Below are 144,179 nucleotides of genomic sequence, written 5' to 3'. Positions count from 1 at the left end.
AATGAGGTTTAATGGAGAAAATAGTTCTCATTTGTCACTGTATGTAATGCAGCGAGCGTGAAGTAAAGAAAGAAAGGCAGAAAATTGTCTAAGAAGGTCAGACAGAAGATTGTAGCCAAGTCTGGACAAGCCTACAAATCAATCTCCAGAGACCTTTATATTCCTATTTCCACCATAAGTAATGTCATTAGGAAGTATAAGGCCCATTGCACTGTAGCTGACCTCCCTGGAAAGAGTAAACTTCATTGAAGATCGCAGTGCAGTATTGTTTGAATGGTGGAGAAAGCACCTTGATCAACTGCCTGACAGATTCCAGCTGACCTTCAGACACAAGATATAACTCAGACCATCTGTGGCCAACAAACTGAAAGGGGGGCATATTGTAAGAATTCCAGAAGGGCCACACTGCTAAGAAAGAGACATAATAAAGGCTGACTACAGTTTGCCAAAATACACGTGAACATGCCAAATTTATTGTGAGAGAATGTCCCGTGACATTTGAAACAAATTATAGCCTTTTGGTAAAGCACAGTGAAGCTTTCAAAGATAAGGAGACCTTCCCTACAGTCAAACATGGAGGAGGTCCAATTATGTTTTGAGGTTGTTGTTCTGCACCTGGCACTGGGTGTCTCGAACATGTGCATGGCATCATCATCTTCAACATTTATTTATATAGCACCAACATATTCCATAGCGCTTTATATTTGGGAACAAACACAGTAATAAACAAACTGGGTAAAACAGACAAAGAGGTGAGAGGGCCCTGCTTGCAAGTTTACAATCTATTGGATGAAGTCAGGAGATTAACAGGCCATATCAGATTTAATTGTAGATCTCAGTATCAGAAAGCTGGGTCTCTGTTGAAGGTCACGTGTCTTCCAGCAGGACATCATCCCAAACACATTTCAAAATGTTTTGCAAACTTTTCAATAAAATGTACTGTTTAAAAAAACAGAAGAAGAAGAAGCACCCAGGAATGATTCAAGACGCTGGACTGTTCTGAAGTAGGCAGCAATGAGTCCAGATCTATGTCCCATAGACCAGCTGTGGAGAGATGTGAGAACTTCAGTTAGGAGAAGGCAGCTTTCAAACATTCAAATCAGGGAGAACTGGAGTTGGTTAAAAGATGCAGGAAGCTCACCATGGCCTAGGAAGTGGTTGATTGCAGTTATGTCGACCAAAGGGTGTGAAACCCAATATTATGTTTAGGGCTTCGAAAACTTCTGATTTAACAGGATATACAGTATTAAATTAAGAATGAAAAACAAAGGTTCTGTATATTAACAGAGAAAGAATTGTGGAGACCTTATACTGTTGTTTACTTTCACCTTATGTTTAGAGTAAATTGTGAGTTATATGAAAAAGTGCAAGTGTGCCAATATTTTTGGACATGACAGTGTCGAAGTTGTATAATTGGATGAACGAAAGTATATTGGTTAATATTGATTTATTGGTCGATTGCTACACGTGGCATACGGCGATCGCAAGGTAAAATATGCACGTACACACTCGCATTACAACATTTAGTTATTAATATAATTCATATTCATATTGATTACGTTACACAGTCATTTATGAGCAGATAGTATTTAGTTTATTATTAGTTTATATAATATGATTATATGTACACTTCAGTGTTATTTAAGGTTCAGGTTATAAGAAAGGTGTCATGTCTAGTATCATATTAAACCCCTTTTCACCAGCAGCTGTCCGGTGCATTTGGCGAAGAGATCACACATTGCATACTCTAGTTATTGATGTTAGGGAATAAACCTTTAATATGATACTGACCTTAAAATGCTAATAGACTAATTGTAACTGGAGAGTCAGGCGGGAAGAACAGAGCTCATCCCCTGGAGAGATGACCCCCACCTTTGGATTCCTTAGATTGAACCAGCCTATGACCTGTTTACTCTGGACCCATCTGATGTCTGGACCTATAGAAGCAAGCCACGTCATCTCTATTGTTCACTCTGTAACACTGACTGTATATATAAACATAGCTGCACCCCCACCAGTCTCAGTCTACTCTGATCACAGTATTCAAGGGTGAATTACTGTTCACTGGTGCCCGTGGTTAGCGCAGCGGTATGTATGTATCTTTTGGTATTGACTGTACTGTACTGTATCATAATATAATCATGTATTGAACTGTTAAACTTTGCATCTGCTAAAATAAATCACTTTGTGCGTTAGAAACATATACAATCGCTTGGGCAATGCTTATTTAAAAATGATAGAATTACTTTAATAACAGTAGCTTTAAAAAGGCTTATTAACAAATTGACACATTCTTATAATGTATTTAGAACATCTAAATTAAGGCTATTACGCAATACACAGTGAACGTGTGATAAGGGCCCAATTGTAAAGCGCTACGGAATTTGCTGGCACTATATAAATAAATGTTGCTGAAGGGCCCACTTCTTCCTGCAGAAGCTTCTGACTGTGTCCTTACTGTTTCTATTTCTGGTGACTAATCTCCACCCCAGATTCCCTGCTGTGCAGCTAAGTCTTGCATACTGCAGAGTGTCCAAGAGCCTGTGCTATGGGAAAAGGTTCACTTTATGCAGAACAAGACCAAAGTATCTGTCTTATTTCCTCTCGGGGTACAGTGACATTTCATGACACTGGGATTCCACTATTGTGCCTAGATCACTGATCCGCATGACACCTAAACATCAATGCACAAATGGTGTAAAGCAGTGGTTCCCAAACTTTTGCAGTTCGCGGCACCCTTAGAGTCTCCAAATTTTTTCAAGGCACCCCTCCAAAATGATTATTGAGCAGTCCTGTTTTAGAAGTAGTTGGGTCAAAAAATTGTAATAAGTATTTAGGTCAGGACAGAAATACTTATTTAGTTGTATGCAAAAATGCCCCCTCTGCATCCAGACACTCTGCCCTCAGGCACTCTGCCCCCTCTGCATCCAGACACACTGCCCCCTCTGCATCCAGACACACTGCCCTCTCTCACACTGCCCCCTCTGCCCTCTGTCACGCTGTCCCCCCTCCTCTGCTCTGTCACGCTGTCCCCTCTCCTCTGCCCTCTCTCACAATGTCCCCCTCCTCTGCCGTCTCACACGCTGTCCCCTCCTCTGCCCTCTCACGCTGTGTCCCCCTCCACTGCCCCACTCACGCTGTGTCCCCCTCCTCTGCCTTGCTGTGCCCCTCCTCTGCCCTGCTGTGCCCCTCCTCTGCCCCACTGTGCCCCTCCTCTGCTCTCTGTCCCCCTTCTCTGCCCCGCTGTCCCCCTTCTCTGCCCCGCTGTCCCCATCCTCTGCCCCTCTGTCCCCATCCTCTGCCCCTCTGTCCCCATCCTCTGCTCTCTGTCCCCCTTCTCTGCCCTGCTGTCACCATCCTCTGCTCTCTGTCCCCCTCCTCTGCCCCGCTGTCACCATCCTCTGTCCCCCTCCTCTGTCCCGCTGTCACCATCCTCTGTCCCACTGTCACCATCCTCTGCTCTTCTCTGTCCCGCTGTCACCATCCTCTGTCACCAACCTCTGTCCCGCTGTCACTATCCTCTGCCCCGCTGTCACCATCCTCTGTCACCAACCTCTGTCCCACTGTCACCATCCTCTGCTCTCCTCCTCTGTCCCGCTGTCACCATCCTCTGTCCCCCTCTCACCATCCTCTGTCCCTCTCCTCTGTCCCACTGTCACCATCCTCTGCTCTTCTCTGTCCCGCTGTCACCAACCTCTGTCCCACTGTCACCATCCTCTGCTCTCCTCCTCTGTCCCGCTGTCACCATCCTCTGTCCCCCTCTCACCATCCTCTGTCCCACTGTCACCATCCTCTGCTCTTCTCCTCTGTCCCCCTCTCACCATCCTCTGTCCCCCTCTCACCATCCTCTGTCCCCCTCCTCTATCCCGCTGTCACCATCCTCTGCTCTGTCCCGCTGTCACCATCCTGTGTCCCGCTGTCACCATCCTCTGTCCCCCTCTCACCATCCTCTGTCCCGCTGTCACCATCCTCTGTCCCGCTGTCACCATCTTCTGTCCCCCTCTCACCATCCTCTGTCCCGCTGTCACCATCCTCTGTCCCCCTCTCACCATCCTCTGTCCCCCTCCTCGTTCCCGCTGTCACCATCCTCTGCTCTCCTCTGTCCCGCTGTCACCATCCTCTGTCCCCCTCTCACCATCCTCTGTCCCCCTGCTCTGTCACGCTGTCACCATCCTCTGCTCTGCCCCGCTGTCACCATCCTCTGTCCCACTCTCTCACCATCCTCTGTCTCCCCCTCCTCTGTCCCGCTGTCACCATCCTCTGTCCCCCTCCTCTGTCCCGCTGTCACCATCCTCTGCTCTCCTCCTCTGCCCCGCTGTCACCATCCTCTGTCCCCCTCCTCTGTCACCATCCTCTGTCCCCCTCCTCTGCCACGATCCCTCTCACTCTGCCCCGCACCAGCCATAAAAAAACAAAAACACAGAAACTTACCAATCCGTCGGGCGCCGGGACCAGCAGCCTCCTCTCTCCTGCAGCTTGTTACTGATGTCGATATTCAGTGACAGCTGCAGGAGAGAGGAGGCTGCTGGGTCCCGGCGCCCGACAGATTGGTAAGTTTCTGTGTTTTGTTTTTTTTATGTCTGGCCCGCAGCACCCCAGTGACAGCGCCGCGGCACCCCTGGGAGCCGCGGCGCACAGTTTGGGAACCACCGGTGTAAAGTATATATCCATTGACAATAAAACAGAGTTACATTACAGATGGTCCAAAGCACGACATGTTAACTGACGTACTCATGAGTAGAAATAGTGTAATAATAAGAAACCTCAGTCCCAACACCAGTACTACATCCCATCAGGAGACCATACTGGGTTGTAAATATACAACTTGGATCATCTGTTATCTCCAGGCTACTATAACACAAGCCCATTATATACGTTCTACCGGCACTCTCATGATGACATATAAATACATGACTTAATGAAAATATGCTGTAATGAAGACAGGTTAGAAGTTTAAAAGTATAAGTGTAATGAGTTAAAAGTAAAATTAGTGTGATGCATTATTACATGTAATGGCCCTGGAGGCACAGGATTGTGTGACACTCGATATGAGAGGTGTTGCAGAGCAAGTGGTGGGGAGTGGTATAATGACCTGGGTTTGAAAAGTTAAAAAAACAACTAATTCATCATCACAAGAGGAGCTAAGCAGACTTTCTCTTGTGATGTTGCAGGAGACCCAGACAGACCCGTGTTCAGTGTGAATACCAGTCTACCTGGGAATTTACCATATCCAAGGTGCAGTGTGAACAGGGTCTCTGAGCTGGGATGCTCTGTGACAAGGCAAAAACTCAGCTTGAAAAACCCAGGAAATTGCAGGGGCAGTGTGACAGGATGGACTGCCTATGCCACTCTGTCTGTTGTTGCTGGGAACCAACTGGGCTTACTTTGCCACCGTCCCCTTTGTTTACAAATACGCCCCTCCTGCCGCAGTAGGAGGAGCCTGCTGCCACCACTTGGCTCCTTTATGGCGCCCAGAACCACGTTCCTTTTGAGTAACTGTTTCTGCTAGTGTACTCCCGTGCTGGTACACTTGGGCTGGTACCCTGGACCACTTATTATGGGTCAGGGTGCTGTGGATGGATCCCTCTGGCCTATCACACTGGTCAAAGCTGCTGGGTAGCAGTAGAGCGGTGGTACTGGAGAGCTTGGTCCAACCTCAGAAAAAGCCGGAGGATGGATTAGATTTAGGGTCTAATCTGTAAGTCACAGGAATACAGCAATATTGAAGATGTTTTCAAGCAGGTATTTGAAGCAAGTGATGTTTATTTGCTCTCACACTGGTTGAAGGTACCAGGTGGTCAGGTGAGATGGAACATCAGAATGATACATTTTAGTGTACAAGACAGTGCTTTTTATACTGATTTAGACAGGCTATTTTTAGAATCAGGATGCATTGTGATCACACAAACATGGATTTACATTCATTGCAAAGCCAACAATATTTACACTTATCTATGAGTTTCTTAAAACCCTGCTGTGATATCCTCCATCTTACATTGGGCAGCAAGCCTAATTACATCTTCCTATGACCCTCACACATCAAAAGGTCTAATTAGCATGAGTCCTTCTTCCAACATTTGCAGAATACTCATTTCCTCCAAAGAAAAGAATTCCCCAGGAAAAGTTGTAAACCTCAAACAAGACATTTCCTTACACCAAGATATACAAAAGGCTTTGAAAACAAAGGCTTATTGTATCAGATCTGTACATCAGAAATAAGGCATTTCCTCTAGAAAGGTTAAAAAAGAAAAGACAAATTTTCTACCCTGGTCTCAGAAATAACAATTTTCTATATCAAAATATACACAATATAAAAAATAAGTGCTTTGGCAATTATATAAATAAGCGCCCTATTTGAATAAATTTATACCATAAGCTATTTATAAGTGATCCAGTCACAGGCGTCAATGGGAAAGTGGTATAAGAGAGTCAGGTTTAGGGCCATCATGCTTGGGCTCCGCACTGAGAGATCGAGATAATGATGCTGAAAAGAGAACTTAATGAGACCTGACATAGAGATCCAGAGAGGGAGAGACACAGATAAAACCGAGTATGAAGGTCAATTAAGTGTGACATTAGGAGAAGTACCCAAATTATGCAGAAACGATGACTACCTGTTTTATAGTTACAGTTAATTGTGAGTTGGCATTTGAGGCCATGAAAGTGCACTAGGTTGAAGATTATGTGGCTCTTAGAAGTGGACGTATATATCTGATTTTTTGCATAAAATATGCACTTCTCTACTGCGCATGCAGACTAAACTTGCATTTTTCTACCATGCATGCAGATTAAATATGTGCATGCATGCGACCATATGTAAACTTTGCATATTGTTGACTTATGCCTGGAGAGGCAGAATGGGGGCAGGCGAGTACAGTCCAGGCATCCTAAATGACTTGTCTCTTGTTGGTGCTGGAGGGCTGGCGCAACGTTACACAGTAATGAAAACTATTAGTGATACAATCTAGCCACTTCTGATTGGCTGATTGTGTAGTCACTGCCATCTATTCACATTACATAATTAACATACATAAGTGCTGGTGCCTGGGATTGCCTGCTAAGTATGTGTACATTCCTGTCACTGTGTATATTCATGTCACTTTTCTATGGGGTACAATAGTTCCCTGTCTGTGCCATTCTCTCTGCCCTTCTCCTATGTGTGCCAATCTCTCTTCTTCCCTGTCTGCACCAGCCTCTCTGCCCTTATCCTGTCTGTGCCAGCCTCAATGCCCTTCTCTTTTCTGCACCAGCCACTCTGCCCTTCCCCTGCCTGTGCCAGGTGCTCTGCTCTTCACTCTTCTGCTCCAGCCTCTCTGCCCTTCCAATGTCTGCACCAGCTTCTCTGCCCTTCCAATGTCTGCACCAGCTTCTCTTCCATTCCCCTGTTTGTGCCAGCATCTAACCTTCCCATCTGCACCAGAATCTCTGCACTTCCTCTGTCTGCGCAAGCCACCCTTGCGCAGACAGAGGAATTATGTCATTTTGCAGGCGGTAATTATGTGAATTTTGATGTTTACTTTATAGCTATGTAATTTTGTTCTTTGTTTAAACCCCCTATGTACGGCGCTGCAGACCCCTTGTGGCACTTTAAAGTAATATAGTTAGTTTATAGTGTGCTGAATACAATACATATAATAACATTGTACTAATGCAAACATAGTACCTGCTACACTATTAGTTAAAGTGATTTATGCTGATTGAAAAGTAATACAATAAAGAGAATAAGAGGCTGTTTGAGGAATAATAGAGCTTAAAAATATGTAGGTCAAATTGAAACACGGGCCCATTATGAATACGTCAGTCCATACTGATGTTTTTCTCTAGCAGGAGTAAATTGAAGCAGGTAGAATAAAGAATTATGTTGTCATCATTTTTTATGCTTCTGCTTGCTCCAAAGATTTTACATGCCTGATGACAATATACATGTGGACATAGAGCTCATTCAGACACGTGATCAGAATAGAGAATGAAAACGTGATGTTCTGGAAAGAGTGCAGACGTGTGCAAAGCAATTTTAAGTCACGCTGGTATAAGGATTATTGCACGTTTTTTTGGCATTTTAGATATAACAATCTTTGACATTGTTGGCGTGTGAACATCAATAATGTTTAGGCACACAATTCAATGGACCCTTAACGAGCAGCTTGTCAAAAGTGGGTTATCCACAGAAACATTTCCTATAGAAAAAGTTTTTTTTCAAACTCTACTAAAACTGTTTGCACATCAAGAATTAAAAATATGTTTGAATAAAAAGTGCATTCATTTATGAACATAAAGTTGACATAACAAAAGTGCAATGTGCAAACAGGTAAGAGAGATGCAAAAAAAAAATACAATTTTTTTTGTATTGATAAGAAGACACGATAAAACATGATACTCGAAGTTATGGTATCATAAAAATGACTGGGGAAGCTATCACCGGCAGGCAGGGCATGGTTACGGAGAAAAAGGTTTGTTCCTTATAATATATAGGAGCCTATTTGTCCATTCACTTCAATACAGTGTTTAACACATCAGCAAATGTTGTGTAAATTAAAATGACCCAGAGGCTCCCACATCACTACCACAGTCACTAATTTGCAGTCAAACAAAGGCTTGATCTTTAATAGCCATGCATTGGAAAAACCCTCACTATCTAGTCTTCTCAAATACTGGAACAGGTACTATATGATGGAAGCCTTAGTGGGCACTATAATATGCTTTTCACAAGGTATGGGCTTCATGAGATTTGGGATTTGGTTCTGCTCCAGTTAACCTGTTTTTGACCTAACGCAGGCTGGCTTTCTCTGTACATGCGATAGTCTGTGGTCAATATTTTGGTTATTACATCTTATAATGTGAACAGAATTTACCAGGATTTAAGGCTCAGCCTGCTGCTGTATATGCTATAAACGGATACAAATAAAAATCAAAGACAAATTACTCTGTGTCAGAATGTCATGTAGAAAAATGCTCAATTTAGTGCAACAGATTTGTAACCTTTTTGCTGCCAGGGGTCTGTGTAGATTTTAACTGCTGGTGGCTATGCAGAGCTGTAACTTAAAATTTTAGAGCCTGGACGAGAAACAAAACTGCCACCCTACTAACCTTAAATTTTAAGCAAATGAATCTAAAATATTCATAAACTGCGCCACCCTTCAATGTTGCGCCATGGACGGTCACCCCTATCGCACAGCCCTAGTTATGGCCCTGTGGTTATGACAATTTTCACTCTAATGGAACACACTGATTACACTGGAAATACCTTTTTCATGACTTAGTGCGCCATAGGGCATTTTATACTTTTTTGAGGGGTAGTAGTATAAGTGCACTTTTGGCTATGTACATTTGGCAGAAATAGGTAACAAGTTGGACGTATGAACTTCATTTTAAACAGAGGTGTGTTTGACTCTATGATAACCAATCTGTGTGCAGTTTTGCATGTTCTCCATGTGTTTGCGTGGGTCTCTGCTGTGTGCTACAGTTTCCTTCCACACTCCAAAGATATACAGTACATGGTAGGTTAATTGTCTGCTGACTAAAATGGACCCTAGAGTGTGTGTTAGGGAACTTAGACTATAAGCTCCAATGGGTCAGGGGGTGAACAACAAATAATCTCTGCACAGCACAGTGTACTATGGTCGGGCTATATAAATAAATAATAATAATAAAATAGTGTCACCAACACACTCCCAGTGTTCGTGAGGTGTTTGCTGTATGAGGTCACACACGATTCCAGCCCGCAGTCTCTCTCTACCCATCATACAAGTTATAGACCTACTGAATCACAACCAAAACAGCGCTCTCACACCCCCAGACACTTCATGTTTGCCTATTGAATACGGGCAATAGGACCCCAATATGCTGTCCCACCCTGGCACACAACGCTTCTGGCTACCCACCGGTTAGCAAAGCCCACACCAGCAATCAAAGGGTTAATCGTCACACCTCCAGACTGTTACACAAAGGTATATGCAAGCACACGCTAGGCTTGTTAGTCAAATGTATTAACACACAACGGCATTCAAAGGATTAACTCGTTCGAGCTATATTCTTTTAAACAGGCTAATGGATTTGTTAGACTATCAAGGACGCAACTTACTAAATTTCTAGATTTAATATACAAAGGTACAGGGCATTCAGATATTAAAAAATAAACAATTAATAAACAATTGACATAACATACACAAGCAAAGACAGATTAAAATAAAAAGGGTTACATTCAGAGTATAACTTACATGAGTTGTATAATCTGTGCCATGGGAAATTGGCTAGAAAGATGAACAGCTTATCAACGTGGATTGATTTTCCCAAAAGACTGACCATTTGCCCCTTCCAAACACAGGTTTTTTAAGCAAAAAGAAATGGTATGGTCTTCTCAGGGGCAGTGTTAATGCTAATAGGGGGCAGGAATGTCCCCTGGGTGTCACTATAGTTTGCTCACAAATATTCCCAAAGTTTTGACCTTTGGCTAATTCTTCACAAATATAACCCAGAGACATAACTCCCCTTCAATAAACCGGTCCATAATCTCCTGCACATTTAAATACCAAATATGATGGCATTATGACAATGTGACATACCTTTCCCAAAGATATGTGATTATAGCTGTTTTTGGATACCACCAGTACCTATCATTCACAACCCTGGTGTGATTTCTGCTTCTCGGTATGGAATGACACCCAGCTTTCCCAATATATGAACTATGAAGACATTTTCCTTTGAAGTTCCTATTTCTATATATCTGCATAGGCCTTCAAATGCTGCCTTTGGCCGCAAGGATGTCCACAAAGTCTATTCAGATGTCCAAAAACTAACTTGTGTCAGGATATAGCTCACAGCAGGGGCGCTTTCAAGCTCCTACAGGTGACACTGCTATCTTCTAGCACTGGGATGTGCAGAGCCATCAAATACACACACAGCAGACTTTCTGACTTCACATTTTACACTTTAGTAGCTCAACTTATCAATGGATTCAATTGATATACCCGATTTACACTGCAGTTATGATTTAGGCCTTATTCCAAACAATTATGTGATGGGTTAACCCTTATAAATAACTAAGTTCTCTATGTTCACGACAAATAGTTTCAAGTCTTGCATCACTACTCTGTTGCTACTTACACTATCTCAATCTCAGTCTGTGTCACGGGCACTAGGAGTCTTTACCCAGGTATCACCAGATGATGGACTTACCAGAGCAGTATAGTTGGTATTATGGTACTCTGGTAGCGGGGTGATCACGGAACAGGAGACAGCAGATGGTAAGAGAATGCTTGAGGAAAGTCTATGACTAGCAGCACTGGTAATAGGTGGATAACTGTACACGAGGACCTGGATGGACAAGGAAACGTGAGGGTAGTCAGTGGTCTGCGGATAGCAAGTTGTACCACTGCTATAGTGAAGGAATGTCCAGAAGTAACTAGGAGGTGATGAGATTGAGCGGTCTGCATATAGCAAGTTGTACCGCTGTCTGGGTGCAGGAATGGAATCCAGGTGAAGGTATCCGGGGAGTCAGTGGTCTGCGTTAGCAAGTTGTACCACTGCTATGTGAAAGGATACTGGAAACAGGTGACTCAGGGAACAATGGTCTGCCTCTAGCAAGTTGTACCACTGAAATATATAAGTGAGGAGAAGCACGGGGAGATAAATGCAATGTAGAGTATACACGGGCACACTGAACTTGATCCCACGATGATAGGCACACAATAATAATAACTGAGCAGCACTGCACAAATATACAAAGTCACAAGAACTATCCACGCTACAAGGAACACAGTCAACTGATGGCAATAGTCTCAGTGGATAGGAAACTCCGGAGGAGAACAACTCAGTCCCGCAAGATATGCAATACACCAGCACAGTCAATGAGAAGTATGCATACCGTGGTTCAGGAGAGCAGGCTGTCAGAGAGAGGTGCAGGGATACCTGAACGGCTGGAGGCCGGCAGGAATGCGAAGTCCCAGGAGGGTGGAAGCGGTAACCAAGTAGGTGCAGCGCACGGTAGGTAGACCAGCGTGGAATGAAACAATACTCAGGAAGCAGTAGTATATAGAACTGAACACCTGGAGAACACGGGAGAGTTGAGGCGGTCTAGCTGAGATGAAAGCAGCGGGGCGTTGATCCGATGCAGACAGGCGAGATGACACAAGCAGGAACACTGTAGAACACGGAGACAGCGGATCGGCTGGCTGCAGACACGATGAGCACTAGAGAGTTGCGATGAGCAGGATACTGCAGAAACCCGGAGGCAGCGGATAGGAATCAGCTGAGCAGTCACGACACACGGGAGAGTTGAGGTAAGCAGGGTACTGTAGAAGCACGGAGGCAGCGGATAGGAATCAGCTGGTGTAGTCACGATGAAACATGGGAGAGTTGAAGTGATCTGGAAACTGTAGAAGCACGGAGGCAGCGGATAGGAATCAGCTGGTGCAGTCACGATGAAACACAGGAGAGTTGAAGTGGTCTGGAAACTAGAAGCACGGAGGCAGCGGATAGGAATCAGCTGGTGCAGTCACGATGAAACACAGGAGAGTTGAAGTGGTTTGGAAACTGTAGAAGCACGGAGGCAGCGGATAGGAATCAGCTGGTGCAGGCACGATGAAACACAGGAGAGTTGAAGTGGTTTGGAAACTGTAGAAGCACGGAGGCAGCGGATAGGAATCAGCTGGTGCAGTCACGATGAAACACAGGAGAGTTGAAGTGGTTTGGAAACCATAAACGAACAACAGGAATCAGCAGGAGCTGAATACACAAGGAAACACCTTCAGAGACTCATGGGAAATGAGACTCCAAGATCAGGCAACGAGGTATTGACCACAGGTGCTTTAAATAGGGAGTGTTGCCTGATCAGCCAATTAACTAAAAGGAACATGTACTGAAGGTTTGAAAGGGCTGCACATGCGCAGACCCTCAGGATGGTGGACGGCCACGGTTCCTAAACACACGAGAAGTAGCACTCACAGTCCGGTGAGTGACAGTACCCCCCCTTTTAAAGGTGGGCACAGGACACCTGGAACCGGGCTTGTCCGGATACTTGGAATAAAACTTCTTAAGTAGAGCTGGAGCGTTGAGATCTTCAGCTTTGATCCATGAGCGCTCCTCAGGACCAAAGCCCTTCCAATGAACGAGGAAACGAAGAACTCCTCGCGAAATTTTTGCATCCAATATATGAGTAATCTCAAAGTCTTCCTCCTGATGAATTTGAGCTGGCCAAGGCGCTGAAGATGGGACCGAGAAACGGTTAATGAGAGGTTTGAGCAAGGACACATGGAAGGCGTTGGAAATACGAAGATTCTTAGGAAGTAGAAGGTTGAAACAAACTGGATTTATTACTTGAATGATCCTATATGGACCAATAAAACGAGGAGCGAACTTCATAGATGGGACCTTCAAACGAATATTTTTGGTAGATAACCAGACACGATCTCCAATTTTCAGTGGTGGAATAGCCGTCTCTTTTTATCTGCAAAAGACTTATATCTGGCAGATGTCTTCTTTAAACAGGTTTTGACCTGAGACCAAATATTTTTGAAAGTTTGACAAACAGTCTCTACAGCAGGAACTTGGGTGGGAGGGAGGGCAGGAAATTCCGGAAAAGACGGATGGTGACCGTAAACCACAAAGAATGGAGTTTTGGAAGATGACTCATGGTACATGTTGTTATGAGCGAATTCAGCCCAAGGAAGCAATTCTACCCAGTTGTCTTGATTGGCTGACGAGAACATCCTTATAAACGTCTCAAGATCTTGATTGACCCTTTCAGTTTGTCCATTTGATTGAGGATGGTAAGAAGATGAGAGTGATAATCGTATGCCCAAGGTCTTACAAAGGGCCCGCCAGAATCTGGAAACGAATTGCACTCCTCTATCTGACACAATCTCGGACGGACATCCATGGATACGAAAGATTTCTTTGATGAAATATTCAGCCAGAGTAGAAGAAGAAGGCAAATCAGTCAAGGGAACGAAATGCGCCATCTTCGAAAATCTGTCCACCACTACCCAAATAGTATTGCAGTTTTTACTAGGAGGAAGATCAGTAACAAAGTCCATACTAATATGGGTCCATGGCTTGGACGGAATGGGTAGTGGTTGAAGCAAACCCGCTGGAGTTCTGCGGGGGGTCTTGAACTGAGAACACAATTCACATGCGGCTACAAACTCTTTGACATCTCTCCTCATAGAAGGCCACCAGTAGCTTCGAGAGAGGATCTCAAAGGTCTTGCGTTCACCAGAGTGTCCAGAAAAACGAGAAGAGTGAAACTACGAAAGGATTTTCTTCCTAAGAGCAGGAGGCACGAGGGTTTTCCCAAATGGTAGCACCTTAGTGGAAGAAGCAGCCAGAGAAACACATTTGGGGTCTAATATAGAGTGGTTGGGGACCTCTTCCACGTCTGAGGATGTCACAAATGCTCGAGATAGAGCGTCTGCTTTTTTATTCTTTGCAGCTGGTTTGAAGGTTATGATTAACTCAAAACGAGAAAAGAAAAGAGACCATCTTGCCTGACGAGGATTCAAACATTGAGCAGACTGTAGATATGACAAATTCTTATGGTCAGTAAAAATTGTCACGGGATGACGGGCTCCTTCCAACAAGTATCTCCACTCCTCCAATGCTACTTTAATAGCCAGCAACTCCTTGTCCCCGATGGTGTAATTCTTCTCCGCAGGCAGAAGACCCCAAGAGTAAAAGGCACAAGGATGGAATTTTTGTTGCTCCGATCTTTGGGAGAGAATGGCTCCTAAACCAACATTAGAGGCATCTACTTCTAGGAAGAAGGGAAGCGTCACATCAGGCTGTCGAAGAATGGGAGCAGAGGAGAAGGACTCTTTAAGAAACTGAAAGGCTTGAAGAGCCTCAGGTGACCATTGCTTGGTATTGGCCCCTTTACAAGTCAGGGCCACAATAGGAAATGCTATTGAAGAGAAATCTTGAATGAAGCGTCTATAGTAATTGGGAAAACCTAAAAAACGCTGAATGGCACGAAGAGTAGTTGGCGGAGGCCAATGTAACACAGCATTCACCTTTTCTGGATCCATTTGCAGACCAACTCCGGAAACAATGTAACCCAAAAATGGAATCTGGGGCAACTCGAATGAACATTTTTCTAGTTTGCAGAATAATGAATTTTTCCAGAGTCTGGAAAGAACTTCTGCCACATGTTGGTGATGAGAAGGCAGGTCCTGTGAAAAGATCAATATGTCGTCCAGATAAACGACGACACATACATATAATAAGTCCCGGAAGATCTCATTAATGAAGCCCTGGAAAACAGCGGGGGCATTACATAACCCGAAAGGCATTACTAAGTATTCATAATGCCCATCCCTGGTGTTGAAAGCTGTCTTCCATTCGTCACCGGACCTGATTCTAATTAAATTGTAGGCACCACGAAGATCCAACTTGGTAAAGATCCGAGCTCCCTTAATCCGATCAAATAGCTCAGTAATCAGTGGAATGGGATACCGATTTTTGATTGTAATGGCGTTAAGACCACGAAAATCTATGCAGGGGCGTAGTGATCCATCCTTCTTTTTTACAAAGAAGAACCCAGCTCCAGCGGGAGAAGTAGAAGGTCGAATAAATCCTCGCTGGAGATTCTCTTGGATGTATTCAGATGTAGCTTGAGTTTCAGGTAACGAAAGTGGATACACACGACCCCTAGGAGGAGTCTTGCCAGGTAGAAGATCAATCGGACAATCCCATGAACGATGAGGAGGAAGACGTTCAGACTGAGTTTTATCAAATACATCGGCAAATGAAGCATATTGAGGAGGGAGTCCCGGTGAAGAGGGTGAAATGGAGGATTGCTGTATTTTAAGAGGAACGACTTGGGAGAGACAACGATGATGACATTCAGCTCCCCAAGACGTAACTTGAGGAGTGCGCCAGTCAATCTGGGGAGAGTGACATTGAAGCCATGGAAGGCCTAAAACAATCGGACTTGTAGTAACAGGAAGTATTAAAAACGAAATTTCTTCTTGGTGTAGAACACCAATCTGAAGGGTTACTGGAGACGTACTCTGGGTGATGAGACCATTGATAATGTGTGATCCATCAATAGCAGTCACAGTAATGGGTGTCTTCAGGGTAATCACTGGTAGGGACCATTGATTCACGAGGGATTTAGAAAAAAAATTTCCCGCAGCACCAGAATCAATAAGTGCTTGGGACTTAAAGGATTTGGTAGCAAAGGAAACTGTAACATCAAAAGCGCAGACTTTTAATTTCGTAGAACATGGAGAGGACTCCAGGGACCCTAACTTCACCTCTCCAGAACTAGTTAGGGCCTGGCATTTCCCGATTTTTTAGGGCATGAATTGAGCATATGTGTGGAATCAGCACAATAGATACAAAGTCTATTCTTTACTCTTCGGTTCCTCTCCTCAGATGTTAATTTGGAGCGTCCTATCTCCATGGGTATCACAGGAGATGAAGCTGGACGAGATTGAGAAGTTGAACGAAGAGGTGCTTTAACTGAAGTTGTTTTTTCAGACTCCCTTTCACGAAATCTCATGTCTACACGATGGCAAAGAGAAATCAAATCTTCTAAAGAAGTAGGTAGTTCTTGAGTAGTCAGTGCATCTTTAATTTTATCGGAGAGCCCCTGCCAGAAGGCGGCAATTAACGCTTCAGTGTTCCACTGAAGTTCAGAGGCTAATATCCTAAATTGAATGACGTACTGACCTACTGTACGAGAACCCTGACGTAAACGGAGGATGCTGGATGCAGTGGAGATGACACGACCTGGTTCATCGAATACACTTCGGAACGTGGAAATAAATTTGGCACTATCCTGTAATAATGGATCGTTTCTTTCCCACAGAGGGGAAGCCCATGCGAGAGCTTGTCCAGAAAACAATGAAATAAGATAGGCCAGTCTGGAACGATGAGTAGAGAAATTTTGGGGTTGGAGCTCAAAATGAACTGAGCATTGATTGAGAAAACCCCTACAAGTTTTGGGGTCTCCATCATACTTTGACGGAGTAGGCAGGTGAAGCGTGGAAGCCGTAGACACCTGGGATGGCACTGGGGAAACGGAGGAAAGTACAGGAGCGTCAACATTAGCTGTGATATTCTGTCCAGATGTTCCTTGGGAGGCTAACGCCTGGTAACATTGTAGCAACAGCTGTTGGCGAGCATCCTGTTGCTCCACACGGGTAACCAGATGCTGCAGCATCTCTTTAGCTGTAGGTTCCGAATCTGGGTCTGTCATGGCCTGATCTTACTGTCACGGGCACTAGGAGTCTTTACCCAGGTATCACCAGATGATGGACTTACCAGAGCAGTATAGTTGGTATTATGGTACTCTGGTAGCGGGGTGATCACGGAACAGGAGACAGCAGATGGTAAGAGAATGCTTGAGGAAAGTCTATGACTAGCAGCACTGGTAATAGGTGGATAACTGTACACGAGGACCTGGATGGACAAGGAAACGTGAGGGTAGTCAGTGGTCTGCGGATAGCAAGTTGTACCACTGCTATAGTGAAGGAATGTCCAGAAGTAACTAGGAGTTGATGAGAGTCAGCGGTCTGCGTATAGCAAGTTGTACCGCTGTCTGGGTACAGGAATGGAATCCAGGTGAAGGTATCCGGGGAGTCAGTGGTCTGCGTTAGCAAGTTGTACCACTGCTATGTGAAAGGATACTGGAAACAGGTGACTCAGGGAACAGGGAACAATGGTCTGCCTCTAGCAAGTTGTACCACTGAAATATATAAGTGAGGAGAAGCACGGGGAGATAAATGCAATGCAGAGTATACACGGGCACACTGAACTTGATCCCACGATGATAGGCACACAATAATAATAACTGAGCAGCACTGCACAAATATACAAAGTCACAAGAACTATCCACGCTACAAGGAACACAGTCAACTGATGGCAATAGTCTCAGTGGATAGGAAACTCCGGAGGAGAACAACTCAGTCCCGCAAGATATGCAATACACCAGCACAGTCAATGAGAAGTATGCATACCGTGGTTCAGGAGAGCAGGCTGTCAGAGAGAGGTGCAGGGATACCTGAACGGCTGGAGGCCGGCAGGAACGCGAAGTCCCAGGATGGTGGAAGCGGTAACCAAGTAGGTGCAGCGCACGGTAGGTAGACCAGCGTGGAATGAAACAATACTCAGGAAGCAGTAGTATATAGAACTGAACACCTGGAGAACACGGGAGAGTTGAGGCGGTCTAGCTGAGATGAAAGCAGCGGGGCATTGATCCGATGCAGACAGGCGAGATGACACAAGCAGGAACACTGTAGAACACGGAGACAGCGGATCGGCTGGCTGCAGACACGATGAGCACTAGAGAGTTGCGATGAGCAGGATACTGCAGAAACCCGGAGGCAGCGGATAGGAATCAGCTGAGCAGTCACGATGACACACGGGAGAGTTGAGGTAAGCAGGGTACTGTAGAAGCACGGAGGCAGCGGATAGGAATCAGCTGGTGTAGTCACGATGAAACACGGGAGAGTTGAAGTGATCTGGAAACTGTAGAAGCACGGAGGCAGCGGATGGGAATCAGCTGGTGCAGTCACGATGAAACACAGGAGAGTTGAAGTGGTCTGGAAACTGTAGAAGCACGGAGGCAGCGGATAGGAATCACCTGGTGCAGTCACGATGAAACACAGGAGAGTTGAAGTGGTTTGGAAACTGTAGAAGCACGGAGGCAGCGGATAGGAATCAGCTGGTGCAGGCACGATGAAACACAGGAGAGTTGAAGTGGTTTGGAAACTGTAGAAGCACGGAGGCAGCGGATAGGAATCAGCTGGTGCAGTCACGATGAAACACAGGAGAGTTGAAGTGGTTTGGAAACCATAAACGAACAACAGGAATCAGCAGGAGCTGAATACACGAGGAAACACCTTCAGAGACTCATGGGAAATGAGACTCCAAGATCAGGCAAAGAGGTATTGACCACAGGTGCTTTAAATAGGGAGTGTTGCCTGATCAGCCAATTAACTAAAAGGAACATGTACTGAAGGTTTGAAAGGGCTGCACATGCGCAGACCCTCAGGATGGTGGACGGCCACGGTTCCTAAACACACGAGAAGTAGCACTCACAGTCCGGTGAGTGACAGTCTGTGACTTCCTCTTTGCCTTCATTCCCCTCCTAAAATTATTGTAACGATACTAGGACATTAGGGTAGGGTAGTCTGCAGACAGCAGGATACCACCGGAATGGTGACGTTAATCACGGTAGACGTAATAGTCTGCGGACAGCAGGTTACCACTGGAATGTTGGCATTGTTCACTGTAGAAACAGCAATCCAGCAGCAGATATGGAGCCACATCTAGCACCAATAAAGGTAACTAAAAGAACAGGCACTAAGCAGCTGGGGGAAGTGCCTTTTAAAGTTTGGAGACATAATTAGCCAGGCAATGAGGAGGGAGCAGAGGCAATAAAGAGATCCGGTCTGTGCATGCACAGACCCGAAATGAAGATGGCGGCCAGCCGGGATGGAGCGCAGCAGTCAGCAGGACCAGGTAAGTGCGCCTGGCTGTTATGGAAGCCAAACGCAACAATTAAGAATTCCCCTGTGATAAAGTCTTGTAGCGATGAAACGTGCTGGGTAAAATATAAGGAGCTTCTGATTACAGATAATGCTATTTTATATTTTTTAATGTATGTGTGCTTCTAATTGAGATTACTAAAGTCCTTAAAAGGTTTTATACTATTTGGCATTTTTTTTCTCTTTTATGACTGGAGTATTGAAGTAGTATTGAATGGCACTGGAGTAATGTTTCTTTTGGAGGAGAGGAGCTCTGCTGAACCAAAGTGATATATGAGATAAGCCTTACACTCCTGGTTATCTGCTGCGCACCTTAAAGCTCTGGGCACAGTGGGGATTTAAAAGAAATGGATTACACTATTGGGTGTCCTCTGTGTTCTTTTTTCCGTGGTAGATGATTTATACTTGCTATCTTCAAGTGATTACAAAGAAGGCTGTCAGTGGTGGTGTCTGATAAGACTTTTCACAAAAGAACTGTGTTGCAGAGATTTTAAGTGCAGAGTGAATCACCATTACATACATTTTTGTTATTTTGAGATGTTATTACATACATTTTGTTTTGCTGAGATGTTAGGAATGACATTTTTTGGAAGCAGAAGTGATGCTGCTGAATGTAGTACAGTGTTTTTATGGAAATGCCTTTGTAGACTTTTCATTCACCCTAAATTAGGCTTAATAGATGCAAAGGACTAGCTGCGCTTGTGATTTAACATTACTGACATCAGGCTGATAATACAGTTGTGTGGAGACTGGACTTCGTACAATGCCCCTGCCTCTGAAGACTAGAGTTTTTATACCCAGGCACTGTCCCATATACTCTACCAGAGAGTGTAGCTAACCAATGAAACAAGTTGAGCAGGGACTTTTATTGTCTATAATTAAGGGATTGTGTATCAAATATCTTCCTGCATGCAGGGTATGTTCCTTCCAAGTCACCAAAATGTGCAAATAAGACATTGGTAAATTACAAAAATATTAACCCTGTACTCATCTGACAATATACTTTTCAATTTAGTGGTTAGGTAAGGAATTGTAAAGTATATGTGATTGTCCTGCTCTAAAGCCAGGGCTGCTAGACTGACAATTAGTATTACTATTATCTTTAATAAGGCACCACAAAGGGTCCGCAGTGCCGTACATGACATATACAGAAAACAGTGACCCATGAAACAACATGATACATAAAGAACAAAATATAAAGAACAAAAATATATAAATATACACACACACACACACACACAGGAAACATGGTAATGCAAATCAGATTATTTCTGGGACAATGAGTGAAAGTGATGGTAGAAATCAGCGAGAAGAAGGCCAAAGCTTAAGAAAACAGGGCTAGGGAAACAGGCCAAGAGGTACAGAGGGTGATGGAATAGTAGAAGGAGCACACAAGGAAAGAGGGCCCTGCTCCTGAAGAGCTTACATTGTAAAGGGAAGAGGGAGACACAAATAGGGTGGTACTAACTGGGGGAGAGAGCCAGGACAAGGAAGTTAGGAGGAGGACTGATAGACTTGAATAAAGAGTCTTAAGGGCACGCTTGAAACCTTTGAGAGTAGATGCTAACCTGATGGAACGTGAAAGATTGTTCCACAGCTGGGGAGAAAAGTCCTGGAGACGGGAGTGGGAAGAGGTGATCAGTGAAGTAGTGAGGCGGCAGTCACAGGCAGAGCGAAGGGAGCGGGTAGGAGTGTAGGTAGAGATGAGATTGAAGATGTAGGGAGGGGAGGATTGATTAAGAGCTTTAAAAGTGAGGATGAGAAGTTTAAATTTAATTCTGTAGACCATGGGGAGCCAATGCAATGAGTGTTGGAGTGGGACAGCAGAGATAGAGGAGAGAAAAATGAGGCGGCCAGCAGCATTGAGGATAGACTTAAGAGGGTCAAGGTAAGAATCAGGTAGGCCAGAGAGAAGGAGGTTACAGTAGTCAAGGCGAGAGATTACAAATGAGTGAACAAGGGTTTTTGTGGCTTCCGTGGTGAGAAAGGGGCGTATCTTGGATATATTCCGAGGGTGGAAGGAGCAGGATTTGGAGAGGGACAGAATGTGAGGTTTGAAGGAGGGGGAGGAATCAAGGATGACACCAAGGCATTGGACTTAAGGAACAGAAACGAGGGTAGTGTTATTAACAGAGATAGAGAGGGGGGGTAGGGGGGAGAGTCCTGGAAGGGGTGAGACTACTAGTTCAGTCTTGGAAATATTGAGTTTAAGGAAGCTTTGGGACATTCAAGATGGGAACAACATCACAGTTACCCAGATTACTGATATATTAACCAATCAGAGTTCAAGCTGTGATATGTAACAATTGGATTAGATGTTAAGCATCCATAGCAATCAATCAAAACAAGTTACATCTCTGTAAATCAATAAAATATGTTCCGCATTCAATAGGCAAACATTGAAAACAGCACAATAAATAGAAGCCTTAAAGTTGCCATGGATCTCATGCACAAATAAGTTAAAAATATTAAGACTGAGCTACACTCACTTCTATATCTGCTCCATCCCCATCCCCAGTCAGCCCAGCATGGTTGGGTACTAATTACATTAGTAGCCTTCTAACACATTAATATGAATTATATATACAGTCATTTTATCATCATTATTTTCCAAATTCTGTAGCCTTATAGCAGCTGCATAGTCTACTATGACTACAGTTATACCCTTGGAAACTGGTCACATTACTCACTAATATCCCATGATTTAATAGTCTGCAGGAACATTATTCCCCATGATACCACATCTGGTTCTAGTGATGTGTTCTAAGACCAAGGATTTTAGCTGGTTCACAGAATAATCAGCTCAATAAAGAGAAAAGCCACTGCTGAATTTCCAGTATGTTTTGCAGGGCTTATTGTGCCTCTTGCGATCCTTTACCCTCTGGTTAGTCTGAACACATACAACTTGCCAGAAGGAAAAATTAATGACGTAAATCACAAAAGTCACAAGTGGCAAACTATGAAAAGCAAATTTCAAAACCTGTCAGCAGATAGGTTAGCACATCTCCCCTCATTACATGATGACAATTGACATCATTTATACATGTATAAACTGGAACAATGTAAAAATGTAATTCTTATCTGTGTTTTAAGAGTATGAATTCATATACCAGTCATGTTAAATTTCTGACAATCAGACATCAGATTATGTGCTACAGCAAAATGATTAAGATAAACTATTGGGTTGTCAAGATCACAAATATATATTCCATGCATCAGCAACATTGAGCTAATTTGAATAAATAAATCATGTAAAAATATGCAGCATTCCTCAAGTTTCGCTACATAGATATGGTATAATATACATAGGGATCGCTGATCCCCAGCTATTGCTGATTAAATACACGGTGAATTAGAAAGTGATTTTTAAACAGTATATACTGTACATCATTTAAGTGACAGTCTAAAGAGCTCTAGCAACAGCATCAGATCCTCTATTATAGGGAATCAATGTGTACAATGATTCAGCATCAAATATTAATAAATATCAATTACAATGAGACAGGACAATGCCATTGATCTAATGTATTAAGTAGATAATATTTATTATCTATAATGATAGATCATAAAATTCTATGTAAGTACATTTTAATTTAACTCTTAACTCTTAAATTTAACAAAATGACCACTTTCAGCCACCCAGGTAGATTGAATGTATTTTTTGTGTAATTTAGGAAAAATGTAAAAAAACTGTCCAAAATTGCTGTACCCAATACTGTCTTGTCTTGTATTTTTTCTGAAAGGAGGGATCGCTTTGCAATACTGTATATACTAACGTGTATGTTACTTCTGCCACATATATACTGTCCAATGGCACCACTCATGTTTACATGCTTGACATCAATATCCTTCTTGCCGGCAAGCATGCAGAAAGTAGGTCTCACTCCACAGTTAAGCTTGTCACAAAAAGGAGGAACATTATTCAATCTATAATCTGTTTCCAAAATTGGCCAAGCATGTGTGACCATAATGCGTGTCAATAATGAGGTCAACAAAAAACAAAAAGGAACTCACTAGTCTCTGGCCTGTATCAACCAATTGTAATAGTATTATTTACTTGTGCTTAGCATATGAGCATTCACTATTTTTGCCCTTTAACCTTATGTTTAGAACACTGTATTATCATTGAGAACAACCTTAAATTATGCAATTTCTTAGAAATATGTTTGTTTGTTCTTGGAGGTCACTAATTATCTCTACATACACTTCACTATAAGAAGCTAGTTATTCAAATCTTATTAAAGCTTTACTAAAAGAACCGGAAGGCTGATCCAAATATTCAATTTCTTGGTTGAGCTGAGTCTCAGCTGTCAAAATGGTCACAGAGCTTCTGTATTAGTTCATGGTGCTGTCAGTTTCAGTCCTAAAAACGTACTTGCAGAAAGAAGTGCCTTACTTGGGTAAAAAGTACAACTTAATTTAGACTATTGCTCTCTACAGGACAGGCCATGCCAACCTTTATCTTATATACACAGCTTCTCAATTCACCCAATTGTGTTTATGACATGCTGCCTCATAATGCCTATGTTACTTTCAACTTGACAGTTTAAGGGACCCAGTTTGCTTTACAAGTTACTATGGACTACACTTAACATTACCTTTTATGTATCTATTCATCCATGGATTCTTCCATATTATCTATAGACTCAATTTTAAGTTTTTTCTTAGATATGCTAACTTAAGGAATGTATAGACCATTGAACACATTCTGCCCCATTAAGTCAAATAATTTGTTTTTATAACAATATCTCCAAGGGCCCATATAAGCAAAAGGTACATATTTGCAAAGATTTTTATAAGCTACTTATTCATGTTTAAAAATGATATCATTACCCCATGACAATTTCAACTCTCACAACATACATGATCACCTGGGCAGTGGATGTGAAAAATATTGCCCCACAACCATATTGGCCTGCCATTTGGAATATAAATAATAACATAAAAAACTACCTAACTTTCTGGTGGTATAAGCATATATGGAAGCACTGCCCCATGTTGAAAATGTTTTGGGCCCAGGTTTTTACATTGGTATCCAGGCTATGCGGTGTAGTAAAAACTACCAATTTAATCATGCAAAACATGATTTACGCATACGTTGAGCGCTACCATATTGTATATTGCATCTAGCTGACTTACAGCTAACATTTAATTAAGTAATTTCTTCACCTGTGTGGATCTCATGAGAGATGTAGAAATTATGCTTGCTACCATTAATAATGTAAAAGGTAAATATTCTATAAGTGTTGAATGGGAACTTTGGAACGCAAATTAACTTATTGAATTTAAGTCTCAAATGGTCTATGGTTCCATACCTGTTTGACCCATACCTTACAAAATACTCTGATGACATTGAGCCTGATTCATCAAGGCCTGTATCTGTCGATTTTGAGTGTAACATGCGCAAAATCGCTCTGCGCGTGCCCAGAACCATCAGAAACGACAGTAAACGCACTCCTGTTCCGTGCGCTGGCGAGCGCAAAGAGCACTTACTACAGCCCACGATTTCGGGGAGTGACCTGGGCGGGGAAGGGGCGTTTTACCACAGTGAATTTAAAATAGGGGCATGACAAACTCCAGTGCACGCAGCTACATCTGAATCCAGCTCTGTGCATCTGAAAGTTACTTATTTTTTTGCTGTATCTCTTGCTCCAGCTAAAGGGCTAGTCTAAGTCCTGATCAATAATGATTACAGTCTCCTATGCATGCTAAAACATACTTGCCAACTCTCCTGGAATGTCCGGGAGACTCCCGAAATTTGGGTCAGTCGCAAGTCTCCAGCATCCCGAACCTGCCTAGCCTAAATGACGCGATTTGTGGTGAATCGCGTCATTTTGACCCCACCCCCGGAACAAAATGGCATTTCCATCGTGGAGGGCCGAAATGACGCATTTGGCCACGCCCCGCCCCCTAGTCACACCCCTCTCTTGGAATATACTTGCCGAAAGTTGGCAAGTATGTCCTAAAACATGTGTGTGCAAGCACGTGCACATATAAAAATGCATTTTATGCTCAGTAGACATTAAGATCATCCTAATAAATGTATTTCATGAAAAAAAAAAAAAAACACTTTTTTATGTTTTTTTTTACCGTTTTACCTTAAATGCCTTTATTATTATCAGGTAACAATAATGGAAGCTTTTTTTTATTTTCCTCTGTGTTCTTTGGTGAGTTTATAGTTCACATAGTTATTGGATGCAGCCTTCTGCCTCTGGTGTAATACAGCACAGCAGACCTGCCCCTGATTTCAAAAGCACATGTATCTTGACTCGAGATCCATGACTTGCTGAATTCAGATGAGCGCAAAGCCTAATTATGTGTGTATAATAGTGAAAGTGGGATGCACTCATAACACGTGCCTTGATGAATTAGGCCCATTGTGTGTTATTAATGAGCATGGTCATTGTTTCCAGGATACCTTTCTTGTTTTCTATGCATCTGTACATCTCACGAGGGTGGGGGAATGGGTGTGATGGTGCAGAAATACCTGCCAGCATGGAAAACCGCTGACAACATGTCATTGCTGATATAAAATAAATAAATGTATTCTATTGATGGGACATAGTTGAAGTTAGGACCATGGAGCTGACACAGCAATATTGCCTTAGGGAACCGCAAAATGTAAATCTGGGCCTGGCAGTGCAGTCCTTGAAGGGAAATTTGTGATATGATCACTGTGCAGTGTAGTGTTGCAGTAGAATTGAAAGAGCAGGTTTTGCTATCTCTGCTGAGTACAAATAGAGGTCATACTTTCCATCCCTTAGTCTGTCCTGAAATATGTTGTATCCTGAACAAAACAATCCAAAGAGGAAGCATGAGCTGCTGTTTAAGTGCTTAATACTAGAACAGCAGAGAGCACTAGATGGCAGGCAATATTTGCATAAAGTCTATAAAGTCTGGACTGTAATATAGATCAGGGCAATGAAATAATAATGCCGTCCTCTCTGAAAGGCAATATATATGTTACAACTAGTGAAGTCATCAATTTGCCTTACAGAGGGGTTATCGATCAGTACTGTGTTGCCTTCATAATTAAGTATTTATTGTGAGCTATATGCTGGGTTTTAGCAGAGCCATTCATGCTACTTTTTCTCTAATGTGGGATAACATTTATATAGTGCATATATTTTATTATCCATAAACACTGCAGCTCAGTTTGATGGCATATAATGGTAAAGAATGTAGCCTAGGTAAGTATAAAACCCTTTCTCCATCTCTGCATGCACAATGCTGCACATAGAGCTGATGTTGTGCTCTGATGTCAATCTGGATTCCTGTGCTCGCGAGTCAGCGTGTAAGATGATGATTATGATGCAGGGGTGGTGTCTCTGCTTTGCTGAGTTGAGAAGTTTGCTGCAGTATAAAAGCTTATGCTGTCCTCTATCTGCCGCAGTGCCCTGCATCTCCCTCACTGTGTGTGCATCACACTCACAGGCACTGGACAGCTCCTTACATTTATGTAGCTTTTTCTTTCTGTGCATGATCAATTACTTTCATCTCTGAATTTCCTTCTGCCTGGTTTTCTCTCACCATTTAATCATTTTTCCTCTTATTCCCTGCATGTAACTTCTCTTTGACTTTGTCCCCACGTTTCTCTCTCTGACCTCCACCTACCTGTCTCTACTAATTTACCATGCTCGGCTTTAGCTTGGATCGGTCAATGGGTCCTGTTACTTATCGCAGACCCACAGGAGATGCCTACCTTCGGTCTAGCTCCGTCTCCCTCACACACAGTGGCAGCAGCAGTTTCCAAACCCAGACTCGGAGTCGCAGGAGTGCCCCATCTTACAGTGAAAGTCCTGAGCCCTCAAATGGGCCACGGGATGAAAAAGAGGCCTTGCAGGGGTTAAATGAGAGGTTCGCTGGCTACATAGAGAAGGTGCGGAGGCTGGAAGAACAGAACCATAACTTACAACAAGAGGCAACAGCTCTTAGGAAGCAGCAAACTGGAATCTCTGCTATTGGGCAGTTATATGGAAGGGAGATCACAGATATGCGCAACCAGCTCTTGAAAATCAATTCAGACAATGGTCTGGAAGTGCTGGAAAGGGATCGACTGAATGAGGATATTGAGTTATTGAAGGTGAAGACCCAAGAAGAGGAGAGATTGAAGGAAGAGGCTGTGGCTGCTGAGAGGTCACTGAGGCAGTACCTGCAGGACTGCAGCCTGGAGAGTGATCAGATTGGAAGGAAGGTTCAGGCTCTGGAGGATGAAGTTTCCCACCTTTGCAATAGTCACCAAGAGGATGTGGAGGAGATGCTTATGCAGATACAGGGGAGCCAAGTGACAACACAGCAGTTAGAAGAGGTGTCTGGGATGGAGTTGGCATCAGCCTTGAAGGAGATCAGAACACAGTTGGACGGCTACATAGGCAGAAACAACCTACAGACCCAAGACTGGTTCCAAGGTAAGTGGGGTGGGTTGAAAAATAACCCACAAAAGCAAACAATAGTGAAAATTATATATATTCTAACTTTCAGCCACTAAACTAAAACTAGGCTGGGTCTTTTAGCACTGCTGCAAAAAAACATCCCCATACTCATAGTGCCTGAATTGCTGCCCACTTCACCACTGTAAATTGGTAATCTAGTAATATAGTAAGAACAGTTCAGAGATTAAGCCTTCTGCTTAATGCAGACTAGAAATAATTGTAATACTTTGAAACTTTCTCACCAGTGGTGTAAACTTTTATTCTCTTTTCTGTAGTTCAATGTCAGTCTTCTTTTCTTGCTAACAGCTAATTAAAAACTAGTAGATTGTACAGATTAACTCATCGGGGGTAATATTAGTCATTTGACATGTATCTTATTGTCTGTGATGGGAAATTGACTATCACAGAAATAACCATAAGCACAGACTAATGGATGTTATGTTACCATCTGGCTATGAAGAGGTTACCTGTGAGTACATGAAATTCCTGAGTCATGGTTGGCATCTATATTAGTCTCGGCACCTCCCCTCTCCCTCCATCCTATTCTGTACAGTATTAGGCAGTAGATGACGCAGTGTTTCTAATGCTAAATCATATACCTCTTGCTATAAAGATATATTTGCTAATGTTTTTATTTAAAATGTGAAGCCCTTTTTTCAATCCTTTAAATAGTCATCAATCTTCATTGAAATATCAATGTAAAGTAAAATGAACATTTTATGTAAAGTTATTGCAAACATATATATTTATTTATTTTTTATAATTTTTTTATTAGAAACATCTTTTCCCATAGAAAATGGCAAACATATATTTTTTATGATATATTTGTTAAGCCAGAATTACCTGCTGGCATTTCTGATTATGTAATAATTTAGTGTATAGAGATTTTTGGCCAATAGCACACTGGCTGCAAATAAAGTCATGCTTAACATTTCTGCATTGCAACAAATCTAAACAGCAATCGAGCATCATATTGAAGAGTCACATTGCCATTGAGCTATACACTGCAGTACTGGACAGAGCAATGTCAGCTGAGCAGCCGTGCTGCACTGGACATGATAGATGGCCCATCTGAATGATAAAGCATTATAAAGTGGAGCTGTTATACTTCCAACCCTGTTTGTTTTATTGTGATCTTTATTAGAAATATTTTTTTTTATAACTGTACAGGACTGAAAGGGGAAACAATGAAAAAATTCAGACCATACATTCACAAGTTTTTTATTTTTTTTAAATGGTTAAAATGTCATTGTTTCACCGTAGGTTTCCACCAAAATAACTCTTACCAATACTTTTGGTGTCTATTTTGTTGCTTGTTATTATGGCAATATCACCAGCAGAGGTAGCCTTAAATTGCTTTTATCCAGAGGAAAAATACAGCAGAAAGTGAGATGACGTCAAACTTTCCTTTAATCTGTATATATAACTCACCAGTGCTCACAATCAGTGTAATTTGTTGGCAGTGATCATCCAATTGTCACTAGATGGTATACTGTAAGAAGTTTCAAACTTTATATTTTTCCTTTAGTATGTTAAAAATGTCTATAATGAGCCTACATCTGCATGTATAGGAAGGAGTGAGCAAAGGTGTCAGTGTAAGATGGTATTGCACTGACCTATGCATATTTCACATTTGCTTCATTGAGCTTGAACACAGCAGTCTTGTATCACTTCCGTACACTTTCCACTGTCTTGGGCTTCTCTCCTTTAATGGATGCTCAGAAATTCAGCCCCAATAGCCATAGGCGGCTAATATCATTTACAATATCTTTCTATCACAAAGGTTACACACCCCACCATGAAAACCAGCTGTATGCGTGGGAGCAGAGGTGGAACTAGTGAGCTGTGGGCCCCAGTGCAGGGAACCAAGGCCCACAGCTCGCTTGTTCCCCGTGCAGCGGGCCCCATTATCTCTGTGCACATCACCTGCTGCACCAATGATAGTTCCGCCACTGCATGGGAGATCTAGGACATTTCTCCTTTATCACTTTGTTATATTATCTACTTAATTTCTATTAACAGTACATTTGGAGAAACTGAATGAGGCCTCCCATGTGAATACTCAAGCCATACGCTCTGCCAGTGATGAAATCACCAGCTATCGGCATCAGCTGCAGAGTCAAATCACCCAGTTAGAGGTTCTGAAAGGATCCCAGCAATCCCTGGAGAGGCAATGCATGGATCTGGAGGATCGACACCAGTCAGAAATGGCATCTTACCAGGTAACAACTCTCATGGTTAAGGCTCTGAGATTCCAAGTTATTATTGCTATTATCCTCTAATTATAAAGCACCGGCAATTAGCGCTAAATATAATGCAGCACCATTCATTTAGGAGATCATGATACAAATAATGATAACATACAATGACATGAAACAGAAGGAAAATATGGCCCCGACCAAACGTAGGGAAATATTGATACATACGTTAGCCGATTAACCATTGTAATTGGTAGTTGGGACGATGTGTGTGACTGCTCTATAATGCAAAAACATTGTAAGGCACCAAAATTAGAGCAGCTTTTGGTGACATTTCTATGCGGCTACCAATGTTGCGGTATGGAATGTTGTGAGACATGAAAGATAACCTAGTCATTGTAGAAATCTTAAGATAGTCAGTTGTAACAAGCATGACTGTTCTTCACCATTTATCTAAGCTGAACCTCCTTCCACTTCTGGTTCTTGAGAAGGCTTTCATTTTTGTATTGCATGGGCAATTCTAGTGGTTATCTGCCAGTTTGGCATAGCTGTGTGTCCAGAATGTTTTGTTGACACCATGGCCGCTGGTGGACACAGAGCCAGGACACTTGTTCCTCATGTACGCAGAAGTTGTGCCAACAGTTCCAACAAGGAAGCTGCAAAGATCACCAAAGGAGGAACAGAGCTAGCAACAGCAATGACAGCTGAAATCTCTGGGTCCAGCAACTAAACTGAGATAGCAGGGCTGCCACCAGAATTTGTGGGGCCCAGTACAAATGTAACAGGCAGGGCCCCCCTCCTTCCTTCTCTTACCCCACCCTCATTTCAAATTATTCTCTAGCCAACATTTGCCTCCCCCGATTCTCCACAGTCACCCCCCATCCCTGGTTCCATCTAACCTCTGCAGTAGTTTACTTACCTCTCTGCGTCTTCTAGCTGTCACCTTTCGGCTCCCCTCTATTGACAGCGCTGTGATGTTATTAATTATATGACGTCAGCAATACTGCAGGGAGTCTATCTGCTTTGTCAAGGCTCTCTGTCTGGGAGCCCGGCACCTGGGGGGGCTAGGACTGGAGCAAATGGAGGCAGCTGTGGGGCCCTGACATCTTGGGAGTGGATGCAGACATGCTGCCTACTAGGAGGCCCACTGCTGCATTTTTAATTACGCGCAGAGGTCTCTCCCCACAGCACCTCTCACATCTCAGGAGAAGCTGCTGCCTACAAATGGTGTCCGCTACCTCCCTTAATTCACTGCAGATGCCTCCTCCCCATAAAATTTGTTTGAGCCTAGGGGTGATGGGGCCCCACTCTGCTGCTGGGCTCCATACTGCAGTACTCCCTGTACCCCCGCTGATGGTGGCCCTGCAGAGGAACCTTTATTTACACATGTTTGGGTGGTGGAAACCGAGCCTTCACCTATACTTTCAAAGGGATGATATTTGCAACCTTCAAGAGCATTTCTAGACACATCTTGACCACTTTAATGAAAACATTAAAACACACAAAAGTGACATGTAATTACGATGATCCCGATGTCCTTTTATACTCATTGTTAATTACACACATAAATGGGCTAAACTGATAAGTATTTTAGTGGAGGGGGGGGGGGAGAACAAATAAAATTAATGGTAATATAGTGGTAATAGGATGGACTTTGAAGTGACTTTTTATTTTTTCAGCTATGCTTTTCCAGCATGCCCTGTTAAGCTGTAAGGTGGTTTAGCAGAGTGAGCTTACTAGGGCGGTTCCTAAAGCCAGAATTACGGCCTGTTGTATGTCTGCTCCTTATAATGGGTGATGCAGATAATTAGATGCATTTGCACGAATAGATATGTATTGCACCCTCGCATATTTTGCAGTTAGTAAATGAACTTTATTCTGTCTGTCCTTCCTGCATCTAATAAAGACACATTTCCAAATATTTCTTATGTTTTATCAGATGATATATAGACGAAAAGTGAATATTAGTTAAACAAAAAGTCACCCACGGTCATGTTTTATCATACCAAAGCACATCGTATCATTTGTTTCATTTTTATAAACTGACTAAAAATCACTATAAACGATGGAACAATGTTGGCCAATTTCTGCAGTGTGTATAGACTCACTGCCAGCAGTGTAGGCAGATCTCAATAGAGTTTACAGAGGCACGATCTTTTCAGCAGATGGCTATGAGAGATGAAGAGCACAGATCTGACGGTACATTGTGTAAGTGTGTACACATGAATCAGCATGCTGATCGGGACATTCAGTCCTTAGTAAAATCGTTACAGATGTCTCACTGGGAGAAATTTTCTGTATTGTGTACCCAGCTTTACAGTCTATCTCCACATTAATTTATGAACGCTTTCATTAACGCATAAACCGGTAATGAGTTGTCTTAGTTTCTAGGGGTGTTTTTCTAGCATACAAAAGTACATTGAATGGTTAAAATTAAATGCCCCACAAAATGTGAGGACTTGAATTGCATGGTACACCCTAATATGCAGGCTACATCCTGTCATACTGGGTGTATTGTGGGCAGTGGAATCTCAGGTCTTTTATTTGTTATACAAAAGGCTGCAACAAATGTGAAATATATTATCTTTCTCATTCTCTCATATCCTTAAGCACCACATAGAGAAGTGATGTTATCTCTAAGCACCAAAGATAAGAATATATTTCACAGTTTATGCACACTATTTGTATTTTTATATATGATATCTATTATTTATACCAAATATAATTCTAAGGGAGCCACTAGATATTTCAATACTCTATATATTTCAAATATAATTATTTATTATCCCATGTTAAATGACAAAGACTATATTACTCACTGCTTCACCTATAAATTGACCCCCATGATAAATTACATTACGTTTTTACCACTGAATTCCAGCTTGTTTCTGTGTAAAGTGTACCGATCCATTAAACACCTTACCTTTTAGGAAACCCTGCAGCAGCTGGATAATGAGCTAAGGAACACCAAATGGGAAATGGCTGCTCAGATCCGAGAGTATCAAGACTTATTGAATGTCAAGATGGCCTTGGACATTGAGATTGCTGCCTACAGGTAACAAACGTGTTGTACTATAACGAGACTGATGAGTTCTATGACATCAGAAATACACTGACTGTCAGTGAAGGGTTAAGTCGAATCTTCATGTTTAAACAAATGTAGATAACATGTTATTGACATGTTCTGACAGTTTTCTTAATATTACCAATTATATCAGTTTTTGCCAAATTTTGATATCAAGTAATTAGAAAGTAAGATTTTGGTTATTAGTACATTTAGATTAATTGTGTTTTTAAAATTGTGTGTGTGTGTTCCTAATTCTGGAAGCATCCATTTAATACTCTCTCATAACATTCAATGGTTTCACAATAAAAATGCATTCTAATTGAACATTCGAAGCTGATAATATGTTCTATGGTTAGAACTGTTGTATTTATAAAAAAAAAAGTTTTATATTAAAAAAAAAAAGCTTAGTAAAACATCTGTAAATAAGGTGCAAGTATATGAACAAAGGGAATCACTACACGTTGCTCAGGATTAGAAGTTAGTAATGCAGCAATAGAAATAGTTTATAACCACTAGAGTTTGATGAAAGTTAAACAGCAACAAAATAATTTGTAGAGGTTTGTAAACTTATACTTAGAGAAGTCTTTATTTTTTTTTGTTTAAAAAGGCTGAAGAACAACACTTTACTTATACTATATAACAAGAGAGCTGCACCCTCTGCTCCTTTCTCAAGTTTGGTGTTGCTGGCTGCATCACTTAACTTCCAAAAATAGCAGTTGACTCCCCTCACATGATACACACCTTACATTCTCAAATAATACTGGTAGCTAAAATAACGTATTTACTAGAGACTGTAGCAGCAGCCTCTGCTGCTCTTCTCCACTCCAGTGGAAGGATAGGATAGGCTGTAGATGAACCCTTGACATTGACTAATCCTGTTCAAGACCTCACTGTAACATATCATGCATTTGCCATTTTCAGATTGGCAATATGCAGCATGCCACCCTACTGGCAGGTGCCACCAGATAGCCATGTGTACAGAGCCTCTACACCTCCCTCCCAGGAAAGCAAGAAGTGTCTTCTACACTTAAGTTTTGTGTTCTTCCAAACATTACTAAAAGCTGCTTTCTGCATAATTAAACTTATCGGCAGAGTAAAACATTAACCATCTAATTGCCACAAGATGCCATGCAGTTTATGGAGTTGAACAGTTATATTTTATTTTAACAGTACCAACACTTTTTCAAAAATAAATTTACAGCAATAGGGTTGCATATTTCTATTTGTGTCACCGCAGTAGCCTCACATTTGGTTGGCCAAGTGAGTAATTTGGTCAGGTTAACCAACTGTTGCACCGTGAATGGCCCCATCATGACAGATCAGAACTGAGCTGTCAGAGTGGAACTGTGGGTCTGTTGATGACCACTGACAAATTTGGAAGATCATTGACTGAACTTGGTGACTGGATAGTGAAATATATTAACTTGGCCCGGTGCCAGAATTACCAGATCTTTGCAATTTGGCTACACACATACGTGCCCAAAATAGGCACAAGTTGTTTTTAATAGTGGTCATTCAGTCAAGAAAATTCTGAATTATTTTTTATTGTAAATGAGAGCCTGTAACCTCACTCCTCAGATGCGGCTTCCTTGATCACCCCGCCATCAGGCTCGCACGCGCAATGCATGTCACACAGCAATAGAGAGGCAGCAGTGGAATCTGCATTACAGTGCCTCACTTCAGACGTAGCATCCTTTGACCCAGTCATGCCGGAAAATACAGGCGCCCCATTCCTATTGATTTAAATTAATGATTAGGCTCTGCTTTACTGCTAACTCCCGGGACAGCTGGCCGTTAGGGTGCCATTCTTAACTACAATTGTGTTAGGGGGAGCATTCCTTGCTACCCCTGCTTAGAAGGCCAAACAACCTGATTGTACCATATGCGGCTAGCTTTATATAGTTTTTTTATCCCTTCAGTTATTGTCAGCATATTGTCATGTGGTATAGGAAATCATTATTTATTTGAACACATTTTTCAGTTTTTTACTCCAAGAGAAATATGAGGCTGTTAATGGGCATTTTGTATCTGGTATTTGACCCTTATTATTATTATTTATCTGAATTAGGACTAAATTAAGTATAGCTCACATATTTTTATTTTCTCTGTGTAATGAATACTACTGTGCAGCATGACTAGACTTCAAAATCGTATATTTATTGGTGACAGAAAGGTGTCCCTTCTGGCCTGTTACAAGACCATCCAACAGCCCCTATCTTCATTTTTTCTCTCTGTTGGAGAGTTTCCATCCCTATATACAGTTAAGATTTAATTAGGCTGGTTATACATATGCAAACACTTCAAGCTTGTGGACCTCTAAGTTTGGTTTAAAGTACTAATAGAACTCAGTGTTGCCTTTTCCTTTAGACTATCATTATTTATTTGACTGTGCATCTCACTTCTGAAGTAGTTTAACAATCACAGGCATTTCCTATATATGAGAGAAACCACCTCTATACGAATAAAAAAATGTTTTGCTCCAAAAAATAAATCCAGCCGTAGCAATGACTTAAGACGCCAGCCATAGCTGAAATATTCTCTTAGAACCAAATGAAATGACCCAGAGGAACCTTTAGGTTCAGTCCTTCTTCACTCAACTTTCAATGAAGGATGAGTAAGGAAGGACAGCTCAGTATTATACACATATAGACTACTAATAGCCATCAGATCTGTCATGCTAAAAGACCATGGATGCTGGTGCAAATCTGAACCAGGACACCATTGTCACACAGAGGCACCAGTTTGGGCTATTTGTATATTTTCTTGTTCTGAATTTTTTATGGAAGCACTATGCAGTGATGTTATTGCAATGTGCTCCATATGAAGAATGATGTATAACTGGCAAAAAGGCTATGCATCTGTAAGGTTTATTTTTCTTTGTTACTGTGTTGTATGCTTATTAAAGGAAATATGCAACATTTTTCTGCACCATCATTATTTACTCCTATTGGAAGTGTAAACTCGTTAAACTGCATACCCAGCTCCCACTATTAGACATCACACACTGGTAAAATATGAATCACAATTTGCTGTTCAGCTTGGCAAATATTTCTCAGTGAGCCAAGAGATCTTTGTGTAAGCTTCCTAAGTAAGGTCCATTAACTTCAAATAGTCATTGTCAGACAACTGAATGTAAAATTTCATGGTGAGCTTTAAATCTAACTATATAGAGAGCTGTAGAGTCTCTTAGCTCTGTGACTAATAAGACTACAAATGTAGGGGCTAATATTGAAGGAAATAAATTGAGATATAAGTATTTTATTGAGTCAAATGATCTAGGTAACAATGGACCATTCATGGATTAAGATCCATGTAGCTAATCAATATGGAGTAATGGCAGCACAATTCTAAATATGGCTATACAACTATTTCCAGGTGATATGTGTTTTACAGGTTGACACAAATCAAACTATTGTTGTTAATCTAATTATTAACATGTATGGTATAATTTTGTATAATTTATTCATAGAAAGCTACTGGAGGGAGAGGAATGTCGAATTGGAACCAGCTTTGACCATTTTCCATTTGATGAAAGACCCCTGAGGATCCCAACCACACCAAAGCACATTAAGGTGAAAAGGGAAGAAAAAATCAAGATTGTGGAAAAGGCAGACAAGGAAACTGTAATTGTGGAGAAACAGACAGAGGAAACTCATGTGACTGAAGAGGTGACAGAGGAAGAGGAAACAATCACCTCTCCAGAAAAGGAACCTGAGTCAGAAGGAGAGAAAACACCAGAAGAACCTTCAGAGGAAAAAACGGAGAGTGATATGACAGAAATAGTAGAGGAAGAAAAAGAGGAAGCAGAGGAAAAAGAAGAAGGTGAACATGAAGAGGAAGAGAAGAGTGAAGCAGAAGATGAACAAATAAAGAAGCCTGGAAATGAGGAGAAAAGCAAGATCACAGAGAAAGACCCTGAAATAAAAGTAAAAGATAAGGAAATAAATGAGAAAAAAGAGAAAGATTCAGCCAACAAAGAAAAAGGAAAAGTTGAGAATGGAGAACTACTAAAGAAAGAGGAAAAAGACAAAGTAGTGGTAAAACGAGAAGAGGATGACAAAAATAAGGAGGGAAGTCATCCAGCTAAAACACAAGAAAAGTCAGAAGCATCACATAAAGAAAAGAAAGATGAACAAGCTGAAGAAGTTGAAAAGCCTTTAAAGAAGGATGTGAAAACAGGACCGACAAAGAAAGAAGAGCCTTCTAAAAATGAGGAAAAGATAACAGGCAAAGAAGAAAAGCATGAACCTGCTAAAAAGGAAGATAAAACAAAGCCAGGTGAGGGATCTACAAAGAAAGAGGAAAAGCAAGATAAGAGTAAAATTAAGGAAGAAAAGACAATGGACACAGAAAAAGAAGAAAATGAGGCATCAAAGGAAGAAAATAAAGAACAAGAAGTAAAAACATCAATCAAAGCAAAAGATAAACCAGTTAAGGAGGAGGATGAAAAGAAACCAGCTAAGATAGGAGAGAAGAAACCGTTGCAGGAAGGGGAAATAAAGCCTGCCAAGCTAGAAGACAAGAAACCAGCTAAGGAGGAAGAAAAGAAACCAGCTAAGGGTGAAGGACAGCAGTCAGTTAAGGAAGAAGAGAAGAAACCATCTAAAAAGGAGGAGCAGAAATCAACTAAAACAGAAGAAAAGCAGTCAGTTAAGGAAGAAGAAAAGAAACCGGCTAAAGTTGAAGAGAGTAAGCAGCCTGCTAAGCAAGAAGAAAAGAAGCCTGCTAAAGTAGAAGAGAAGAAACCAGCTAAAACAGAGGATAAGCAATCTTCTAAAGAAGAAGAAAAGAAGCCAGTTAAAGTAGAAGAGAAGAAACCGGCTAAAGCAGAGGATAAGCAGCCTACTAAGAAAGAAGAGAATAAGCCATCTAAAGTAGAAGAGAAGAAACCAACTAAAGCAGAGGATAAGCAGCCTGCTAAGGAAGAAGAGAAGAAAGCAACTAAAGCAGAGGATAAGCAGCCTGCTAAGGAAGAAGAAAAGAAGCCGGCTAAAGTAGAAGAGAAGAAACCAGCTAAAGCAGAGGATAAGCCGCCTGCTAAGGAAGAAGAAAAGAAGCCAGCTAAAGTAGGAGAGAAGAAACCAGCTAAAGCAGAGGATAAACCATCACTTAAGGAAGAAGAGAAGAAGCCAGCTAAAGTAGAGGATAAGCAGCCTTCTAAAGAAGAAGAAAAGAAGCCGGCTAAGGGAGAAGAAAAGAAGTCGGCTAAAGTAGAAGATAAGAAACCAGCTAAAGTAGAGGATAAGCCGCCTGCTAAGGAAGAAGAAAAGAAGCCAGTTAAAGTGGAAGAGAAAAAAACAGCTAAAGCAGAAGATAAGCAGCCTTCCAAGGAAGAAGAAAAGAAACAAACTAAAGTAGAGGAGAAAAAAACAACTAAGGCTGAGGAAAAATCATCACCAACGGAAGAGGAAAAGCCACGTACTACAAATGAATCCATTAAGAAGCCAGAAAAAGGGATTAAAACAGAGCAAAGAACCACAAAAGAAAAATCTCCAGTGACAGAACATCCTCCTAAAGCAAAGAAAGAAAAAGAGGAGAGTCCAAAGCTACAAAAAAAACCTCAAGAGACAGATGTCTCAAAGGAGTCTACTGGAAGTATTAAAAGTAAGTCCGAGAAAAGTGAGAAGTCTTCTGGTACAGATCAGATATTGAGTGATTCCTCTCAGGGAGCAAAGAAAGGTGAGAAATAAACTAGTTTATTAAGGACATGAGCAAACAGATGGCTGGAGCCACCAAAGAGGTCAATATAGATCCAAGAATACCACTCTGGAACTGTCAATCTCAGAGACTCTGCTTTGACATGGTGAACCCAACTGTACTGCTGAGCAGAAAATGGACAATAAGCCAGCCACTTACTAGCTTGATGAGGAGCAACAGCAGCTCTGCACTTTTCTCTAGATCAGTGGTTAAACTCTTTTCTTAATAAACTATTACACCTATGTACAAGTAAACACATAGAATACACTTAAGGGGTATATAACAAGGGTCACACAAGGGGTGATGACAATATGACAGTTGTATTATCTCTTTCACTTGTAATGATAAATTTGGTTGTAGCAAATGGGAATAGATTTAGAAAAAACTCCAGCGACAATTTTCAAAATAGAAAATGAAATCATACAGAGTAGATTGGGATATATGTGTTGTGATTGAGCAAGCACATTAACAGGGCCAGATAAATTAAATGATTAATTATGCAAATCTTAATTAGGAGCAAGTTAAAGTGAAGAAAAATGTAATGCTTATTTCTAGCAGTTCCCTTTATATTCAATTCAAATTAAACAGTGTATGTGGTCTGTTCGACAAGAGTAACGCCTTGATTATTAATGCAGGCAGATCCCATGACCCATTAATATTCAGCCCAAGTCATCCTAATGATTAACCCCTCTTTGAGATGTGGACGGACAAAGATCTTCTGCATGGTATAACCAGTTGTCTCAAGCATTTTTTTGACATTTAGAAGGCTTAGTGGAATATGATGATCTTATTTTAGATTGGTTGAAAATACAACATACCTGGTTATTATTTCTATAAACATTTTATATCAGAGCTGTAAAAATTCAACCGTCCATATTTATTAAAAAAAAAAAAAAAAAAAGTATTTTATGAGGAAAATCAAGCTCCCTTTGCAGAAAAAAAAATACAGGATCCTTCAGTGAATTGAGGCAACATTCTGTGGTCTTACATTAAAAAAAGTGTACTTAAACGATCCAGTCCAAACCAAGGATCATCAATTTTTTTGTCCATGCTGTTATTTCTGCTTATGCAGTTGCAGAGTTTACATTTAATGGCAAACATTTTGATGATCGAAAAAGGCTTTAGGCTGCACTTTGTTCCAATTGTATTTAAGACAACCAAATAGTGTCACATTTAACTGGGCAAGAGCTATATAACATGGATCCAAGGAGTTTGGCATGAGTGACAGCTTAACTTGCAATAATTATAATCCAAGAAGTATAGAAGTCATGTAGAGTCTAACTAGGCAGTTTCCATGGGAAAACCTAACAAACAGTTCACACATGTAAAATATATTCAATAGTGTAAAAACACTAAAGAACCAAATTGCCTGCAGACCCCTAACCTGGAAAACCCTCTAGTTGAAGATGCCTTTTCAGTATATCAATGAATGTAACTAGATTACAATTCAGGGAAGTAAAACAGGTGCATTCAAGCAGCCATACACAACCAATCATAAAACTGAGACTTCAAACACACGTGCACTTTCTGTTCCAGCTGGTTACTGTTACAGTACTATAGCAAAACTTTCAACGTGACCTATTTCACCCGGTACACAATGATCTTCCACCAAGAAACCCCCCAGCTTTCACATCAATTAATTTAGCACAGGATACAACAGGAAGATAAGTAGTAAAAAAAGAGATAGATCATTGTGTATCATGTAAAATGGGTGAAGCTGTAAGGTATGCAATAATTACATTTGGCTTCTAAGTAGTTAACAATGCACTATTATAGTCCTGAAAACCTTGCTTAACAATGTGTGCATTATATAGTTATATATTAATAAAATTATTATACAAAGACTATGTTATTGATCTGCAGTTTTTAAAGGTTGAATTGAGAAGCAATGTTTAATTTGGTTTGGCAACAAAATGAGAATTTAACTTGTGAAAATGAGATTTGTACTTACTAAATATCCAGAAAGTCTGTTTCCCATTTATTTCTCTTTGTCCTCCATGAAAATGCTCGGCCCATACATGATGTACAGCCAATACATTAGCCAATGAGCTTTCAACAGCTCCTATAACACACAAAGCTTCTCTTCTTACAGCAGTGCGATGCAGACGTATTAAAGGGCTCATTTAGAGGTGGATGCAATGGTACTTCGAATGTACGTAGAAAAAAATGCAAAAAGCGTATTTACATGCATATAGTCAATGGGATGCATCTCAAAACGTGTTCATCTCACAAACAATAGCATTTGCTCCATTTATTCATCAGGTATAACACTTGTGTATACTTATGCCCCATTGTACTGTAGAGATAGTGGCTTCAAAATGTTAGTTATAAATGCTAAAGTCACATGACTTTGCTTGTGCACAATAAAATAATGTAATGAAGGGTCAAAAGAGTGAATATTGTCCTGACAGTTATTAATAAATGCAAAGGTCGCATTTTCAATATAAAATGTTAAACACAAAATAAAAATGGCAATTAAATGAAAAACAAACATCTGTTGTTTCCCACTTTGGAAATACAATAGGAATCTTCTTTCCTACAATAGTCCAAATGGAAATGTCAAATAAGTAATGGGAATAGACAACTGTAACTTCATATAATATAGCCGCAACACTAATGATTTAAGTACTATCAGTCAGAGGGGTTAATATGTAATTAACCAGAGATAAGTGGTTAGATAGTACTGCAAATAGTCATCACAGACCTCAGTACTATCCTCCTAAAAGGCGTATCTGCTGATGTTCCCATGTCTGCCTGGATAACCGTACACAGCTAACACTTGCCCGCCACGATTCCACCAGGCATAAGGGGGATGTTAAAAGCTATATATTTATGTATGTGTACACATATAACTCTAAATGAGAATGCACATGGGAGGATCAAAGATAAATACACTTTAACTTTAGATACTTTATCAATTGAAATTCTTATTTATCTGATCCCCTCCTTTGCCAGTATCAGCACCAGTGATGACATAGGATGCTGGGGCACCATGTAGGTGCTGTGGAATGCTCATTGGTACTATATCTTGACAAGTATCCTGTTTAATTCATCTAATATTTAACCTTTCAATGGTTTCCTGGGGCTTCTCTGGAAAAATAGTGTACCTCATTTTATATAAACCTCAGCAGATGCCTTACCACGTAACTTGTTGAAACATGGGAAATCCTTTGGTTCACCCACCAATGCCCTAAATAGCTAAAGATTTGTCATAATGAATACAATTGTTGCATATAAAATTAATGGACAATTATTATTATTAAATCAGTTGCATTAGCAAGAAATATTCATCCCTTTGGCTAAGTACAAGGCCATTAATTCAGAATTTTAAATTCTGTTTTGTATAGGACATATACCTCTGATTACCTAATAAACATCTGAGCATTATGCATACCTATTGTAATAACAAAACAAACCTCTAGCACTCATCTCTTTGTAAAAAAAAGTCTATTGGGACACACACCTCTGTTTTCTTTCCTAATACAAAAGTAGCTGAGGACACAGACATTACATCTCCTTCCTAATACAAAAATGTCTGGGGACACAGACACAACCGAGAGGAAACCAGCTAGGTAACCTGGCCTAACTCGATCCACATATTAGGGACTAAGGAACAGTTGGACTAGTTACCAACGGTTGTATGAATGTCAACTTATACAGACAAACATAAAGCATGTTTATTTTGACCCCCAGTAGGTCTTCAACAACTAACACAACAATCCCACTAAATAATAAAAGTGCATGAGAACATATAAGCGAAATACACAAACAACAAATGAGTAATTTCACCAGCTTTTGGTTTCATCCTGGAACTCAAACTGGAAAACGGTCTGTCCATTGGTGATACATGCCCTGGCATTCATATCCCCCACACTGTTTCTAATAGCAAGAAAGACCAGGTCCACTCAGGCTAGTTGGATCCAATAAAAATGGCATTGATGACCAAAAATGATGACCAACTGTTACTTGCTGTACAGCTGCCCACAGATTTTGTACCCAAGTCAGCCAGGTGGGAACCTCAATTCCCAGCCCCGGTTTACCCAAAAGTGTCCTCCACTTGGTCTTTTATCCTCCTCCTGGAAATTCCCATGCTCTGAACCAGATCAATTTAGTTGGAGACAGTGGACGTTGGCGTGCATTGGCTAAGGCACTAATGGGTTGGCCTGGACAGGAACACTGGGTTAAATCTGATATAGTTGGTATGGGGACTCGGAGACAATAAACAGCAAACACAGGGACAAAGGACCAGCATACATTATTGGGGCTACATGCATGTGTGATTAACCCCTTGATGAATTTTGTACTTTACTCCCACTGTCCTGTTGAAAGCCTAGGGATGACAACATATACCATCTCTGAAAGGGCTGAGTGAACAGGTTGTCACACATTGTAAAACTGTGGCGGTACACTCATTGGATAAACTATTAAAAACAACACTGGGAAGATAGCGGGTTTTCTGGCCCAATTCTACCCACTTCACTCTGGCAGGCCACCCACGGGTGCCTTCCTAGGCCAGGGAAGCCTACCCAGTACCTTTTAAGGGTTTGATTAGTCACTCAGGCAAATGCAGTTAGAAAGTACAGCAATACATTTATTTTAATAAAAACCAATCACTAGATTATTATGTACACAAGGTAAATAAATGCCAGGCAGGTTTACTACATTATTTGTCCCTTACCCGACTAGCTTAAGGAGCTACAGTCACCTGGATGTCCTGACTTAAAGACTCATTGAGTTCTTCTCTTAGTTGCAGCTGTAGTCCATTGGTAGAGAGTGAAAACTCAAAACCAACTACACTGCACCTTCCATGAATCAAATCCCAGAATGAATATATTCCCCCCTCCTGGAGTGGCTCCTCATAGCTAAGGTCAAATTTCCACAGTGCTTTCCCCTCCCTGGGAAAACCCCTGGGCCTCTCCTTGTTATACATTGGCGAGTCCTGGACTGGGGAAGGGGTTGGAGAGGGGAGGGGAGATGAGCTGTACTTCCATAAAACCTACCCTGCCGGGATTGTAGACCAAACGTCTGGAGTAGTCTTGTGAGAACAGTGGATACTAATTAGCCTCCCCCCTCACCAGTATCTTGCAACCTGATCCCTACCCATAACCCCCTGGCTTCACTTTAAGGACAATGAAAAAAAAGGACATTGCCACATCAACAATATACAATAACCAATATACATATTTTATAATGAGCTACAATGTCCCCTTATCCACATGTAATTAGACACTGCAGTTATACTCTGTTGAGCTGGGGAACAAAAGCAAGGGCTATAAAAAGTACTTGCTATAATCTAAAGGAATCAGCCATAGTGATTAGCAAAGTGATGCTGCAGCAGTCACACACTACCCAAGAAACCTAAGTGGTTGCAGATGCCAGTAAAGAAGTCCAGTTGTGGCAGCGACTACCCTCCAATAAGCGGGGACACAATGTTGGTGCACAGTTGATACAGTTGGCAAAGGGCTGGTTTGGGAAAGGCGTACCGGTATATGGCAAAGTGAGCCTGTTAAAGGCTCGACTGAATCTGAATTAAGAGCTTGTTCAGAAAAGTGTTTTGTAAGCATTTTCTCATACCGTAGTCCTATAGTGCTCTAAGGGGGGAATTCAGTTCCTCAGAACATCGCGTCTAATTGTATTTTTCCCTAAAAATACTACAGGCCCTGGGTATGTTGATCTCTAGGCCTCACACATCTGCTGATCACAGCAGTGAAAATTACGGGTCAGACCAAAATGCAGGAAATTTGTGCATACTCTTTATTCCAGTGTTATTACCTGACCAGATTTTCATATTTGTCCCTGTAAACAGTGTGACATGTGCACCAATGACCTAGTGACTGTAATATTTTCAGACCATTCCAAAACAACACAATGGGAGAATCAAAGCACTTGTTTGAAAGTGCTGAATTTTTGGAGCATGCTCTGTTGGAGACCATTTATTTTGCACTTTAATTTCAATTGTTTGATGGACTAAAGAGAATCTTAGCAAGACATACAATTGACAAGTTCTAGCTAATTAGTTGTAAGATAAGGACATTTGTGACATATACCATCACCTGTGACAAGGAGACAAGTAGTGTTATTTACACTTATTCATTTTGAATAACAATTACACAATACAGAGACATGATTAGACATCACTCAAAAGAGCCAGCAGTCTAATAGTAAACAGAGATTGGAATTTAAGATGTGCTTTGCAAAGCAAGTTAAAGCATTAAATGAGGGGAGAAGAATGTGTTTAAAAAGTGTTAAACAGACCAGGCAAGTGAAGCAAGTATTACAGAGTCAGTTTATACAATTACTTGATGAGGTGAGTTTTCAGGTAGTGTTTAAAGAGTTGTATACAAAGATACTGGTGGTATAAGAATAGTGTTCCAAAAGATCAGGAGGAGGCATTTCTAAGTCTGTCTGCAGTTTTAGTGACAGTTTGAAGTGGAGCTATTCTGTTCAGCAAAGACCAAGAAAAAGGATCTTACAATGGTCAACATGAGATAAAAACAAACATATACAAATATTTAGTAGTCTTATGCTCGGGAGTGCTGAGAGAGGGGGAGGGAGCAGGTACAGTACAAAGTACTGGTGTCTGGGCCTTCCTGGGGGAGTGTCTGGTGTGACCACTCTCCCTTTGGCAGTTATGGAAAGGGCCCCAAGAAGTTTCTGCATTGGGGCCTGAAAATCCATTTGGTGGACTTGCTTATGTCTGAGGAAGGAACCTAAACATAAATGTTAAGTGAAAGGAGTCAGGCAATTGCAATAGCTTGAATGTGATGCATGAACATGAGGGCATAGTTAAAAATATCGCATAAGCAATGAGTTAGAGGAAACTGAGAAACTTTTATGATTTTTAGTAGTTGTTAAGGGTGGGGTACAGCCTAACGGTGCGGACTACACCGACAAGACTTACCCCGACATCTTCAGTCTGGACGGCTGCTTCCTGACGAGGATCCATGACGACTCTCCAATACTCTCCAAGAAGAACATTGCTGCACTCTTAAGTTAAAGACCACCTGGATGAGCCAGAAGAATCTGAAAGAATGTTCTGTGGACGGATCAGTCTAAAATAGAACTTTTTGGCTTAGATGAGAAATGTCAAGCTAAAAACTGCATCCCAACATAAGAACCTCTTCCCAACAGGGAAACACGATAGTGACAGTATCATGGCTGTTTTACTGCCACAGGATAGCTTACAATCATAGATGGAACTATTGATGAAACTATGAATTCTGGATTGCACCAGCAAATTCTACAGCGGAATGTCAGGTCATCTGTCTGTGAACGGAAGATCAACAGAAGGTGGGTGTTGCAGCAATACAACTATTCTAAACATGTCAGTCTAAAATGTTTGAAGCAGGAATTCTTTGCATTTTGGGATAGCAGCATCAACGCCCAGACCTTAATCCAAACTAAATGTTGTGGCAGAACCAAAAATGGGTTGTTCATGCAAGATGTGCCCACCATCTGTGAGTTGAAGCAGTTCTGTAAGTCAGAATGGGCCAAAATTCTTCCAAGCTGATGTGTGATGATAAATAAGGGTCACACCAGTTACTGAAAGCATAGGTTCACATACTTTATCCAACAAAGAAATTTAGAGGGGAGATTCAATTCAACCCAATGTGCTGCCAGACATCACTGCGATGTTCAGCTGCGCACATTGTTGCCTATTACGGTAAGGAATCTCCACTAATTTTTCTTTGTGACGGCTCACTCTGTATTTCCGTCCCAGCTGGTTGCTATGCAGCAGGGATGCTACTTCCTCTTTGCAAGCATCGCTCAGTCTGTCCCTTCCATCCCAGGTGGTTGCCAGTATCTGGGACACCCTATTATGTTGTTGGGGTCTTGGTCCTAGGGAGCTTTGCATGGCTTTCATTAGTTTAAAGAGCAGGGAGGGTTTAACCTCCTTCCCGTTTATATTGTCTGTGCCTGCACTTCGTGAAGCCTGATGTTTGCTTTGTTATTACCTGTTGCCTGACCTTTTGCCTGCCCCTGGATATTCTGTCTGCTGCCTGTCTCGACAATTGGCTTGTTTCTGGACCATCCCTGCTCTCTGGTTATCCCACTTTTTAAATAATGTTATCCCAAAATCAGCGCTCCCTCCCGTTTGCAGCCTAAGTATATAATAAATGCCACTACATTAAAAATAAATTTGATCAATAAAATACAACAAGGCGCATAGGGCAAAACAATGTGACTAAATGAATCATTTAGTCACATTGTTTTGCCCTATGCGCCTTGTTGTATTTTATTGATCAAACTCTGGTTATCCCAGCTCGCTGCCTGCCCTCTACCCTTCCCTGGTTTGTCTTCTGTATACCGCAAGGTGTACTACTAATAGATTCAGTCTCAATACCTCATCAATATCTAGCACCTAAGATAAAATACTCTGAGTATAAGTCCAGGGAGCATCTTGTACATGTGAGAATAATTACTCTCTATGAGAAAGGCATCTCACTATAAGTGAAGCCCTCTCACACGCTAGTTCTAAGAGTTTACCTGGGTCCTCTAACGAGGAAAAATGAGCGACGATTTATTGCCTGACATCACCTCTATGTGCCTCCGTGGACTGTTCTGGAGACACCGTGTTAAATTGAATTTCCCCCTTAATGTTGGATCAGTTTGAGCAATAAATTAATGAAAAACTCTATCCTTTTGTATGTCATTTCACTTTTTGGGTTATCTTTATTTTTATGACCATTTCAGGCCACACTTCTGCAAAAAATCAAATAGGTTCATAAACTATCTAGCACCACTGTATGTCCACATGCAGGATTATCTCTTCATCCCAGGCGCAGTGGACAGTTCATCAGACAGGTGTTGTCTGCATGCATGTTTAGTAACACACAAACATGGTAGCACTGTATAACTAGCTAACACAGTAACTGGTTACCAGACCATCCCTCTGATTAAATAAAGCATTACTCTTATAACATATTGCCTCCTGCACAACAGTCAGTCCATAACCGCATCACTTTACACAACAGCATCGGAACATACATTCTCTCATCTTGGGATAGACACTCCGCCTTATACTCTTTACACTTTCTGCTGTAGATATACTAAAGTGGTTTTTGGTCCATTTTTTAAACCGTCACACATTGGATGCAATTTTTAATCCCAAACTGCAGAATTTAGTATTCTGCGGATTGGAGGCAGAAAATTTAAATTGCATCCCTTTTATGGTGGTTTGCAAACCCATAAACTGTATGCGGTTTAGGCCAAACAACATGGTAAAACTGGATGTGAAATATTTGGTTTTGCCACCTTACATTTTGTACAAGCGCCAAAACTATTTAACATTGGGCATGATATGGTGGGGAAGGGACCTGGATAAAAAAAATGGGCCCCTGTACCGAGACAGTGCTTGCCTAATGCGAAGCAACACTGGGACTCCTCTACATACAGTGCAAGCACTTGGGGCACTACAAGTAACAGCATGCTCTGGAAGACCAGAAGTGTTTGTGAACAATCATGAATTCCTGACAACACAGAAGGACCCTCATAGATGCAATGAGTTTGGTGAAGACCTGCAAAGCGGACAACAAACCAAAATGGAGAACACAAAACTGTAAGTGTGCACTCTGGATATAAAGAAAAGAAAGTGCTGCTGTTCCTCCCATAGACGGCTATAAAGTTAAACATCCTCGATATCTAGGGACTCACAAAATTCTGCATCCTTTATGGTATGAAACACCAAAGTAACTCCGACTTGAATCGCTGTGGAACAAATTTAGAGTCATCAAAGCCAAAATGAACCCTCTCCACTGTAATGAGTCCAGACATGATAAAAGAGCACAGCATTCTGTAGCGCTTGAATGGCTGAGTGGAACAGAATTTCTACATTTTGGGTCTCTGTGAACATGAGAAATGAAGAAACTGTTTAGAGGGAGCTCCTAACAGGATATCCAATATTCCAGATTGATGATGGCGAGTACCCACTGAGTCAGCATGGAGCATGACCAGGAGTTGAAGAGAAGACAGGGCCCAACCACATCCACACCCCCAGGTCCTAGCCAGTTATCAGGAAGACTTACCACTGGCACAAGCTTTAGAGCTCTCCTGTTTAGAATGGCTTCTTTTTGGGCAGCACTATCTGGGGTTTCAAAGGTTGAGTGATGCCCGGGAAGTAAAATCAGTTCTTGCTGCAAAAGCAAACTCATTTTGATTTATTCTGAGGATGCAATTAACTTTTTCCTCCAGTAGCGTCCTTCTTGGTCTTCTTCAGTTTCAGCCATAAGATGGCTTTACCATAGATAACGCAGAGTAGACAGGGACCTTTAAGCTGTCCACTGGACAAAATTTGAGCCACAGAGTTCTGTGGGCCACTATTAAACTGGCCTATGATCTGGCCGCTAACCTGGTGAAGGATGCTTCCAAAATATTAGAGGCAAGTTGCATCATCTCTGAGCTGGGTGTGTCAATCTGTAACATGCATCAGTCTTCCTGGGAAGAGTAAAGGACTGCAAATTACTGTGAGTTGTGAGTTTTTCTGGATCAACCCATTCCCCTGACACCAAAACATTAAACATGGTCTATGGAAAAAATAATTGTACAATGGTATGGTCATCTAAAAAGGGGACTGTGTGTGTGTTACATTGGTCACCTTGATCTTATGGGTCCTGTATGTTTAGGACCTAAAGTGCTGCCCCATGATTTGAGGGGCAACAGAATAATAATCAGTAGAATGTCACCAAAAAAACACCCACATTGACTTTACCAATGTGCATGCCTATTTCCCACCCAATTGAGTAACACTTCATACCCATATCACAATTTATTCCTCCCAGTCCTAGGCTGGGTGTTAGGGAATAAGGATTTTCAATTCCAAACAGCTGAGGCATGGGAACTTTTGAAGTTTTCTTTCATCTATGTTCTGTTGTGCATTTTCACTGCTGGACTGAGGCTTACATAGGGCTCATTAATCTTTAGTGAAAAACACAATTAGAAGTATGAAGTAACGAAGTATGAAAGAACATCGAACACTGAACATTTTTCTCCAGTGATCAGTAATCAGTGTGAGACTTAACACCTCTCTATCCAGCGCTGAAAAAGTAAAACCAAAGAAAAGCAGCTCCAAACCACCCCGGAGCAAAAACTGTAAAGCTCCTGGCTATCGGTCCCTAGTTAACTGACCAAGAGTTGAATATCACTGTTCAGGATTTTTTTTTCTCCAGTTCCTGCTATCTGGCATTTCTGACACCCAAAGATCCACACTTTAATCCATCCTAAATGCTACTGCAAGACTGATCTCTCACTACTCCACATCTGCTGCACTACTTTGCAAATCCCTACACTGGCTCCTGTCCTCCAGAATCCAATTCAAATTACTCACCCTTACCTACAAAGCCCTCAACACTACCCCAGTGTGACAGGATGAACCGCCTATGCCACCCTGTCTGTTGTGTTGATGGGGACCGATTGGGCTTGCCTTGCCACCGTCCCTTTTTCTTTATCTCCAATGCACTCTCTAACCGTAATAGGAGGGGCTGCCATCCAAAACCTCTAGGTAACTGTCGCCGCTAGTGTACCGCCTTGCTGGTACACCTGGGCTGGTACTCCTGACCTCTTGCCTTTAGACCAAGGTTGCTGTGAATGGTACCCTGGCCAAAGCTGCAGGTAGCAGGCTGGGGTCCAACCTCAGAACAGCTGGAGAACGGATTATATTTGATCTAATCTGTGGTCACAGGAATTACAGCAGGGTAAGTAGTCATCAAAGCAGGTTCTTGAAGCAAGGATGTTTTATTAGCTCACGTAGTCCTAATGAGGACAGTTACACGCCAGTCTGTGGTACTAGCGGTCTTTCAAGCGTTACAGATGAAATGATACATTATATGGTCAAACAGTGCTTTTTTTTGAGCAGTTTTGAACAGTCTGACAGGCGGCAACACCACCCCCTGATCCTAGATGATTCCGCAACGCCGGAGTTATTTTAGTATCAGGATGCAATTAGTTCCCCAAACGTGGATTTAAATTAGAGATGGGCGGGTCCGGTTCTTCGAGAACCGAACCCACCCGAACTTTGGGTATCCGAGTACCGAGCTGAGCAGCTCGGTACTCTCCCGCCCGTTCCGAATCCAAATCGAGGCCGAACGTCATCGTGACGTCGTCGGATCTCGGGGCTCGGTTCTAGCGATACTTCAACTTTATAAATACACGCCTCCACAGCAATCCATCGCCATTTGACAGAGGGAGAGAGCAGGGTGTAGTCATAGGCTGATTAGAGCAGGGACAGAGAATACAATATTGTTCTTGCAATTGCTCTAACCAAAATCGCTAGTGCAGAGAGGAGGATAGAGGTTTATTATTTTTTCTTAATATTTGGCACTCCCCAGCGCTAATTGTGCATAAATATTTCTGGCTGTCAAAAGTCATATCTGTCAGCAGTATCTACCCAAAATTTTTTAGCACTCCTCAGTGCTTTTGTGGTGTCCTCCCTAATTGTGCATTAATATTTCTGGCTGTCAAAAGTCATATCTGTCAGCAGTATATACTAAATAATTTTTAGCACTCCTCAGTGCTTTTGGGGTGTCCTCCCTAATAGTGCATTAATATTTCTGGCTGTCAAAAGTCATATATGTCAGCAGTATCTACCAAATAATTTTTAGCACTCCCCAGTGGTTTGCGCTCAGAATGGATTCAAAGCAGTCCACATATGATCTGAATGAGCAACCAGGTTCTGTCACCAGTCCTGATGTTAGTGTTCCCAGTACGTCATCTGGCCAAGGCGATGTCCAACAACAAAGTGTTTTCAAATTAGTGCAAAAAACAAAAACCCCAAAAAAATTTACTGTATTGAAGCGAAAAAGAAGTGTAACTGAGCAAAAGTTAAGTGACGATAAAAAAAAAATTGCAAGCATGCCATTCTACACACGCAGTGGCAAAGAGAAAATGAGGCCTTCACCTTTGGCTATTAGTGGCAGATCCCAAAAAGTTACCCAGCCTACAATTGGTGCACAACTACTGTTACGCGTCAAAGCCGAGCTGCTAGATAACAGTGAGGCATTACAGGAGAATATTTGCTCTGATTCACAAATGACAACAATCCCTGTGGAGAGTCCATCCAACAGTGGGATATCTAATCGTGAGCATTCTGCTGATGTGTGCCTTAATAGCGCAAGTGTAGCCGGTGATACCCAAATTGAGGATGCCACTTTGGCATTAGAAGAGGATGAGGGGGAGATTTGTGTAGGTGACGAGGGCGCTAATGATGATGTTGATGATTATGATGCAGACAGATACCAAATTGCCTTTCTCAATTTCTATTTATATTCTAGATTATATAACTGCTGAATAGTTTTCTATTTTACTCCTAGTGTAGAGAGGATCTGATGCAGACAGATACCAAACTGCCTTTGTCCATTTCAATTTATATTGTACAGTATATAACGGCTGAATTTATTAGTATTTTATACAAGTGGAGGGGGGCCTAGAGAGACAGAAACCAAACTGGCTTTCTCCATGTCAATTAATATTGTACAGTCTATAACGGCTGGATTTTTTGGTATTTTATACAAGTGGAGGGGGGCCTAGAGAGACAGAAACCAAACTGGATTTCTCCATGTCAATTAATATTGTACAGTCTATAATGGCTGAATTTTTTGTTTTTTAAAAAAAGTGGAGGGGGGCCTATAGAGACAGAAAGCAAACTGTCTTTTTCCATTTCTTTACATATTTAACTATAAGTGTAGGGTGTAATATACATCCAAAGACGATGGCTGCATTGCCAATATGCATAGATGGAGAGGAAGACAATCTGTTTTGTGTGTAGAATAAATGAAGGCCTACCAACAAAGAATTAAACTGTTTTTTTGGATGATTTATTACCTCAACAATTAGATTACTTGTCTCTAAAACAGTTGGAGCACTAAATTGGGTTAATTTAGGCCCAAAAACCTGGATTTTCCCAAAAAATAGCAAAACAAAACCAAACAAAACCAAAACCAAAACACGCAATGGCGGTTTTGCAAAACCAAAACCAAAACCAAAACACGACGGTAATCCAGATCCAAAACCGAATCCAAAACCAAAACACGGGGGTCAGTGACCATCTCTAATTTAAATGCAATGCAAAGTTAACAAAATTTACAGCAATTTGTTATAGCCTAAAACTTGCTGGTTGCATTTTTCAGACAGAATCTGAGATGCCAGATGAAAAGCCACACAGGACAGAAAGGCAGCGGCCCCCTGCTGTGTATACAGGCCAAACAGACATATTGGCCACTGAGATGAAAAGGTCTAATTAACATAAGATTACCTGCCTTCAGACAGTATCAGAAAACAAAAACAAATTTCTTCTCCTGGCTCTGTCTCAGCAATAAATACATTTGTACCTACATACACAAGGCTATTGCATTACAAATAAATACACAAATATGAAAATAAATACATTTATACTCCTACCGCATGGACGGAGCCGTTTCTGGCGCCGTGCGCCGGTTATTAACTGGCACCAAAGCGCCTATACATTAAATGTTTACATTTAAATTAATAAATATACAGTTTAATACATCTGTAATCCTTAAAGCTGGGTACACACTACAGGTTTTTCGTCCAATAATTGGACAAATTAGCCGACATCCGACTGTTTGATCAGGTATCGTGTAGTGTATATACTTACACAATAATCTAAAGTCGCCCCAAAGTGCCGATAATCGTGTTGTTTGGTTGGTCGTACTGTTTAATTTTTGCTGACCAATCACCTTCCAATCCTGCAGTGTGTGTATGAATTCACCCGACTATCGGCCAATAATGTATCTCAAGAGTGACAGGTCTCAGTCTGCCTGCTGCTGATCTTGTCATGATCCACGGTCTTTGTCAACTGTCTACGGCTGTTTTTCTTTAGAGAAGAGACTGATATGGATGGTACGGGCTGCTCCCCCCTCTCTCACCCCCGCACATGTAGTCTTAACCCTCTGTGTGCTGGCTGGAACGGATAAGATTAGTGCAGCATGAGAAGATTAGAGCAGCGTCCGTCCGTTCCTGGGGTTAAACTTCAGCTGCCGGAGATAAAGCTGTCGCACAGAATTTACGGCCCGTTTACAGTTCGGCACTTAAAGTGCTGTCTCAAGACAGGCTGCCCAACACAATTGCTGGGCTCCGTTGAACATCTCTCAATGAATTAAGACCTGAGCGGTCACTTGCCCTTTATGGACTACCTTGCAGCCGATAATTTTGACAGAGGTAGAGCAGAGATCTGATGATAATCGTGTATAGTGTGTACACGTCAATTGGTATGCTGATCGGGATTTTTTTTAATTTATTCTGTCGTTGGTATACCGTTAATCGTTTACTTCTCTGTAGTGTGTACCCAGCTTTAGTGCTAAGGTTTAACCCATTCGATGCTTACCCGGCCACACCCTGCATACATCTCAAATCTGATATCAAAATAGATACACTCCATCCCGTCTTCTTAGATCTACCTCTGACTTGTGCCTTTTCTCTGGTAATAACCTCTCACTCCCGCATACAAGACTTCCCTACCACGCTAAAATCAGACTTTTTTTTAGAAGTGACCTTATCGCATGTAACACTATTCACACTTATGCACCCTCACAACTGTCCCAATCTCCAATCTGAACCACATTTGCTCCTCGTCTCAGCCGTGTCCTCTTCCACTTAGAATGTAAGTTCTCTAATGAGCAGGGTCCTTCATTCCCTTTGTTCATTGTCCGCATCTATTTTGTCTACCTTGTATGTCCCTGTGTTATGTATATACTGTTTTCCCATTGTGCAGCACTGCGGCGCCTTACAAATCTACGATAACAATAATAATAATTATTATTATGGAGTAACAGGAACCCAAACCACACTTAATCAGATTAGGCTGTGCTTAGCTCTGCTTAAGAGCATAGCACACTTCATTCAAATAGAAAAAAAAAAATCTATACAAATTAAAAGGAGAAATCCCTAAACACCTATCTTCCTGGGAGATGCTGTTTTTGCAGCGTCAGTATCTACAGCCTAAGAGAGGGGTCATTCAAACACTGCACATTTTCCACCCTCCCAATGATGTAGGACACATCAGTGTCACTTCAACTGACATGAATCAAACTAAAAACAAAAAGTCACAATTGGAAAACATTTTATTTCAATGTATGACACAGTATGTTGCAGATAACATGTGGTGTTGGGGGTGGGGGGAAATATACTACAAAAGCATAAAGCAAAACATTTGGCGTGAATCAGGATATCAGCGGTGGCTGAAGAATCCTTGTGGATAATTATACTTGAAAGGCTTCATACGACTTGGACCCCTGTGGTAAACAAAGAGGAGAAATCCAATAAATTGAACGCAAGGTGAACAAGGCAGAATTAAAGAGGAGCAAAGATCAGAGACACAACAGAAACTTAATGCTATGAATAAGGACAAATAATGTAGCATTGCCAAAATAAAACTAAACTAAAATGATATTGGAGATTAAATTATTAATACCGAAAACTTCAAAAAGGTCTATAGCAGGGGTAAGTCTTAGTTAGAGCAAGAGGCAAACATCAGTTATTAATTTAAACCATATTTAGTTGACAAGTATGCAAATTAAATATATGTATCTAAGTAATACTGACAATACCCAGAGCCCATGACATTAGGGTACTTTATCAGTGATATTGCTTGTACATATGTGAAACTTTACAGTGGACTGAAATATATAGTGAACAATAGACCACTAAGGAACAAAACATTAAATGCATATCCAATTAGATCCGGCGATCATGACAATACGATACCGCAACATTGTGGGGCGAACACGGAAATCCGCGATGTTGTGGTAACTTCTTGTCAGTGGGACGTAGCCACATTCTTTAGACCTAATTGAATATGTCCCTAAGAGTACACTTTTAAACCATCTGAATGGCCAAAAATTAGAACAAATACCGTTAAGGGCCCTTCGGGCATTTGATAATTTTCTATTATTATTTTTAAGTATATGGTGGTTGTAAGTAATGCACCATGTGTGAGGCCTATTAAAACAATATCAAATATATGCTGCACATCTTGGTCTAGGCTAAAAGGGAAATTTGAACAAATTCAAGAATTAACTGTCATATTTATCCGTGCATATTTTAAATCGCTTGATATTAAAGTTAGTAGGTATTTTGTTTCATTGAAGACATCCGTTCAAATAATTACAAATAGGTCTTGCAAGTCAAAAACAGAAAATATACTTTTTTTTTTTAAACAAAAAAGGCAGAATAATTGTACTAGTGAAGAAACAGTCACAGACATCTACATAAGCCATACACACCCTACCCACCTGACCAAACGCAGACATATCTTCTCTGGTGGAAATTCATGTGGTCCCTCCACGCTGTTGTCATGGCATTCTGTTTCCAAATAGACATCCAACAGCATGCACAATCTCTGAAGTTGATTTGTCAGCATCTGAAACCCTGGAGAAGGCCCACTGAGTTCCTTGTAGTAGACATTGATCTCACTCTCCATAACCTTAATAAAATGTGGATAAGACCCCATTACCAACACAGAGTATCATCAAAAGACCAAAAATAAATAACAAACTAGCTTTAGAAGCAATATAGACAATATGTCTTCTTTGTTTGTTCAAGAGCTGGGAATTATTATATTTTGGCGTTTCTTTCCCTCTCTTTTCTCCTCTCTCCCCCTTGTCGTGCCGGGGTATCTGACCATTGTATACCACTAAGGGTTTGGGACCATTCCCTTACTATTTATCCCCTTGGCTGCATTCACTTTCCCTAGGGAAGCGCAGACTATCCGCATTTTATCTATAAGAGTACAAGCTCTCTAGAACACGTTGGAGTCTTCACGAAAGCCCCAGTGCCCCGATAATGTTGTTCAAAAAAGGACTTTACTTACCCGGATGTTTTCATCATTTCTGGAGCTGCGCTCGCCCTTCCAGTTGAGGCAAAAGCTGAACAATGGTGGAACTGAGCAATAACCAGGATTAAGAACCACTGCGCCATGAAGCTTGGCTGGAAACAGAATTCAGACATAAAGAAAAGAGTCTATAAAAATAGTGGTATTGGAAAAAAGAAGTTCAACATCAATCAAAGGTAACTGTGTAGAACACCATGTTTTTATGAATAAATTAAAGCCCCTGAAGGAGTACTATTACATCAGTATAGAGTAAGATACAGTACAACAATAATATTGGTGATCCCTTTTACTCCCAAATGTTTTTCTGCAGCAATGAGTCCTACCTGTCCCTCTCTCTACCATCAGGGAATAATAATGATCAGTATCATGTGCTAATCCACCCTCCAGAACATCCTTTGTATAAGGCAGCATCTGTAAAGGAGAGAAGACTTAAACACTGAACAAGGAATGATATAGATGTGCCTAAGACAATCATATAAGCACTCAATCCCAGCTATATACCTAAGTAGTATTATGCAGAAGCTGCAAGAAAATAAAAAATACAGGATTTTGAGGTTTTGTTGAACATTTGAGCTCTCATATTCTTTTTCTCCCCTACTGGCTGCCCCTATAGAAGAATGCAGGGGTCATCATGGATTTGTTTTAGCTGCTGATACACCAGGGAAAATGGTTTTAAAGGTGCTCTCATAGCAGTGACTGAACACTGATTTTTCCAGCAAGAAAGGCAAAAGCATAAGTGCAGGTAACACATTAAACTGTAAGGCCATGTAAAGCTAATCAAGTAAATCTCCACTTTTTCAAATTTAAAGATGCCTTTCATCTTACAATCATCAGTTTTTGCACTATGCAGTGTAGAGCAGGGAGAATCTTTAAAAGGTCAATTTGTGAAATCACCATGAAAATCTCTGAGGTTTCAGACAGTCACACAAGACGGAAACCAGTGTCTTAAAACCAGTGAGCCGACAAATGACAGTGGGGTTTGAAGTCAGTACCTGCTCAGCCAATCACAAGCGGCCAGCATTTATGCATTGCTTGGGATATGAATGTGAGAAGATAAACCTTTCTACTGGTAATGCATTCAAATGAATAGAAAAGAAATGTGACTTTGCTCAGCAGAATAAAATCGCCTGACTTAAAAATATAGTTTTATATATTGTTTGGGGGGGTGAATTATGTGCTCAACTCTCACTCTAACCACCTTGTTCACTAAGTTTAGACATTAGAATGAACAAGTAGTAACATTTCAGAGAAGACACACACACATTGCCACAAAGATAAAGAGAGAGTTACCTCAACTGCATTTGTAAACCCTATGTCAACCAATGTACAGAAAGAGAAAATAATTTCTTGCTAAATATTTAAGTCTTGCTTACTCCTACATAGAGTTAGCTACCATACTGGCAGGTTAATTGGCTGCTAACAAATTGGTGTGTGTGTGCAATATAAATAAATGTTGATGATGATGATGATAGAGACCATGGGGATAACCAAGAGAAGTTCCTAAAATTCCTTGGGTAGACTTAAAGCTGCAATCCTGTAAAGAAAAATAAAAAAAAAATCCCCCCATAAGTCACTTGGATTACCTGTAAGAAGACACATTGGAATGATTCAATTAGCGGCAAAGTAGCACCATGCAGTATGTCACAATGTGATGCTTTAGTATCGATCTTTGCTTCTTTTTTTTTTTTTGCTTTCGCCAAATACAGCAAGAGTTTATTACCATAATTGCCGGTAATTCTTGCAGAAACAGCTGAGTGACCTCACGGCTATTAGATTTGCCACATTGTGTTCTTTTTTCTTAGTTTATTTTCTTCAAGCAGCTTTTAATGATTTATAGTTTGTCAGGTGTCATGAGATTACTATGACAGTCACAGTCATATGACCCGATTTCTCTAAAATCAGTGACCAGGGAGGAGATACCAGGCTAATTCCAACACCATTCAGGTTATTTTCTATTCTGGAATAAGTCCCCAGACCACACATTTAAAAAAAAAAAAAAAAAAAAAAAAAAAAAAAAAAAAAAGGAGGATTTATGTACTTACATTAAATCCGTTTCTTTGATTCCGTCTGGGGGACACTGCTTACTATGGGTTGTGGAGGGGAGCTTGGGAGTTGGCACCTAACTAGTTAACTTTTAGTACTGCCGACAGACCTCCCAGAACCGGAGGATCCTACCCCTAGAGACAGAATTCTCTTTAAGAAGGCCAAAAGGAAGGCTAGCTGTTTTTCCCCTTCTGTAGAACTTAGGGATATTGCAGGAGCATGGAAACAACCTGAAAAACGGTTCTCTGTTCCCAGAAGGTGCTCTTCCTGTATCCTGTGGTTCGCTGGGAGAGTATTCCCAAGGTGGATATTCCTATAGCCCGATTGGCAAAACACACCTTACTTCCAGCTCCTGGTTCAGCGTCCCTTCAGGATGCCAATGACCGCAAAGTTGAATCCCAGCTGAAATCTATATTCGCGGCTGCGGGTTCTTCTTTTAGACCCACATTTGCTTCAGCTTGGGTTGCTAGAGCCATGGAAGCATGGGCAGACCAGCTGGCAGAGGCCTTACAGGACTACGATTTGCTCCCCCTGGCTTTACATTTGAAGGAGGCATCAGAGTACCTTTATGAGGCGGGCCAGAACACAGCGGCCGTCTCCTCTTCTATTCAGGCGGCATCTATTTCAGCTAGAAGGACGCTTTGGCTGAAATCCTGGGAAGGAGATGCAGAATCAAAAAAGTCCGTTGAAACCATTCTTTTTTCAGCAGCAGGTTTGTTCGGTCCGGAATTAGATATCTTGATCTCTCAGGCAACGGGGGGCAAAAGCACTTCCTTGCCGGTGTTCCCTGGCAGGAGCCCGAACCCTCGGGTCAGCTCCTTTCGGGGGACCTCCTTGTCTAGAGGACAGTCCTTTAGAAGTAGACAGCCTAATGCTCGAGGCTCCTCTACTAGGGATCCCTCCCTTCTGCTTTTCTTCTGTGTGCTCTTGTTTGACTGGCCTTTTTCTTGGGCTTTTTAATTAACTGAACAAGAGGGGGCAGGGGGATTGTAGAGGGGAGGGGTCTGCCGGCAGTACTAAAGTTTAACTAGTTAGGTGCCAACTCCCAAGCTCCCCTCCACAACCCATGGTAAGCAGTGTCCCCCAGACTGGATGAAAGAGAAAATTAGTTTCAGCCAAAGTTATGCAAAATTAATAAAAGTACATTATAAACTGCCCCGCCCCAATCTGGCTGGTCTCAAGATGTTTCTAGCAGCCCAAGCAGATCCTTGTGCTGGTCTTTTCAGACTGTTACAGTGTTTGTTAAGAACATTCACAATGCATACCAAAGCATTGGAAACTACTGCTTGGATTGTTTCAGACTTTGTGGGACCCGCTTTACTCATGCGGGTCCTACTTATGACAAAAAGCTAGTTAAGGGGGTTAAAATGTTATTCCTTTAAGATTTTGTGCAGAGGCAAATGTCACTGCTTAATGTTGCTCTCAATTTATCTTCCATTTTAAATTTCTACTAATTAACATTTTTTACTACAGTATACACTATATTTCAGCATTTACCCTTACTCTTGGCATACTATATGTCCAACACCAAACTTTCAGTAGAATTGTGAGAGTGAAATATAACCTCTTACCTAGAACTCAAAGTAATGTTATTATGTTCTACCAAAATTAATTTCCTACAGACAAAGAACTTCACTTACTAGATAATCTTCATACGTGATCATGCTCCACCTAGTTAACCGTGATACTACCTTGGCGGGGAATAGATTCTGACAATCTCCAGAAATTGGAATGATGCCATGTTCTGTAAAATTAAGTATTGTGTTACAAGATAAACTGAAATGTATCAAGGAGCTGGGCTACATAAAAGGACACTTACCCAGAGATGCAAATTGTTTGTGCAGAGACAACCGAGACAGTAGCCTGGACCTAAGCAACTTAATGGTCTTTTCCATATGACTGGCACTGAGGGCATTGTCTGCTACGAGTGCAAGCTGTTAGGAGAGAAGTACAGATAGGAAATTGTGCTTAACATATTCAAATATGGTAACATTAATGGGAAACCATCATTTCTATCATTGCATTTAAGTGGAAAATGTACAAAAATGTCTAAATCAGGTGGTATTTTTTAGTTGATATTTTGCACCTAAATGTAATCTTAGTAAATTAAAATGAAATAAAAGTAAAGCTTTAATGCTAGGTTTTTACCAGGCATTGTTGCAGACAATGTTCTCTCTGCAGCAATAGTGGATCTCAGATTGACAGACTCAAATCTACTGTGCGTAAAAACTCTAAACCACGTACTGACAGAAAAGAGGATGTACTTACGTTAAATCCGTTTCTCTGATTCCGTCTGGCGACACTGCTTACCATGGGTTGTGGAGGGGAGCTTGGGAGTTGGCACCTAACTAGTTAAACTTTAGTACTGCCGGCAGACCCCTCCCCTCTACAATCCCCCTGCCTCTTCCTGTCCAGTTAGTTTTAAAAAGCCCCAGGATAAAAAAGGGCAGTCAAACAAGAGCACACAGAAGAAAAACAGAAGGGAGGGATCGCAGTGTCCCCCAGACGGAATCAGAGAAACGGATTTAAACGTAAGTACATAAATCCTCTTTTCTCTTTCATCCGGTCTGGGGGACACTGCTTACCATGGGGACGTTCTAAAGCAACCCCCTAAGGGTGGGACTACTCTGAAAATCCCGCTCGTAAAGCACTACGAGCGAAATCTGCATCAGCTGATGCAAAGACATTAAACTGATAAAATTTTGTAAAGGTGTGGACAGAGGACCAGGTGGCTGCCCTGCAAAGCTGGTCCGCAGAAACTCCATTCCTTGCTGCCCACGAAGCCCCTACCGATCTGGTGGAATGGGCTGTAAGTCTCTCCGGCACAGGACGGTTAGCTTTTATATATGCTTGTCTGATGGTAGACGGAATCCATCTTGCGATGGATTGTTTTGAGGCTGGCCAGCCTCTCTTATTAGCGTCATAAAGGACAAACAGAGAGTCAGTACGTCTAATCTGGGAAGTTCTTTTGACATATATGCGGAGAGCCCTAACAACATCTAACTTATCCATAGATTGATTATCTGAATGAGAAGCAGATGAAAAAAACCGGAACTACAATTTCCTGGTTAAGATGGAAAGCAGACACTACTTTGGGGACAAAGGAAGGAAGGGTCCTTAACACCGCTCTGTCCTCGTGGAAAACCAAATAAGGTTCTCTACAGGACAAGGCTCCTAATTCAGAAACCCTACAAGCTGATGCGATTGCCAAAAGAAAGAGGACCTTCCAGGTCAACCATTTTAAATCTGTCTCCCTCAAGGGCTCAAATGGAGGCCCCTTGAGCATATCCAGTACCATGTTGAGATCCCATGGGGCTGTAGGAGGTACATAAGGAGGCTGTATGTGCAAGACTCCTTGAAAAAAAAGTTCTAATATCTGGCAAATCAGCTAATTTCATATGAAAAAATACTGAAAGTGCCGATACCTGTACCTTTAGGGAACCTAATCTGAGACCTGCTTCCAGGCCCTTTTGAAGAAAAGCTAACAAGCGAGGAATATGAAAAGCGGACGAATTGCATGTCCTGTTTTCGCACCACCTAATGTAGGCCTTCCAGATCCTGTGATAGATGCGAGATGAAACAGGTTTCCTAGCTAACATCAAAGTGTTAACTACGCTGGAAGAAAAACCTCAACAGCCATGCCGTTAAACTGAGCTGATGTAAACTCTGGTGCTGGAATGGACCCTGCAGAAGAAGGTCGTCTCGATGCGGAAGATGGACCCCTGGTCCTTCCGCCATAGACAATATGTCTGCGTACCACACTCGGCGCGGCCAAGGGGGAGCAACTAGAATTACTGGCAGACCGCCCTGCCTTACTCGTTTGAGGACGCAAGGAAGCATGGGAATTGGAGGAAACAGGTATCCCATCCTGAACTCCCATGACATGGTCATGACATCCACTGCCACCGCTAGGGGTCCCTTGCGCAAAACCTTAAAACCTTCCTGTTGTGTCTGGAGGCCATGAGATCTATGTCCGGAAGACCCCACTTCCGAACCAGAGACTGGAAGACTTCCGAGTGGAGTGACCACTCTCCCGGCATCATCTGGATTCGGCTTAGATAGTCCGCCTCACAGTTTTCTATTCCTGGAATGAAAACTGCAGATATTGCCGGAACGTTTAGCTCTGCCCAAACCAATATTTGAGCTGCAATATCCATGGCAGCTGCACTCCTGGTTCCTCCCTGCCTGTTGACGTATGCCACAGCCGTGGCATTGTCGGACTGAATTCTGACCGGGTGGCCCCCGAAGAAGGGACTGAGCTCCCTTGAGGGCCAAGAGAATGGCGTTCAATTCTAATACATTTATAGATAGAGCCGATTCCTGAACCGACCAGCGTCCCTGAAGTTGGAGGTGCAAGATTACCGCCCCCCAACCTTTCAGGCTGGCGTCCGTCGTGGCTATGATCCACGACCATGGAGCGAAGGATCTGCCCACTTTCAGATGATCCTGAACCAGCCACCACTGAAGAGATTCTCTCGCCCTTGGGGATAGGGAGATCTTCTGAAGTTCCAGGTGTAGGTGTGATCCTGACCACTTCGACAGTAGATCCCACTGGAAACATCGAGAATGGGCCCGACCAAAGGGAATGGTCTCGAAGGAGGCCACCATCTTTCCGAGTAGCCTCATGCATAAATGCATTGAGGGGCTTGGGAAAGACAAAACCTGAGTAGTTACAGTCTGAATAGAGCTGATCTTCTCTACTGGGAGAAACACTCTTTGTTTGCTGATGTGTCCATGATGAGTCCCAGGAAAACCATGCGCTGACATGGAACCATCTGAGATTTCCCTGAATTTATCAGCCAACCGTGGCCCTTGAGAACCACAAGGGGTGAGGGCTAAATGATGAAGTAGACAATTCTCTGAGGAAGCCTTGATGAGTAGGTCGTCCAAATAAGGAACGACCTGAACTCCCTGCAGGTGAAGACATGCTGCCATTATTGACATAATTTTCGTGAAGACCCTTGGCGCAGTTGAGAGGCCGAAGGGGAGGGCCCGAAACTGGTAGTGGAATGATCCCACCGAGAATCTGAGAAGAGACTGATGGTGGATCCAAATGGGAACGTGGAGGTATGCGTCCTTTATATCTATGGACGCCATATACTGGTCCTTTTCTAGGCCGTTTATTACTGACCTCAGAGATTCCATCCGAAATCTGTCCACCCTTAAGTGAACATTGATACCTTTTAAGTTTAGGATGGGACGAAAGGAGCCGTCCGGCTTCTTGACTAGGAACAGGTTGGAATAGAATCCCCGACCTTTCTGGCAATCTGGAACTCTGCAGATGACCTTCTGAAGCAGAAGAGAAGCGACACAATCCTGTATAGCCTGTCTTCTTAATGGATCCCAGGGTAGCGGGGTCTGGAAGTAACGGTGCGGGGCCGGGCCCAGCAGGTCTATCCTGTACCCTTCTGAAATAATTCCCCGGATCCAAGGGTCTTGGGAGGACGCTGCCCACTGTTCCTAAAACAGAGAGACGTCCCCCCACTGGTGCCTCCTGTGGTACAGGGTGGTCGTCAGGACGCAGGCTTCTCCTGGGTCTTGGAGGCCTGGCGCTTAGATGCAAACGAGGATCTCCCCCTAGTGGAGGAGCCTCGAGAATTAGATTGTCTGCCTCTAAAGGACTGTCCCCTATGAGAGGAGGTCCCCCGAAAGGGCTGACGAAAAGAGCTGCCCCGTGGGTTGCGGCTCCTATACGAATATACTGGCAAGGAAGTGCTTTTGCCCCCCGTTGCCTGTGAAATGAGGGTATCTAATTCCGGGCCAAACTAACCTGCTGCAGAAAACGGAATAGATTCAACGGACCTTTTTGATTCCGCATCACCCTCCCAGGATTTCAGCCATAGCGTTCTTCTTGCAGAAATAGAGGCCGCCTGAATGGAAGAGGAAACCGCTGCTGAGTTCTGGGCTGCCTCGTAAAGGTACCCGGAAGCCTCCTTCAAATGCAGGGCCAGGGGAAGAAGTTCTGAGTCCTGTAAGGCCTCTGCCAGCTGGTCTGCCCATGCTTCCATGGCTCTAGCCACCCAAGCTGAGGCAAATGTAGGTCTGAAAGAAGAACCCGCAAATATGGATTTTAGCTGGGATTCAACCTTGCGGTCATTGGCGTCCGGAAGGGATGCTGAACCAGGAGCAGGGAGTAAGGTATGCTTTGCCAAGCGGGCAATTGGGATATCTACCTTGGGAATAGTCTCCCAGCGAACCACCTCTTCCTCCTGTAATGGATACAGGGAGGAGAATCTCCTTGGAATAGAAAACCTTCTTTCAGGCTGTTTCCATGCCCCTTCAGCAATAACCCTAAGCTCAGCAGAAGGGGGAAAATGGCTGGCCTTTCTCTTATCCTTCTTAAAGAGGCTTCTGTCTTTGGGGGTAAGATCCTCCGGCTCTGGGAGGTCCAACGCCTGTCTAACCGCTAAAACCAAATCATTAACAAATTGGTTTTTGGGATGGTCTTCCTGTTCCAATTGGATTAATTGGTCAGGATCCGAATAAATTTCCCCCTCTTCCTCAGAGCCTTCTTCAGAGTCTGATAGGACCATAAGGGGATTTACTGATCTAGGTCTCCTTCTTTTAGCAGGCGGGGTACTAGCGGTATCAAGCAACTGATTAAGCTTGTTCAAGCCCTTCAAAAAAGCTGTAGACCATGCCGGGTCTGTAAGAACAGGGGCCCGGGTCAGGCTACAATGAGGAAGGTCCTGGCAAACCCGCTGCACTCGAACCTGAGACGTCTGACTGTGGGTTAGCATTATTAGCCACCGAAGTTGCTACAGTAGATAACTGATTTGACTGAAAAACCATCTGAGCTAAGGAGGAAACCGACTGTGTCAGGGAGGCCACCTAGTCCGGTTCCTCCGTCGGTGGGGCTGACAGCTGCTGGGCATGCACGGTGGGAACCCCTGCTTCGCATGCAGAGCAGAGCGCCAAAGGGTTCTTCTGGCCACACGGTAATTTTACATGACACTTTGAGCATGTGAAGTATTTAGCCATGGGGCCCTTTCCCTTATCCGTCATTCTTATAAAGGAAGGCACACCAAACACACAGAGTAACAAAAAAGAGACTCTAACTGAGTAACGTCTCTGCCAGCGAGAGGGAATGGAGAGAGAGATAGAGAGAGCAAGAAATATATATATGTATATACATATAAATATATATAAATGTGGAGGAACAGATATAAAAAACAAGGAATCAACTGATCTTTATATAAAAGTTGTTCTTGTAATAATTAACACCACCAATAATATATAAACCAGTAGGAGACTTAATGTAAATCCTACTAGGACAGGTATTAACATTTGATAGTGTTCAAATAAAGGTGATACTTAGCCCATAGGCCACCAAAAGGGGAGAAGTCCAACAGCAGTTTGTCCTGTGCCTGCTCCCTCCGTTCTGTTCCTCTTCCCGGGCTTCTCTTGGCGCCAGAAGGCTGGGAAAGACCAACTCTCTCTGGAAGGAGGGGGGAACTCTATGCTGTAGCTCCCCCCCCCCTTCAGTAACTGCTGCTTTGCAGGTATAGAAAAAATAAAATGGAACCTGTTTTAAAGGCTCCAAGCGTGGCAGAGTAGTGGAGACCTCTAGGACAGAGGTCTCCGCAGCGATAGCTACCCGACGCCCCCCTCCTATATATGAGGGGGGAATCGTGGTATAGCCCCCTCTTCTTCTCCGTAGCGCCAACAGTTTTTTGTGTTGCCGATAACCGGCGCTCTCTGCCTGTAATGGCAGCTCCAGTTTATCGGGGAGGCTGGAGGAGTGACATCGGTCCGTGAGACCGCTTGTCACTCTTCAATCAGGCACACTCTTTTTCCCAATCTATGCCAGTGAGCGCCGCTGGCGCTCATCTGGCAGATGAATGCCTGCGCTGTTCTGCTGTGAGTGTGTTCTCTATAATAGAACACACTCCAGCGCTGCCACTGCTGAAAGAAAAAACCTAGAAAAAAATCAAATAAATTAAAGTAAATCTATAAAATTTACACTACGTACTAAAACACTGCCCCAACTCCAGGGCACCTAAAAAAAAACTGAACAGAAAGAGGCAGGGGGATTGTAGAGGGGAGGGGTCTGCCAGCAGTACTAAAGTTTAACTAGTTAGGTGCCAACTCCCAAGCTACCCTCCACAACCCATGGTAAGCAGCGTCCCCCAGACCGGATGAAAGAGAAACAAGTTTTATCAAACTCATAGAAACGCTGTTTGGTCGTGAACAATGTCTGCTATATAAAACAAGAGGCAATGTATTCTTTACCTGCGGTTGGTCTGTTGGAAAATGGAGTCCACCCATTGTCTGTACCCATAGGTAAGGGTGTCCTAGATCGGATATATAGTCACTAAACTCCAAGATTCTGCAATGATATGGGAAAGAACGAGAATTTCTCACACCAACAGCTAATAATGTTACATATGTCGATAGTTTTAGTAGATGCTCATCATCATAACTCACCATTTTCCATGCGTAAAACGATTCGTATTAATCAATATTTCAAAGTAATGCAACACAACTCACCCCACTTTATCAAACTGGTATTGATTAGCTGGATTTGGAGTTTTCTTGCCATCATCTCCATGGTAGAGGCACATGAGAAGTGATTCAGGGTTCAGCAGATCTCTAGTTAAGAAGATACAATGTGCAAAGAGATTTTAGAGACTGTGGGAAATCTTTTAGAGCCTATTTAGTGGATACATAAGTTTATAATTAAAACATGTGTTTTTCCCACTGTTATTATGGTGAACCCTTACCATTTCCCTGGCATCTTACCCTGCACTGATGGCATTTGCTAGTTCAGACGCTGGTGTGACCTTTGCCTTAACAGTGAGTATGTTAAGGTTCATAAGGAAGTAGAAAGTCAAATTTAGAGAGCTGCTGTCTATAAAGACAAAAGAGGAGAGTGAATTAAACTTATTCTCATACCATATAATATATATCCCTGTTACCCAGTAATTACTTACCTTTGCACTTAATTATAAGAGACACACACAGTGGATGCCTCTTTAACATTTCTTTCCTCTTATCATCCAGTTGTACCCCAAGTGTTGGACGTCGCCGTTTCTACAAAAAAAAAAAAAAAAAAAAAAAAGTGTCCACAGTTTATGTGTGAAATGGATGAAAGCCCCTTCTTTCTTGTGATCTACGATTAAACGTTCATGCCATTAAAACTTTCTTGTAAACCAGGAGTCTTCCAGGATTATCCATCTCAGTCACTGTAATGCATTTATTGTAAGCTCAGTGAAGTGAGCCTGCATATATGTTGTACAATTATTCATTGTGAAGGACATAAAATATATATACTTGCATTATTACTGGATGTATGATGTTAAAACTGACATGATATAATAGTGGAGTTTTACTTGGATGCTTGAGGCTACAGAAAGTGCTTTAAAGTTCAATTATCCACCTGTTGGGACAGTCACCATATAGATACATGTGAACAAACATTATGTAAAGCAGCCAGGACAGAGCAAAAGACTAATGACAGAAAATGCACAAGCAGATTCAATGCCTGAGAAACTCAACTAGAAACACAAAAAGCTTGTCTAAGCTAAACAAATTCTAAGGGCCCCTTTGAATTGGTACAGCCACATTTAAATATAGTCTTTGCAATCTTACCATTGTTCATTCCCACATTAACTACTACTACTAGCCAACACTAAAGCACATACTTTCAATAATGATGTGTGCAGCTTTAACTCCTTCAGTAAAGGAGGTGTTTTATTGAGAGTTCTTGTTGATAGGTGGAGTTATGTTGCATAGCCACACCACTTTGTAAATCTCTACACTGGCTCCCTGTGTCCTCCAGAATCCAACAATTCTCTCAATACTACCACCCATTCATACATCTCAAATCTCATTTCAAAATACTCACCACCCTCTTTGATCTACCTCTGAGCTACGCCTCATCTCTGCAAACCACCTCTCACTGCTTCTCCAAAGCCGCTATCCACTTATGTAATTCCCTACTACCCATGTTCAGACTCTCCCATAGCCTTGAAATCTTTAGACGTTCTCTGAAAACCCATCTCTTAGTGCTTACCCTACTCCAACTTATACTGCGCACACTAAAGCATCCTAACAACTTTCCCAATCTCCACTCTGAGCCACACTCGCTCCTCTTGTTTCAGCTGTGCCTTGTTCCAATTAGAATGTAAACTGTTTCATGGGCAGGGCCCTTCCTACCCTTTGTTTTCATGTCTGCATTTATTTTGTATGTCCCCGTTTTATGTATGTCCTGTTTTCCCTACTGCACGGGGCTATGGAGCACCGTGGTATGTTACAAATCAACCATAATAATTATAATAAAGCGTTAAATCTCTCCTATTCTCTAGATTAAAATGATTAAATTAGCTAACCCCCTACTGAGTACGTGGACAAATGACGAACCTGGTGTAAGACTAGGATGACTGTGTATTGTTTTGAGCCATAAATAAATTAAACTAGCTTCTGTGGTGTTGAGATAAAGTTTAACTGGTTCCAGTTAGTCCAGAGAAATAACAAATTATTTTCCTCACCGTTGTTTGCTCCTCCTCTGCATCTGAGTCACTTTCATCATCTGAGAGTACAAAGAGAAAGGAAGGATATGTAACCACTTAAGATTGGAGGATTTATGCACCTTTCATGACCAGACTGACATCACCTACTGGCTATCTGCAAGATTCACTGGGAATGACGTATTTATTAGTGAACCATATATATATTTCCTGGACAAAACAGGGCTTTCTTTATGCATCATCTTGCAATAAAAACTTTTATGTTCTGGCATTATAAAGCAAAAAGAAAGAAAAGGAAAAAAGGAATCATTGAGAATGTTTGGAATATTTTGAAAATTGCTGTTCACCAACAGCTGCCAACTTGAAGGTACTGAGCAATATCACAAAGAAGAACTGCAGAAAACTGCAGTATACAGATGTGCAAAGCTAAAATAGACCGTGATCCAAGAAAAGAAAGTGAAAACTGCCAAATCCTAATTTTTTTTGTTTTTAATTCTAATTGGTCAAAACAAACAGACAGGCATAACCATATGAGAAAATTGGCAATACAAAAGGACATAGTTATTTTAAATAGTAATTTGCAAAACATTCAGAGACCAAATGTGTAATTTACACATGAAGTTTTAAAAGAAAAATTAGGGGAAAATTTCCTGATACAAAAGTTCAAATATAGAAGTAATGTACCCCAGATACTTTATCTTTTCTTATGTCATTTAAAACTGTAGTTTAATGTCAAGCATGAGTGGACACATGCAGAAGCAATCTAAGGAATCTTTTATACTGACATTTCGCTAAACTGGCTCAGGGTTTTATAGAGATTGATCAGTGAATTTTTGGTTGAGTTAGTGTTAAGAGAACGTCATCAGCAAATGATGAGATCTTTCACTCTCCCGAATCTGCACTTCGCATATCAAGGTTTAATCAAAAAGAGACTATTGCTTGCATCACTACATGCCGAAAATGAAGGGAGAGTGGTCAATCTTGTCTGGTTCCGATTCGGAAGAGAACTGTATCAGCAGGGACACCACTGATCAGGATTTTAGCTGAGTGGTCAGTGTAAAGAGTCAAAATGCTGGTTTAGATGTTTCCAGCTATGCCCACCATCTGACACTCCCATTTGATTCTGTCAAATGCTTTTTCAGCATTAAGAGATAGGATAACACAGTTGGAGATCTCCTATAGTTGATGGCATGAATAACAGCTGTGGCCGGAATTGTGTTGTCCCTTGTCTGACCCCCTGGGATGAAGCCAACCCGATTGTAATAAATCTGAGAAGGGTAAATATTTTTTTTATAGCCCCTGTATGTCCTCTTATTTTGATGAAAACTGACACATTTAATGAGGTTTTCAAGCAAATTCATTTTTCCCTGGCTTAATTCACAAGCCTCAAATGAAAAGATGTATTGCAAATTGTCCATTTTTGCCCACTTATGGCTGAAACACAGAATTTAAGCATATTGGTTTCTCTGCAGCATGGGTAACTGTGTACTAGAGTTAGATTTGCTGCAATATAGGAGTCAGAACAAGTAGAAATGAGCAAGACTGTGATGGCCCCAACTAGTTGACTTAGTGTTAATGTTATGCTGTATCGTGCTTTGTTTAAACATAGAAACAGCATTATAAGGCCTACCATAAGGCAGCAGGAAAAAAACCTGACAAAAATGTACAGGTTCTTTTATTGCAAGTTTTTGTATATGAATAAAAAATGAGGTAGATTACACAAGGGTGCAGAGCTTCTCTAGCTTACATCATTCTAGAATGGGCAATAGGAAAGGAGCAGAGCAGAACCAGAAAACTAGTCTGCAGGCCCCTAGGAAACAGTCGTTACAGATAGATTGAATTTCACACAGGCAAAAAGGCGCAACCAGTTGTCACTGAACATTTAAGGATAATAAACAGACTCCTATGCCAGCAGGTTTTTGGTCAGTGGCTATAAACTGTAACATCTGTCTTTTGTGTTTAATTATGCAAGTGTTGGGAAATGCTCTATAAACCTCTACTTTACATGCTAAAAATATTTTTAAATACCTTGAGAGTCGTCAGGAGGTTTAAATAAAGCTTTCGCCTCTTCCACACTTCCTTCAATGGTGACCACAAGCTTCTTGTCTACAACACAAGGCAAGAAAACTGAGCTGTATAATCATGATAACCAGTAAAGAAAAGGAACAAAAGTGCATATAAAGTGCATACAGTGACCTCCCATCTAATAAAAGGTAAATAATATAAAGGGACATAAAACAAACAGGATAGTAGCTGTTGTATGTCCATTTCAGTGGAAGTAATAATTTGTATATGGTATTTAGTCCAGGATACAGTGTAATATAAATCAGTCCAGTAGTGATGTGAATATAGATACTTAGCAGGTATTCGTAGCAATATGAATCGAGACATATAATTATTGCTTGATTGGATGAGAAACAAGACGTTTAAGAGTACATTTTCATGCATTACATAGGTAAACACCAAAGTTAATATTGCCTTTAGCACTGCACCTCAAAGCTCAGAAAAATATTAGAATCTTGTCTATCTGAAGTAATAATAAAATATAGCAGCAATACTCCTTCAGCCATTTAATATACTCCATAGAGACCTACATGCCACCTGTAGCAAAATGCAGCATTCAGCAATAAACTACTACAAAAAAAGAGTGATCCCACAGAATAGAAGGCCAATATCACACAGGCGTGAAACGGACAGAGGAGATGAACAGAAGATGTATACTTACCCTGCCTATAGGGCTGGGAGTAACTCTTCATGTGGGCTGACGTCAGGGCAAAGGAAGAAAACAGACACGGAGAGAGCAAGGCATGAATAAAGAGAAAGGTGGACAGAGAGAGAATGTGTGAAGGAACAGCAAAGAAAACAACGTGGAGATAACCTGCCTACAGAACAGAACAAGGCATAATGTGTAGCATGAGAGGGGAAGCTTAGAACTTACTGACTGTATCAGTGCAAGTAATCCTTTTAGACAATGTTTTACATGGCATATCCTTTCAGGTCTTGCATCAAAAATACAGTTATACTTTTTAAGTAACTTTGATAGAACCAGAGGGTCAACACTGTGTTCAGAGCTGGACAAACTCCAGTGAAATCACAGCAGAAAGCTTGGGTCAACAAGATAAATATGACGTTTACTCACCACATGCCTGGCTGTAGGCGCTGGCCTGTACAAACAGCACATACAGAGGTGCAGGGAGATGGCGTGCTATCTCATACTGTTTGTGCATGCAGTCAAAGGGCATTGATAGGTATTCCTGCACTGGCAATGAGGCCTGAGAAGAGAATAATATACACATGCATTTTAGGTTTAGAACTTTAGAAAAACAGAATACCTTTTATTGTTCCCATTTGGTTATGGAGTTTCTATAAATGTCTGACATGATCAGGACTGGATTTAGCATTAGGCACGCTGACTAAAAGCAGCAGAGATCAAGAAAGGGTTTTTTCCCCCTGCACAGGAGGTATCATACTATAACATAGTCCTATAGGTCATATTTTAAGAATGCATGTAATACATGTTTTAATTAATCTGCTACAATAGGTCTAAGTAGATGACTGTGATGCAGAGATGAAGAAGAAACAAACAGCCAAATGGAGTGTACTCTCAAGGAGAGAGGGATCAGGGGAGAAAGCACTATAGGTACAGCCAAGAGACATTAAGATGCCTACTCCACCACCATGACGGTTACCAGGATGAGAAGTGTGAGTGAAGGAGAGACCACCACAGGGGAGTGTAGAGATGGTGGTGCTGGTGAACCATGTTTCTTTAAGGGCTAGGAGATTGAAGGCGTGGGAGAGAAAAAGGTTGTGGGTAGCTGAAAGATGAAGGTATATACATGTAGACTAAAAGCAGTATCTACTGTAATACCCAAAGGTCATTATGAAACAGTATCAGAGGCAGATCAAGGAAAATTGTTCAGACTATTATCATTGCACCACCGGACCATGAAAATAAAACCAAATGTGAACAAAGAAACCCCCAAAAAATTGCAGTGTATTAGGATTCAGCAATGACTGCTATAATACTCTATACACAGGGATGAGCAGCACAACACCACTTGTTCCACACAAATACAAGTGAAGGCTCATGAGTGGACGGATATACTCTGTGTAACCCTTACAGATACTTAATATAAACACAATGGGAATGTTATTTATATAGAAAACCTGAATGCATAAAATGTCCATCAATCACAACTATAAATGTGACCACTTTGTCTTTATTGCTACTTTCCCCTATTAACAGATGTAAAAGCCATCTATTATAGAATTAAATTAAAGAATTCCTAGTTACCTGCATAATGCTGTTAAGCTGTGGCTGCAGACTGCTCAGATATTCCTTCTTAACTTCTATCTCCTTCAGAATCTTCTCCTTACTGGCCAAGCTCTCCTTGTACTTCTCTGCCAACCTAACAAGGGAGATGGAGTATGTGGCTCTTTCACAAGAACATTTTACAGGGTAGACCTTCTATTAGCTTGGTACAGTAAGAAACAGGCACTTCTCTCTCAAGCCTTCTTAGAACATAAAATATAGAGTAACATCAATACCATTCAAAATATTACACATATATTGTCCAATACGTTAATGGGGCATACTAAATATACACACACCTCCATAAACATGACCATTAAGCAATTTTGCCAATGATGGTGTCATATTGTCTTTGATGTTGACGAAGATAAAGAATTTGGTTCTTAGGGTTACTTATCTTTTAAATTGCAAAGCAATGATTTCTGCTGTGTGTAATTTTCCATAGAGCAAAAGCAATAAACATTTATTGTTACCATACCTTTAGCTTTTCCAGCATGTAAACAGATGGAGGGTTGTTATTAAATACCTAATAAATGTGTTGTGAGAAGATAAAGTGTATGAAATGATAGGAGGATCTTGTTAGGAACTGAGCAGTATACACAGAGGCCTATGTGTATACAGCATGTTTAATATGTCAATAACTATCAGAATAAAATGACAACGTCTAACCTTTTCCTTTGTTCGAGCTCCCAGTCCAGTCGCGCTAATGTTTGTTGATGGGGGTCATTGGAAGTAATTTCAGCCTTGCTGATCCCCGGAGGAGCCTCTCTGTAAAATTCTTCCACACTGACCAGCTCAATTTCTTCATGTTTTGATCTGCACAGAAAATAAAAGTATATTATTACAGAGTATTATAAAAACATCTTAAAAGTACATGACTACCGAAAAGTTAAATGAAGTGATTACCACTTTCCAGATAAACTACTGAATTTGTAATTCACAAAATATACTGTGTCTCTGAATTTAGCAGTTGCTTATTAACACTGCTGTCGTGAACACTAATAAACCTTGGAGGAAAGTAAACAAAAAGACAGTTGTGGCCTGCCAGTGTCCCAGACTTACTTGAACTCCAGACACTTGGTGATCTCCTTCTGTAGATGCATAACTTCATAAAGCAAATTCTGCAGCTGCAGGTGATATGCATCTACTTTCTGTTTGGACTGAAATTGAAAAAAACAAAACAACAACAGTAAAACACAATGAAAAACAATAATGCCATCATGAGAAACAATTTATTAACCTGGAAAATAAATTACTGAAGTACTAAACACATAAAAATGATGTCATATTTGATAAGTATTAAAAAAATAAAAAAGGTACACAACTTTAAAGTCATTAGTGGAAGGCCTAAACTGGTACATTAGATAGATTTACTGTGCACATAAAGTAAAAGAAAACAACCACAAAAATAATAACACAACTAGGGGGGAAATCAATTGGCCGTGGGTAGAAGTAACGCGACCTACGCGTTATTATGGTAGTTTCAACGTCGGCGGCTCCCTGAGCTGCGAGCAGAATGCCAGGTTAAAACCACCGCAACAACGGTAATAGTTTTAACGCCGCGCTAATTCTGGGGGAATTAAATTCCCCCCATAGTCTGATACATGCTGTGTAATCAACAATAAATATTTTTGGGACACTGAAGTCTTCTATTGAGTGCCAATAGTCCAATGAAGGTGCTGCTGAACACACAAGAAAAACAACAACAAAACAGACAAACTATAGCCAAGAGATGGGACACAGGTGGGAAAAAGATGTATACCTCATGGGTTTGGTCTCGAGCCTTCTTTAGGCGAATGTGAGCCAAGCGATTTAGTTTTTTCAGGGTCATAAAGTGCACACAACTCTGGATCTTTTTTTCTTCAATCTCTGCAGCCTGAAAGAGAACACAGTTACCTAAATTATATTGGCATGTAAAAAAATTGAACACAAATTATTAAAAATTAAATATTAGGGCTTGTTTACATTGGTGTGTCGTTTGCTCATTTTGACAAAAACGGATATTTTTGTGACGAAATTCCCATGTTTGCTTTTCAACACAAAAATGTTGCAAGGATACATGGTTTGCATGTGTAAACCCTTCTGATGCAATAGTTATATGCTCACCGGGCACAAACTTTTTGATGCCCAAAAACAAACAAAAAAAACTAAAATGACAGCGAAACAAACAAAAAACAAACAAACAGACTCTGCTTCATACAGAAGCTGACAATACGGCGATTTATAAATCAATTACAGGGGTTTTCTCCTACACAATTGCAATGTGCAGTAAACAATCTAGCAAAACCCAGAGGGTGGTATAAAAGTCAAAAAAGATTTTCAACTTCTTTCATTTAAGAAAATAACTCTGAATCCTATCTGGCCACAGCATCTACCCTGGCAGACAACAAGACTCACCATATCTTTGCTGCCCTTGCTTTTAAGATCCTGAATTTCAGCCATGAGTTTCTGCAAGTCTTCACAGGTTTCCTTGTAAAGCAGATAGTCCTTTGTTGGATCCCGTAAGTCCACTTCAGCTTCCTCACTGTAATATCTGCCCTCCTGTATAAAGAAAAATAGTAAATTACAATTAAGGATTTAAAAATGTACACTACAATATCTTTGTTACTAGCTTAATTTTTACACATCTGATTAAAGTTATTTTCAAGGATGTAAACTTCAGTTTGGTTATGTTGGGTTACCTGCTCTTCATGGCGGCTTCTCTTTCCCTCTTCACTCCGGATCACCTTTGGTTTCCTCTTCTTAGAATCCGAAGACATTTTTGTAGACACTGTTAAAGTTATTAACAGACAGAATCAAATTTACAATTTTATCTTTTCCATTTCTGTATCCCCTCACCTTATAAACATTGCTGCAACTTTAATAAAAATATGTTTTTTAATGTTAACACACATGTTGTATCTCCCTGGTGGAAAAACTCATTACAAGGATTAGTCTGAAAGCTAAGGAAAACAATATCACTTTGGCAGGGTGCAGAACAATCTTAAACCAATAATAGCATGCTGGGAATTGTAGTTCCTTCCACTGTGAAACACCACAACAGCAGGAAAGCCACCAGCCTCTGTTGTATAGTATAAGGATGTCTGGAAGGTGGTGTGTGGTGTATGGTATATATTAGACACAGATATTTAACCGCAATACTTCAACAATATTTTAGTGTCGCCAAGCGTTACATTATGTAAGAGAATAGCTGCTGTAATGTTTCTGTAGCAGGACGCAGTTACAGGTACCTGTATGTTTAGATTACCAGCAAATTTGCAGTGTACTATGTTCAATGAAGTCCCAATCACGCACTTCTACTTCCGGTTGCCTGCACTTGCCTCTGCCCACACACCGACAGGAAGTACGACAGCCGCACTCTACCATAGACGGCAGAGTGGGAGGACGGTCTGGTCTTTTCTTCCCGAAAATATGATAGAGTGCGTCTCGCGTCATCCAGACCTGAAGGCATTAGATTAGCTCTCTATCGTTACAGCAGATGGTATGGCACTATGGCAGTCACACAAGCCAGATAGAGGCAGTTGTTCTAGTAGATTTATGGGTTATATGAATACATTTTATAGGTTCAATTTCTTTTAAAACAATTTCCAGTGTGTTTGTGCTGCTGAGCAGCTAAGCTTAAATTAAGGACCTTGGTGCAGTATAATTATGATCTTTTTACTAGGTTGGAATGTATTTTATTTTATATATTACAGCTTAATGAATATGAGGTTCTAAAGCACAGGAAATAAAGGTAGTGTGGAGTACGTTTTGGATACAGAATAAGGAGAAATAAGTTGTTTTTAGCAGTCATTTACTAGCACTGCCTTTAGGTGCAATGTTTGCATTAAACCATATCAACAAATTTCCAATTAGTGGGTTTTTTATGTCTAGTGCAAGTTTGCTGTCCTGATTTATTGCAAATTTCTTGTGTTACATTGTGAAGGGGGGGACAAGACAAACGGTATAAATGGGATTGGACAGAAAAAACTGACAAACGCTACTACCTCTAAGGCCAGGTGTAACCACGAGAAGTTATCTTTCTCTTCATGTTTTGGGAAGTGGACCTAGGGCCCTGCCTATCATTTTCTTTTTTCTGTATAGTTTCAAGCTTACATTGTGCACATCTTCCCTTCGATCTGAAGCTGATGTAGCCTGTTTACATGTGTTCCCTCTGGTTGCACAAGGCTGAAGTTTATTTTTAAAGGATTAAATTAATTTGGATCACTGATTTCACATCAAATTAACACTACAGGGGGTTATACAAAATGCATTAGTATTTCGCCTGATCCAACAAGCTTATGGGCATGAAATCAGGGGGCAAAGTGGGCAAAGTCACCATATTTTATCATTTTGAATAAGTAGCTGCAGTTTTTCAAGGGTTAAATGCCGTTGGGCCAGCAATTTGACAGTGGGAATCAACACTGGGTGGTCAGTTACATATAAAACATCTGTCTTTTGCCTGGCCCAACGCTGTTTTGGGCATGCAATCAGGTGGCAAAGTGGGCACAGATAGCATTTTGAATAAGTAGCTGCAGTTTTTCAAGGGTTAAATGCTGTTGGGCCAGCAATTTGACAGTGGGAATCAGGGCCAGATTAACCATAGGGCTAACTGGGTTACAGCCCAGGGACCTATGGCATCCAGGGGGCCCTTGAAAGTGCTCAGTAGCAGTAGTCTCGTTACTGAGGAGATCTCACGAGTCTCACTCTCACGAGATCTCCTCAGTAAAGAGCGTACAGCGCATCGGAGAAGGAGGGGGGGTTCAGCTCGAATCACGGGGGGGGGGGTGCCCTCACGGGGGAATGGAGGCCTCCTTAGCCCAGGGGCCTCCATTCCCTTAATCCGGCACTGGTGGGAATCAACACAGGGTGGTCAGTTACATATAAAACATCTGTCTTTTGCCTGGCCCAACGCTGTTTTGGGCATGCAATCAGATGGCAAAGGGCACAGATAGCATTTTGAATAAGTAGCTGCAGTTTTTCAAGGGTTAAATGCCGTTGGGAAATTGTGTGTACTGCTGGTGCAGAGATGGTCCTGAGGCCCAATGTGCAGAGAACTAGGGCAAAGGTTGGGGTCAGGCAGGCTGAACCCTTTGTTCAAAAGGTGGTGGGTGCTGAGGTTGGAACAGGTGGTGTAGCAGGGGGTGAGAATTGTGGGGAGATCAACATTGTGGGTGTAAAATTTCCTCGCAAGTCTATAATTCAAGTAGGTGGGGAGCCTACTAAGGTTTTTGAGGATACTGACACCATGTTTGAGGTAGTTAGTAGTCCAAGTGGAGGGAATCGGGGGGGATAGGGAGCAGGATAGGCGGGAGGTGGGTGGGATGGAACCAGGAGGGGGAGGAAATATATCCAGAAAGGGAGGACCAGGGGGGGGGACATTTCCTGGGATTGACGGTGTGGTTCGGTCAGAAGAGTCTCTGGCCAGAAGTTATGGTATACAGGATCCGGGGATAGGGTCAAAGTCCTTATAGGTGTTAGGTAATATAATGCTGAGAAGTAATGAAGGTAATGCCCATGCCTATAATCTTTAATGATGGCTCCCCAATCCATACAGTTTGCCACCATTAATGTGGCATCTGTGCGTTCCGATCGAGCTCGTTATTTGGCCTTTGATTTTTTCAACACGCTTGAGCTTGATTTTTTGTTTTTGCAAGAGACTAGGGTTGGGCGCGGATCTCCACAAATGCAAACGGGAGTGGAGGCGAGGTCCCTCCTAATGGTCTCTTGTGGCCGAGCCGTATGGTGGAGTGGCAGTCCTTTTTTCTGGCATGGTAACCATTCAGCGGATTATAGAAATAAGCATGGGCATATATATGGTTATGGATGTTTCCGTAAGGGGGCAGGTCCTGAAGTTGATAAATATTTAAGGTCCACAGACCTAACGGGGCAGGAAATGTCTTTTCAGGGAAATTAAACCTTACCTTTTTACGGGCCGGCAGTCTTCGGGGGAGATTTTAACACCATTGTTAGGCCAGAGGATAGGGAAGGCTCGTGGACATCGCTGGGCTATGATGCAGGTTTTTTAGTTAATATGGTAAATCAGGCTGGGCTGGTAGATGTGCATATTCGTCACTCTCCAAACCTTACGGGGTTCACCTTTTTTAGAAGTAGGTCAAGAATAGATAGGTCTTTTGTTAAAGGGAGCTCTGTCACATCAACTCCAAAGTTGATGGCAGTAGACTTCTCGGATCATGTTTGTCTCTGCATGTCTTTGAACACTTCAGACACCCCTCGGAAAGGGGATGAGGAGGTTAGACAATCATTTAGGGACTTCCTTGAAACCCAAGAAACATTTTTGGACACAGGTTGGCCTAGGCCAGAGTGGTGGGAGGAATTCAAAGGAAGAACTCGGAGGTTCTTTAGGGAACTAGTAGTTCAGAGGAATTGGATAAAAAAAGAACATCTGCCATGCCTTGAGATGGAAACTCGATTTCTTGATTTCTGAGGGTGGAGATAGTGGGGAAATCTCCTGGGTAAAATCCCAGATAAAAGAGTGCCAGTATGACCGTTATGCCTCTTTGGTTTTGGAAAGAGAATATGGTAAGTACCACTCTCCGGATCCCTACCTTTACTGTAAGAGTTCGGTTGATGCGAAGGAGGTGAGGGAACTGCGCAATGACAGAGGGGTCCTCCGGAAAGACCAAGGAGGTATCTTGTCAGTCGTGCACTCCTTCTACTCTGGCCTTTTGTCTGGGAAGGTATTTATCAGAGAGAAGATGGAACGGTTTCTGAGGGGGGTGTCTGGACTTGGTGGCCATCAGGCTTCTCTTGATCCCTTGGATTCTGAGATAACGGTGGACGAGGTCAGGAGGGCGATTGATAGTTTATCAAATAAGAAATCCCCAGGTCCGGATGGTTTAACCTCTGAGTTTTCTAAAGCTTTTGTGGACCTCCTGGCCCCGCACCTAGTGGCGGTTTTTAACGAGAGCTTGGGTAGAGGGTTACTCCCTCCATGAGGCAACCCGCCCTTATTTTGCTATCCAAGGGGAAAGACCCATCCAGGATTGAGAATTGGCGCCCCATCGCTCTTCTCAGTTCAGATAGAACGATTCTGGCGAAGGTCATTTTTAACAGGATTATGGAAGTATCAGGCATGTTGCTTTTCCACTTCTCAGCACTGTACGGTGAAGGGTCGAAGCATCTTTAATGCTGTCCTTGGCATCCGGGAGGCCGGTGAGCGGTGCAGGGCTGAGAAGTGGGGTAAGTAGCTTCTGGCGCTTGATCAATCTAAGGCGTTTGATCGTGTCAATCATGAATATCTGTGGGCACTTCTTGAGAGGTATGGTCTGCCAGTGAGGTTGATTGATTGGCTACGTACCACGTATAGGCTGGTCGAGAGCTTCCCTCTTGTAAATGGTTCAGTGGGTCCTACTTTTGCGGTTTCATTTGGAGTCAGACAAGGTTGTCCCTTGAGCCCTCTCCTCTATGTATTTTCGATTGATCCTTTTATCAGGAGGATTGAGAACGGTGCAGTGAGGAGAGTGCAGCTGGCTGTAGATGTTCCCTTGAAGGTAGCGGCCTACGTTGATGATGTCAGAGTCGTCTTGTCAGACATGGCCGAGGCACGTGGCATTGAAAATCTAATCTGCGAATATTCTGAGGCTTCGGACTCAGAAATAAACCAAGAAAAGAGTGAAGTTCTCTGGTTAGGGGAGGAAGGACGGCAGTTTGTCCTTCCGAATGCGCTCCCTCAGGCCAGACGAGAGGTTAAAATCTTAGGCATTCGATTTGGTTCGAGTGACTATGCCCAGCGAAATTGGGAATTGAAAGTAGCAGATGCCGCCTCTTAGGTGGATAACTGGAAGAGGTGGAAGCTGCCCTACAGAAAACAGATTGATTTGATCAAGACTTGCTTGATCCCAATTTTTTTGTACGTCAGTTACATATGTCTGTTGTCAGAATCATTAAGGGTCAAGGTCAGTTCCTTGTTCTTTCAGTTGTTATGGGGGAACAAGTTGAACTTCATCAAGAGGAATGTGACCTGCAAACCAAAGGATAAAGGTGGCATGGGAATGGTAAACCCAGTGCTGTTCTTTAGTACTGCCTTCTTGAAGCTTCATCTCAGGAGTCTCTTTTAGGAGTCTCCCCCTCGGTGGGTAGCTGGCTTTCATGTTTGGGTGCACCACTTTCTTAGTTACCCCGAGTGGGTGTATGGAGCGCTCAAAAGGTGTGGGGATTTTGATCTATCCTGTTTTATCACTATTAGATTTTGTGGAAACCCCTTTTTTTATAGTAAGGTTTACATACATTTAAAGTTTGCTTTCATTACCTGACAATAAAGGACGTGTGGGTGGTATTATAGATTGGTGGCGGGGTTGTGGCAATGCAGAGTATTGTGCTAGGGGTTGGCATGTTTCTCTCGGGGAAAGCTTTTGATTTGTTTTGTGTTTCTTTGTCTTTTTTTATATTTTTGAAGTGGTATATTAGTTGTTTTGTGATGGGATTGTAGTAGAATTGGGTATTTGAAGTATTGTTCATATTGGTCCTTTTTACCCTTTGGATAATCTATATAGTCTATTTTATCTTGGACAAAGTGATATTGGATTTATTTTTGTTGCAATTTTTAATAAAAACATCAACCCTTGAAAAACTGCAGCTACTTATTCAAAATGCTATCTGCGCCCACTTTGCCACCTGATTGCATGCCCAAAACAGCATTGGGCCAGGCAAAAGACAGATGTTTTATATGTAACTGACCACCCTGTGTTGATTCCCACTGTCAAATTGCTGGCCCGATGGCATTTAACCCTTGAAAAACTGCAGCTACTTATTCAAAATGATAAAATATGGCGATTTCATGCCCATAACCTTGTTGGGTCAGTCAAAATACTAATGCATTTTGTATAAGGGACCCCCTGTAGTGTTAATTTGATGTGAAATCAGTGATCCAAATTGATTTAATCTTTTAAAAATAAGCTTTTCTCAATAAGAAGATGGAGCACGAATTAGAAACGAATAAGAAGCTAACTTCAGCCTCGTCTGGTTGCTCTGATTTCTTCACACAGTCTAAAAGAATACTCGTTAATTAAAGTTTGTATGGTAGGGAATTGGACTATAAGCTCCACTGGGACACTGACTGATGTGAATAATTAAACATTCTCTGCAAAGCTCTGTGTAATATGTATAAAGGTTAATAATAACTAGTCTACAAAAATAAACTTTTTTTCTTTCACAAGAGCTAAATAAACTGAATCTAAGGGGCATATTCAATTGTTTACTTTTTCCGCTGCAGAAAAAGTACTACCATTATTACGGTAATACTAAGCCGGATTTCAGCTCGCGTAATGACGGTAATAGTGCGCGGGGCGCACTATTAGGCTGCTATTATTATTATTATTATTTAGGCTGCTACGCCAACAATTGAATATGCCCCTAAATGTATTTTTCATGCTGAATTAGAGTATGCATTCAGGTTTTTTTCCATCAGGCAGGGTTTTTTTGTGACATGTTTAAAGATTTATAAAATTAGTACTTACATAATTCTAAACGATGAATACACACCTCATTCTGGCTGACCTAAAAAGTTGTAGATGGTGATTTTCGGGCATATTTTGCCCATGGTTGCCTACTCTCCCGGATTTCTGGGAGTCCTCCCAGGAAAGCAGGCAATTTTTACGAATCCCGTCCGCCTCTGTAAATTAAACGGAGGGGGCGGGGCTTAGTTATGCCGTGCACGTGTCATCGTGGCCCGCCCCGTTTTTATTGGTCCAAACTAGTTATGACCATGTTGGAGGTGGGGCTAATGACATGATTTTTTTGAACCCCACACACCCACCTGCCCCCCGGGAAACATTTTGCCTATGTTGGCAAGTATGATTTTGCCTTTGGGGTGTCCCTCTTCATGGTCCAGCAATAGTCAGCCAGCATACTGGAACAACATTTGCTTTGGTACCTCTTTTCCATTGTAGAAATCTGTTGGAAACGCTCACCCTGCTCATTAATGACAGCCCCAATATTTTCTGGGAAGAAGTCGAGGTGGGAGTCCAAGAAGTGAAGTTTAAATGTTGCATCCCCTAGCTTTGTATAATTTCACTAGATCACGATCGTTTTCTGACTTATGATTTCCAAGAAAACAAGACCAGATATTTTTGAATGGCAACCAAGCTGCTTTATGCAGTGGATTTAACAGGTCTTGAAATTTTTCATCATCCAGTACTGATCTTATTTGTAGCCATATAAAGATTCCTTCTTTCAGTTTTGCATCACTACTTTTGGAAATGCATAATTGTGTGGAGGATCCCCAAATCCATGGCTCCAGAGCAGCTGGAAGCTACCCTGCAGGTGATATTTAACACCTCAAGTGTGCTTTAGAACCCCTCTCAGACACCTCCGACGACACATTCTTATTTCCTTTTCAGCTTTGCCTGAAATTAGAACAATTGCAACAAAGCACTTGTTCAATGTTTAGGGCATAAAACACCTGTCAAGGATTTTACTTACACTCTGTTACGTTGGCGGGTCCTGTCATCAACTTACAGAACTGATGATAGAGGTCTTCACCTAGAGCAGCCGCCTTTCACGTAGAGCTTGATGTGCTCACAGGTACTCGGATGCCCCAGGGACTTTAATGTAGTGTAAGTTTATGCGCAAGACCACAGCGAACAGAAAGGAGGAGCCAATCCGAAACGTAGCTAGGAGTCCAAAGGCAGGCCTAGGTCAGGGGTCCGAAGCAGACCGGATGGTCAGGGATAAGCAATAAGGTCAGGGCTGGCAGCGAACAGGAATATCCAGAGCTCAGGGCAATCAGCAAATCAGCAGAGTCCAAGAAACGAGCCAAGGGTCACAGCGAAAAGGTCAATCCAGGGAATAGCAAGGCACAAAGTACACACGAGCAGGTTAGAAACAGGAATCCAGAAGTTATAACCACCAGGGAGACTAAGCACTCCCAGCCTTAAATTCAGAAACTCACCAATGGTAATTAGGGGATGGGAGTGCACTACTGAGCCCCCCCTCCCTCCCCCGTAGTGTGCTTAATTAGCACCTTTTGCGCACATGCCCAGAGGCCGGGACACAACGCTGCTTACAGAAGCATCTGAGACGTAGGTCCCGGAAGTGACATCCCGACTGTTGCCATGGCAGCCGGGACGCAAGTAGGAGTGAGCAGCTGGGAACCGCTGCTTGTAACACTCTCCCCCTGTAACACTCTCCCCCCACCCTCACTCTAGATATTCACATATTATTTCTCAGATTACTACATAGGGTTTCCAAAGTGGAGATTGGTTCAAATACATTCTATAACCACACTCCCATTTGACTAAATTCGCCTGATCTGACAGAACCAAAAAGTTGGAATTAGGCTTAATTTCTTAATACTGGGCAGTCGTAGACCACATCAGTGAGGTACCCGAGATCTATTTTAGGGAAACCTACACTCCTGGCTTTGCTTGACTACAATTTGGAAAGCCCTGGAATGTTTAGTATGTAAAGAAATTCTAAAGCACTGAGCATGGTTAAAGAGAACAAGCTAAAAGTGATTTTCTTCTTCTCCTGTCCATTCAAACAGAACATCATTCCCTGCTCCATTGGAGCTTACAGTGTAAATTCCCTAACACGCACACAGTTGTGTGTGTTTCAGAATATGAGAGAGACTAGGGTCAATTTGATAGCAGCCAATTAACCTACTAGTGTGTTTTTGGAGTGTGGGAGGAAACCAGAGCACCCGGAGGAAACCAACACAAACACAGGGAGAACATACAAACTCCACACAGATAAGCCCATGGTCGGGAATTGAACTCATGACCCCAGTGATGTGAGGCAGAAGTGCTAACCACTAAGCCACCGTGCTGCCCACAGTTGACAGCAGTGCAATAAAACTATTGTTAGCCTCATTAAAGATTTAAAAGACAAGCTCTATCACTCTTAAAAAGAGAATTTGCAATGCTTTAGAAACTATTCCTCCTTTTATCTGCCACAACAGCAATCCTCGCCAAGATGACAGACACAAGTGGCAGATAACTTTGTTCAAAATTTTATAACGCTGGGCGCTCATCAATTGATTATCAAGAAGTGCAGATCTAATATTCTATTGATGTCGTAAAGTCAATGATTAATTGCTAACATTTATTAAAATACAATAAAATTACAATAGAAGTATGATCATGTGTTGCCATACATAAATGGATAAAATAACGATATGAGTATTACCAATACTAACAATTTGATTAATGACAATATTGATGCGGTCTACACATTAGTATACATATAGGTTAACAACCTACTGTATATTAGCAGGTATAACTTTATATAATAAAACAGTCGATGATAATAAATGACAGTGATAATCTCTTTCAAAACCGTCCATAAAACACAGTCCTAATTTCTTTGGTTAATGACACATGTTGCTGGAGATAAAACCTTGTATGATATCAGGATATAATTAACAGTCCCCGTGAAGGTTGGAAACTTCCGAAACAAAAGGAGTATCCGTCATGCTTGGCATCAATACATCAGCTATGTGGAATGGATTAGGCTCTTAAAATGTGTTAGTCCATGCAATATGAAATGATACTTGCGGTTTGTAGTTGGAATGAGTGTAGGTCCAGAATGCGCGGTGAATCCAATAGTATGTCCCGATGTCCCGTAGTCAAATTACTAATAACAACTTGTCCCAACCGAAAAAGGATTAATGAAAAAGAGAAAAAGGAGAAAAAAAGGGGGGGAGATGGATCAGCAGCGGGTGATCACGCCGCTGCTGTTAACGGCTGTCGATGCGTTCCACTGTGGAGCGCAAACACACTTCCGGTATTGACGTCACTTCCGGATATTGCTTTGGGCCAATAGAGTGATAGTGGGTGGAGTCCCAACGCGTTTCGTCCTGCTCCGGACTTTCTCAAGGGCTATTGTGAACGTCTATGGTCCTGTGATTTAAATATGCTGGGGTTGAACCTGATAGGTTCCCAGATCTTTAGTGCCCCAGTCTTTGTTTTCGTATAATACAGCTCATTATGCACACAATGAATGCGGTATATTTATGCTTTTAATAGTCACTTCTGTCAGCATGATATTACACTGACTTATATGTATCCTCAAAATACATGCAGCATTAAACAGTGTGCATTGTCATATTGTAATTGTCACAAGTTACCTCATTTCAATGATATTAATACATGAGTTAAATGAAAACATATATAGAAATAAATATATAGACATATAAACATTGAATGTACAACAGAGATTCTTTTGTAAACACATTCTGTTTGCAATAGCATAAGGAAACCATTTTTTATATATAGATGACAAGATATGGGATTAACCGTGATCCTTAAGGGCTTAATGGTATATATATTTTGCACATGCTAATTATGATAGCTCATAATAAAGATTAGGGGAACAAATATGAAAATTGAGGGAACAAGTATAATAATTGACAGTGATAAGATGACATTTAGGAGGATCCCATGTTCTATAATCTGATTCCTCTTTGGAATCCACTTTTGTTTTTGGTCTGGGTGTAGTGCAGATAGCACTGGAAAGCGTGAGGGAAGGGGAGGAACCTACAGCACCGGGTATTCATAGGTAGTCTCCTATCCCATTACTTACCTGGCCCTCTCTGCTTGGCTTCCAAGGTCGACTGGGATTGGGCATAACCAGAGAGGTATGGCTGTAAATTTAAATTCCCATTACCCACTTGTACCATGCTCACTGTACACTTACCCATCTATCCAAGTGGAATATGGCAGGAATCTATAGATCCATCACAGAGAAAGGTCAAATTCAATATTGAGACCTTTAGGTGCCAATGTCTTCAGATAATAAATAGCCTTTGTTTCCTCTTTATTTAGATATTTCGTCAGGTTCCCTCCTCTCCAATTTTTATTAATTTTCTTAATTCCAATAAATGACATCCCTTCATATTCACAGTTGTGTGTGTCTTTGAAATGCTTGGACACATGATGGTTTACAAACCCAATAGTTATGTTCCTCAGATGTTCTCTAATCCTTTCTTTTAAGAGTCTAATGGTTCTACCTACGTATTGTTTGCCACAACTACATTGTAGTAGATAGACAACATGCCTACTATTGCAGGTAATGAATTCCTTAATCTGATATGTTTTACCACTGACCTCAGAGTGATACTCTGTGATTGGCCTAGTGCTCCTGCACCTTAATCTTGTGCAGTTCGAGCATTGTCCGCAGTAGTAAAATCCTTTTTTGGTGTTATGTAGCCAGTTACCAAACTTATTTTGTTCTTCTTTAGGGATATAGCTGGAAGTTAGTTTTTGTTTGAAGTCAGGGGCTTTCCTGAAGGACATGCAGGGTTTAGCTGGTAATATGGATCCCAGTATGTCATCCTGTTGCAGAATATACCAATGCTTCTGGATGATTCGTCTAATTTTATCTGATTCCTGGGAATAGTTAGACACAAAGAATATCCTATCATTATTCAGTGTAGTGGATCGTGTAGAATCCTCCTTGCCGCTAATATTTTTGCTTTTATATTTAAGTAACTGACTCCTATCTGTATCCTGAAGTTTGTTAAAGGCTTGGCCAACTATGTGAGGGTCGTACTTCTTGTCAAGAAATTGTTGCTGCATGTCTTTACCTTGTTCAATAAAATCCTCTATTGCTGTGCAGTTACGTCTAACACGAGTGAACTGACTAAATGGTATACTCCGTAGCCAGTTCGGATGATGACTACTATTTGCCAAGATGAAACTGTTGACGTCAACAGCTTTTCGGTATGTTTTTGTCATTAGTTTGTTCTCTTTGATAAAAATCTCAAGGTCTAAAAATTGTACAGATGATTGACTAAAATTAGCCACAAATTTTAACCCAAACTCATTGTTGTTAATATATCCAAGAAATTGAAGCAAGGCTTGTTCTGTCCCTTTCCAAATTACCAAAATATCATCAATGTATCGCCTCCAGAGTACCAGGTTCGCACTCCAGCTATGTTGGGTCCAGATGAATCCGTTCTCCCAATAACTCATATAGAGGTTCGCATAGCTGGGTGCGAACCTGGTACCCATGGCGGTTCCCTGCATCTGCAGGTAGTAGTCCCCCTCATACCAAAAGTAGTTATGATACAAAATGAATTCAATAATGGATAATATGAATTCAACCTGTTGACGGGTGAGACTGGAGTCTGATTCTAAAAAGAATCTGGTGCTAGCCAATCCTAACTCATGCCTGATGACCGTGTAGAGCGATGATACATCGCATGTGACTAACCAATATTCGTTGTTCCACGTAATGTTCTCAAGGAGTTGTAAGATATGTGTGGTATCCTGCAGATAGGCTTCTTGTGTTTTCACATATGGTTGCAGGAACATATCAACATAGTGAGACAAATTGGCTGTTAGAGACCCGATACCAGATATTATCGGTCTCCCAGGTGGTTTTGTCACATGCTTGTGAATTTTCGGGAGGTAATATATAACAGGGATAATCGGGTCTTTGTTGTGGATGTAATTAAACTCGTTAAGGGTAATAATGCCTCTGTCTAGACCCTGTTTCAATATGTCCTTAAGACTCATAGAAAAGGATGCTGTTGGGTCAGTGTCTAACCGTTGATATGTTGCAGTATCTGATAGCAATCGAGTCAGTTCTGCTACATAATCAGCTCGATCTAAGAGAACAATCCCTCCTCCCTTGTCAGCTGGTTTAATGACCACTGTATCTAGATCTTGTAGGACTTTCAGGGCTTTGCATTCTTCATTAGTAAGATTCATATGTGTATGAGACTTCCTCTCTTTTATTTTTTCTAAATCTGATAATACTAATGTCTCAAATGTTGTGATTTCTTTACTTTTGGATTGCTTTGGATAGAATGTAGAGGGGGGTTTAAGATTCGTATGTTTGTATGGGTCGGTATTTTGCTTCATTGCTGCTTCTGCTGGAGTTTTAGCATAGTATCTCTTAAGGGTCAATTTCCTGACATATTTGTGAATGTCTATAAAGGTTTCAAACTTATTCAGTCTATTAGTGGGGGCAAACTTAAGGCCTTTGTTTAATACACTAGTTTCGTGTGATGTAAGTATATGGCCACTGAGGTTAAATATTCCTATCGGGGAGATGTTGTGTTCTTTTCCTCTCTGTTTGCGTCCATGACCACCTCTTCTAACCGCAAGTATCATTTCATATTGCATGGACTAACACATTTTAAGAGCCTAATCCATTCCACATAGCTGATGTATTGATGCCAAGCATGACGGATACTCCTTTTGTTTCGGAAGTTTCCAACCTTCACGGGGACTGTTAATTATATCCTGATATCATACAAGGTTTTATCTCCAGCAACATGTGTCATTAACCAAAGAAATTAGGACTGTGTTTTATGGACGGTTTTGAAAGAGATTATCACTGTCATTTATTGTCATCGACTGTTTTATTATATAAAGTTATACCTGCTAATATACAGTAGGTTGTTAACCTATATGTATACTAATGTGTAGACCGCATCAATATTGTCATTAATCAAATTGTTAGTATTGGTAATACTCATATCGTTATTTTATCCATTTATGTATGGCAACACATGATCATACTTCTATTGTAATTTTATTGTATTTTAATAAATGTTAGCAATTAATCATTGACTTTACGACATCAATAGAATATTAGATCTGCACTTCTTGATAATCAATTGATGAGCGCCCAGCGTTATAAAATTTTGGATTTAATCTAAAGGGAGGGATACCCTTAGCAGGTGCAGCTCTCACAGACCTTGGTAGGAGAGCGCGGTTCCACATTATAATAGATAACTTTGTTGTTATCTTTCTACCACTTCAGTACAGTTCACCACCCTCTCCTCATAGACACCCTTGGCATTCACAACACTATTCACTTAGGTTCACCTCCTGCTTCTCAAAACACTCCTTCAGTGTCTTTATTTCTGGCACATAATCTTTTATGGTCCCTTAAGCGGCTTTTTTTTTCCCGACTCTGTTTTTCTCTCTATACCTCTTCAGTGGGTGACGTAAAATTAACATTTTGCCTCCTCTTCTTTGTCTGTGCAGATTACACCCAAATCTATCTCTCCTCCCCTCATCTTTTTCATTATTTTTTATCCTGTGTATCCAACTGCCTTTCAGCCATCTCCACTTCAGTATCCCAAAGCTACCTACAGCTCAATATGTCCAAAACAGAGCTCATTGTCTTCCCTCCTTCTGGTGTTACTACCTGCCCATCTAGTCTCCATCATGGTTCACATCATCACAATCTCCCAGGTTCTCCAAGCCTGCTGCTTTGGTGTAATCCTTGATTCCACCCTTAGTTTTACTGCACACATCCAGTCCCTTGTGCTGTCATATTAAATCCTACTTTGAATTGCATTATGGAACTCCCTATGCCATCTGCCCAGCCTTTCTCAAAACGCACCTCTTCAGTATAGTTTAGTCTATCCACATCTAATCATATTCTCTGTAGATGTCCTACCAACTACAGTAGCATCTCCACTAGTGCCTATTATCTACGGATTTCCTTATCACTCTAAAAGTAAGCTGTCATGAGCAAGGCCCTCCCTACCATCTGTCTCATGTCTGCACCTTCTTCATCAACCTTGTATGTAGCACTAGCATCTATTATCTAAGTATTGCCTTCTCTCTCTAAACTGTAATAAGCAGAGCCCTCTCTGCATTCTCTCACACATCTGGACCTCATTCACCAACCTTGTATATACTTGTTCTGGTTTTATGTATATTTGTATGTTATGTACAGTTTTGTGGTACCTTACAAGTAACGATGATAGGCCAAATAGAGCATAACATTGATAATATGATATTCTTTATTATTTGATACTCTCTTTCCCATATCTAATGAAGACCCTTAAAGGTTAGCACACTCCCAAGTGAAAATAGACTACTTGGAAGTCATTGACCTTGAATATTTCACTTCCACAATCCAAGCATTCCATTGTGCTGTAAATTGGCATTTTAGTGACACCTGTCCCACTTGAAATACTGAAAGGTATTAGCTGAGTTATGTGCCTGGGATAAACTAACGTTCTCTTGGGGTAGTAGAGGGGGGGGTATTTTAAAAATAAACGTGCTTTCATGGCTCGGTTTATCAAAGGTACAATTTCTGTTTCAGGTCTCTCCGTTTTATGAGTTTAAGCTAACCAAATACAGATTTCCCCTCCTAGCCAATACAATGCCATTTACCACTAATGATTTCCCATGACTCTACCCTAAGCTTATGACAGAGCCATTATGTAACTTTCAACCCATGATTATGCACAGAAAGACAACTAAACCAACTCTGACTCTTAACAGTTCCTCTAAAACAAAGACCCATTTTCTCAATCCCGATGGCCTTTTGAGTCCAAAATGGACTGTGTTATCATCCATATATATAAGATTACGAAGAGTGAGGAGGTACTCTAGTCCAGTGTCAACATTAGCTAATGAAATATAAATTGGTAAAGTTAACATACATTAACAATGGGTTACTATGGCTTATCTGCTAAGCCATAATTGAAACAATTTGATTTCAGATTAAAAAGCACATTTTTATCTCCGCCTTATCCTTTTGAAATCTGTGTTTCTTTAGTTTATGGGGGACTGAATTTTTTTTTTTTATTGTTCATGTAGCTTTTGTATATTTTAAAGGTATGAATGTATAAAAATATTGTTGTTTTAGTATATTACCTAGTCTCTCTGTTGGCACTATTAAGTTTGCTTGCAAAGCACAGTACAGTTGCATTGCTTGCTCTTTTTGTCACATTGCTTTTATCGCCTTATAAGAGCTCTTTTGTTAATGTCACTTAGATGTAAATCTTTTTATTTATAGTACAAAAACTTACAACTAGCCCCATCCCCCTAAGTGTGTATGGTTGTGGTCTACGATATCATGGGGAATGTGACTGCATTCAGAAAGGCCTTACAACACAAGTCTTTTCTGGATGAAGCTACATAGTTGATGACATCTTAGATCACAACCATTAGGACACACCTATACCCCTCAGACTCTGTTTACAGCCTGCACATAGGAACAAGGTAAAATATGTCTTCCATATACATTCACATATGCTAGGCACAATTAAGCAACAAAATATATACAGATAACAGATTAGTAAGATATGTGATGGAAGACCTTTAAGTTGAGTAAAAAAAACAAACATAGAAACAGCATTATAACAATTGCTCATTGGCAAAGAATAAATCATAAAGTGTGCTGACAAATGGGCATCTTTGCTTGTAAGTAATAAGCACTATTACCTGGATGAGACAAACTCATCCATAGTGGATGAGTGTGATTTGCAATTATCATGCAAAATCACACAATTCACAACCATTTGTTTAGATATTGCAAAAGTGTGTACACGCCCACGATCATGTTTTATCGTACCTAACCACACTGCATCTGTTGATTTGGTTTTATAAATGTCCTAAAATTCACAAATCAAATGATAGAACGATGTCAGGCAAATGTGGAAATGTGCACTAACCGATGTCCAGCAGTTTAGTCAGATAGCTGTAGTGTGTAGATTCGCAATCTTTTCAGCAGATCGTTATGAGAGATGAAGATCACAGATCTGAAGGTAAATTTTGTTGTTTTGTACGCTCATTGGGACTTTTACTCTGTGAAATTGTTACAGAAATTGCATATGAAGTAAGATTGCATAGGTGGTCTTTCCCGAAGGCTATCACCCCTTCAATCTATTTTGCACACAGCAGCTAGATTGATTTTCAGTCTCTACATTGGTTGCCTGTTTTTTTATGGAATTCAATATAAAATACTTCTACTAACCTACAAGGCCATCAACAGAACTGCACCAACATACATCTCCTCACTTGTTTCAAAATATCTCGACAACTCCGTTCTGCACAAGATCTGCGTCTCTTATCCACTCTCATTACATGCTTCCCTTCCCATTTTTCTTTCCGAACTGCACCCACACTATGGAATTCCCTCTCTCACACAATAAGACTTGGTCTACAAACCTTCAAATGGAAACCCCTCTTCAGGCAAGCTTATACTATTCCTCAAGCACCCTCCTAACCTCACTAGGTAACCCTATTACCACCCTTTATGCAAGACAACAAACCTCTAACCCCATGACCAATGTTGTTGTATGACTGAATCATATAGCATACAAGTCATTTTTTACCTTTATACTATAAAAGGTTAGGCACTCATTTTACTAGTGATATTGTCTCAACAATGGTGTACTAAAATGTTACAATACATCAATAATGTAGGTTTAGAATAAATGAAACCATATAATATCTGTATCTCCAGATATCAGTGACAGCTAAATAATTTAAACATAAAATCCATTATGGGTTTATTGAAAAACATGACAAACAAACAACACATAAAACAAGTCCTGATAAAATATCAACCAGATTCTCATCAACCCTAAATACCACTAAAACCATGCATAGTCCACATAAAATTTCACACATTATAATACACACACACACACACATAGATATATATATATAGAGATATATATATAGAGATATATATATATATATATATAGAGATATATATATAGAGATATATATATATATATATATACACACATACATACACACACAGCACTGGGATCATGAGTTCAATTCCCGACCATGGCCTTATCTGTGTGGAGTTTGTATGTTCTCCCCGTGTTTGCGTGGGTTTCCTCCCACACTCCAAAAACATAGTAGTGTTAACATATTGACCCTAGTCTGTGTGTGTTAGGGAATTTACACTGTAAGCTCCAATGAGGCAGGGACTGCTGTGAGCGAGTTCTCTGTACAGCGATGCGTAATTAGTGGCACTATATAAAATAAATGATAGAATATATATATATATATATATCTCTACACACACACACACACACACACACACATACATACCACACATACACACATATTTGTGCATATAAATTATACATATATAATGGTTACAACCCGTTAAAATCGAAGGAAATGACCAAAGGATAGGTTTAGCCAAATGTCCAGGCAATTATCGAGTGAATCAAAATCCAATATGTATAGGAACAGTCCACCGAAAAGTATTTCAATACAAATGAATAGAAATGTCTCATGTTGTATAAATCATAACACTTTCCATCTGTGAGAAAAAAAAATAATAATAATACACTGTATGGTCCTAACCAGTGTTTGTATTGATGTAGTTAACAGATTTTCGCCCCCAATCATGTCAGCGGTATTAAATTACATAGAAAAGGTCATTCAAGTATGTGTAGATAGTTGCCGAGTGCTGATGATGGCTGGGTACCCAGCAATTCCTTGGACTGGAGGTGTGCAGCGGCAAAACAGAGTTCAGCTTTGGAGGTAGGAAGCCGCTCGCGTTCCACTGTGGACTGCAAACCGGTACTCGTGTGCAGCAACCGGAATGTCAAAAAGACATAGCCCAACGCGTTTTGTCTGGAAGAGGAATTTCTCAAGGGCAGAGTGAGCTAATGAGTCCTGTGTCAATATATATATAGCACTCCTTCTTGCCAGTTTTGTATCCGATTGGATGGAATTTGTTGTACAGTTCTATATGTAAACTTGGCTAGTGAGCTTTATAATAAACCTGCATGGCTACATCCCAGAAAGCCAAGAGTGTTGCAGATAAAAATGTTTGGAAGGCAGATTTCTGGATCATCCTGGCCATTTGTTGAATCTGGATACAGCAAAGCCCATCTTCTAAACATTTACGTAGGCTGCCAGCATGACCAACTAGATCTATCCTATACCTCTAATCTATGTTATTAGAACAGGACATTATTCTAAATGAGTATATGAGTTGTGTTCGATGTCAGTAGGTTGCAGACCGACTTAGAACTTCTACTTCTGGCCAGCAAGTTTTTTTTTTTTTTTGGAGTTACTTAAACTTTACTTATTGTTATTGCAAATCAGGTTAATTTGGATTAATATAATATAGTCTTGTTCTAATTGTTGGAACACATCAGATATTTCCATTAATATATATTTATTTTCTCTACATTATAATTTATATATTTGATTATTACAATTATTTGTAATGTTTTGTTTATCTCTACATCTCTTACAAAGAGTTAAATATGTCTAAATAAGACACATGTGCAATTAAATAGAGGAATTTCCTGAGGCGAGATGGTGAAACACATTAAGGCTGTTTACACTATTTGTATTAAAAGTTGTCTGGCAGGACTTTTGGATGAATAATATGGCTTGTATGCCTTTTTTTTTATCCAGGCCTGTTAACATAATTTAATTAATTATACACATAATATTTCTTTAGTACCAGATGCAGTCATTTTAAATACAATTAATATTCACAATCAGTTTTGAAGTTAGGTGGTGCACAGATTTGTTTCATATATATTTAAATTAATTTCTATTGTAAACCTTATAACGGAAACCACACACGCATTTGCTTGGAAGGGGGGGGGGGGGGGGGTAGTCAAAGAAAACTGAAAATTCAGCATGTTAGGGAGAATTATAAATTGTCCCTCAACACGGTAAATCCAGGGTCAGTCTGATTTAAAGCTGTATTGTACAATCCTGGGTTGTCAGATCAGGACACACTGATAGATTTCTGTACAACCACCATGGAGTCTAATGCAGATGTCCGATATATATGTGCTGTAGGAATGATTAGGTGGCCTATAGTTCATAATACAATAAAAGTGAAATTTAAATTTACAATTACAGATGAAAAAGAAATGACAACTGAAACAGTAAAATACATTAACTTTGTTCCCAAAATCCTGTGCCATTGGCCAGAGCCACTAGGTTTGTGCCATCTGTCTAGTGTCCGAAACATAATGACGAGTGAGGTCAAATATATTAGTACTAGGGGAAGTCATATGACCTAAGCATTACCCCTATTGAAACACGGACTGAGCGTTTCTTAACACATAGCAAGATCTATGAGCAAGTTATGGGTACCACATACCACATACGTATTCACAGTACCAAAGCAATCAATGACCAGTTTGAAAGTCAGGATCAATATCAAGGAGCAGAAAGATATAAACACCTTAGAAAAGATTCAGAAGTAGACACATAAAATGTGATAATTTGATGAAAGCAAAAATCATTCCAAACAGCCTGGAAGTCATAGAAAGGAGTAAGAGAAAAGAGGGTAACCCAAAGTTGGTTCCAAAACATAAAATAACATCCTGTGGAAACTTACTTTTCTTTTAAGTCATGTTTGTTCTTCTTGAGAAAAAGCAAGGATCAGATTGAAATGTTATTACAGTTAATCTGTTTAGCATCAGATCATCATCTTATTCATGTACATACCAAAGTGACAAGACTTTAAGTTTCCATTCCCACATAAACGTGTACATTTCTGTTTGCTCAAATACTAATGTAATCTGTGAACCTTTTCTGTGTAACTACAAAGGTGTACAAAATGTACTAGTTACAAAAAAGGTATCAAAAACATACTCTATCAGTCTTAGACATTTTCTGTCATTTTGATAAATGTACTAATATAAATTTGCTGATAAAGGCATTTTGTTAGTTAATGGTAGTTGCACACCAAGGGGCTCATGTAGAGTTGGACGAACGTCAATTGTTTGCATAAAATACGAATTTCTGTACTGCATATCAGCCCCAAAAATTTGCAGACATACGTCCATTGGTGGATTTTATTGCATCTTACACTTGTGAGCAGAGAGCTGGAAAGGGCTGGTGAAGGAGCAGGTAAGTGTAGTCTGAATACAGTAAACTAGACCAGACCTATCTGGAGGAGTATCTGTTGTGGGCGACGGCATGAAAGTGCAACAAGACGTAGTGATGATGATTGCCCGATTTTGTCTTGACCTCTACCACCGATAATGCTCAATTAGTGTGGCTGCTATATGAAGTTGCAGCCACCCATTCGCATTACTTAATTTGACGTTTCCATTTGAACTGCGACAGGAAAGAAGATTCCCATGCAATGCTTAACAATGAAAGCACCAAATGTTTGTATTTAATTTCTACTTGTATTTAATTCTATTTTACATGGTAAATGTAACTCATTTATTAATAGCACTATCCGGACACTATATTCTCATGTATATGACACTTCATTACAGTATTATATTGTGCACAAATAGGGTAAATATATAAATGCACACATCTTCTCCTGCTTACATAGTGTGCGCATATGCAGCCAATTCTACATGATCACTCAAGATTGTACAAGTTAAAGTTCATTAATTTGGGATCTGCTTTTTGCTACCCTGTAAAATGCAACTCACTTGCTGTTAGTTTACTACTCCTCCCAAGGACTGGAAGCTAGATAACTGAACACTTGAAGTTTGCTTAACAATTACACTGTAAATCTAGTAAAAAAGTAGTCAGGAAACTTACGCACAGCAATGTTTTATTGCATTATATACATTGAGTTTTCTAGGCATTGCAAAGAGCATAAAATGTTACGTGACCACAAGAAAACATGGACTGAAGTTTCTAGTACATGTGCTAACTTCAGCTTTCATGGGTTAAACATCTCGTTTTCCATTTATTTATTTTTTCCTCTTCAGCAACAGGCAATGAAATTAAGTGGCGACACAATTTGAAAAGTTCCCTGAGTACAAGTCAATAATAAACTGCTTAGCCATTTACGTAATAAAAGCTCAATTTGAGAGTGGAAGTTAATGTGCACAAGACAAATAGGGCACTAACACACCAATTCTCTAGGCCTCTATTCCACACCTTCAGAACTTTTGTCTAAGCCCAATTAAAACTACTAGAGCTCAGCCCTCCATTGAAGCTGTAAATGTCACTGAAGGCGGTGCAGTATTTGCTTACAATTCAAAGAATGATATGAAATAGCTATTTGGTTGAAGCATCACTGAAGAGGGGAGATCTTCAGTGGAATCATGATACGAGACTCCATATTCCGAACAAGAGGGACTGCAATGAAAAAATAGAAGCAAATTGTGTTTTAAACATATCTAATAGTCATTGTAATATAAAATGTGAACATGATTAAATGTTACATTTGTTTACGGACCCAAGCACACATATATATATTATAATATAATACACACACACACACGTTGGAAAGTCAAACTCAGGAGGCACATCTTACCCGTGTAATACACATTTTCATCCCATCCTCTCTTGGTCCATGCAGATTTTCTAGTTTCTTCTCTGGACTCTAGATCTTTGTAAGCTGACAAGTTTATGGATATTTGTTACACATTACATATACAAACCAAGACCAACCTAAGTTTGATGCAATAAATATAAAATGTATACTGCATCTTCTGGACATCTTAAATGAAGTTTCACATCTTATTACATGAAAAGTTGTTACCAGTAACAAAACAAAGGCAAATATAGGGCTATCAGTGCAAGCTTTGGCTTGCCTCGGCCAGTACAGTTAGTAAAGAAACAGAAAACCTGCTTCTAGCGATTCATTATACTTACCCCAGAGGTGATGCACCACATATAACTCTCCAATCTGAGAAAAGAATCCTCCCACAGCCTCTTGATTTTCCTGGCGATGTTTGATAGCACGAGCCCTGATGGCAGAAAATATTTGGAGTGATGTTTTAAAAAGAAGGCAAGATATATGTATATACCCCTGAAGATAAAATCATTTTGTAAAATTGATTTTAAAAAACCCCAAAATAACTGACTATGTATGGGAGTCACCATTATTCAATAGTACACCAAAATCTACTTATAAAAGCATGCCAGTAATTCATTCTACAAATAATTAGAAATTCTTTTTTAGGTTTATCATAATACTATTACTACTGCATAAAAAGAACATGTGTGTATTATATAATTTAGGTATATTTGACAGGATGAGAGCATGTATCTGATATGAAATAGAATATTAAGTGCCAGGGCCCAAATAAAATACTGCATTGATACATAAATTAACCTGATTTTCAACTCTGATAAATGTTTGACCAAATGTTTTTAAAATGGAAACAATTAGCCCAGTAGGAGGTAAATAGGTTGAGCAAACTCTTTTGTGAGGAGACCAGCTTAAGATATGCAGATCACAGACATCCATTGTTTTTGATCATGTATTCCACTTCCCAATTGACTTCCTTTCAATAGGTAGTGTAAACACAAAGAACCACTAAATGTAAAAGAGAGCCAGATGCCTAGGTGAGTATTTTGGAGACACATTTGAAAGCCTATACAGGTATATAGAAATATGGGCTTCAAAAGGAAAAATGTCTTCATAATTCATATTTTGGGAAATCTGGGTGGCACTCCATACCAAGGAGCAGAAATCACACCAGGGTTGTGCATGACAGGTACTGGCGGTATCCGGGAACAGTTATAATCACTAATCTTTGGTATGTCACATAGTAGAATTGGGTAGTAAAATCAGACAACATGCAAATGGTGATTGAAAAAGGTATCACAGACACAACCCCTGGGGGCGGGGACAGGTGTTGTAACTGGTCTCAGTTGTTTAAAGACCCTTCAACAAATTGTCAGACTTGTGGGAAATCAATTCACATTGATAAACTGTCCATCTTCCAAGCCAATATGCCTTGGCCAGAAAATGCAAATTCATGTAAGTGCTACTCTGAATGTAACCCCTTTTATTTCTCTGACATCCTTGGGGGACACCGGGAACATTGGGGTATAGAGTAGGGACAGGCGAACTGGCACTTTAACTTTAGTTAAACTAAGCCCTAGCTTCTCCCCTTTTATACCCCACCTTCTGTTAGAGCCTCAGTCTAGTTTAAGTGCTCGGTGAACGGGCTGTGCACAGGGCTGCTTAGCAGCCAATTTTGGTTTCTTTTTAATGTATTTTATTTTTACGTTGTCGGAGACTTGTGTCTCCGGGGTCTGACGGCCGGCGGCTCTCTGAGCCACGTAACTGGCTGTCAAACAGAGCTCCCGCTGCTGGCTGCTGTGGGAGGCTTCGGGGTAGACACGCTTCCCCTTCCTCCCTGTGGGCACTGGTTTATAACTCTCCCCCAGCTGCTGCTTGCGGGGAGAGTTAATATAGAGCGGGGGATGTCTCTGTCTGCAGGGGTGTGTGTGTGGGGGGGGGGGGGGGAGCGGAGGTGCCGTGGAGGAGCCTCCTTTTGCCTGCTCCCTTTTCCAGAGTTTGAGCCCTCCTAGGAGCCGGGCAAAGTCTCCGCAGGCTGTGTCCGGCCTCCTGCGCTGATCGCAAGCTACCTGCACACACTGCGTCAGGAGGGTTGGCAGCAGGTAAGTGAAGCCCTCTCCCAGCATAGTGCTGAGGGGGGGGAGGGGGGGGGGGTAGAAAATTCGCAGTGGTTCCCTGAGCTGACTGCTTTTTACTAAAAGTTTCTATTTTTAGCTCAGGGAACAGGGTCAGGCTAGGGTCACTAACATAGTGAGCCCTGCTAGGCACTGGATTGGATGAGGAGGTTGTCATGTTGGGACGATAGCCCTGGGGGAGTGGTTTTCTCTTATGCACTTTTCCCGTGGTGGTCTATCACTCCTTGTGTGCAGACACCAGAATAGACCGCCATTTTATAGCTCCAACTTCTCCCCTTTTCTGTCCTGAGTCCTGTAAGGTAAAGGGTTGGGGGTGGTTGTTTTCAAAAGTTTGTCTTTTACACTCGTGAGCTTTATTGGTTGTATTGCAGGCTCACTTTCTGGTCAAGGTTGTGTGCTGCTTGTTATCTGTATTGTGTTTATTACACTGTGCTGTGTTTGTTTTGTTCCATCTGTTAACATGTAAGAGAGAGAAAAATCCATGCGTGGTAGGGCTGGTGTTACTTCTATGCTAAGTAACACCTGTGCTGTTACCGTCTGGGCAGTCAGGCGCGCAGGCTCTGTGCGTAATCCGTCACCCCACAGCGAGCACACCGTGTGAAACAGCAGCAGCTTGTTCACATACGGTGGAACCTGCCTGGGCTCGGTCTCTTTAACACGGTGGCTGAACTTGCTCAGATGGTACGGTCACAAGCTGCGCCATCTTCAGATTCAGCTTCCTCTGTAGCAAATGACATGGGTTCTAGTTCGCAAATCCAGGGTTTGACTGTTTCTGCCCCGGTGGAGTCGGTAGAACCAGCCTGGGTACAGGGTCTTGCGTCTTCTGTACAGGGTTTGGTTGCGGTTTCTTCCTCTTTAGAGGGGATGTTGCAGTCAGCCGCACCGTTTTCCTCACGTAAGCATAAGAGGGTGGCAGCACCTCTTCAGGGAAATGAGTCAGATTCTGATGCTGGTACCATTGGATTCTGACTTAGATGCTCCTTCGGTGGTGGAGGAGGTTCATTCTGATCGTCAGAGTCAGGAAGAATTAATTCAGGCTGTGCATCAGGTACTTGATATCCCTGAGGAAGAAGTTCCTGAGGCTGCTGAGGCTTCTCTTTTTGTAAGGCGCAAAAAGAAATATTTTTCCTTCCCGGCCTCTTCCCAATTGGAAGATTTGTGGTCAGAACCTTGGGCTTCCCCAGAAAGGAAGTTCCAAGTATCTCGTCGATTGCAGTCATGTTATCCTTTTCCCCCTGAAGTTCTCTCTAAATGGGAGACGCTTCCTTGCATGGATGCGGTTGTAGCAAGGTTAGCCAAGGTAACTACTATTCCTCTTCCTAACCAGGCCACTCTTAAGAACTGTCTCAACCTTATAGTCTGTACCATTCTTAAGTCCATTTTTGTGGCAGCAGGGGCTTCCTTAGGGCCTACTTTGGCATTAGCGTGGGTTATTAAAGCTGTAGAATGCTGGTCAGAACAGCTGTCTGAAGGTTTGTTGGCTGGCAGGCAGTCATGTGAACCGCTTCCATTACTGGAGCAGATTCAGAAGGCAACTGATTTTTTAGCAGACCGTTATGGATGCGGGGCTGATTGGAGCACATATTTCTGCCTCTGCAGTTTCGGCTCGTCGTACTCTCTGGCTTAAGTCCGGGGAGGCTGATTTAGAGTCTAAAAAGGCTCGAGTCCATCCCTTTTTCTGGAGGTGTTTTGTTTGGACCTCAGCTTGACTCCATTATCAGTCAAGCAACAGGGGGCAAGAGCACCTTCCTCCCTGTCAATGCTCCCAAGCAGAGGATGTCCAGATTTCAGGCCTTACGTTCCGCAGGAAGGTTTCGGGGACAATATTCCTCAGGTCAATCTAGAGGCCAGTCATCTGCCCCCAGAGGTGGTTTGCAGCGGGGGCGACAGGCCTGGTCTGCTCGACGTCCAGCAGCAAAGCCTGCAGATAAGCAGTCCGCATGACGGGCATTTTGCTCCTCCGCTGTCGCCGGTGGTAGGAGCCCGTCTCCTTTTGTTCAGAGATCAATGGTTTTAGTCTACCAACGATGTCTGGGTTCGGGGGTGGTGAACCAGGGATACAAGATCGATCTGCTCGGTCTTCCTCCCAAACAGTTCTTTCCCACAGGGCTTTCCTCTTGTCCAAGAAAACGATTGGCCTTAACAGAAGCGATTCAATCCCTTCTTTCGTCCGGGGTGATTATTCCGGTCCCTCATTCTCAAAGAGGTTTGGGTTTTTATTCCAACCTTTTTCTCGTGCCAAAACCAGATGGCTCTTTCAGACCAATTCTCAATCTAAAAGCTTTGAACACCCAGGTCAGAGTGCCTTGCTTCAAGATGGAGTCTTTGCGCTCGGTCATTCTCGGCATGGAACACAGAGAATTTATGGTGGCTCTAGACATCAAGGATGCATATCTCCATGTGCCGATATGGAAGGGTCATCAGTCCCTTTTGAGGTTTGCAATTCGATCAGAGCACTTCCAATTTCAGGCTCTTCTCTTTGGTCTGGCCACAGCCCCACGTATCTTCACCAAGATCATAGCGGTCATGGCTGCTCTGCTAAGGTCCAAAGGAATTACAATCATTCTTTACCTGGACGATCTTCTTTTAAAAGGCAGATTCTTCATAGAGGCTTCAGTCTCATATTCAAGTTGTAATTCAGACTCTGCAGTCTCACTGTTGGATTGTCAACTTCAAGAAATCCTAGTTGATCCCTTCCCAGCGGATGTTGTTTCTGGGTCTTTTATTCGACTCCCGACTTCGACGGGTGTTCTTTCCTCAGGACAAGATTCTAGCCTTGCAGAAGATGATGAAATCTCTGTTGGTGGCAAGACTTTCGATTCATTTTGCCATGAGACTTCTGGGCAAGATGGTATCGTCATTCAAAGCAAATCAGTTTGCTCAGTTTCATGCACGGCAGTTCCAGTTGGAACTTCTGTCGCAATGGAACAAATCCCATCGGAATCTGGCGAGTCAGGTATTCCGCCTGTCTCCGCAGACGCGTCAGTCGCTTCTTTGGTGGTTACACAAACAGAACCTCGCCAGAGGATGCAAATTCTCAATTTGGAATTGGACGTTGATCACAACGGATGCCAGCTTACGAGGTTGGGTGGCTGTCTGTCTTCACGCTTGGTTTCAGGGGTTTGGACTCAGAAGGAATCCAATAAATGTCTTAGAACTGCGAGCAGTGTTTTATGCTCTTATGAGTGCGCAACACTTGCTGCAGGAAAGGCCAGTGAAGATCCAGTCAGACAACGTCACAGCAGTGGCATATCTCAATTATCAGGGAGGCATCAAGAGTCCCTTGGCCATGCGAGAGACTCACAAGATTTTTCAGTGGGCCGAGGCTCACGTTTCGGCGCTCATGGCCATCTTCATTCCCGGAATAAAAAATTGGGAAGCAGACTTTCTAAGCAGGCACTCTGCACCCGGGAGAATGGTCCCTCCATCCGGAGGTGTTTCAGCAGTTAGTGGAACTTTGGGGTCAGCCGGATGTCGACATGATGGCATCTCGGTTGAACCACAAGGTTCCCCTCTACTGCTCCCGCACCAGAGATCCCAGGGCAGTCGCGGTAGACGCCATGTCTGTCCCTTGGAGGTACCACTTAAGGCGACCATACTCCGTGCTCGGAAACTGGCTTTGGCAAAAATATATCATCGAGTCTGGAAGACATATATTGGCTGGTGTGAAGGAAAGGGATATCCTACATCTTCTTTTCATCTAGCCAGGTTACTTAGGTTCTTGCAGGACGACTTGGATGCAGGTTCTCTTAAGGGTCAGGTGTCAGCTCTTTCGGTCTTCTTTCAAAGAAAACTTGCTGTCATACCGGATGTGCAAACTTTAATTCAGAGTGTTCTCCATGTACAACCTCCATATGTTCCTCCGGTTCCGCCATGGGATTTGAATTTGGTGTTGAGGGCTTTACAGCATCCACCTTTTGAACCGTTGAATACTGTGGATTTCAAATTTCTAACTTGGAAAACTGTTTCTTTTGGCCATTTCTACGGCACGCAGAGTTTCAGAGCTTGCTGCCTTGTCTTGCAAGTCTCCTCTGCTGGTTTTTCATAAAGATAGGGCAGTTCTTCGAACCAAGCCCTCTGTCCTTCCTAAAGTTGTGTCTTGATTTCATCTAAAATCAGGACAATGAGCAGCTTAGAAGCCTTGGGTGCAAGTGTGGGACAGTATATTTGGGTCCTATTTCCCGTATTCAATAGGTGTTGGCAAACCTGAAGTGTGTGGGGGTGTGAGCGCTGTTTGGGGGCGATTCAGTAGGTTTTTAACTTGTGTGATCGGTAGAGAGAGACTGTGGGCTGGAATTGTTTGACTTCATACAACAAACACCCCCAAAGTCACGAAAGCTGGGAGCGTGTTCGTGCAAATATTATTGAAGGGTATCAAAGTGACAAAGCTGCTAAGCAAGTGTGTGTCATATTAAAAAACACCATACAGGAAGGCAGAATTTCTGCTTTAGGGCACTAGCAGATTATACATCTGTCAATCTATGTCATGTTTTGTACAATTGGGGAAATTGACAGTAAAAAGTAGTGGAAAGTTAGAATAACACAGATTTAACCTCATTCATGAAAACAAAGCTGTGGATTTAGTACTCTTAAAAAATAAAATAAAAGGCTTTGAGTTTCTGCTATTCACCCACAATTAACAGAATTCTTTTGATGTCTAAAATGCACAAAATATTTTGGGCGATGATAAATGCAGTTAATGCTTACTGATCAATCCTTTCTAATGCCTCAAAATACTCCATGGCAGCCATTTCAATGTGTAGGGTCCCTTTCCAGTTTAGGAAAAGACAGATTAACTGCTGTATACAAGGTAGCTCCTGCTCTTCTTGTATGTCACAGAGTGACTTTCCTCGCTTCCTCTGAAGAAAAGAGGATTTATGTACTTACCGTTAAATCCATTTTGAGGACACTGCTACCTTGGGGTTGAGGTGAGCGTGCAGGAGCTGGGCAGTTAGGTGTTAACTTTTCAGAACTAAACAGAAGCTCCTTCCCTCTTCTAACCTCAGTTAATAGAAAAAGAAGCAAGCTAACATTACAAACACTAGACAGAACTGACCATAGAGTGTAAAGAGAGAGCGCAATGTCTCACAGAATTATCTGTAGAAATTAATTTCACAGCAAGTAAAAAAATCCTCTTCTCTGTCACATCCTGAGGAACACTGCTCCCTGGGGGATGTTCCAAAGCTGCCCCAGGGGAGAGTACATTCAGACAAAGCTGAATGCAAAACTTTTCGTCCAAAGCTAGCATCTCTGGACACAAAAACAAGAAAATCTGGTTAAAGTGTAGACAGAACAACAGGTGGCTGCTCAAAAGAGCTGTTAAGTCGAAGCCCTGTGATGTGCCGCCCAAGGAGCACTCACTGATCTAGTGGAGTGAGACGCAACACTATGGAACCTACTGAACAAATCTAGAGTAAGTGGACCTGATCCATCTGGCTATGGTCTTATTAGATGCTACCTCACTTTTGTGTCGTAGACAACCAGCAGAGATTCAGTCTTTCAAACTTCCGCAGTCGTGTACAGGTAAATCCTAAAAGATATGGCCACATCCAGGAGAACCAGCTGATCCTGGTCACCAACAGAACCAGACCCTCATAAGGAGCGACTGACGATCTCCACATAGTTTAAAAAAATGAATAAATAAATAAAAAAATGACAACACCTTATTTTGGAATAATGGAGATGTATGCATCGCCGCGCGGTCATTGTGAAAAATCAAGTAGGGAGAGCTGGAAGACCGTGCTCCCAATGTGGAAACCTATCTAGCCAAAGAAAAAACTAAAAGAAAAGTTATTTCTCAAGTAAATAACTTGAAATAAAGTCTCTAAAAGGTTGAAATGGAGGAAGCTAAAGAGCCTACTGTTGGAGACATTGGAGGCTGGATATGCAAAAACCACTGAAAGAAAGTCTGGACCTCCAGGATCAGAGCCAAATTTCTCTGGAAATACAGAGACAATGCAGAGACCTGAACTTTAAGGGAACTAATTTTCAGTCTACCATCCAGTCCATTCTAAAGTGGACCGCCCCAAAAACAAAAACAAACAAACCCCACGAAGGTTGCTAGGGCTAGTCTGAATAACTTCCTCAGACAAACTGATGGCTCTCATGATCCTGGCTTCAATGGCTCCCTCATCACCAGGGAGCTCTTTGTTCTTTCCTGATGATTTATAGATGCCACAGCGGTGGCATTTTCAGTGTGGAGCCAGACAGACTTGCCCTGCAGAACTGACTGCCTCCCCCCAAGAGGGTGCGGAGCTCCAGAACGTGGATGGGGAGCTTGGTTTCTTCCCTGGACGAAGGACCCCAGAAACAAAGCTGTAACTTCACAGCCCCCTCCCCCCCCCCAACCCTATAGACTGGCATCTGTTGTAACAACGGTCCAGTTGAGGATGTAAAATGGTCAGCCCTTGATCAAGCAATCTGCTCTCAACCCCCACTATATAGACAGATGCTTATCCAGGGACAAGGATATGAACAGACAGTCCAACTGAAGGCTGGACCTCAACAACCTGCTCAACATTTTCAGTTAGAACATCCAAGAGTGGAACCAGTTGTACTGCACTGCATCAAAGATAGCGCAGCACTGTCCAATACTGAAAAATAAAATAGAAAATAAAATCATAAGGCTGCTGTAGGCAGCCCCATAAAACCTTGTTCAACTCCTTGGACACTTAAGAGAAAATGGAGGAACACTGTGGCTGGAAGAGGGGAGGAGCTTCTGTTCTGAAACGTTAACCCTTAAGTTCCCACCTTTATGACAATTTCATGGTAGCAGCATTCTTCAAAATGGATGTAGGAGAAATAAGCATAGGTGGGAAACTGCTGCCATGGAGCATTTTTAGGAATAGGAATGATCTGTAATAGTTTGCATTTTTCCTCTTCAATCCTCCATGGCAGCGATTACAATAAGATGTACTAAAGAAACACGGTAGAGAGGGCCATAAAAAACAAAACAGAACAAAAAAAAACAAAAAAAAAAAAAAAAAACCACCTATGCTGCAAAATCATGAATTTATTTAGTGGCCGATCAGAGACTATGTCCTCGAAATGATGAACCAGTGGAGGATGAGGAATCCGGATGATAATGACCAGTAAATGATGAGCCATTCTTGCCCAAGCTGCAGTTACTGTCTTTGTTGAGTAGTCCCACAGGATCTCAGACACCTTATGTCCATTCCTCTTGTGTACCTATACAATTACTTTACTAATCCCCCCCCAGAAATAGCTTGTTTAGAAGGAGTACATACTTTCAAAGGCCCTGCAGGAACCATCTGTCCTAGATAGTTATGTTCTCACCAATTGCCAGAAGTGAACTTTTCTTCTGTCATTAATGGGCTGTGAAGAAAATAAATAAAGAATGGCAGATTCTATTTTAGGCAGAAACGCTGGATCTTGATACACTTCTTTACTAATAGAACACTTTGTTCTGAATGGTATTATATGGACCCCCAGAAACTATTTATCTGTTGTCTTCCACAATCCAGCTACACTCTTGTAGCATGGCTATTACCGTGAACTACACAACAGACGAATGCTGTCCACATAGGGCCATATCCTAACTTCTTGTTTTTCCAATTCCGCCACCAGAGTAATTGGCGCCTTGAAAAGTTCCTGTAGAAGTCACCAGCCCTGAAGGGCAGGCAGGTGAACTGAAAGTGCAGGTCCAGGGTTTTAATAAAATTTCCTGTGATAACCTGCACAGGTATATGAGGAAAAATAAAAAATCTCCTTTGTTAAAGGCAGCAAGGACACAGATTTCATGCCAAAATGACTGGTATGGACAAACTTGTTGACACTCTTCAAATCTAGAAACATGTAAAAAGCTCCTGATGGCTTTCTGAAAAGAAAGAATCTGGAATAAACACCTGTACCTTCCGGATCTGAAAGAACAAGAGAAATTGCATGAGCCTCTTAATTACCCATTCTATTAGGGTTGACTGAGTACTGGATTGAACAATAGTTCCCCCGGTACACATATGAAACAGCCATTTCTTACAACATTCAACACCCATTGATCTTTCATAGAGTGGGTCCATACTCTTATCTACTGTGCGAATCCACTTCATACTGGTAACAGATTCTGACAACAATCATTGTAGAGTCTTCTGAATGGACTTCTCCTCCTTAGGTCAGAATGTCCAAAAAGTGCTGTTTTGAATGTAGTAAGGATATCTCCGTGGCTTACAGCCTCTCCTCTCTTTGAAGTGCTGACGAGCCATGGAATACTACTAAGGCCTTCAATAAGTGGTTAGTTTTAATCCAGAAGACCTCTGGTAGCCACCCCAGTCCACGGCTTGCAGCTTCAGATGTTGCGTCGCTGGAACCCTAAGAGAAGTTAAGCCCCTGCACTAAAGAAAATAAAAAAAAACACTTCCTGCCCTACCTATTCTAGAGACAGAAAAGACAAAGGGGAGGAGCTACCTTATATACCATCTGGTGTGTGTGTGTGGTTAACCCGTATTTACCTAAACTGGATAGGGAACCTACCCATTGTAGTGGCTTCCATGAAGGATTAAAGAGGAAAGGTGGGTTTATATTAAAATAAAAAATAAAAAACAAACAAACCACGACACCAAAATAGGTTAGAGATTGTCCACTGTTTAATTATACTGTAAAACATAACTGGCAATTGGTTATTGAAGCAGAGACTATAAAATAATTAATAAAAGTCATATTTTTAACTTCTTAGATCAAAACATTTTCAGTGTAATGCTTATATTAGATGAACTATTATTATTCCTTGATATAGCACTAATTTATTCCACAAAGCTATAGAAGCAGGTAAGAAGCCAAATTGAACATACAAGAAACACTAACAAATTCTGTAATAACCAAAATGAAAATAAGACAACATTAAAAGTAAATAAATTGCAATATATTGATTGATAAAAATAGAATTGTGGAAAATATAACTCACCAGTTATTTCCCCATTCAATCATTGTTCCCGGCTGGAAGGCAAGAGTGAAACATTAGAATAAATGTTAACATGTCTGAATGCTGCAGCTTCTCACGCCTTCCCTGATGTGATCAAAAAAGGTCACCTATGAAAAAAGACTTACCTTTCACACGGCATTCATTGGAATCAAATTTTTTTAGAACGTCACTGTTGCAACGACCATATATTTTCTCTATTACCACTAGGGGGACCAAATGGGTTGTTGGCCCATTTTTAAAAAATCTGCTATGTATTTTATTTCACCCACTATACTAAATGTGTTTCTTTTATCCTCAATAGTACAATGTATACTGGTGGCACACCATTCTCCCTAATTGTCTAGCACTATAAAAAAAAATGATATCTCTAATAAAAATACATATTAGAACAGTAATAAAACAGACCTTAAGTCTGTATGTGCGGAGTTCATAGATGTTGGGTCCTTTACGAGGTGTTGGCTCATTCCAGAAACTGAACTCGAGGAGCAGCTGGTTTCTGCGGGAGAGCAGCATGCGACTACGCTCATTACGGAAAGCCAGATAATCCTGCAAAAGAAGGAAGCGTGTGCTGCAAAAGAGTAGACAAACGGACAGCATACATGTTCTATATGAAGGAACGCCTACACAAGAGAAAAGAGTCAAAACCAAAATTGAGTTAAGAGGAAGTAAGAAACTGAATAGAATGCAAGAAAAATATAAAGGAGATATTCTCGGTATTAAGGTATAAAACAACTACCAAATTACAGATAAATATGAAGCATTGTCATCGCTCATTACCTTGTTATTTCGCAACTTATTCATACAGTCCATTAGAGCAGGATATCCCCCAGAGAATCGCCATAGATGAACTGAAATGAAAACCAGCATTTAACCATCAACAGTGCCATTACCCTCCCACAAAACCTGCACTCACCTGCTTGGTCCTGCTCCCCATACCACGTATTCCAATTACCCACCAGGTCACATGGGTAATCTGGGTCCTGATGCAGCTTGGGTAACACCTCCTCTCTATACGTAAATGAAGACAAGTAAAGTGAATTAGAGAATACAAGGAAGTGAACACAGAGTCTCAGAATGTGGTAATATCTAATAATATACATAAATACAGCGGTCAAGCTGGGCGTATATACGGTAGTATGCCATACTGCCACGTCTACTGCTTTCATTGTAAAACTATCAAATCCCATAAACTTACATTAACATTACATTTTCCATATTGCCACTTCTAAATGCCCTCTTCGACCACTGCAGAAATATACACCTCAATTATACGTATTGTAAATATATACGTTCAGAAACATGTACTGTTTGCATCTTAAAATGGGAACTCCACATGGTCTTTCACCCAGAAGCCAACCTACATTAAAGAGGAACTGTCACGAGGGAGAGAGTTTTACCTTTTAATTACATACAAATGTAATGCCTGGGAAATGGAGTGGTCTGTCCAGTAGAGCAACTAGCATGCTAATCAGCTCAAAGGTTTACAAACTGCTCACTTGTACAACACTCTTCTCTCAGTACTTACCACTTGCCCCATGCACTGCAACAGCACTATACACCACTAAGAAGCATATAGAGTGGCGATGTTCAACAAGAACAATGGCAGTGGAAAGAGAGCTGCATAGCTGAGTGACTAGACGATCACCTGGGAAATTGTATATTTTCTTTTAGGCAATGCATTCCCATAATGGTGTAGTTAATAATAATAATAAAAAAAAAAAAACCTTGGTAGCGATGAAGATGTCCTCCTGACCCTTACTAAACCACTTATTCAAGTCAGAAATTGGCGCAGTATTGGAGTACAAGGTAAATAACACCAAGCCAGAGGAACTACCATTTTACCTGCCAGACCACTTAAGGAAGCTCCTTAAGCTGAACTTGATTTCCAGTGGAACCCCGACTCAATTTAATATCTTGGTGTGAACATAACCAAATCCTATGATCAAGTATGCAAAGCAAATTAACCATCATGATTCAATAAAATGGAGCAGGAAATATTACATATTTGGGATAGGTAGAATCAATGCAGTAAATGTTAACGTTCTCCTCAAAGTCCTCTAATCGTTTCAGATCAGTGGGTGTTTCAACTTGGGCAATGGTCATTCTTTAGACAGCATGCAACAAATTTATCTGGAATTACAAAACGCCTTGGCTAAAAAGTGAACTTTTACCCAGAGCATCGGTAGAGGGAGGACAAAGCTACATATATTCCTCAGATACTACAACACACGTCAGAGTCAGCTTTTACCTTGGCACCAGAGCCGTAACTTAGAATTCTAGCGCCCTGGGCGAGAAAGACAAATGCTGCCCCCCTAGCCCTCAATTTTAACCAAATTAACCTAAAATATTCCTAAATTGCGCCCCCCTTCAGCGTTGCGCCCTGGGCGGTCGCCCCTGTCGCACAGCCCTAGTTACGGCCCTGCTTGGTACAGCAAACAAACGTTAAGCATTGACTTGCAGAATGATTTGTCTGTTTGCTACAGCTGTTTTGACAAGCTTGATGCCACAATCAACACCCAGACCCTCTTTATGCAGCATGACCACCAATGAAAAACCTTACATACTATTTCCCTTTGTAAAGTGTTTTGAAAAAAACAAACAAAGAAGTGTATACTCACGTCAGTTTGTTATAAGCATCCAGACATTCTGGCTTCACATTATGAACTGTAAACAAACAAGGATAGCAAGATACCTTTTAGGACAAAGTTCATTCTGAAATCCTGATATCTACATGCATAATTATACCAGCATCACACAATCTTTAAACACAGTGTCCATATCTACACAGCTAAACCTGAATTAGAGCAAGAAGTTTAATTAGCACATTACAATTATTTTCGGTGCTTCTGATTAAACAGTCAAGTGACCAGAAACTATTAACATCCTGGCTCTCTGTCTGAACTCAAAATCCCTATATTGAACAGGGGTACATAGATCTGGTTCAGATTGTGCACTTTCAGAATCCAATAATTCGATTTTTGGATCCCCCGATTGTCAGATTTGAAATGTATTCGATTACAATACACCTTTTTTTGTGTTTCATAAACAATCATCATCATTAACCCACCAATATCTGGAGGTCAAGCTTCAATTTAAGAAGAAAAACAACCCCTTTGATATAATGTCCCCTTACTCTCCATCCAAACCAACCAATCGAATAACGGAGCATGGAGTGCTGCTGAAACCTATCAAATTATTGAGTTCTTACACTGAATTTTGTACAGGCCACTGGTCTCCCGTTTAGAAAGCAAGGTTGAATGTGCATCTTTGCGGGGATCCACCTTCCTCACAAAGAGTGAGCGAAGCCAGCTGCTCTCTCTGGAATCGGACGAGTACCTGTCATGAGAAATTGTAGTGGAGAGTGCCAGCAATTAGAATGAGACAGATACGTCAAATTATAATGCCCCTGTTCTGTATCAAGCCTATATAAGTTAGAAGTGCCCTCTCATAACCATCAGAGACTGGCACCTTCCCTTGCAAAAACAAAAAATGCAAAACCTGCACCCATGTCCTACCAACAAACACAGTCCATATACCAAACACACAATGGGACTATAAAATCACTGACACATTCTCATGTACAGCCTCCAATGTGGTGTACATGATGCAGTGTACAAGGTGCCCTGAGGAGAATCTACAGTTGAAAGACCAAGCAGAAACTGCAATCCAGGATGAATCTACACAGACACACACTAAACAAGACTCTGGACAACCCCGTTGGTAAACACTTCTCTGGACCAGGACACAGTATGACAGATTTAAAAGTCTTAATACTGAAAGGTTTTTTTTTAAAAAATGACAGGGAAAAAAAATAATCTGGGAATTCAAGCTGATAAGAACATTCCAGTCATTAACTCAAGGACTCAACCCAACACCTGGATTTATGACCCACTACATGGACACACTTCACACCCCACAGCAGTGACTCCAGATCTATGAACTCCTAGGACTTTCACTCTTCCATCCATAACGAAAACCTCTGTTTTATTACTTTAGCTTATCTTGTATTACATTTATAAAACTACTTTTTATTTTGCTGAAATAAGGTTGCAGCAATATGCATAATAGTTAAATATTGGTGCTAAACTGTAACTGAACATTTGAAGGTTTTTTTTTTTCAACCTTAAAGCGGTTTTCCATGATCTAGATGATCCCTGTACTAAATACATCTCTTCTCAATTATAATAATTTGGTGAGGGTCTTCCATTAGGATCTCTAGGATTTGCTTTATTTAGCAGGTCGTAGAACTCACATTTAGCTGGGACCTCTCAAGATTACCTATAACAGCAAATATATCTGACACAGCAGCTCCAATTGCTTTCAGTTACAGCTTGTGCATCAGAGCTCCCTTGATACAGAGAGATCAGAGTTGTGTCAAAGGTAATCATGTGCGAACCAGAATTCTGCCAAGTAAAGTGAATTACAATTAAAAGGATCCTCAAAGTATTATTAACCTGCAACCACTTTAACTTCCCAAGATCCAAAAAGTCACACTACGCTTATGATGTCAAGGTTAATGGGTAACCTAAATTTTCAAAAGATCTCATAAACCAGGTAATATTTTACATACTGGTAGTACAAAAAAATAAATAAAGCAAATTTGCAAGAGAGGAACAGTGAGGTTTTAAATTTGTATAAGCATTAATAAAATAGTTCTGAAACAAAAATAATAATTGTTTAACCCCCTTTAATAATTTTCTATATGACAGAAGACTTGACACCAATTTATAACCTGCATTGGAACAATGTCTTATAAAAGAACATACAATTTAATTGTATAAATATGGGTTTACGTCCTTGATAGTAAAAGAGGAAAAAATGAAAAAGGTCTCATCTGTAGATACTCAAGGCTTGGGCATAACAATCGGCTTTTTTTTTTGCTGGATAGAGGACAGAAAGGGACAGTGCCTCCCATCATGGAGATCCATGGAACATTTGATTCCAGCTTTAATCCAAAGTGAGTAAGGCCATGAGGGAAGTGAATGAGAGGTTAAATCTTTTCGAGTAGCAGTTTCATTGAGATTTGAGAATCAGGAGATTTAGTTGTGGAATCTGAGTCACTTGGGAAGCCTCCATAAAAAGGTAAGGTTAAGGAATTAGGTTTCAATATTTACCCATGCGATCATATTTGGTGGTGCAAAGCTGGTTGTAACCTGCTATAGATGGGATGCTTAGTAGTACAGCTTAGTGTCCCTGAAGCCTAAATCTCCACAATTTGTTGTTTTTGTTTTTTAAGTATCACTTGTCTAATCTTTGGTGTTGTTCATTCCACACAAAGTTAGAGAATGCACTTTGGAGAATGTAAAAGATTGGTGTAGCAGTTTGGGGATTATATTCATGTTGACTGCCATGATTCTGCTCAGCCACAAAATAAGAGGTCTCTGAGGAAAGTTCTAAAAGTAGATGTAATACAAAAGCTTGGATATTTGATTTTCTGTCACTCAAACATAAAGCTTGACATTAGGGCTTTCTTTTCCTGTCAGGATATACATGTAACAGCATGGTCAGATATTTAGAAAAATGAATCTTGCAGCCAGAGATGCTATCATCATACACAAGTTAGTGTAGGTTGTAAAAGAATGTCATTGACAAATAGTGAACGTTTGAAACTTGTGTTGACCATTCAACTCCATACACACCTATGGGAGACCCGATAATAGCTGCTAGGTGCTCAATCACCAGAGCAAAGATCATGGGAGACAACACGCCTCCCTATCTGGTGCCACTGCCAATGGAAACAAAACTCTGATAGGGTAGTACTGGTTACTAGCCTGGATATCTCCCATTAGTCTGAACAGAGATGGAAATTAACAGAAAAAAATAATGGTTTGTTTGATGAAATAAAGATGGGTGAAAATATTTAGTTAAACTGTATGCTTTGTAAAGCTTTCTTGTATTTGTATTTATATGTACATAAATTTGAAAAAGAACGAAGAGGATAGTGAGGTGCACTAGAGCTCACTAGAATGTCATCTATAGTAGGAGTGGAATCAGAAAGTTAAAATATAACTTTTATTGGTTCACTAAAACCAGCGATATATTTAGAATATCAATAAAAAAAACAATGTGTAATTAAAATTGGCTGGATACGTGCCTAGCTATAATTGTATTGGTGTGGGAGTAACACTGTGTATATTCGGCTCAAATAAACTCCCTTCAAATATATACAGGTGTAGGAGATAGTGGTATGTCAGCACTGTGGTAATTAGTACAGGATAGTGGTATGGCAACACTGTGGTAATTGGTATAAGAAACTCCTCTTGATATCTATAATGTGATCACCAGGATATACTTGCAAGAATGAGGGAACAACATCTTAGTTCTCACAATGACATGCCACTGATGAAAAATAGCTAATAGCTAATGTAATAAGCAAATCCATTTAGTCGCTACAATGCGATACAGCACCCGGCTCAATCAAATTATGGGGGGTGTATTGCTGACTACCTCAACAGTGCTCCACTAACTCTGGGCTTAATTAAGCAGAATAAAACAATCCATGTTAAATAACTACTTCTAGTTTAGGCAAATTGGAAGAAGCATCCAGCGAGACGGGGACGCGCATTTCGCCGAGTGTGCTTAGTCTTGGCCAAGACAAGTGGCACGTCATTGTGAGAACTAAGATGTTATTCCCTCATTCTTGCAAGTAGATCCTGGTGATCACATTATAGATATCAAGAGGAGTTTCTTATACCAATTACCACAGTGTTGCCATAGCACTATCCTGTACTAATTACCACAGTGCTGACATACCACTATCTCCTACACCTGTATATATTTGAAGGGAGTTGATTTGAGAAGAATATACACCGTATTACTCCCACACCAATACAATTATAGCTAGGCACGTATCCAGCCAATTTTAATTACACATTGTTTTTATCTATTGAGATATATATATCTATCGCTGGTTTTAGTGAACCAATAAAAGTTATATTTTAACTTTCTGATTCCACTCCTACTATAGAGGACATTCTAGTGAGCTCTAGTGCACCTCACTATCCTCTTCGTTCTTTTTCAAATTTATGTACATATATCTTAAACGAGAGGTTGCACCCCATCCAGTTAGATTGTTACAGGTTTTTATCTACTTTATTATATTGGGTTGAAGCTCTGCACTGGTGCGATAGGGCCAATTTTCCTCTTTCTTCTCCATTCTATTTATCTACATGTACTTATTTGTATTTATATGCCAGCCTGTGAAGGTTGCATGCCTTTTCACCCTCATGAAACAGTGCCTATTCTGTCGGAAAAGCTTTAAACAAAGACAGTCCTTCTTGGTTTTATGCTTTAGTTCTACGGAGTGGATAATGGGATAGTTTCTAATAGTAATAGTAGTCCTTATCTTCTCCCTGTGATGTCATATTGGATATAAAATGTTATGCATGTGTAATAAGTGGGATGTCCATTACTAAGCTAGGCATCCATAAATATGGGTATTTAATGAAATAAACAAAGACACTTGCTTTTCATCTAATCCAGTGTTCTCCCCAGGACCTAATTCCCGGGTGCTCCACCGAGTTATTTTTACTTGCCATCCGACTCCTGTAGTCCCAAGGAGCCTTATTATAATAGGACAAACCATTGTTTATCGTATTATAATAAGCACTGTTTGATCACTGCAGGAAACAGAGTGTGTTAGTATTCTGACCAGTCCAGGCAGGTTCAGGTGCCAGGCATGAAATAATTAATTTAAGAAAATATATATAATAAGTGTGTGCAGACCAGCCAGCAAGTGGGCAATAACCGCAAGAGTCTTTAGAAATAAGTGTTGGCCATGAATATCTTTCCATATTTTATCTATTATGATCATTTGGACTTCAAGCATGAATTACAAGAAGGTATCTCCCAGAAGTACTGCATTAAATATGGATGGAGGTGTGTGGTGTCATCAGATAATGTTTTTTTGGCAGTCTACTGAATAAAATTAAGACCTGGGGAACTGCCAGAGTTTTGGTCTTTCTCTTCTATCGATATTTTGCTGCCAATTTTGTGGGAGAGCCTCTGAAGATTAGCTCTGGAAAGAAGGTTATTAATGAATTAATGGGTGATGAGTGTCAGGGTAAATTATATAGCTTGCTGTAGTAATTTTGTAAATCACAGATAGCTTTGGGGTCATATGCAAGGTGGCTCATGGGAGTTCCTAGCTTTCAATCGTGTGGCTAGAATTTTGACAGCCTTGTATTCTCATAAAAAAAAAAAAAATAGTTTCAGCCACCTACTTTTGTTGGTCATTTGCCTAGAGACTATTAATTTAATTTCCCCTCTAATCTCCAAATGTACAATCTTGTTTAAATTTTTGTTGGGTTTTCAAATTCTTGGATTTGCTAGGAGAGCTCTGTAACTTTGTCTAGTTTGTGTTTTTTTGATCTGGAAGCCGCATCAAGTATCCCCTTAACACTGCTATATTAATTTCCCATAAGAACGTTGGGAAGATGTTGGGTGTACCATTGAGGTCAAAATATCCTTAGGGAAGGTTTTGCAGTTGTGTTTTAATCGTAACATTATGTAGGGAGGATTCACCGATTCTCCATGTGGAGGTAGCGGGCAGAAAGTTAGGTCTGAAAGATCAGCTAAAATAGCATTATCTGACTGTAAAGGATCATATATGGTGTAATTAGGAGTAGCTTTGTGGCTAGGTTATGGCTGAGCAGGATCATATCGATCCTAGAGTATGTGATGTGGATGGAGGTGCGAGTGGTTCCTTGGCCCTCCAGTTGTGTAGAAGATGGAGCTTAAGGAAGTGCAGAGCTTTCGATCTTTGTCTATCTGTTTTATCAGACAAAAGAGCCACAAAATCTATCTATCTATCTATCTATCTATCTATCAAGACTGGTGTTAGAACAAAGTCACCTGCCACTGATCTCTTCCTTTCTGACTATAGAGAGACTTAGTTTGGTTTCCAACTTAGAGAAAAATATGTGTTGGTCCTGTTTAGGTGCATAAATGTTCACCAACATACAGAGAACATTGTTTAGTTTGCTAATTAGGATCAATAACCTGCCTTCAGAGGAACTCGATCAGTTTAAATGTAATGTGACCAACTTGTTAGATTGCCAACCCCCACTGCTTTGGTTTGGTGTAGAATGCATGGAAGATTCAGGGGTAGCATCTTGTGTGCAATTCAGGATGGAGATGTTGTGAGAAAGAAGTTTCTTGGAGGAATACTAGATCCCCTTTAGATACTTTTCAAAATGAGAAAAGTGTTCCTTTTTTTTTGTGGGCTGTTGAGCCCTTTAACATTATGTGAGACTATTCGCAGGGCTATTAGGGTAGAAGGAAAGTTGCATCGTAAAGATTTCTTTAAGCAAGTGCCAGCTTTGTGGTATGTATGTGTAAGAAGACCTATAAAGGATCAGGGAAGATTCCTAGTAGTGTGGTAAAAGACCAAATGGTGAAAAAGCTGGTGGGTGGAGGGATGGCTGACTGCAAATTGCACTAGTAAGCCAGCAGTGGGTGCTATGCCCAGAACAAGGGGATAGCGCCAAGCACCCCGAGTTTACAAATACAAAAGATGATAACTCCAGTGCAGACCGATGAATAAGACAGAGGGGGAAAGAGGTCGGGGACTGATCACATCTGTATTATTAGGTTGAGGAAGAAGAAGATAAGATCAGAAGGGTCATATAATTAACATGTCTAAGAGACATACCAATACAAAATAAAATACAAAATAGAATATATACTAACGGAGTGGGACATTCTACAGACTATAGTCAGCTAGAACATGTGCATAGTCATGAAGATAGAGTTCTCATAGCCCCTTAAAAGGAGAGGTATTTTAAGTATGAAGGTCAACATCATGACTTTAAGACAAAAATAATGTTAATTATAGGCGGATTTGTAGCCATGTAACTAGAATAAATGTACAATTTGGTGGTATCTGTAATGCAGAACTGTGGAATCCAAGAAATGTTTCTTTTAACCAACTATTTAAGAGTACATTGCCATACAGGTGGAAACGGAAATTACATTTCTCGAAGTAAGATTCTATCTTTAGAAGAATTCTTTGACCTATGCCTATTCAAGAGTTCTTCAAACTGAGGGTAGAATTATATGAGCTAAATCCCATTAGCAAAATAGACAAAAAACATATCTATAGTCATGGATGCAGTAGAATATCACATCAAGCTAAAGGCATTTAAAGCAAGAACATTTAAATCAGCAGTGAGCAAAAGACAGAGTAGGCCGCCAGTGGCCTGTTGAGCCTTTATCTGCAGCCACCAAGCCAGTTGCCCCCAATCTTCATCTCTGCTTTGTTAAAGTCAGGGCAGCCAACTTCCATGTCATGTGACCTAAGCTGTACAACAGTGAGGTCATGTTGCATGACGTAGAAGGAGCAGCACTTTGCACTGTGCGGCCCTTTTGAAGGATGGAGGGCCACAAATGTAGCCCTCAAAGAACGACAGGTTGTCCATCACCGATTTAAATGGTACAGTTTCACATCTTTGCAGTCAAAGTCTTGGGAGTTACGGTGACAGCTTACCACTCCTTACACAGTGGACATTGCAGCATTGGTTTCAACTGCTGTTGCCCATAGCAACTAATTAGATTTTATCAATCATGTACATTCTAAAAATTATAGCTAGCATCCAATTGGTTGCTATAAGCAACACCTACACTTTCCATTTTTTAAGTTTAAGTAAATCTACCCCTTAGAATTTTTAAGCATTGCTGCCTTGCAGCCGTGGGGTCATGTGTTCGATTCTGACCAGGGTCCTATCTGTATGTTCCCCGTGTGTTTGCTTGGTATTCCTCAGGGTGCTGTGGCTTCCTCCCACATTCCAAAAACATACTGGTAGGTTAATTAGTTTCTGACAAAATTGACACTAGTTAGTATGTATGTTAGGGAATTTAGATTGTAAGCTCCAATGGTAATAGGATTGGCTCTATATCAATAAATCTGAACAATGCCTAATAGTTACTAGTTTTGTAATTAAGCAAAGTGAAAAAAAACACTATAGACACACACAATCCTAGATATAACTGTTTACCAATTGTGATGATACAGCAAAACTTTAATAGCTCAGAAAACAAATACAACCTTTAACCTTCTCATCCCCCAGGCCTTGTGCATTGTAACTTGTAGACATGTCGGGGGATAGTTGACAAGGGTACAGAATGCTTTTCACACAAACTGACTGATTAACCGGGACAAACAGTATTAGTTAATAACTGTACTACTATCAGCTGCAAATAATGTATGCCCCCTAATGACTTAGCTCAGAGAAACTATTACATTAAAGTACCTTGCAAAAGAAGTACGAAAGCATCATTATGCATGTAATTGGAATTAATCATGTCCAGCCTTATGACAGATCAATGTAAATATGCCAAAACAGAGCCTATGACAAGATACCAAAAATCTGCAATACACTGCAGTTCTACAAACCCCTATACATATGTACATATACATCTGGTCACTGTAATTGTTTAGTGCAACTATAAGAGCCTATAGAAGTCGAGATGTCTGTGAAATAAATCTCAGACCTTTTTAAAGTGACAACACTATACACAGCACAGAAATCCAGTTCCCCCAGACACCTCCTTCAAAACACTGCAGTAATCTGCATCCATATGACAGGGGTATTTAAATGAGCATTTCTCCAAGAGCTACAATCATGACAGGTGTATAAACCCCCGCATCTTACCAACATGTAAGCTCTGGCATACATCCCCCTCTTGGCCCATAGCATTGGCGCAAACCGGAGATAATAGACGTTCGTGACATGTTCATAGACAGTGTCACATAAATGATAGTATCACAGGTAAGTTCTCGTACGTGCGCGCTCCCGCTACTCTAAGACCGCTGCTGCGCATGTGCACGATTTAACACGCGCGTTCACGAACACTCATTAATTGTAATGAATATATGGCGGACACATGTTAAGTACTCAATTATATTTTAAAATGTCTTGTAGAATTTGAACGTACAAGCATATTTCGAAAATATTTTGGTACGTTTTAGAAGAGGAAATGACAGCAGTTGTGGCTGGTTTCGTTCAATGAAAAATTTGTGAAAAACGAACTTTTCAAAACTTAAAGACTAATTACTCTACAAAGTAAAAAAAAAAATGGTTTGGGTTGGAATTAAAATGAAATAGAAAATCATACCTGCACCCCAGCAATAACCTGATCCCACAGGTCCCTGGTGGTCATAATAGTCTAGAGTCTAGACTGTAGAGCAAAAGACACTTTCAAGCAGGCAGCCATGTTGTCGATGTGTCTCCTTGTGGGATGTTCACTTTGTTATGTGTGTATTGTCGCTAACCAATAACGATTGTCGAACCTTGAGTTGTGTTTCCAAAGCACAAAAATTTATACGCAAATAATAGAATATATATACTCAAGCGAAGTAATAGTAAATACAGCCGTTACTTATCGCAGGCGCTCTGGATCCAGTGCAGTCATTCAATCCTGAAGTCTGGGGACCAGATGTCTGCACACTGGATCACAAGCTACTGCTTATATACACAATCAAATACAGTAATACAATGAAGATGGTATAGCTTGCATCTATTGGTCCAGGTCTCAGGAAGGTCCAAGGGGTTGTCATCATTGGCCAGTTCATACAAAGGAATCCAAAGGAGGGGGTCATCTCTCCAGGGGGTATGCTCTGCTCTTCCCGCCAAGATTCCTTAGTCTTAAGTAGTTCATAATTCCCTATCATTCATAACTTGTGTATGCACTCTGCGATTCCCTCGCAGAGTGAACCAAACAGTAGGATATGTAACGAGGTTCATTATGATACCACTCATGATGTGATTCCTTCAACCTGTTCCGTGTATTTTATTATTATACATGTAACTCTAATTTAACATATAAATACTATTATATTTCGACATAACTGATTATGTGTTGCAACTACCATTAATGTGTACTATTTTATAAGTATGCGTGTTTGTGCGAATGTATGGTAAAAGACCAATAAGTGTTGCTGCCACTTGTAGTGGATGCGTACGCCCTTTCACGCCGTAGCGTGCCCATGTACGTCGTAGCGTACCGTACGCATCTATTCAGACAAAGACAACCAAGTTTGCTCGACTTTAATTGAAATGACTTTATCCAATTTGCTGACTTCGACAGCTCCACCCTTTGATAGTGTAATAAACTATCACCCAATCACCGTTTCAAGTTCAGGATTATACATTACTTCTTCACAGACCATGATCTCGGTATCTGGTACCACTCTTTCAGTATCTTTCTCAGTGTTACTCCTATGAGACCATTTTCCACACTTCAACACAGTAGGAACACATTTGACAACTAAACCAATTGCTAAGATGACACCCAGTATAAGGAGAAGGAGCTTACCTACACTAGCAATCATTTCCTGTACCCACTCCCCCAGACCGGAGAACCATTTTGCAGGGTTCAACCACGAGAACCTACCCGCCACCTTTTCCCCGACCTCATATAACAAAGAATTATGGCTCTTTCGAAATTCCCATTTCAGCTGCAAAATTTCATCCATCTTCCGGTCTATAACCTCTTTAGGGTCATCCGTATTATTAGTAATGTATGTGCAACATTTGACACCGAACTGGGTGGCCAGTGTCACACAGTACCCACCAGTAATAGAGGTGAGATAATTTAGTACTAGTCTGTGTTGCACCAACTCCTTCTTGTACGCTTGTAGCTCCCTTCCAGTATACCTGAAAGTGTCATCATACATCTCGGTGATATTATCTATTAATTTAGCTAGGTCTTGGATATATTTAAAGTTTAATGTTCCCCGAGCGGTCCTGGTGAGTTCTAGAGCAACCATAACTTGGAAACCAGCAGTTTCACTAATCAGTTTTGTAGCTATGGGTTCCTCACCAGGAATCATATTTCTCTTGCCACGGTGTTCATACTGTGTGTGTATGTATGGTGGTGATGTAGTCTTGTGAATACCAACCATTTCTTCATGAGTAATAGTCATGATTTCAGGAACCAGTTTAGCTAAGAAACACAAGCCCTTGGAACTCTGAGTCACCCAGGAAGAAGCTTTTCTTCCACAAACAAAATACACATCATCAGGGAGAACATAAGGAACAGTATGCCCATGAATTATATCACACAGAGTTTTGATAAAACTACCCATGCCTAGTGTCTCCATTTGTTCTAGACACGTGTCGGCATTAATGACATTTTTACATTTATCTGTAGAGACTTTTCCAATGGATACCTTCTAATGTTTGGTTATACGCCCTAATTTGTGACCTCCATCAACATTCCTGCCTAGTAGTGACCTTGTGAGTCTCCCTCTGAAATGAGTGTGGCGAGCCATTGTCTGATCTGATAGGTCAGCCTCCCAATTCTCCAGGCGCTTTGCATGAGATATGTTTAGGCACAGCAAAGATCTGCCTATGGAGTATTGTCGAAGCGTCAGACTAGGGGACCTAGTGTTATTGTACCTCCCTTCTATGGGCCTCCCACCCCTCAATTCGAGTACTTCAGATATGTTTAGAGGGAATGGCACTAGTCCTATATTATGCTGCCCTTGAGGCACGTGAGAGCACACCCAACACTCGGTTTGGTTTAGCACCTTACCCACCAGGGAGTGATAATCCTCCAAAGGATGCCCGCCTATATTCAGAGTACTGGGGGACTGGCATCGTTGGATGCATTTCTCTTCAACTAGGGAGTCGCAGAACTTGCAGATACAATACTCATCAGACAATAGCCCCTCACACTGCCTCCGAGTTCCTGAGCTAGGAGACCTTTTCATAACCCCTGGACCAAGTTTGATAATGGGCTGCTCTGAGTATCCTATTAACTTTTCTTCAGCCTCCATTTCATCCGTATCACTCCCAGAACTCTCCTCCGTCCTCCATCCTCCTTCACAAAAATAGAATGTCCTAGAAAGAGTAAAAACAGGGAAAATCCTGGAACAAAAGAAAAACAAAAACCGCCACTCCATCGCTGGAAAGATAGTTCTGAGGCAACGTCTCTGGTTCAGGTGTCTCAACTGCAGGCTTTAGGTCTCCCAGAACAGGCTCACAAGTGACAGCTCTATGTCGTCGGTCTTAGTTTTATCTTGCACTTTCTCCGGATTATGGACTCTCCTGCAGTGGGTGGAATGGACCCAAGTGTCTCTCTCTGCAACCTTCAGTGATGTAGTACTGGTCAGCAGCACTTGGTACGGGCCTTCTCAACGGTCTGTTAAACAACCTGAACGTAAGAAATTGCGGATCATAACATAGTCTTCAGGTTCAACATCATGACAGTTCGTCTCTGGCATACCAGGTGACAGCATTTTTAGTTTTTGTTGTTGTTGTTTTAGCTGTTTACTCATTCTTATAAGATATTGTACAGTCACTTCATTATTACACTTCAAGTCGTCTTGTGGACTCACGATCAAATGAGGTTGTCGTCCGAACAGTATCTCAAAGGGGGACAGATTAAGAGGAGGTCTAGGAGTGGTTCGAATGCTATGGAGGACCAACGGCAAAGCCTCAGGCCATGCCAACCCAGTTTTAGCCATTATCTTACCTAGTTTGTTCTTTATAGTACCGTTTACTCTCTCCACCTTACCACTGTCTTGTGGTCGGTAAGGTGTGTGAAGTCTGCTACTGATTCCCATGAGTTTACACATTTTTTGGAAGATATCACCAGTAAAATGGGTACCCCTATCACTTTCAATGATTCTAGGGATACCGAACCTACACACAAAGTCTTGTACAATTTTCTTTGCAGTGAACACAGCAGTATTAGTGGCTGCCGGATATGCTTCTACCCAACCGGAAAACACATCAATACACACTAACACATACTTTAAATTCCTGCATGGTGGTAATTGGATATAGTCAATTTGTATTACCTGAAAAGGTCCATCTGTAGGAGGGATGTGGGATGGCTCAGTTGGAATAGTTTTCCCAACATTTTTCCTCAAACAAGTAAGACATGACATTGCTTTCTTACCAGCCTGAGAGGAAAATCCGGGAGCACACCAGTATGCTCTCACCAGTTTGCACATACCTTCTTTACCCAGGTGAGTCAGACCGTGTGCTGCTTCAGCCAGGCTTGCATAGTACGTTCGGGGAGCTACAGGCTTACCTTGTCCATCCCTCCAGAGTCCTGAGGACTCTTGAGCACATCCCTTCGCCTCCCAGACCGCCTTTTCCTGCAGGGAACACAAATCTTGCATTTTAATTAATTTCTGCATGTCTAATGTCTGAAAAACCATCATAGTCTCGGTCGATACAGTCATAGGTTGCCCTGCTGCCCATTTAGCAGCTTCGTCTGCCCTGTTGTTGCCCAATGACACTGGGTCTTCTTCAAAGGTATGGGCTTTGCACTTTATGACGGCTACTGTTCTGGGTAACTGTATCGCTGTCAGAAGTCCTTTTATGTGTTGTGAGTGTGCCACTGGTGTACCTGCTGCTGTCGTAAAGTTTCTAAGACGCCAAAGGGCCCCAAAATCGTGCACTACCCCGAAGGCGTACCTAGAGTCAGTATATATATTGGCTGATTTACCCTCTGCCAATTCACACGCTCTCCTTATTGCTACTAGTTCCGCCACTTGGGCTGAGTGAGGTGGACCAAGGGGTTCAGCTTCTACCACATCCTGATTGTCTACAACAGAGTAACCAGTACATAGCTCTCCCGTCTCTGTCTGTCTATGGCAACTTCCATCTGTATAAAACGTAAAATCTACATTTTCTAAGGGGGTGTCACGTATGTTGGGCCTTGCAGTAAAGGTCTGATTCAGGTGTTCCATACAGTCATGCGTGTCAGTATTCTTGCCTAACTCATCATCAACCAGGGTCTCCTCACCTCCCACCCTTTGTGTCTCTAGAGACACATACGGAAGGTATGTAGCTGGATTTAAGGTGCAACATAGTTTGATGGTGATGTTTGAGGGTGCCATCAGGGCTAGTTCCCACTTTGTGAATCTAGCTGAAGAAACATGTCTGGTTTGGGCTGAATTTAACAGAGCTGATACAGCATGGGGTGTATAGACAGTTGAATTATGTCCTAATACTACGTCCTCGCTCTTACTCACCAGAAGAGCCGTTGCTGCTACACTTCTGAGACATGTTGGGAGTGATCTTGCCACATTGTCTAATTGTGCACGGTAGTATGCTACCGGTCTGCTAGCGTCACCATGTTTCTGTGCGAGGACGCCTGCTGCACAACCATCAGCTTCTGTACAAAATAGCTCAAAAGGCTTTTCATAATCAGGTATTCCCAATGCAGGTGCTCTAGTCAGACTATCTCTAAGATTAAAGAACGCTTGCTCTGACTCTTCTGTGTGTACAACACGTTCTGGTTTTGAGGAAGAGACAAGCTCCTGCAATGGTAATGCCAGAATAGAAAAACCTGGGATCCAGGATCTACAGTATCCACACATCCCCAAGAAAGTACGAATCTGCTTCTGGCTCTGCGGCAGAGTCATGTGTTGTATGGCCTCAATTCTGTCGGTTGTCAGGTGTCCTAGCTCCTTAGTGAGGCAGTGTCCTAAGTATTTGACCTTAGTCTGACATGGCTGTAATTTATCCTTTGCCACCTTGTGCCCTGTTTGTGAAAGATGAAGCAACAACAATTTAGTATCATGTAAACATGACATAAAAGAATCAGAGCACAACAACAAATCGTCCACATATTGAATTAGAACAGACCCATTGTGGGGTTGAAAGGATTGCAAACAGTCATGTAAGGCTTGGGAGAAAATACTGGGGCTGTCAATGAACCCCTCAGGTAGTCTGGTCCATGTGTATTGCACTCCCCTGTAGGAGAATGCAAAAAGGTATTGGCAGTCAGGATGAAGAGGGACTGAGAAGAAAGCAGAACATAGATCAATAACAGTAAAATGACTGGCAGACGGTGGAATCTGCATGAGGATGACAGCTGGATTCGGCACTACAGGGAATTGGCTCTCAACAACTTTGTTAATTCCCCTTAAGTCCTGACTAATCTATAGCCCCTCCCCCCATTCTTCTTCACAGGGAAAATGGGACTATTTGCTGTACTGGCTGTACGAATTAAAATCCCTTGTTGTAACAGCCTCTCAACAACAGGATATACCCCTAGTTCCACCTCCGGTTTTAATGGATACTGTGGGATTTTTGGAGCTATCCTACCACTTTTTAGATTGACCATGACAGGGGCTACGTTTGCCATCAGTCCAGTGTCCTGTCCATCTCTGGTCCATAGGGAACCTGGTATTTCCAGCAACATCTCCTTTACTTGAGATGGACTTTGTTCTATAACAGTAGAGTGTAACATTAACCTTTGAGGGGTGTCCAATATATCCTGTACCTCATGTGCGACTTTTTCCGGTATATCTAAGAACACACCATCAGAAGTACAGTATATGACACATCCCATTTTACATAACAAGTCTCTCACTAGCAAGTTAGTAGGAGCCGCTGCAGCTAAGAGAAACGAATGCTTAGTATGCAGAGGCCCGATAGTAACTTCAGCGGGTTTAGTTAGAGAATAATGTAACACTTTTCCCGTTACCCCCATAACTGGAATAGTTTTACTGGTCACCTGTAGATTGAAAGGAGAGGTTATCACAGATCGGGCCGCCCCTGTATCTACAAGAAAGGTTTGTTACCTACCAGCTATGTCAACTATCATTGTTGGTTCTTCACTCTGACTCTCAGTTAACCTCACTGGCTGTAGACTACAGGTATGACCTGACCCCTAGCGCTGACTATCATTTTCTCGCGCAGCATTTGCTGCTATAATATGCGTGGGTAGCTGTGTATTCTCTTGCCTATGTGTGTTTCTCCGTGGAGGATACCTATATGATTCCCCCCTTGATGTTTCTTTCCTTGCTTCTGGACAGAATCTCCTTATGTGTCCCTCTTTCTTACAGCGAAAACATACCATTACCTTTTTACTTGAGTTGTATGCTTGGTATGATTGTGGTTGTGTGTGTATTCCTTCTAAAGCCTGAATACTCACCGTCATCAACCTATCACCTTTCTCTTCTTTCTTTCTAAAGATATTTTTGTCATGTTCCACAGCAGACTCCCTAAGAGAGTCTACTGTGATACCTCTCCAATTAGGTAATGAGGTTTGTACTCTGGTTTTTAAATTTTCCCTAAGACCATCCATTAACACTCCTACAGCTACCTCCCTGTGATGTGGATCCTCTCTTATGTCAGTTACTCCGGTAAAGTGTGTTATTGATGCTAGTGCCCTAGAAAAATAGTCTGCTGCTGTTTCACTATCCTTTTGCTTAATGGTGAAAATCTTGCTCCAATTTACCACTACTGGAAAATAGATGGCTAAGTGTTTGACAATTTGTGCTATATTTTTTTGGTTAATCTCATCAGTCAAGGTGTCATCTTCCTCCAACAAACAATCTTCAATAAATTTTTGTATGTTAGTATTGGGAGGAAGACACGCCCTCAACACTACACGCCAATCCTTATTGGTTGGCTCGTGGGCATTTCCTAAGTCTTTAACAAATTTCTGACACTTTGCCAACTCTTTTCTAGGATCTGGGAATTCAGTCATAATGGAACGCAATTCTGATCTAGTCCAGGGACAATGCATTGTAACATTTCTTAAAGGAACTACACCATCCTTATCCGGTTTTTCATTGGGAACTGATATTGTGCGGACTGGGAACGCACCCTCTGGTACACTGACTTCAGGGGACACTACAGGATTTGCTGGTTCTAGATTTAGAACGCTTTCACTCCTAGTGATCACGCTACTCTCACCTATCTCAGCCATTTTCTCATATTTGCGCTGAGCCTCTAGTACACTAACAGCATGGGCAATGGCCGAAATCACAGTGGGTTCATCTTCATTTTCAGATACACTTGATTTAAACTGGCTTAAAACAGGATACAACTTAGCAATTTTTCTATTTTCAGTTTTAACAACGGCTGTACTTACCCCTCCCGCCACATAAGGTGGCGGGGGCGCGCTTGCGCTGAGTTCGCCACGCTTCTCAACGGTTACATCCGCCTTGCGCGCGCTTTTTGCCACACCTACTTCCGGTTTGCATTCGCTGCTCTGCCACGTGTTACCTTCCATTTGCCACAATTTTAAACAATCATTATGTCTATTTCTCTTTTTCGTTGACTTAATCAACCATACTTTATCTTTTACATTATTTAGTACCTCTGAATAAAAACTTCCTATTGTTGGGAAAGGCCTATCACAATCTTTGGTCATCTTGACCCACGTGTCGCAATACGCAGTTGCGTATGCACCATATTTCTTAAACATAAGGTACCTAGCTGACCCCAGCGGTCCTTCCTTAAGCAGCACAACATCAACCATCTCTAGCGTTTGCTTCGCACCCATTGTGAAAACAACCTATTTCTCAACGCTACGCAAAAAAACTTTTTACCTGTTCTCCTTTCAAACAGAACTTACTAGAGATTTATTTATTTTTTTATCCGTGGACGGTTTCACAGGCTACGCCAACACACCTCCTAACCCAGAAATATCACTATGGACAACAGAAATATCAGCTCCTCGATATCCTGGCTCTCCACAAAATTCTGTTGAGTATTACTGAACTGGTAGTACCAGAGTTTTATACCCGTTTGTACCAGCGTAATTCCTCTCAGCCGTTCAACCCAAGTCACCAGCACGGTTGCAAAACCATGCGGTCCGATCGCACCGCTTAGCAATACTAAGTATCGCTAAACCTTGCGATTGCCCTTGGGGAGAAAGTTTCCAAAAGCTTTTTAACTGTTCTTTTTTCAAACAGGGCTTTTGCTGCCAGTATACCTGCCTTGTATACTACCTCGGTTGCAAGCCCGCCTCGTCAAGTGGCAACCGATATCCCTGTCTTTTTGACAGTAAATCAACTTTCACTTCAAAATCATACAATCACCAAACACATACACCTTAGTTTTCTGCGCAGAAAATCAACAATGTTCCCAACAATAGTGATAGTGTTTCAGAGACTTTCACAAGTGATTTATACTATGCATGTATAACTATCAAATCGATTGTTTAACCACGTGGCAAATCTACCGGAAGTTCGCATACGCACAGCAGGAAATACACATACGCTAAGCAATGCAATACAGTTAAAACGCACAATGACAGTAAAAAGAAACAGTTTTCTCTTTTGTCCCTAGGTTCTAGTTAGCGTGCCCTAGATAATGCAAAACGGACATTCGGTGCGTATTGTCGCTAACCAATAACGATTGTCGAACCTCGAGTTGTGTTTCCAAAGCACAAAGATTTATTCGCAAATAATAGAATATATATACTCAAGCGAAGTAATAGTAAATACAGCCGTTACTTATCTCAGGCGCTCTGGATCCAGTGCAGTCATTCAATCCTGAAGTCTGGGGACAAGATGTCTGCACACTGGATCACAAGCTGCTGCTTATATACACAATCAAATACAGTAATACAATGAAGATGGTATAGCTTGCATCTATTGGTCCAGGTCTCAGGAAGGTCCAAGGGGTCGTCATCATTGGCCAGTTCATACAAAGGAATCCAAAGGAGGGGGTCATCTCTGCAGGGGGTATGCTCTGCTCTTCCCGCCAAGATTCCTTAGTCTTAAGTAGTTCATAATTCCCTATCATTCATAACTTGTGTATGCACTCTGCGATTCCCTCGCAGAGTGAACCAAACAGTAGGATATGTAACGAGGTTCATTATGATACCACTCATGATGTGATTCCTTCAACCTGTTCCGTGTATTTCATTAATATACATGTAACTCTAATTTAACATATAAATACTATTATATTTCGACATAACTGACTATGTGTTGCAACTACCATTAATGTGTACTATTTTATAAGTATGCGTGTTTGTGCGAATGTATGGTAAAAGACCAATTACTGTTGCTGCCACGTGTAGTGGATGCGTACGCCCTTTCACGCCGTAGCGTGCCCATGTACGTCGTAGCATACCGTACGCATCTATTCAGACTAAGACAACCAAGTTTGCTCGACTTTAATTGAAATGACTTTATCCAATTTGCTGACTTCGACAACTTTGACACCCCCACTGTTAGTATGAAAACACTTGACCCAGTAAGAAATAGGATCTGCTGCACTGGACCATCACGAGTATCGATTTGAGGCTATTACAGGAGCCTTACAGTAGGTAAGGTTTTGTATTTTATTTCACTTAACTCCACCAAAACTAAACATTAATATCTGGATAGAATATTCCTTTAAACAGAAAGAGATAGTACAAGCCCTTCATAGAATGTAAGGCTATGTCCTCACAGGTATTTTGTTATTCAATTGCCATTTTTAATAAGCCTTAAAAATATATATACGTACTGCTATTTTTAGAATTTATTTACTGACACAGATATCATTTCTCATGTCAAAATGGAATGTTTTCATAACCAACTGTCAGGAACACGCTCCCATCTGCCGTAACTTTGGGGTGTTTGCTGTATGAGGTCACACACAATTCCAGCCCGCAGTGCTCTCTACCTATCACACAGGTTATAGACCTACTGAATCGCCCCCAAACAGCACTCACACCCCCGCACACTTCAGGATTGCCACCACCTATTGAATACGGGCTATAGGACCCCAATATACTGTCCCACACTGGCACACAAGGCTTCTAGCTGCTGACAGACTAGCAAGACCCACACCAGCAAACAAAGGGTTAACTCTTCACACCTCCAGACTGTTACACAAATGTAAATGCAAGCACACACTAAGCTTGTTAATCAAATGTATCAACAAATCACACACTGGCATTCAAAGGATTAATTTGGTCGAGCTATATTCTTCTTAACAGGCTAATGGATTCGTTAGAGTATCAAGGACACAACATATTAAATTGTAGATTTAATATGCAAATATGCAGGACATTATGAAAATTAATGAATAAACAATTAATATATTGACATAACACACACAAGCAAAACAGTTTAAAATAAAAAGGATTAGATTCAGAGTATAACTTACATCACAGTGGTATATTCTGGCCAAGGGAAATTGGCTTGCAAGATGGACAGCTTATCAATGTGAATTGATTTCCCAAAGTCTGACAATTTGCTGTACCTGGTCTCAGCCTTTTAAAGACACTTCCACACCTCTTCCTACCCCCAGGGGTTGTGGCCTGTGACACTTTTTTCAATCACCATTTGCATGTTGCCTGATTTACTAACCAATTCTACTATGTGATCTAACTTTTTTGTGGAGCTACACACAGATCCAATTTTATTATTAATAAATCCCCTATGAACTGTAATCGCGGAGCTTATACTCATTTCCTTAACTTATCTGTGGGGCAGAATTCTGAATTTGACATATGAGTTGCCCTTCATCATGCTATGAAGGAATATTTTTATCTTTTATTGATTTTAAGTGGCATATTTTAAAACTGTATTCTATTGTATTTGTCTATCTATATAAAGTATAGCCAAGTTAGCAGATGGGCTCTGTGTTCCAGACACCATGCTGAGCGGTTCCTAAAAGTCTATTCAGGTGTCAAACTCCATCCCAGGCAAGGATATGTCTCACAGCAGGGGCTCTTTGAAGCTGCCACAGGTGACACTCCTATTTTCTCACAAGGAGTGTGCAAAGCCATCAAATCAGACTTTCTGTCTTCACATTTTTACACTTTAATAGCTCAATTTATCAATGGATTCATTTCATGTAACATATTTACACTGCAGTTATGGTTTATCCCTTATTCTCCACAATTATGTGATAGGTTAACCCTTATAAATAACTGTAAGTTCCCTATGTTCACGACACTAACCATATCAAATAAAATAGCACTCGCAAAGAAGCTCAAATTAATCCCTGAGTATCAGAATAGCATGATTTGCATTCATTAATGAGTAATAAAACAATGTGCCTAAGAATTATCTAAATAATTTAGGGTCCAGTAAATCAGTCTAGCAGATGACTGTCAATCTGTGGAGGTCATTTTGGAAGCGTAAATTGGCTGAGACAGAGTGCAAAATACCCTTGGTGGTGCTGTGTGTGTTAGTTGGCAGGTGAGTGTATATTTTCAGCATAACTCATGGGTTTGCACCCGCTGATGAGAGGAATTGAACGGAGTGAGGGTGCTCCTTGATAAATACAGATTAGGAGATTTTATTTTGCAGTGCGAGATTATTGAAATGAGTAGGCACATTTGCATGGGCTATTTCCACTCCAAAAAAGAACTTCAAGTTAGCGCCAGCTTAGAGCTAGCTGTGTTATGGGTTGAGATGTGGTACCTACACACGGATATAGAAGGCACAACAGAATCCAATGTTTATTGCAGTGGTTCACTGGTAGGTCAGCAAAGATATTATTTTCACACAAAATTGGGTATAAAGTCCGCACAGAGTCAATGGGGATGGTGCTAATTTTGTCAGCAGCCAATTGACCTACCAGTATGTTTTTGGAGTGTGGTAGGAAACTGGAGCACCCGGAGTAAACCCACATGGAAAACATACAAATTCCACACAGATCAGGCTATGGTCGGGAATTGAACTTATGACCCCAGTGCTGTGAGACAGAAGTGATGAGAGGATGACCTTCACACAGAGGCCTGATTCATTAAGGAATGTAAGTCCTGTTGTGTGCAATATTTTGATTGAAATTGCTCTGCGCATGCCTAGAAACGGACTATACTCCAGTGAATGCAATTCACCTTCGAACGCAAATGACACTTCCGACAGTCTACAATCTGAAGGGTGGAACGGAGGAGAGAAGGGGTATATGCATGTCGTCAATGTACAGTAAAGACATGCCAAGGTCGAGCGCACGCACTTTCGTCTGATTCAAGCTCGAGGCGGCTCTCAGGTACGTGATTTTTATCCGTATCACTTGCACCAGCTACAGGGCAGGTGTAATTGCGATTGATAGTGTTGACGGTTGCAAATGCATGCCAGAACATGTGTTTGCAATTAAAAGTAACTGTAGAAATGCATTTTATGTACAGTAGGTATTAATAACTTCCTGATATAAAATATGTATTTTATTTAAAAAAAAAGAAGAAAAAAAGTTGTTTTTTTAAATGGATTTTTATTAATGATTATATTATTAACAGGTGTTACTGTATTTAATAAATATATATTTTTCTGTGCACATATGTATTGTGTGTATCCCGCAGTGTGTTGTGTCTGTCTGCATACGGCAAGTACTGTATAGCCAGAGTGTACTTATATTTTGAAGCAATATTTCTGGTCAGTGATCAGATTAGGTGTATCAGATTAATACATGCGGCCGGAGAGTCAGTTAAATACACACTGGTCTGGTATTGCAAAAACTCTGATCTACTAAAACAAAGACATCAGTTTTTGGAGTTCAGATTACGTAGATATATCACAATTGCACAAGCGTATCAAGTATGTAAAATATAAGGTTTATGCTAACCAGCAGAAAAGTACATATCTCAAGGCTAAGCAGACTAGAGAAAAAATATTAGATGTGGGTATAATGATTTTTCAATGTAATACTAGAAATATAAGCATAATAATATAATAAATATAATAATAATAAATAATAAATAAATAATAATATAATATAATAATAATAAATAATAATATAAGCATAATAATATGCAGGTGCATTATCTATGCACCTCATTAGACCTTGAGTTCAGTCAGTAACAGAATACAGCTTTAGGCTATACCAGCTAAGTAAGTTGTTTTTTTCTAAACAGTAACTGCTTAGTTTTGTCTGACATTCCTTTGAACAAAGACAATCTAACCGTTAACTCTTTCAATTCCCCTCTTTTTGTTCAAAACCTAGGTTGTACCTACCTCAACACAAATGATTGGTTCCGATATCAATCTGTTTAATTCAATTTAGAAATCCTAATGACTTATAAATTATGGGATCCATAATCCATTATCATCATCATCATCATCATCTATTTATTTATACAGTGCCACTAATTCCGCAGCGCTGTACACAACTGCGGAACCTTCCAGGTCTGCGGAACCTTTGTCGGTAGGGTGCAAATCTGCTTCCTTTTACTGGTACACCACCAGGGCCAGTCACGTTTGCTGCCTCGGCACCCTTCTCTCTATCAACAACATCAAATTCCACAGTCTCCCCGTCTCCAACACTGCGCAGAAACTTCCGTGGGTTATTTCGCTTTATTGCTGTCTGGTGGACAAAGACATCTTCTTCAGTGTCATTTCTGTTGATGAAGCCATATCCATTCCACACATTAAACCACTTGACAGTGCCCGAAACCTTTACATGGGAATCAGCGGACTTTTGGTAACCTTGTAGGAGCCGAACAGTATGTTGAAAGGCCTGATGACTGGTGGAAGCCGCTTGGGTTAATTTACCCTTCAAAGTCGCCACTAGCTCATCCGGGCATCTTTGCAGCACATTCATCCCCAGGATGATGGGGGCTATGTTCCCTTTACAGGGGGCGGTGACAAGACAGCCTTGTCTTGGCAACAAGGTCGCTCCGATCTGGATGTCGGCTTCCCAATACCCTTCACACGCAATCTCGAGGCCGTTACTGGCGGTCAGCTGCAGCCAGGTTAGGGGTGGTGATAACAGCTGCTCTTTGCCCCAATACTTGTGGAATGTAGGGAGCCGGATGGTCGTAATCTGCGACCCCGTGTCAAGCATAGCCAGGGTCTCCACTCCATTAATTGTAACGGGTAACGTGGGACATTGTCCGATGAACTGGGGCCTCCAGTTTTTTGGATCCGGATCTATTCCCGGGGCTCGACCCGAGATTCGGCCCTCGAATCTCGAGGTTTCGGAGTTTAAATGTTCGTTTTGGTCGCAGTTTCGTTCTATGTGTCCTATCCCATGGCACCGGCGGCATATCGGGCGCCCTTGACTATCGAATTGGTTGGGCGATCGCCATACATACTCGCGAGGTGGTTCCCACCTGCCTCGGACTTGTCTTTGTCTTTCGGGCCTCCACTCTGGTTCCCCATAGGTGGGTGCCGGTGGCCTCGCCATTTGGCGCATCTCTCGCTGGATTTCTGCCATTCCGACGGCCAGCTCCTCCATTTGCTCTTTGAGCGTTTGCATTGGGTCTCCGGTGGGATACTGACCGCTCTGTATTACCGATTCTTGAGCCCGTGTTGACTTTTCTGTGCTGCTTGCTATGGCTCCCGTCGAGCTTGCGCTTTCTCTGAAGCCTACCAATTCTGGGTATTCTTCCTCCCTTCCCCGTTGGTTACCAACAATGGCGATGGCGGTCTCTTTAAACTCTCGGAAGGTTTTGCCTGGCATCTGTGCTTTCATCAGTCGTAGCTGAATCTTAACGCTTTCTTCGGCGACTCCTTCTACGAACTGTACGGTTAGGGCTTCGTCCGCGTTTCGTACTTCCTCTTTGTCCACTGCCTGAATGGCTCTTAACATCTCTTGTAGGCTCAGGGCATAGTCCCGCAGTGTCTCGTTCAGTTGTTGCTTGCGAGCATATAATTTCATCTTCAACTCCGGAAGAGTTCTTGTCTCAAACGTTGTGGAAATTTTTTTTAAAACTTGTGCCGCTTCTTTCTTGTCGTCCATCGGCCATGAGATTACTTCTCTGAGCGCCGACCCTGTGAGTTGCCCTATTACGATCTCCACTTTCTGCTGTTCATTCAATGGGTATAGCCGGAAAATGGATTCCAGTTTGTTCTCGAATTCTGTGAATGAAGTCTTCTGTAGCTTGTCGTCATCTCCGCTGTACTCTTCTTTAAGTTAATTTATTTTTTAAAATGTTCATATATAGGTTTGGAAAAATTATCTGCTACATAGGAACAACAAACTGGCCCTACTATTTGACCTATACCACCCTGGGCTGCTGTTAAATAATCCAATATCAATTGGTGCTGTCGCAATATTTTGGTGTAATACTACACTAGTACTAGTCTGAATGTCCAAAATCTCATCAGTTACATTATCAAATAATTTGGCTAAGGCTTCTATATTATAGGCGTTTGGTACTGATCCAAATATGGATAAGGATAGTCCTCATTTCATATTCCATTGTTGACCTATGGAGCCATGTGCATGTTTCTTTCTTCTTATACATCATAGGGGATGGACTACGTTTTAACTCTGTGGGGTATATTTACTAATTTGCAGGTTTGAAAAGGTGGAGATGTTGCATATAGCAACCAGTCAGATTCTAGCTATCATTTATTTAGTGCATTCTGCAAAATGACAGCTAGAATCTGATTGGTTGCTATCTGCAACATCTCCACTTTTTCAAATATGCAGATTAGTAAATATACCCCTATGTCCTTTTCTATCCATGTTGCAGTAACTAACATAGTTAAACTTTAAGACTACCTCCTATTGGCAAACATTTATATGCTTGGTGACCACACACATAATAGTACCCTTCAGGTAGTTTTTTTCTGTCCCCCAAAACTATCTTGAGACATTCCTACTGGGGCAACATCCCACTATACTGTTTGCTTCTGCCAATGTAACATTTTTATACCATGTGTCATTGTTCAGAGTTGTCTGGTTCAACAATTGATCCCAATATGTTACACTTGTTTGATACTGGAAATTAATGTAAGAGTCATGTCTAGTATTACCTTTACCATGGAAAAGTTCATGTACTCGCTCAATGAGCCTTCCCAGAATATTATTTGTGGTATGTACCCATATGCATTCATTTTTAGGGGTGATGTTTTACACATCTGTATCATCCCTTTGTAAGTTATATTTCTCTCTGCCCTCCACCATGGAGAAGAGGTCCACCCCACCACATACAGTGACACCTTTGTATTTTTGAACCCTTGACTTGTTAGATTGGTGGGGGCCGTCCACTTTTCACCATCTAGTAATCTCAGTTCACTCCAAAAAACTGGCACAGCTAGGTATAGCATTGTTTTTGATAGTATTGGGGAATGTGTACATGTCCAGCAATCACTGGCATTAGACAATTCTTCAGTGTTTAGTGAATATATATTCACAAAATTATTGTCCCATGCCTTCTTCAAATGTCTATGTAACTCTCTTATGCTATGATTGCCATACATTAGTTTCTCATCTAAATCCTTTTCCTGTGTATAAGAATCTATGAGCAGGGCCTTTATGAGGCGTGCGACACCCATACAGAATATGGTACTTCCTAAGGCACATATCCATAATCCATTATTTGGTCTAGAGCAGGCTTGGCTAACCTGTGGAACCCCAGGTGTTGTGAAACTACAAGCCCCAGCATGGTTTGCCAATATATAGCAGCTTATTACTGGAAGGGTATGCTGGGACTTGTAGTTTCACTACACCTGGAGTGCCACAGGTTTGCCAAGCTTGGTCTAGAGCCTAAAAGGGTTTATTGTCCTGTCATCATGTAACAATCTCTGTAATTTTAAAGCAAACAGAATAATAACAATCCTAATTACTTACCTTATTTATTTTTTTGCAATGAGATGTGTGGATCCAAGTATCTCGTCCTATCAGCTTTTCTGATGTTGGAGTGATGAGGAGGACCTGATATGGGCCTTCAATCCGGGGTTCCAGTCCTTTCTCACATGCTTCTTTATACACACCCAGTCATCTGGCTGGAGGTTGTGAGTTTCCTCAGACAAGTTAGGATCTGAAATAGAACTAACCTGTGGTGTATTGAAGTTAGTTCTTATTGCAATCGTATCACATATTTTTTACTAGGACTATTTGTTATTGAAAGAGAGCCAATGGAAGGCATTCTAACCAGTGTTTCTGAGTTTAAGCTGTTAATTTCTGAAACTTCAGATTGATAGTACCATTTAGTGTTTCTACCTTGCTACTACTCTGGAGGTGATACCAAAACACCTCCAGAGAGCCTGGAAGATGCCTAAATCTGCCAATATGTATCCTAACACTTCTCCAGTTAAATATGTTTCCCTGTCACTTTCTATTACCTCTGGGACACCATATCTGCAAACTATTTATCTATACTTTGCAGATATGGTGATATGGAAATCTGTTTCTGACATCAATATCTTGTCTACGGTTCTGGTATTTGCTGTCCTGCAGGGCCAGGCTTCGGCCCAACCAGAGAAGAGGTCCACACACACACACGAAGACACACTCATACCCTGCAACCTTAGGTAGCTGTATAAATTCAATTTGTAGTCTTTGAAATGTATAGTGAGCTTTGGGCATGGTTTTAGCAGGCACTGGGACAGTTTTTCCAGGACTATGCAAAGCACATTGTGACAAAATGAGTTTGATAACACTGTAACCATCCTGTTCCTCGTTTCTCACATAATGTGGATTATAGCAAGTGCTTTTTATAGCCCTTGCTTTTGTTCCCTATCACAACAGACTACAACTGCAGTGTCTAATTATATGTGGATAAGGGACATTGTAGCTATGTATATTGTTTATTGTACATTGGTGGTGTGGCAGTGAGGTTGTTATTCATTATCCTTAAAGTGAAGCCAGGGGTTATGGGTAGGGATCAGGTTGCAAGATACAGGAGGGGGGAAACTAATTAGTGTCCATTGTTCTCACAAGACTAGTCCAGACAGGCCATCTAGCAGGGGAGGTTCAGTGGAAGGACAGCTCATCTTCTCTGCCCTTTCCAACCCCCCTAGTCCAGCACTGACAAGGAGTCCAGCGTTTAACAAGGAGAGGCCCAGGGGTTTGCAGAGAGAGGAGAAAGCTCTGTGGAAATTAGACCTTAGATATAAGGAGTCACTCTGGGGGGGGGGGGAGGGGTTTTTCATTCTATGATTTGATTACTGGAAGGTGCAAGGTCTCATTTTGAGTTGTCGTTCTCTAGCAGAGTCTAGATATGCAGCTGAGAGAAATCCATGGGTTGTCAAGTTTGGACAGCCAGGTGACTGTAACTCCTTAAGCTAGAGGGGTAAGGGACAGCTAATGTGGTAAACATGCCTGGCATTTATTTACTATGTGTATATAATAATCTAGTGATTGATTTTCATACAATAAATGTATTGTTTTACCTTCTAGCTGCATTTGCCTGAGTGACTGAGAACCCTAGAAGTTACTTGGTAGACTTCCCTGGCATAGTAAGGCACCCATGGGTGGCCAGCCAGCGTGAAGTGGGTAGAATTGGGCCAGAAAACCCGGTATCTTCACACACATATTGTACAGTTTGTAGAATAAGCGTGTGCTGCCTGGGTGAAGCCTGGTGCTATCCAGTACTTGTCAAGGTGTTTACCATCTTGTCCCTTGAAATGTGTGCCTTACCATGTAAGATTTGAGCAATTACTGGGTAGAGTGAACGAGGCAGGCAATAGTGATGAACCATACCTCATCCATTTTCTCCTTTACAGATGCCCGATTCTGCATCTGCTTTAGTATGTCAAAATCAAATGTCTCAACTTTCACAGTTAGTACATTAATTGCACAGGGCTTTAAGGCCGCTTCCTTGGCTACCTGGTCTGCAAGTGCATTTCCTTTAACCTCTAAAGTATTGTCTTGTGTGTTCTTTCACCCTTACCACAGCCAATTGCCTTGATAACTGTAGAGCAGCAAATAGGGATCGAATACAGTCAGCATGAAAAGAATTGCGTGAAAAATTAAGTGTCATTTATAGCCTCCTCTTCAGTTTCTCCCTGTTTAACAACATCCAATCCTATCTCAGTTTTCCCCTCTTTTGGAACCAATGGCAATAATGTCACTGGGTTCAAAATTTTGCATGTTTTGATGGTGATGTTGGAATATGTAAGTAAGGCTACCTCTTATTTTGTAAGTCTTGCAGCTGACAGGTGTTTGGTTTGGGCATGCAATGATAGTGACCCACCCAATGGGGTGTGGCCAGCCACTAGGGTGGTTGTGGTCAGCCTAAGGAGGACATGTCTAATTCCATAGTGTAGTATAGAAGTATTGCAGTGTATATAATGAGTGCATAGTCTGATCCCCACCATTATCACAGTTGGCAATCTCTCCTGCTCTCTCCTACCTGTTTTTGCAGCTTCCACTACCTGCTGCTGGTCATGTCTGAAGTTCAGTAGCTGCTTGTCTGGATCCTGCAATGTTTGGTAAAGGGACATATACATGTTGAAAATCCTAGCAATCAGTGAACACTAAATCATTTGCACCCATGTTTATGAATCAAGCTGGGTACACACCTGTTGATTTGGCTTTATTTACTGCTCCATCTTTGTTTCAAGTTTCACATTTGTACATTGTAATATTTAAATTTTAATTTTTTTATGTCAGCATATACATGAGCTTTTCCAAACATAATGCTCCTGCATGTAGCAAAAGGTCTCCCAGTGAAAGTAACGGTTAGTACTCAGCAGAAGCGCACTATGCAGTACAAGAAACAACTCTATTTTAAGACAGGTATACATGAAGCAAAAATAAAACCAATTAATTACATTATTATTGATCTCTGCTATGTGTGTAATATTCTGTAGACCATGCCTTGTCAACCAGTTCTCCAGCTGCTGTGGAACAAATCCAAGCATGTGGTGGCATGGCATGCCGTTACTTGTAACCAATGGTAGCTACCCAACAACTGGAGAGCTACAGGCAACTTAAGCAATGGCATGACTGTTTTTATTCATCAACATATTGGTTAATTTAATACCATATCTTGCACAGTCTATCCCCAATGAATGATTGTCCAGAAGTAGCTGTGAATCCTGTACCACAAAGCTGGCAACCAAATCTTCCTGCACTACAAAGGAGAGATTTCAGTTCTGTATTAGATAGAAATGTCCTTTCTTGAATATAATATGGTAATTCTCTTTAAATAGACCTGAGCATTTGCTTGTTGTCAAATTAATATTAGCACATTGTTTTAAACAGAAAAAATGAGATGAGGACACCTGGTCAACAATCAGAGAGCGGGTCTCAAATACCTCTATCTCCTCTCTTGTGAAAGAAAACGCTCATAAAATCTATTTTAGGTGGTACCTTGTCCCGTCTAGAGTGAAAACAATATATGGGGCCACATCTGACCTATGTTGGTGGGGATGTAGCAAACGGGGATCCACATCTGGTGGTCTTGCCCCAAAATTGCTTTGTTCTGGGATGATGTGGCTGCTTTAATTAGTGAAGTTACACAGATTCAAATTACTAAATGTCCCTGATCCTTTCTTTTGTGATCTCCACTGGAGGATCTTGATAAATATACAAAGAAGCTGTCCACACAAATCCTAATTGCAGCCAAATGCCTAGTGGCTAAGAACTGGACAAAAAAAATACTTCCCATCTAAACAGCACCTCATCAGTAAAATATGGTTGCTGGCATTGATTTCCATCAATAAATCCCACAAATTCTCCCAAATCTGGTGCGACTGGTTTGTTTACCATAGTCCCTCCAATGTACACGATAATAGCTCTCCTCCTCATGACCTGTCTAATTCGAAACTATATGTGGATTTAGCTTTCCTCAATTAGAGGAGCGCTGGCCGCCGGGAGTTCCATGTCTTGTCTCAGTCTTCCCCCCTCCCTTATGTCCCTTTCTCTCCTTCCCTTCCCCATTACAATATAGAAAATAGACCTCACACTCATTCAATAGTTTGGTATTTAATATGTCGATAGAGTTCTGACCGCCTAATTGTGCACTTATTTGCCTTCGTTTTTGAGTACATTTTTCTGTGTTAAAGCTGGGGCTGCTACACAGCCCCCTCCAGACGTACATACTGTTACCTATTTTGGCTTATATGGGCTTTCTATACTGTATGTATACATTTTGTGCTAATACCCTTTAAATAAAGTTATTAAACTACAAATTATATGTTATTTTCCTTACATACATTTAAGACTAATAAGTGCATGTTTACATTTCATATGTACATTACAGGAGCCTTACGCTGCAGAGCTATGTTACTATATTATGAAGTGTGCACTCCTCTCCAGAGCCAGATTTAGACCTCGTTGGGCCCTAGGCAAGATACTGGTTTGGGGCCCCCCTCCCTGAAACAATCCATAGCACTATATTTTTTTAGCATAGCATATATTAACTTTTAACACCTACTATGTCACGAACATGCTCCCAGCTGCCGTGACTTTGGGGTGTTTGTTATATGAGGTCACACACGATTCCAGCCTGCAGTCTCTCTCCACCTATCATACAGGTTATACACCTACTGAATCGCCCCTAAACAGCGCTCACACTCCCAGACACTTCAGATTTGCCACCACCTATTGAATACGGCCCATAGGACCCCAATATACTGTCCCACACTGGCACACAAGGCTTCTAGCTATCCACAGACTAGCAAGACCCACACCAGCAAGCACAGGGTTACCTCTTCACACCTCCAGACTGTTACACAAATGTAAATGCAAGCATACACCAAGCTTGTTAATAAAATGTATCCACAAATCACACACTGGCATTCAAAAGATTAATTTGCTCGAGCGATTTCTTCTTAACAGCCTAATGGATTCGTTAGAGTATCAAGGACGCAACATATTAAATTATAGATTTAATATACAAAAGTACAGGGCATTCAGATATAAAGAAGAATAATGAATAAACAATTAATAGATTGACATAACAAGCACACAGTTTAAAATAAAAGGGGTTACATTCAGAGTGTCACTTACATGAATTGCATACTCTGTGCCATGGGAAATTGGCATAGAAGATGGACAGCTTATCAATGTGGATTGATTTTCCCAAACAGTCTGACAATTTTCTGTGTGGCTCACAAGCCAGCCTTTGCTAGATGTAAACCCCTATACCTGGGAGGTGAGTACATCTGATTTTAACTGCATTTTAATAGTGTTTAAAGCATATAGGTCAGTTTAGGACCTGCATATAATGAGGTACCCTTGATGTTGGGATGCAGGCTTAATTATTTTGATCAAAATATGAACTAATACCTATTGCTTTCATTTT

General features: G+C 41.2%; 3 protein-coding genes and 1 pseudogene across 7 annotated transcripts; 1 reads left to right on the top strand and 3 right to left on the bottom strand.

Annotated features, from left to right (window-relative positions):
- The first annotated feature begins 26,888 nt into the window (after positions 1–26,888).
- Positions 26,889–40,728, top strand: NEFH (neurofilament heavy chain). Its single transcript, XM_075213474.1, has 4 exons — positions 26,889–27,898; positions 29,945–30,144; positions 33,051–33,175; positions 36,657–40,728. The coding sequence occupies exons 1-4, from the start codon at positions 27,124–27,126 to the stop codon at positions 38,875–38,877; spliced, it is 3,321 nt and encodes a 1,106-aa protein (XP_075069575.1). The 5' UTR covers positions 26,889–27,123; the 3' UTR covers positions 38,878–40,728.
- A 14,211-nt stretch (positions 40,729–54,939) lies between these two features.
- Positions 54,940–76,904, bottom strand: THOC5 (THO complex subunit 5). Of its 5 annotated transcripts, none has more exons than XM_075213447.1 (21): positions 76,798–76,904; positions 76,232–76,320; positions 75,948–76,091; positions 75,313–75,426; positions 74,613–74,710; positions 74,220–74,366; positions 73,533–73,647; positions 72,378–72,510; positions 71,964–71,999; positions 71,267–71,344; positions 69,260–69,300; positions 67,703–67,802; positions 67,512–67,620; positions 67,260–67,361; positions 67,002–67,098; positions 60,589–60,703; positions 60,410–60,513; positions 57,050–57,137; positions 56,706–56,821; positions 56,128–56,318; positions 54,940–55,128 (listed from the first exon to the last, which is right to left on the bottom strand). In XM_075213447.1, the coding sequence occupies exons 2-21, from the start codon at positions 76,307–76,309 to the stop codon at positions 55,065–55,067; spliced, it is 2,070 nt and encodes a 689-aa protein (XP_075069548.1). In that variant the 5' UTR covers positions 76,310–76,320; positions 76,798–76,904; the 3' UTR covers positions 54,940–55,064. The 5 variants fall into 5 exon arrangements, with proteins under 5 accessions (XP_075069548.1, XP_075069529.1, XP_075069557.1 ...); XM_075213428.1 differs by having other exon boundaries at positions 76,845–76,889; XM_075213456.1 differs by having other exon boundaries at positions 76,781–76,885.
- Positions 76,905–87,022: 10,118 nt separating this feature from the next.
- On the bottom strand, positions 87,023–87,140 carry LOC142136342 (5S ribosomal RNA; annotated as a pseudogene).
- A 10,612-nt stretch (positions 87,141–97,752) lies between these two features.
- On the bottom strand, positions 97,753–121,351 carry NIPSNAP1 (nipsnap homolog 1). Its single transcript, XM_075213420.1, has 10 exons — positions 121,202–121,351; positions 112,759–112,886; positions 112,169–112,214; positions 110,464–110,558; positions 110,328–110,398; positions 109,956–110,096; positions 109,533–109,564; positions 98,822–98,916; positions 98,481–98,564; positions 97,753–98,302 (listed from the first exon to the last, which is right to left on the bottom strand). The coding sequence occupies exons 1-10, from the start codon at positions 121,285–121,287 to the stop codon at positions 98,238–98,240; spliced, it is 843 nt and encodes a 280-aa protein (XP_075069521.1). The 5' UTR covers positions 121,288–121,351; the 3' UTR covers positions 97,753–98,237.
- Positions 121,352–144,179: the final 22,828 nt, after the last annotated feature.

The sequence above is a fragment of the Mixophyes fleayi genome, chromosome 1 (assembly GCF_038048845.1).
Source record: "Mixophyes fleayi isolate aMixFle1 chromosome 1, aMixFle1.hap1, whole genome shotgun sequence".
Lineage (NCBI taxonomy): Eukaryota > Metazoa > Chordata > Amphibia > Anura > Limnodynastidae > Mixophyes > Mixophyes fleayi.
The sequence above is the reverse complement of the archived record's forward strand: the minus strand, read 5'-3'. Positions and strand labels throughout refer to the sequence as shown.

Excerpts from the sequence above, each read along its gene's own strand:
- NEFH (XM_075213474.1), top strand. The coding sequence starts at position 27,124 with ATGCTCGGCTTTAGCTTGGATCGGTCAATGGGTCCTGTTACTTATCGC. Across the intron at positions 27,899-29,944 it reads GACCCAAGACTGGTTCCAAG|TACATTTGGAGAAACTGAAT; the intron begins GTAAGTGGGGTG and ends TTCTATTAACAG. Across the intron at positions 33,176-36,656 it reads ATTGAGATTGCTGCCTACAG|AAAGCTACTGGAGGGAGAGG; the intron begins GTAACAAACGTG and ends ATTTATTCATAG.
- THOC5 (XM_075213428.1), bottom strand. Across the intron at positions 75,427-75,947 it reads GCAAGGGCAGCAAAGATATG|GCTGCAGAGATTGAAGAAAA; the intron begins GTGAGTCTTGTT and ends GTTCTCTTTCAG. Across the intron at positions 74,711-75,312 it reads CTCGAGACCAAACCCATGAG|TCCAAACAGAAAGTAGATGC; the intron begins GTATACATCTTT and ends TTTCAATTTCAG.
- NIPSNAP1 (XM_075213420.1), bottom strand. The coding sequence starts at position 121,287 with ATGAACATGTCACGAACGTCTATTATCTCCGGTTTGCGCCAATGCTAT. Across the intron at positions 112,215-112,758 it reads TGGCCTGTACAAAATTCAGT|TTCATAATGTGAAGCCAGAA; the intron begins GTAAGAACTCAA and ends GTTTGTTTACAG. Across the intron at positions 109,565-109,955 it reads TCCGCACATACAGACTTAAG|CCGGGAACAATGATTGAATG; the intron begins GTCTGTTTTATT and ends CTTGCCTTCCAG.